At 40.3% G+C, this 107,332-nt stretch overlaps 1 protein-coding gene across 4 annotated transcripts; it reads right to left on the bottom strand.

Annotated features, from left to right (window-relative positions):
* Positions 1 to 18,107: 18,107 nt before the first annotated feature.
* LOC141801997 (steroid hormone receptor ERR2-like) lies at positions 18,108 to 103,180 on the bottom strand. 4 transcript variants are annotated; one of them, XM_074685381.1, is made up of 9 exons: positions 102,896 to 103,180; positions 102,323 to 102,547; positions 64,310 to 64,374; positions 50,134 to 50,546; positions 44,926 to 45,042; positions 33,544 to 33,654; positions 33,031 to 33,192; positions 24,434 to 24,703; positions 18,108 to 22,032 (listed from the first exon to the last, which is right to left on the bottom strand). In XM_074685381.1, exons 4-9 carry the CDS (start codon positions 50,531 to 50,533, stop codon positions 21,788 to 21,790), a joined length of 1,305 nt encoding a protein of 434 aa, XP_074541482.1. In that variant the 5' UTR covers positions 50,534 to 50,546; positions 64,310 to 64,374; positions 102,323 to 102,547; positions 102,896 to 103,180; the 3' UTR covers positions 18,108 to 21,787. The 4 variants fall into 4 exon arrangements, with proteins under 4 accessions (XP_074541482.1, XP_074541480.1, XP_074541479.1 ...); XM_074685379.1 differs by lacking the exon at positions 64,310 to 64,374; XM_074685378.1 differs by lacking the exons at positions 64,310 to 64,374; positions 102,323 to 102,547; positions 102,896 to 103,180 and adding an exon at positions 61,265 to 61,731.
* Between the last annotated feature and the right edge of the window lie 4,152 nt (positions 103,181 to 107,332).

The following is a 107,332-nucleotide window of genomic DNA, read 5'->3' as shown; positions in this document are numbered from 1 at the left end:
TTGAAAATGCCATCAAAATGTGCTTGTAAAGTGTGATATATTTTTGGGTTCACTTTTTTAAATTATTATTTTCCTCTTTTATTTTAATCATAAAAGTATTTGTCTTATCTGTAATTAATCCATTTTAAGTTCAGCTATTTGATTATCCTAGATTAAGTGTGTTTTGACTGTTTCATAAGAAAGGTGAGCTCCTTATGTATAAGCCTGGTGGCTTATTGATCTCTCCTGACACGCCCTTCGTATCTCATTCAAAATTAGATATTTCACAATTTTATGTGTATGCAAATAAATAAATAATCAAATAAAAGAAAGATGTTGCTAGTGTCTTGATCGTTTCCTCTGTGTATTTTATATACTGCCAACAGGCTTATAGTGCTTGAGAGTACTTATACTGATATGATGCAAAATGTATTTAGACTTTTTTTTTTTCCACCAAATGTAGACAGACAAAGGAAAAGTTGGGATAGAAAATTAGAAAACAGACCACACCCACAATTTGGGCTCCAAAAAAAAAAAAAAAAAAAATGAGGGCAGGGATTTCTAAAACAAAATTTCTCTGTCATGTGTCACGGTCTCTCAGAGAGTATACGGTACAAAATGACGAGCTGAAGACCCTGCTGTTTAACCACAAGAGGGAGACCTTTACAAAGACATTTTTATGAAACAATGAACCACTTGCTCTGTCAGTGACAGCCTATGACTCACATTAAATATATCACTCTTATGTTTTAAGAATGGATTATAATTGGAGTTACTGGTGTAGCTCTTTAATTTTCAGTCTATAAAATTGTACAAGCTGCAAAGTATGATTATTTGAAATAGCAGCAATTATTTGACAAACCACTCAGATCAGAATTTATATTCTCAAAGATTGAGACAATGAAAATACCTGAGAATAGGTTAACAGCAAGTGTGTCTATTCAGACAACAGTAGTTGGTCATCAAAGACTCAGGGACGCATAATGGAGTTCAGACTCTGTTTAGCAACAGTGGAGAGTGGGAGTGGGGGGCCGTGGGAGGTAAAAAGACTAGCGACTTTAGGTTGCCCTTGAGGTCTGATACACATAAGAGTATTTTTTTCTTAAGATCACCAGTGAATCTGTATTAATTTTGACCAGAACCACTTAAAAAGAATCGTTAAAGCGGATTAATCAAGCCCGTCCTGTTTAATGTCTCCCGTTAATTAGTTTGTCAGCAGTGTTTTAATATCGCCTAATGACTTCATATTTCACTGATGACATTAAAGGGGTGTTAAAAGAGGGGAAATGGCCCATTCAGGATTCAGTTCTTTCGCTTAAGACGCCCTCAATGAATACGACAAGGTCACGGAGGCCTAGCCTTTAGGGAGAGATACATTATCAGGGGATGGGGCTGGGAGAAATCCCATAGAGGAAGCTCTCTCCCCTCTAAAACAGCATGACGGGCACAATGTGATACAGTTCTGCCTTAGAACAATACACTGCACAAGGGATTCATGATACAGCTTAGGGCTGCCATGCTGTATAGGATGGCAGGATAGACCCACAGTGTACAATAATACTGATACCAGGGACTAATGCCTGAGGCTTTTCCGATTAAAAAGGAATGGTTATCATAATGTTCATTTGTACTATGTGCTACTTATAGCAGTATTTTTAGTATCTTTCACCATTTTGCAGTGCATAAAAGAGCAAAACAACTGAGTCAAAAGTTAGTACTTTTCAATCTTCATCAGCACTTTCTGAAGCTTCCTAAGGAAGAACAAAGAAATCTGAAATCGTAAAGTTGTAGCTCCAGTATTGAGGACACTGCATTTTCTCTGTGATGAAAATCCTATGTTAAACAAAATGCTCAATGGAGGCTAATGGATCTCGAACAAGTCCATGCTCTGCTTCCAAAATGCTTTGTTTGACAAATCAATTTTCCCATAACCCGGTGAGGAGAAAAGTGATGCGGATTGATCGCCCCCCCTGACTTTGTTTCCAGAATATTGTTTGATGGCTGGATAGATTAATTGGTATGACATTTGAAAGCCTCCTCTTGACTGTCAGCATCTGAGCCTCTGTGTGCCAATCGAAGCTCAGTCTAATTGTCTCCTCTATAATACCTCACTTCACAAATTAGAGATGCTGCCTCTATAAACTATTCCCAATGTAAGACCCAAACAACATCACACTGCTCAATCAGCCGCTGGTTTGAATAGGGTGATGCTGTGCAGATAAGATAGAGCGCATTAAAGGGCATCACACAGAGTGCAGCGGCAGCACATTCTCCTCGCAGCACAGTGGATGTGAAATATACAAATAAAACCTCAGCAGCTGCTTCAGGTAAATACATTTCAGACATGTTCATCTACAGAAAGAGAAGGTATTTAAATATCAGGAAAAATCTTTTTCTAAAATTGGTTGTGTCATTATCAAGGACGACAGGCAAAATTAACCACACATACAACACTGAAAGTGGGAATAGTGTAGTTAAATGTAAATCTTAGGCAAGACTTGTAGTTTTAAGGCCCCCCCCCCCACATACTTGTATCAAGGTTATTTAGTCTATTGTGTAAAATAATGTAGGAAAACTTTGAGTAAAAAGAAGAAAAAATGGCTTCCATTCCATTTGGCTGCCTCAGTTTCAGAGTGCTAATAACAACGTCACACTGTCATGGCACCCTGATATTTTTAAATATTAAATATTGATGACAGTGTTCGGCTTTCTTGCTGTAAGCTTTGAGGCAATATCAATCAGCACACTTGAGAAGTTTTTCTACAGCTTAAACTGAGTCACCCATCCTTTTCTCGTGTTGCATTTGTAAATCTAAGGGGAGATGTCTTCACTGAGAAATCAGGGCTTTGTTTAATTTTCTTAACTAATGCTGTTTTGATTTTTTCTGTTTTGATTAACAGTGGAAAACATGCATATTTATCTCAAAATGGGTGTTTTTTCCCTGATTTTTTTTTCGTTGTTTATGTTTTTTGTTGTTTCATTAGATCACTAAAAACCAATGCAATGCAAAACTTGAAACATATGTGTTTCACATGTAAGGACGTGTTTAACAGTAAGATTTTCAGGAATTATAATCTTACTTTTTTCATCTCTTCCTGCTCTAAAGTTGGAGGGTGTCACTGCTAAATTTACCTGTTACATATGTATGTTCTTTACATATTGATGGCAGCAAACTCAAAACAAGAGAAAGCATCAAATTCAAATTTACAAGCCTGCAAATGCAGCACTCAAACATTTAAACAACATTCAACGCTAGCTATATAATGGTCTATCTGTTGTACTGACAGAGAGAATTTACTAATTTAAAAACTTTATAATAATATATAAAAACTGTATTTTGTGGTAGTCTATCCTGAGAGTTGTAGGTGCATAAGTATGAAATATTTTATAATTATCTGAATGGAGGGAGTTCAACAGTTGTGTAATAACCATATGCACATGTAGAACCTTGGAATAGTGACATAACAAAACAGTCAATAATTATAGTCTGAGTTTTTTACATAGAGCCAATCAAATTTCTAATAAGACTGTAGTCTGTGTGGTATCTGCCCTACACTATTCATCACCATTTATTTATCATTCACAATGACTAATTGCCTGACTTGACTTCAATTTTGTGGGCCGGGTCCTTCTGTGAGCAAGCTGCTCGGCCGCCCTCCTCCCTATCACCCCAACACACCCACTCGCCTTTGAAAAACTATAATTGAATGAGTTTATGTCGTCACATTGATTAATCATATTAATTTGTACTTATTAGTGGGATAGTTGAAAGCGATGACAATTAGATTAATGAAATTAGTTAATTCTTCCTACCCACACCTTCTCTTAACTATAAAGAAGAGAAAAAAAAGCATAGAAAGGGAGACTGTTATGACAAAATTGGCAATCAAGATTTGGCAGCTAATTGAATGTCTGCTTTTATTAATGATGAGGTTTATAAAAAGACCTTGAGGAAGGAATATTAATTGATTAATCAAAGTGCTGCAAATTAAAAGGGGAGTATACAAAGCAGAGGTCTGGAAATTTCTCTCACATTTAATTGTGAGGAACTGCATCTTTTCCCCTGTTCGATAAACAATTAAGTATTCACTGGTATCTAACTGTAAACCTGTTTTTCATCCTAATATCTATACTATACTTTATTAATACTATTCTATATTTTATGTATTGCAATAAATACTATAAAACACAAATCTTTATTTATGTGTATGATAGGGGATTCCCACCTCACCCCGGTGAAAGATGAAACGATCACTGATGGTAAAGTGAGCCACACATTAATGTCCAAAACTTAACTTCTGGTCACTTTATGAAAAAATAGTAATGCTTTGTGGCAAATAACTCAGCCTTATATAACTGTGACGTGCAACAATGTACAGTTTAAAACTAAAATTTGAAAGAGCTGATTTGAAAACTAGAGTTTAATTAATTTAAAGCTTGTGTGTACATTTTCAAGTTGTTTTTTTGATTTTGAAGCCTCGTTTGGCCAAATGAAGGCCTCTTTTTTCCTGATCTTGTAAATGTGTAGGTAGTATTTACTTACACAAAACCTACCTCTTATTTCTTTTGACAGTATCACTCATAAGGCTTATTGTTAATTGTTTGGTCTGACACCTAGCCCCTCACAGTTACATTAGGCATCAGTAACCACAGTAATGGAACTACTCATGTTTTTTTCTTTGTGTTTTTTTGTTTGTTTGTTTTTGTTTTACTTTTCTAGGTCCTAAAGTGGCACCTATTTTCTTTCCAGTCTCTTTCATAAAAAGCTAAAAACACCAGAGGAGCTTTAAGTTAATGACAAGTCGTCAAATGCATCACCTGAGCAGTGTAGTAATCTAAAATGCAAGTTTATTTATTTTGTCCCCGAATTATCCAGTATCAACTTATGCCATCAAAAATACTTCAATGAAAAATGTACGTATGTTTTTAACAAGAAGTTTATGGAATAATAATATCCTAAGGAAAGCACAAGTCTTTATTTGTCTGTCATGTTTGGAGGATGACGAAGCTCCACTGTAACAGACCCTAGAAGTTTGATCAGGCTGGAAGTTGGCTGACCACAGATCAGTTCAGTGGGGAGCCACGTGTCCCAGCAGGACTACGGCCATACATTCATCATGCCTGTTTGCCTGTAGAGAAGAAACAGAGTGTACATAAATATATGTAAATATAAGTAAACAGAGTGTAAGATCCCTCAGGCAGATAGACTGCTTTGAATTTCATTACACAACAAACTGTCCCCTGGTTATAAATGATGCTCAAGAAAAAGATGTGATTGTCGGGTGTGATAAAGATGAAATGTAATAGTTTACGCCACCATGAATCTGATTGTAATGTCCACACTATTAGAGAGGCTGATAAGAGCATTTATGACTATTTGCTGTGTGTCATAAAAGGAAGTGTGCTGTTTGATTTATAAGAGCGGCTGGCTGGCTGCAGGTTCAACGGATTTTGTTGTTGCATATAACTTACAGAGGCTGTAATGGGCTGTTTTTACTCTAAAATGGGAGCTGTCACACGTGTGCGATAAGCAGAATTATGACTAACACTTCCTGCATTTACAAAGAATATGATGTTAGATATGCAGGCTGTGTAAATGTAGATGAGTAATGCGTTTGTTTTCACAAAAAGAAATATTAGCGGTGCTGGCCGGATGCTATCTGCTCATGTGGTCCACACAGAAGAGTTAAACAGGCCGGTTTCCACATTTAAAAACATATTAATCACACTCAGAGTTTTACTGCAGCGTTAAAACATGCCTCGCCCATTCAGTCATAGAGCGTGTGTGTTTTTACTTTCAAAGAGTATACAAAATGCATTTTTCAGGAGAAACAAAGTGAAAACTGAAATCAAAATTGACGGATAAATATGGTAAAACTTGGCTCTAGAGTCAGAAGTCAGATTCAAGGGAGCTTACTAGACCTCAGATCTGTGTTAGAAACCTGAGGTTACTTTAATGGCTTCTAATATAAAACACTAGATACACAAGGAAAGAAGCAAGTCTACGTGTATAAGCAAAATGAGAAGAGAAGAATATCTGCTGGATGTTAGTTTGTAATTTAAGTTCGCATTGTGATCATTGTTGCTTTTTAAAAAATGTTTTACAACGCATATTACATGGACGAGTTTGTGCTTCAAATGCTCTGTACTGAACAAGGTGAATGTGAACACATGGACACCCATGGGAAACTATTATTGAGTGTCCATTTTCCAATATCGGCCCATAACATCACATCCCCGAAGACCGGCCTCACTTCAGCCTCAGCTGTAGCACTCAAACAGCAAATACTCTAAAAATTGACCACTCATCTTCAGATTCAAGCTCTAAACATTTCACAATCCTGATGTCCTCCTGACAGGATCCAAACGTCTCTGATGCTGAGATATCGACAGCCATCAATGCTGGACTTGATCAAATGCTACCGCAGCCGTCAGAGGCCATCAGTGGTCATGGCATCCACATCGGCAGGATCCATCGTCTCTATTTACACAGTCCATCCTCTTTAAACTGCACTATTGATCTTGGCCTAGGTCATGGAGGTTTGGCATCAAGGTAGGGGAGAGGGTGAGGGGTGGTGGGTGGGAGAGTGAGGGCGGAGGAGGAAGAGAATAAGGACACAGAGGAAGAGGTTTCCCCAGGGTGTCTCCAGTGCCAATGTCTTCTTATTTAGCATTTGACCCTGCTCTTGGCTTTACTGCTCAATGCAGCTGCTTTATTTTCAGCACATAGTCAATGGCTGCCAATAATTTGAAAGAGGACTTATCACTGTTCTTGAACAAAAGCTTGAAAATGCTTTAAACCAACAGACTCGATCTATTCGGGGTCAAAGGTTTTCCTGTTTTCTAGCTTTCCTTCTTACTTTTTTTTCTGCATAGGTCAGGTCAGGTCAGATTAGGTCTGACACCGAACAAACCCTGTTTTCAAACCATTAGTGCTGCTCCTCATTGTGACAGATGTTCCATACCTCCACACTTACTGTTCACTCATGGGTGTTCCTCGATGTAGCCTGTTGCTGTTGTTATTTTACAGCTCCGCGCTTCACTCCATTAGCAACACCACAGCCGGAGCAGAGCCGATAAACCATCTGGCCGAGCTCCTGAAACAGATAGCAGCCTCTTAATGGAGTGAAAAACTAAAATCAATTAATGTCACATTAGCACATCACTAATAAGGCCTGCCCTCCAGCATGCTGTGGTGAGAATAATTGGTGGGTTCACAATGAAATGCATCAACAATCACAAACTGTTAGTGCTGTTACACATGCCCTGAACAAGGCCGTGTGTAAGAACACACATACACACACACACACACACACACACACACACACACACACACACACACACACACACACACACACACACACACACACAGAACACTTTGACACTTGGAATAAAACATCATGATCAGGTTATTTTAATGGGACTTCAACCTGTGCTCATTCTTTGGAGAAACACTGAAAGCTCTCCCTTCACAACACTTGATATGTTAAATGTGTTAACAATATTAGCATTCACTCACAGCTAGCATGCACTCTTCTTTCATAAATTGAGTTTCAACCTCCTTTATATATTACCTTTTGGCTTCTGTTGGCTTCTTTTGGGTTCCAAATGCTCGCTATATTAACTAGCTCTTCGCTAATGCTGTCACTCAGCTGCATCATGCCAAGCAGATTGACCATTTCAGGTTCACTTTGAAATGTGATGTTGTTTGTTGTTCATTCAGTGGTCATAGTCATTTTTTCTTTAACCCCAAAATGTGAGATGTTAACTGTGCTTAAATGCTAGCCTTCATCCCCTGACCTGCTACTATGCTAGTGCCTATGCTCTTATGTTTGTAAGTAGGCTATTTGTTCCAGCTCCCACATTTTTAAGATTTTTTCCAAAATCTGGTTTTGTCTGTCAGACTTAAGGAACTGAAATCAAAGGTTTGGCATCATAAACTCTGCTTCAGACAAAACCCTTTTCACTCAACTGTTTTTTATTTTTATTTTTATTTTATTTTATTTTATTTCTGGTAATGGTTGTGATGATTTCTGCAGCTGATGTTCAAAACAAATATATTCATTCAGTTACTATGAACTGTTTCAGATAAAGTTATTGAATGATAGGGATCAAATTGAAGGAAAATGAAGGAACACAAGACTTAATTTGGAAAAGAAATATTTGAATATAGCACTGACCTCCCTGGTGGGTTAGCCTTACTTTAACAGCACAGTGTTACAGATATGTTGATTTTTTATTCAGGGAATCAAAAATATACAAACGAACAAAAACTACATTTGGCCATATTTTTGGTTCAAAACACAAATTTAGCAGGCAAATAACTATGTTAGCATTAGCTTACAAAGGCTAATGCTCACAATCCAAAACCTTTACCAGCTTACTCTGGTTTTTGATAAAGCAGCATGATAAGCTAGCATAATTTCTTAGCTAGCAATAATGTTAACAGTAAGGCTAGCATAATTTTAAGCTAACAATCATGTAATTGGTTAGGCGTAGTTGGTTGTCGTGACTTAGCTGATGATTCCATATGATTTCTTATTTTACTGTTTTCAAATTCTATTATATTTTTCAGTTGCTCATCCACTAATACACAAAAATGAAAAATGACAGCGGTCAATAGGGAGTATCAACATAAGCAAAATAGGTCATTTTGGGGGAATTTCTTGAAACCCACTGAGTAATAGTGATGGTTTTTGGTCCAGACCAAAGTGGACTAACTAAACTTGTTGCTGTACAAAGCAGTCTCCTTGGCTCTAAATGTTCTTTGACAAAGAGAGGGAAAGGTGTAGCGTTGGTCCCTGAATTTGTTAGAGTAACAGCGGTGTGCTGCCATACGGGACTACAACCTGCTAGAAAATTCAGGCCCAATCCCTCATGTGTTCTCTTGAGCACCAAAGGCATAAATGTTGTTGTGACATTTAAAATAGACCTCACTCAGTACACCATAAAAACATGGCACCTACTGTAGCTGTGTGAGTCATCCGGCCTCCCTCAATCTCTCACATTGTTCTGGTGACCTCCCTCACTTTCAGCTCTTGTCTTTGAACTGTGATTCAAACTTCACAAAACAGCAGCCTGTCTCAAGAGCTTTCACTAAAACAATACATGTCCTCTCTGGTTTGAATGAGGCTGGGGTTTAAGATGGGGCTTAATTGTTGTCATTTCCCATGTTTAATTATGAAACACCAAAGCGTCTTCTCTATAGTCTCTTACTCCACCATGTTCCGCTAATTATGTTGTGTTAATAGAGTTTTTTTTGTTATTGCGTCATACTGATTACCTAAGCTGTGACACTGTCAATAATTGGATAAGAGGCCATTAAGCCTAATTTATTTTATTATATCTCTTGTATGCACATCAACTACACAAATGGACTCAATAACCAAGAAAAACAAAGCTTGAACGACTCTTTGCAGTATCGCCTTGTGTCCCTGATCTACCTTTTAGAAATACATCAACATTTAAGATATTTCATCTCAGCTGCACCACAAAGGAAAAAAAAACTGCACAAATTTCTTTCCTCATCTCAGGTGTAGATTTGCAACTTGCTGCTGCATCTTGTTGCAGAAATAATACAGCTGTGTATGTTTAACAAGGATCCCTTTGGAAACAGAAGCTGTATAAACCACTAAAATGTCAGACACTGCAGTATCATCACTCAAGGCAAATGAGCTTCTCCTCCCTGAGTCTCCCTTTTGTCTTTTTTTGTTGTGATCCTCCTGGGGCCAAAGCACAGTGAAGCTTGAAACTGACATACAATTATTTAAAGCCACTGGAAATTAGGCTTTAGACAGTGAAAAATGCAGACATCAAAGCTGAGTGTATCGGAATGTATACTAAATAAATAAACAAATAAAATAAAAAATAGAGAAAAAAAAACACTGGGATAATTTGTGATCATTTTCATTCTGATTGACATCTCTATGGCAAGAACTGCACATTCTTCTGCTTGATAGCCCTAAACAGATTTAGCCAATCTACAACCCACTGTCTTGAAAAATAAGACTCTTGGGCATGCTGAAATATGTGGTTCCTTGAGTGTCCACTGGGGGTAGGCTCCAAACATTTCTTAATAAATTACAGTTTCAACATAAAAATGCATTCTTTTCCCTACCGGTTAATCCTCCACTCCCTGAATAAGGTGCCACTTAGGTGGGAGAGGTTGGTGTGTTGGAGCCATTTGCAAAGAATATGCAAATATGGCGCCTGACACTTGTTGGACTTCAAAACTCATACTTTTCATAAGATTTTAGCTGTCTGAGACCAATTCAGAGGAGAAAGCACAAGGGCTAACATCAGAAAAATTATAGATATAAATTATATATATATATAAATATATATATAAATTTCAGTTGCTGAACTGACACTATACCAGGAATGTTTTGCTATGAACATATTGTTATTGTTAGGTTATGTACAACTACAATGGCAATACAGGCTGATGCAGGCTAGTGTTCCTAATGCTATGTGTGCTGTGCTAAATCCTAGCTCCATAGCATTAGATAGTGCTATTCCTACAGCTTATTTTTTCCTTACACTGTCTTGCCAGTGTCTTAAGCATTTTTTCATGTAAATTTCAAGGTAATTCAATGTAAAGCTAAGAGCACAGCAGTTAATAATGTCATCAAGTCAACAGTACTGCCAACCACTATGTTTAAACATCCCAATGTTAATACCAGCAGACTTCCATTTAACATAAAGCCCAGTAAAGCTCAGAAAAAAAAAAGCAGACACCAGCACTGCTTTCCAATCCCTAGTACCTCTGCTCCCGTATCCACAATGCCCTCAATTACCCTGTGAGCAGCACATGTGCAACATCATTAATAAGATCCACTAATAATGGTGGCGAGCTCCATTGGCTGTGAGTGAGATTTGACTAATTACTGTAATTGTATTGGAGTCATGCTCATTAAATATGAAAATTGTGTTCTGTGAAATGAATTGGGTTTCATGATCACTCTTGTATGGACAGGCGAGAAATAAATTAGAGAACAGTTTCTCGTTGCGCAATTAACTGCAGCACACACAGCTACCTGCCACACCCCCTAGCATGGTGATTCACTGCGTATGTGTGTGTGTGTGTGTGTGTGTGTGTGTGTGTGTGTGTGTGTGTGTGTGTGTGTGTGTGTGTGTGTGTGTGTGTGTGTATGTGTGTGTGTGTGTGTGTGTGTGTGTGTGTGTGTGTGTGTGTGTGTGTATGTGGTAAAGTGAATTTATTTGGATGCATGCCAGTTTATCATTACTTGTTGATTCTCTTTACACACACTGTATGCATGATCCATGAAATGTGGAAATGTTAATATCTCAGAAAAGCATATAATTGCAATAGTAATGATGTTTTACTTTTTTCATATGGGAAAGTTTTCAGCTGTATTTAATTCACTTTTTACGCTTTTTCCCCCTAGGACTTCCCCTAACTTGAATCTGCTGTTTCCCACTAATTTCCCTCTAAAGAATTTGCCATTTTATTTTTAGAGGGAAATTAGAGGGAAACGGTAGATAAATGTCAAATTTTACAGGGACTATCCAGCTCAATAGTCACTTCTGGGCTCATGTGTGTCAGTGTCTTTGTCTGCCTCGAACTCTCTCCTTAGCCTGCATGTTGATGTTTTGATTGCATCCAGAGTTTCTGGGCAGAGAGTTAGTGTGGCTACATCGGCGGATCACGGCACGCCCAGTGCGCAAGGGACTTAGCATGTTGATTAGCAAGTCGAAGAAGCTATCCTGAGCAGCTACAATAGCGGACATAGCACGGAGAAAGAAAGACACAACCAAAGTGAAACAAAACACCAAACAGAAAAAGCATTTTCCTAAAAAAGGGAGACGCTTGTATCGGCTTTCACTTGCTTTTGGGCACTAAGAAGCCAGCTAGGCCGAAGATCAACACAAGTTAGCTTTCTGCTACCCAGGTATAAGTCAACAGGCTAAGGCCCCGTTTACACGGAGACTCCTGCAACGATTCTTCCTTTGCGTTTCCAAAAGCCACCTGCGTTGACATGAGGACGACGTGAAAACGATCCACATTCATACGACTCCAGGAGGACAAGTCACTTCTTCTGTTCTTTCTTTTTCTGACGTTTTGTTGTGTGAGACGGTCGGCAATCTAACAATGAAGCACATTACCGCCACCTAGTGGACCGGAATGGCTCAACTGGAAATGTGGCTAAGCGCGGAGCCTTCACCTGAAACTGCGAGTGTGTATGCTGTGACGTCAGCGTTTCACCCTGAAACGCTCCGCTCTGTGTTTACACGAAGCTGGATGGAGGAGCGGATTCAAATCTTTCCACTCTGGGGAGCGTTTTCAAAAGACTGCGATTTCACTGAAAACGCAGCGTGGTCTCATCTAAACGGAAGGCCAAAACGCAACAAAATGTTTGCAGAATTGACCGTTTTTGGCGTCATGTAAACGGGGCCAAAGTCAGGTGCACGGCCCTCGAGTCTCTCCCATGGAGGAACACGATGCTACAGGTGGTTCCTGGGCTAGTGACACAGTCAAGACTGTGGGTGTGTGCTGCCGCTGGCACTGAGCCACTGAGGAGGAGCCCAGTTTGAAATTGTGTTTAATAACAAGTAATGGCAATTTCTGCCAATACTTCTTTTAAAATACTTCTTTTTGGGAATAATTTAACTGTTTTTAAGTTGTATAATAATAAACAATGCCTTGATTATCTCCTTTTTTATCCTCTAAAGTCACATTTAATCATGCAAACTTCTCTGAGATCTTGTGTATTTGGAACTGTAAGACTAATAAGGTGTATGGTCTCAAGGCCTTGTGGTATTCTTTTAATGTGTTTGATCCAGTGAATATTTTGTTTAAAATTGATCTAAAGTACATTCATGTACGCTGTTTCCTGAATAATAAAAGTCTTCTAATTTATCCTTGGCTTTATTTAGCTACAAAACCATTTTGAGTTATCCTGGTATCATAGGTTTGAAAGCCTGAGCCATTATCTCACACACCTATCATCCCTATTTAATTAAGTATGTGTGACATTTTCTGGTCATGAGCAGTTCGTCAACAAATTCAAGTCCAAACACATCTTCCCATCACATGTTAGGAGGCTCCTCTGACTCTTTACTGTAACTTTTGTTCTTACTTTTTCTCCTCTCCTCAGTGGATTTAAGCAGCTGTCAGGACTCCGGAGCACCGTCAACAGCGTCTGGGAGTGTCTCTGTCCCAGAGGAGCTGAGGCACCCCCTTTTTCTCCTCCTCTTCCCCCTCTCCTTGTTTCTGTATGCTGGAATAGTTTGAGAAATCTTGCAATGCAAATGCGCTACTTACCTTTACCGCCCAGAAACAAAACTGTGTCACAGTCAGAGCCTGACTGAGAAAGCCCTGATTTTGTCTGAGGAGACGTAGAGGTGAGGGGAGGCAGGTAAACAAAGCGTAATGTGGAGGTCAAATGCTAATGAGCGCTCCATTTGTTACGTCTGGCTCCCTCCAAAGGCGAAGCGACAGCGTCAGAGGCACCCAGACATAATAAATCATCCAAATAAATAATCAAGTTTAAGATTCAGAGAAGACTTCATTGTGCCACCGTGAATGAATTTACAGGCGAGCACTGATTTCTCCCATGAGGCCTTATTTGAATTGTCCCATTTTAAAGAAGGCAGGAGACTTCTGAGTCCACTTTCAGGCCTACCATATAATTTCCATCTGCTCACTGGTTAATAGGCTAACACCAGAGAGAAGCCCGGTATGAACTGTAACGTAACGTGCTGTAGTGGAGATACTTGAACAGATGCAGTGCCATGCGGGGTTTGCAGCTGTCACGAGGCCTTAGACAAACCCACAGCTGTCCCCTCTCTGTCTGAGTCCCTGTGTAAAAGGAGACTGAGAGACGGACGTGACTGATGAGGTGATGAAGAATCAGGAGCGGCAGGTGGATGAGGAGAAAAGCAGGTAGCAGAGTGTAGAATTGGTATGGTTTACTTCCTCCCTGCGTGCCCAGTCATTGTTCCTACCTATAGATGGCGCTCACTTCATTTTGAAACACATGGCCTTCCTCAGGGCTGTCCATCACTGCACAGCAGCAGGGATGAGCTGAGGAGAAAGGCACCCTTACCTGTCCTTGAGCCAGGCGACAGAGTGAAAAAAAAGAGTAGATTCAGCATGTATGCACGCCGCAGCCGGGAGCCATAAATCATGACCTTGTTCAATTTACACACGGAGCATATTGATGGTTTCCTATCTCCTTCACTCACTCTCACCTGGTTACATTGTCTAAGACAACAGCACTCTGGGTAACCATGACTGACACTTAACAGCCTATTCTCAGCGGACTCTCACCTCGGCCACTGAATAACCCACACATGAGGAAAAAAAAGGAGGAGAGGAAGCGTATGCTAGCAGGTGGTGTCAGTACAAGGTTGCTCTGACTGTGTGATCATAGATTTTCTGAAAGAGGAAAGCAACAAGGTTGTGTGATTCACAGGCCGCAGTGAAACGGTGTCAAAGTCCCTGCTTCATCACAGACAGGCCGGACCACTGAGGAGGTTTTAAGTGAATAAAAGATGGTTTACACGATGGAGAGTCACTCTGAGGACAGTGGGACGTGCCCTAATTCCCTGCTGCAAAAAGTGCAAACAGAGAGAAAAAGGCAAGGAGTCCAATAAAAGATGAGCTGCATTCATGAGAAGTTCACAATGTTGGGTACGTTACTGTAATTGTTCCAGTTGTAACTTTGTTTTAGAAATCACAGCTTATTTCTTTTCATTTTTTGTAACAGTTGCCTGAACGATTAGTGCTGTTTCATGCAAGTGTAGAGCAATTGTAATGTTAAAAAATAGTTCAAATTTAAGATATTTCTGCGCAACGGCTACAACTGACCTGAAGAAATGAAAAACTGACAAGTTCATTTTTATGTATAATTTAATTTTATACTGAGAGATATTTTTTTTCTGCAGACTTCTCAGCTGATTTTGTTTTTGGGGGAGATTACTTGACAGGTTGATTAAACGCAGACACCCCCCTCCCCTCCCTCCCTCCCTCCCCCCAAGCCAACCCCTCTCTTTGCCCCCACATTGGCTGAAGTTAAAAAGCCCAGTAAATGAAATGACTTCCACAGGATTGCACCACAAAGGAAGCGAGTGTGTCAGATGTGCATTCAGCCGGTGTTGTAGCTAAACGCAAGGTCAAACGGGACGTTGTGTAGACAGTGAACCAACTGACAGTCGGGCTAGGAGGATGCCGTTACACCCCAAAGGCGCTGTCTTGTTAAATGTACATGTGCCCACACACACACACACACACACACACACACACACACACACACACACACACACACACACACACACACACACACACACACACACACACACACACACGATGGGGTCATGGTTGGCGCTGTTTGACTGTACGTTGCTAATGCTGAGATCAGGACAAAGCTGTGAAGTATGGTTGGTTATGGGAGCCTTTATTGAAAAAATAAACTATTACTTTAACTTACATTATTGTTGCCTGTAAACTTAAACATTTATATGTTATGAAATAACCTTACTGCAAATATTTTAAAAGTCATGATATATTTAATTTTGACAGACAATCAGTCTGAAAACAGATTGTCAACATGAAAGTAATATCTTTGAATTGAAAATGATGGTTTTTCTTTTTTTGAAATTAATCTGACTTGTGGTCAAAGTGATATAGCTAAATTGATTTCAAACACACACATTTAAAAATCTGTATTAAAATTTAAATTATGTTATATAGAAGCAGTTTTATTATCATAAGGTAATCTGATATACTTGTAGCACATTTCAGAGATTATTTAAAGCTCTTGTAAAGATCTCTATCAGCTTACATCAAAGACTGATAAAGGGGGCAAACAGGACCATGTGAACAACATGAGTGATTATTATTCAGTTATTTATACACCGCAAGAAAAAAAAAAAGAAATCTCAGCAACTGTTTTTGTCTTATTTTAAGTTAAAAAAAAAAAGATTTTCAGACCTAATGTGAGCCACATTCAACTAATCTGTCCAGTAAAATGTCATTTCAAGTTATTTAAAGACAAAATAGAAAAGTAGAAAAAAATCTGCCAATGGAAAAACTAAAATTTGCTATCAAATTTGCTTAAAACCAGAATAATGTCTTAATACAAGTAACTTGTCTCTTGTTCCATTGGCAATTTTTTTTTTTTACTTGTTACAAGCAATTCAGACCTTGTTTTAGCCTTTAAATAACTTGAAACATCATTTTTCTGGACTGGTTGGGTGAATGTGGCTCATATTAAGTCTAAAAAGACATTTTCTACTGAAAATAAGACAAAAACACTTGATAAGATTTCAGTTTTTTGCATTGTAGTGTCTAGAAACACTTGTTGGGGGGTGGGGTAAGGTGCCAGTTGATTTTACAAACTGCATTCGACTGACGATGAGTGACATCTTAGGTGTAATTATCCAGGACGTGCTCATTGTTGTCAGAACATGAAAACTGTTGCGTTCACGTCAAGTGCAAATAAAATCATTCAACGGGGGGAAATACACATGAAGTTATGGCATGTTGTGATGGGATACAAGTTCTTTTCTGGTAATGATACAAACTGATTTTCAAGTACTGTGAAACAGCCAAATTTTTGTGATTAGGAATTAAAGGTCCCATATTCTGCTCCTTTTCTGCAGTTTAATATGGATCATCGATGTCTTCATGAAATGGTAGTAACATGTTTTGGTTCAAAAAGCCAATAAATCAAGCACAGCAGCATTGTTTCCAGGCTCTCATAGCCCCTCTGTTCAGAACGCTCTGATTTAGTGGGCGTGACCTTCATATGTAAATGAGCCACTGCTGATACCGCCCCACTCTGCCGCGTCACTGAGAGCGGCGCCGCGAGCTCCGAGTGCACAATGTTTAGAAAACAGCGAAGCTCGTTTACCTTAGCATTACAGGCTAAAACAGCAGGCTAACGGCAGCTATTAGCATCTTGAAGCTAACACAGAGACAGGGGGGACACTGAGGAAAAGCTCTTATATCTGCTCCACAGCACACAGCATTTAAAATAATCACATTTCCAGGGTCCGAGGTTTGTTGGTGGATGGTTGGTAATGCGCCTGGATTCAGGACCAGTCTATTCGCTAGCCCTCTGTTGGACTGTCCAAATTTGGAAAAATAATCGACCGTGAAGTGACTAGCACACACATGCACAGTTTTACTGAGTGTAGCTGGCACATTTCCCTCATAAATGAACTCTAGCCACTTAGTCTTGTCTTCTTCTGAGATGGGAAACTTGTGCACGGAACTATGTGGCTGTTTACAGCCAACAACAAAGAAGTGATGGCTTTTTAACTTTAGCATTCTCTAAAGGGGAGGGGAGTGGGCAGGGAGGGGTTCAGGGTGAGGCATCTGCTCCGGTGGACCAATCAGGTCAGACTTGCTCCTGATCGGTCAAATAAGGGAATCGCTGACGTCGCCGAACCCTGGAAATTCCAAACAGCTCGTTTTAGGTCAGGATTTTATATTCACGAGCACTACTAAGTACAGGTTTTGTCATTAAATATCACTTTTTGTGGGCTGGGGGAAGCCCCTTCCATCTCATGAGATTTGTCTTTGGAGACTTGCAGATGGAGCAGTTCATTCATACAAAATAATCACAGAACATTTTGTCATTCAAATATGTGCACATCAAGCAAAGGAGAACGCATTACACCCGTAACACATTTAACTTGTTGGAAAAAAACAGAGATAAAACAAACTGTTTTGTCAAGCAGGGGGCGCCAAAATCAACACACACCTAAAGGTTCCTCACAGGAGCTTGAGCTGGTTTTTAAAATTCTGAAAATCTTATTTATCTCATTCAGCTACATCAGACTCTGATAAAATGTGTCGAAAACGGTATGTTGTTGCGTTGTGATCTTATTTTTCTTTTATTCTATGACATCATTTCATAAGTTGATCAGAAACAGTCTCTCCCAGGTGCAGGGGGTTAAAATCTGATATATATCAAAACAGTGATGTTCATGGAAAAAAGGAAATAGTGCAACAGTTAGAGTATATCCTTTCATATTTGAACTGTGTAATCAAACATTGTACTCAATAATCTGCCCCCCCCCCGAAAAAAATATGGAAATCATTTGCAGTGTTTACATAAATCATGTGATTTTATTGTCACTGTACATTCAGTGCACTGTTAGATCTGAATCACTCAGAAAAAAAGCTTATATTTACACATGGATACCTTAGGCTTGAACACAACCAACAAAAGAAGAATAAAAACAAAATGCCACAAAATACTGTCAAGAAAAACCTGCTATGGTTTTTGCTTTTCACATTTGAACCCTTAACCTCACCAGGACTTCCAACATGTGTGCATAGTTACCCGAGCACAGAGTAAGTTCATAATTCCAAATGGACCAAAGCTCGATTCATGTACAACAATTGATAACATATTGCTTTTTAAGGGGAGTAAACCTCTTGGGTATTTACATGTCTACGGTACACACACCTAGCAGAGTCCTCTGCACAGCCGGACGGGCTCTTTCATGTTTTATGTAAATCTTGTCATCTCAGGGCTCATGGAGAGAAGATAAGTCCACAAATGGAGCAGCGGAATAAGCAGCTTTCTCCTCCGAGGAATGTGCTCCCCAATCGCAGCAGGTTCATCTACATTTTTTTTAATACCCAGTCAGTGATGTCACTTTATTTCTGTGCCACTGATTCCCAGGAGGGAGAGCATGGCCCGTTTCCAAACGCAGTGTAATTTTCAAAAACATGAGTTGAGGTATAGGGTCTAGACTACGTCACTGTCTATACGTCCTGCTGTATCCATGACCAAAATGGATGATGAAACAGTGTGATTATCAGCAGTGAGTCACAAAAACACAGAGAGGAAACAAAGAGAAACAATGTCTCACTTCAGTACAGTGACTCTTATAATACAGCTGCTCGAGTGGGTGTTGATCTTGTGTATATATCATGACAAAAGGGCCACTTGATCAAATCATTATAGTAATGCTAGTGCACAGCAGCTACACTAATTGCACAATACATTTGCAGTGTACAGCGCTGTACAGTATGTAAACAAAGCTCAGGTAAATGTCTCTGGTGCTCCCCAACACAAGAAAGAACTTAAAGTGGCCATATTTGCCTTGCATAGCCCTGTGATTGCTCTGTTATGAAACTATTACAGACACCCATGAAATCGCCTTTTAAAGGTTCCCACAGACCCTCCCCACCGACAGGCGAAATAAAATGTCTCTTGTCCCTAAGGTAGAGCCAAAGCAGAAATTTAATTGCTCTATTTCTTTTGAGAATTTCAGCTTAGAAGACAATTAGAATTAATTGGATGCAGCAGAACCGTTTTAGAGGTCTGAAAATAAATTAGGCATTTTTCTTTTATTTTCTTATATTAATTTGAGGAGATGGGGGAAGTTGGGAAACAATTAGCTACTATCAGTGTTCAAAGTGCAGAGAGGGGGGGCATGAAGGTTTGAGGAGAGGTCAGGTTGTCTGTTTGTGTTCTCAACACGTCACAGCCAAAAAGCACGGGCTGATTTCTTTTATCATTACATCAAAAACAAAAAAGAACGTTTTTTTTTGTGGGAATTTTAGCTGAGATTTCCCTTGTTTTAACAAGGACAGTGGTATTTAAACAATGGGTCAAAAGGCAGAACAAAAACACATTTAAGATCTCCGTCTCACACACAAGTGTGCAAGATTTTAAAAGTAAGGTACAATCACGCTAAATTTACCAGATGCTCAATATTCAGCTCCATGACTTGCCTCTGTTATATGCTTTGGTTTGTGACTGTACAGGTATGATAAATCCTCCCAATGAAGAGAGATGAATTATATAGCTTTACATTTAGGGTGCTGAATCATGGAGATGTATTTCCTGCAAGCCATGTTACCAAAAATTTCATTACAATAAATCCAGAGCTTTTTCTTCCAAACATGTTTTTTCCAAGTGCAGACCAATGTCTGCTTGTCTTCATGTCAGCACAATTGCTAATGACACTTCACACCCCTGCGTTCATCATAAACACCGGTCAGATTCAAAGTCTGTGACCATTGATTGAGATCTTATTTTAATATTTCAATCTAACACTCTATTAAATCTAATCTGGAATAAACATATATTTTTTTAACTCAGTTTGAAGTTTTGTCAGTTTCAGTGTTAACAGAGCATACAGTGTCTTTTTTCATTAGGTTTGTTATATTCCAAATAAAATGTGATAAAGTTAAATCTGACCTATTGTACAGACGGTTGGTTTGACAAAACCAGGTTCTAACACATTCTGTCATTACTGTAATGTTGCATTAACTAAAAGGATTAATCAAGTGTCATTATGTTGTTGACAAATATTTAAAACTATATTTATCTGTTGTATTGTTACCACTTGAAATTAAAATACTCATAAGCTCATGACCCTCAGCTAAAACAGAACTCAAAGTGTGTGTTATTCTTATTTGACCAGACAACCTTAAAATTCTACAACCTTAAAACAACTGTCAGGTTATTCAAATACGGCACAAGTATGTTTGTCATAGGGGAAAGAAATAGGCCCAAATGTTTCCAAAGAATTCAACACTTTTTTGCTTTTTCTGGACCTTTCGTTCAAACCGTATCAGATGCAGGTTAATAAAACCTGATGGGATAAGTTAGTCAAGCCAACACCCTTTTTGGTTTCACTTATGAACTTGATCAAAAGGAAACTATGAGTTGATGTGATGAGCTGTGGGTCTAATAAAATAGTGACGCCAGCTGGTACAAGATAAATCCCAAAAAATGGTCCAGAGAATAAGCAAAACCTCTGTGATATAACACAATCTAATACAGCACCGTGGCAAACCATGGACTCAGAAGAGAGCAGCTTTGAAACATCTTCCCTAAAATAAAAGTTTCACAGAGCTTGTATTTATTTATTGCTGGGCTATAAAGAGCAGATTAGATTGCTTTGTATTCCAGAAATGTTGCTTTTCTCCATCCCTTGGAACAAGCTGTATACAGTTTGAGTTCTCACATCAGAATATAGCTTATCACATTTTTCACAGTATATTCAGCTGCCAGTGTATGGCGCTGAATACAGAGAGGTGAAGAGGGGATTCAGCCTGACAAGACACCACCACACAGAGCTTGCAGGTTTTTTTTTTTTTTTTAACCCATTATTGCCACATTACTCGAAGATGCTTAGTGCAAACTGTGACTGTGATCACTGGCCAACCATCGTCCTTCTGTCAGCACCGTACCTGCTGAGTCAGTGGAGCTACTACGAGGTAAATATATGAGGAGGAAATCTTACGTACCCGTTGCAGGTACCTTTGATGGCAAATACACAAATATGTCTAACAGTTCTGCCTCCCACCCCGCCCCAGTGCAATATCACACAATATACAGTACACGTATTATATGTAGACCAGTTAGAGACTATTGCTTTAACAACTCAGATTAGAAATCATGAAAGAAAAACAAAAAACACAGATTTGGCTCTGAAGCCGTACAGATCTTAAGGACATTTATATTAACATACTTTCATTTTGAGATGAAATTAACAAAAGAAAGAAATTCACAGAAGCTTCAGGTGATATAGAGCAGCGGGTCTCTGGTTATAAGAAGACCTCCTCTGCCTGATTTCTGTACACAACCTCTTATTTACATCATCATCATGATCCTGTTTCATCAGGTTGATATTCACCTTTTTTTAAAACATTTCAAGTCCCTTTACTTTTAAATTTATCCATTTAAAAGAGTTTAAATGACTCAGAAGTCTTCAATATTAATTGGCACGCTGCCTTTGTTTTTTTCATCAACTGTCCCTTGCCTCCCATTGGCTGATGCAGCTGTCTGTCAAACACCTGCAGGCTCGGGTGTCAGGCCTTGGCCTCCAGCATCTCCAGGAACAGTTTGTGCATGGGGACTTTACCCTGCATTTTGATGCTGTAGAAGTGCTGCACGGCCTTGGTGGCGGTCTGACGGAGCAGAGGGAGGGTCATGAGTAGCTTCCCCGCCCGTCGAGGGTCCTCTGGGTGCTGGGAGCCCTCAAAGTCCTGCAGAGCCTCGTGGAGAGAGTCCTGGAGCCTTTGGACTGCTTCGATGTTCTCTATGTGCATAGAGTCTGCAGGAGGGAGCACAGACAGGTTTTATTTTTAAAGCTTCACATGGAATGAATCAAATCTTTTCTTCTGTGGAATAAAAAAGAAAAAACAACAACTCCTGGGTCTGCAAGTTAAGATTCAGCAACCTCTCTTTGCAAATACGCAATTTTGCAGAGAGGTTTTCTCTTGTTAGTGGTTAATGACGCTCCTTAAATAAATGCCTACGCGTGGCCTGGACTCTAGGGAGAGAGAAGAAGAGGGAGAGCTACTGCAGGTCTGTATAAATATACGGTGGGACAGGGGAGAGATTCATTTCTTTTGGTATCGTGGACCCCATACATCCCCCTCTGCTAATGAATTCAGATGGCTGCATTACTAGGATATCGTTCAGCTGAATGATGGCGGCAGATGGCCTTCATTTCCATAAGAAAGAGCAGTTGGCCCCCTTATGTATAGGCTCTAAAATAAAACCAGTTGAGACTTATTAAAAACTGCTCTCTATGTGTAAATCTACAAGTCAGGGGAAAAAAAGCAGACTTGTCCTCTGAAGGACGAGCTGACAGAGAGGGCTCGAATGGACAAGCAGTGGTTTGCTCGCGGACGAAAACGTGTCGCGTCAGATCGAATCTGTAGATGCTTCATACCCCTTGTTTATCAACTGAGCGATAGAAATGTGCATTACAAAATGTGAATCATTCAACTTAATAATAATAATTTAAAAAAATGGACTAAGATGGACTTGTTTATCTTAAACACACTGGTTAACCCAAGCTGGACCAATCATAGCAGCTGATCGAAGCAGGAGCATGAATTAGATCAGCTGCTGTGTGTTATAAAGTTGTGGAATGAAGTAAGAGCGTGTACAAACATGTAAATGAGGCAGAAAAAAGGGAAAGTACAAGGCTAATTATGTTCCTAACTGACTGATTAAGTCTCTTTTACCAGTCGCCTTCTGTGTAAATTGCGTTTCTATCTTGGGAAATTAACTAGGCTATGTGGACCGCACATGTGTTCCAGCACTCTTCATTTGAAACCTTCATGTTAATACTGATCTGATCCTCGTTTGGCGGAGAGAACAAGTGTGTGTGAGTGTGAGGGTGTGTGAGTGTGTGTGTACAGCAGAGAGAGGAGGGGAGGGAGAATATGTTTTGAAATGTGTGTCAGTGTGTGTGCAAAGCAAAGGGGAGTGTTTTCGTGTGTGTGTGTGTGTGTGTGTGTGTGTGTGTGTGTGTGTGTGTGTGTGTGTGTGTGTGTGTGTGTGTGTGTTGGAGTAGGTTAGGGGTGGAATGCAAAACTAACTTTGAAGAAACAATTTCCATGTAATCCGTCAGCAGCCTGGCGTCAATCCCGTCGATACTCCGCTAATTACAAAATCAATGGCCATGAATTTCCACAGCTGTCAAACCCACAGGACCCCAGGAGCCCGCGCTCCCCGAGACAGCGTTCAAACGAGCCGAGGCTGCCCTCTCACCCTCCCTGAGCCTCCCTCGCCACCCCGGCCTTCCTCTCTCACACTTCTCCCTTACCTTTACATCAACCCCCCCACCCCCCCTCCTCTATTCTCTCCTCTCCTCCTGTTTACCCTCCCCTCTTCTCCTCCCCTCCCATGGAGAGTTTGTCATCAGAAGACTAAAGCTCTGGGCTCAGCATTTTTCATTTCTCAGTCAGGCAGGAGAAAAGACTCCTAACAGGCATTGATTAGCGAGGGGGGACAGGCCCGGCCTCATGAAAAGCAAACTGTCGATACGGGAGCAGCATCTTCACATTGGAACAAACGAGGCCCGTCGCTCCCCGACGCTCATTCCACTCCACTTAACACATTTTATTGACAGCCCCTGTTTTCCTAATGAAATGCTAAATATATCTCCCTCGGCAGCAGCGCGCTGGCAGCTTCTGTTATGGAGATGGAGAGAATGAGAGCGCGATGTGACAGTCGCACACACGCATGTATGTATCTGCACACAAATTAAAATAGAGATACGCACACGCTCTCACAGGGAGCTTTAAATTAAACAACCCTGGCTGTGACCTTTCTGTCCCTGCTTATCAGGTTTCCTTCAATGAGGAAGTGATCAGTCCACCAGATATCGACAATCACGTGACAATATTTGCTTTATTTCTTTGTTTGCTTTAATTGAATGCCAACGATCTAGATTTATTTTAAGATTGGACACAGAGATGTACCTTCATGGAATGCTTAAGAACACAGTGTTGTTATTTTGGAGGGGAATAAGGTTAACCGGAAGAAATAACAGAAATTTACAATCAAGGTAAAGAATGTTCAGGAATGGAGTTTAGTATTAAAATTCCTGAAAATACTTTTTGATGTGCAGTAAGCTCTGAAATGTTTTCTTTTTTGATGTATTCTGACATTTCTCATGGCTTTGATTTATATTCTACATTTAAAAAGTTAATCTGTACCTGAGTTGGCGAGGGCGATGGCCTTTAGCGTCACAAACTCCTCCTTCTCCATGCGCAGCTTCTTGTAGCGTCTCACCAGCGGGAGTATGGCAACGTGCAGGTCCAGCAGGCCCGAGATCCTCGCCTGATCCTCGTCCACCACGTAGTCCTCGGCGTACACAATCTCGTCCTCGCAGGGCAGCGAGCGAAACACAATGCTCAGCACCAGGATCTCCATCCAGGCGCTCTGTAATAGACTCATCTGGTCTGCCAGCGAGAGGGTGGAGAAACCTGCAGAATCCAAAACCATATGAGTCAGTTTTGTTTTTTGTTTTTTTAAACATTTACATTTAACAACCACAAGATGAATGAAGGTATCAACGATTAACCTCGTTACACTGTAACTGGCCGTCTCAAGTCCACTGCATGTTTTATGGCCTGTGTGTTCAATCCCCAGAGAAGCTCAACATGAAACAGAGGCTGATGGCTGCATGTGGAGGCTGAAGGAGGAACATAATTCAGGCAAGTGTGGAGACCTTTGAAACACGAGACTGGGCCGCTTCAACCAGCAACAGTCACTACTTTAGAAACACAGTCCATAACTGCAGGAGGCATGACTCAGTGAGAGAAAATACATTCTTACAAATAAGTTCCTCTAATTTATCTATTTTTCAAGATTAAATAACTCAATAAATATATTTTTTGTTACAAAAAAGACCGTAAAACCTAAAATGCAGGGCTGAAATTTAAAGGTTATTCACAAGCTAACACAGGTGCAGAACCCAACTCGTATTTACTGAGCTTGAGACCATTTTTGAAGAGTTTACTTTATTACATATGCTCTCAAAGACCTGTTCTTTCTCTCTTTTTTAAAATCAACGGTAGATGGGTGATAACAAAAGCCGGCGGGCAGAAAACCTATTGAATACTAGTTTAGGCAAAACACAAAGTCAACTTAGCCTACAGAGCATCAGCTGACAACATTTAGGCATGTAATTGGCAAATAGGAAAGTAAGCATTTAACTTGAACTGGTTCACATATAACATCTGTAATGTGGCTGGTGCTCGCTCTGTTTTGTGCCCTAGGGGTCTTTGCTGCTGCTCTTCCTGCCTCACCTTTTTGTGTATGTGTGAGACACAAGGGAGGTGTGCTCGCCTCATATCAGACTTTGGCATGCCTTATTGCATGCAACAATTCTTTAAATGAAAGAAGTCCAGACCAGAGCTTGTGAGTGGAGTGGATTGTAAGCGAGAGGGTAAGAGCACAGAGTGGGATTTCTTTTGATGCCAGCGCCGTACAGCCATAGGGCGCCTGTCGGTCATGTGATCTGAGCTGTGCCTCTGATTGGGTGAGCTTGTGATCTCAATATCCTCTGAACCGCCGAGTTAGAAAAAAAAAAATCACTGTCACAGACGTTTTTTGAACCAGGCTGTATATAGGTAAATTTCTGCTTTGAAAATGGCTTTTTTTGGCTTGGTGTGTATGTGACTTCTGGAATTTCTGGTGCCACCCTCAAGCGGACACTCGAGTAACAGCAGATTTTAGCACTTCCGCATTGTCTCATATTCTTAGACCGTAGATTGCCGCTTGGTCTTGAAGCATACCCAAAATCGGCCCAGAAACAGAATCAAAACATATTCTAAGAGCTTAGAGTGGAGAAGGACGCAATTTTTGGTTGAGTGATGAAGGGCATGGTGGGACTTTGAGCGATAAGCGATGGAGGGGGACACCTTTTGGAGTGAGGGGTGTAAATTCTTGCTGCTTCACTCCCCTCACATGCTCTGATCCAGACTGAATTGAGGATCAAGATGTAGAGAAGAAAAATGTGTTTGTGTGTGTTTATCCGGCAGACTGTGTTTGCTAACAGCATCAGATAGATAGACCAGTCACACATCTGTCTTAAAAAAATCATACCTGCCCACTTGCTTGTAGTGACTCATCCTGACTTTCACCTTTTCTGACTTACACACTGGTTAACAGCCAACCTTACGAAGGGAATTATAGTATGGGGCTGGTAGGAGGAAATCTGGGTGGTCACAGTGCTAACAGCCAAATACTCCATGTGCTTCTAACACCTCACTGAGTTTTGTTTCTCCTTCTCAGCCTTCTAAAATCACGGTGACAATTCATCTAAGATCTCGAGGTCGACCTGTCAACCATCCTCTACAACATTCACACACACCACATCAAACAGACAGGCATCTAAAAGAACCTCAAATCCCACAATACCTTTCAGCGCTCTATAGTGAATGGGAAGGTAATTGGGGATATTGACCAGGGCAGTGAACCCCACACTCTGCTTACTTAAATCTGAAGCTGCACGGATGGGAACAGGGCAGGTTGACTTAAAAGAGGTCCTCCCGATGTTTCTTATCAAGCAAATACAGAAACGAAGTGCAGCGAGACAGAAAGAGAGTGAATGAGACCAAGAGAGAGAAAGGAGTGCTGGGGTGTCATTGATTAGTAGATTGTAATCAGTCCACCAAATGCGAAAGGGGGATCGATCCAAGCCTCAGATCTGACAAACAGACAGCTGATGGAGGACATCCGGTACACGTTAAATGAGGGGGATGGTGGGACTACAGGGTGACTGGAAGTAGATACTGTAGTCCCACAGCAGGAACCAATGAACTAACAAGATGAAAAATCATTTTGACGGAAATGATTATGTTTATGTTCAAAGACGTGACAAAAATAATCTGGGAGGCCTGAACTTGTAACAAGCAAAAGTTTTGATGCCTATTTTAAATGTTTCTAAAAATCAAACCTTTTGTTCAGTTTTGTGTAAAACATGAATAAAATGACTTTGTAAAAAATTCTAGGGCTCAGGGCTCCATTTCCTCTGCTACGGGCTCAGCTGCTTCCCTTTAACACACACTGCTTCTTCTTTGTGACATTTCGTGAAAGATCTGTCTCCCTCTCCTTATCTTCATCAGTCCCTTCCTCTCCTCAACCTGTGTTTCTTATTTCTTTCCACTCAATTTACCGAGGCGATGGAGTGACTTCCTGTCTCCCTGGAGGTCGCCCTGGAGCTTCAGGTGCGTCACCCGTAGGTGGCTGAGTCAAGTGTTGCTGCAGAGGATGATCTCCCCCCCTGATGAAATATCAATATAACACCTGCTGATTTACTGCCGTCTGACCAAACATGACACAATATCGAGCAAAGTGGGAAATGTCTTAGTCTGCAGGAGCACTTTTTTCCTTTGTTATATCAGGAGGTATGAAAAGACACGGGGGATGTCACCTGTTTCCAGTGTACAAGAATAAAATGAAGCGTTATCTTTTATTCTACCTTATAAAGGCAGAAAGCTGTTAAAAGGAACATTAGGAGAAAAGAGTAAAAAGTTTATAGGCTGGCAGGCAAACTGCTGAACTGATTGAGAGGTTGTAATATTTTTACTTTACACCCTCTAAAGACTGATTATAAGCTGATAATTTACTTTAACAGACTATTACTGACACAAAAAAGTCTATATTACCCTGTGACTTTGGGCGATCCCTGGCAAAACTGCGGAGAAGGCTTTCTTTGAATCCAGTTAGCTTATCGCGGTGATAACTGACTATTTACAGACTAATCACGGTAGAACCAGGAAACAGTTTAACACATTTTGAAATTCAACCCAGAGCCATCCCAACAATCCTAACAAGCCTCCTGTTTGGAGGGATTTTGGTGCCTTCTGTGGACAAAGCTGTACATGTCTTCATTTGCTGATTTTTTCCCATGCATGTTCTTGTAGTGTTTTCTGACATTAAATGAAATCCTCTTGTATTTCAATTGCCAACGTAACACTTATTGATGTGGAAAAAGTACAAAAAAAGCTCCTTCAAAAGCTGTTGTTAAATTCCACACCTACCCATCTCACGTCATGTCAGATAGCACAAAGAAAGTTGCTGGTGGTCTGGTTTGGGTGCTTCTATTGTAACCCAGTATGTCTCAATTCTAGGAAAAAAACTTAACACAGGAACTTTTAACACATTGTATGGGTTTAGGAAACAAAAACTACTGAAGCTAAGCTTCCCTAAAAACAATGTGCTAAATTGCTTCAGCTCCCTTTTTAGCACATTTTAGCTTTTGTATTTGTTTTTGAGTAAAAGTATAAATGATCATAGCTAAAGTAATTAAACAAGTAAGAAGTCAAAACTATTGGATTTTAAATGCTGAGCTGGAAAAAGCATTAAAGTTTAGCCTTTGCTGTGGCAGTTAGCAGCTGCCACTTTACCAAGTAGCATGATGCTATTTGCTTGAGCTTTTGTTAAAAAGCCAAAACCTGAAGATGACCAAGAAATAAATTATCTACTATTTGATCTTAGCTGTGTTAAGGGCTGGCTGAAAATCTTAAGCAGCTTTAAAATGTTTTTATGGAGAAAGAGATAAAAAAATAGCATTAATCTTATATGTGAACATGGATAATTTGTTCACATAATAGGTTGTTCAAGTTGATGCTAAATACAGTTTCATTTAGCAGACACTTTTGTCCAAAGTGATGTACAACACAAGCAAGAACTTAGACCGAAATGACTTAGCTGACAGGTTACTGAAAGAACATTTAGCCATGAACTTAGAGCAACTCAGGTCAACGACATTTTCAACCTGTGAAAGAATCATGTTGACGTCTTTTTTACTTGAGTATACAGACAACAATATTGTGATCTTGGGACAAAGCCAAGCTAAAATCTGCATTATTTTTTAACATTCAACCAAAAACAAGCGTCTCTCAAACATCAACAGAATATTTCCAAACACAACCGTAGCCGTCAAAGTCAAAGAATTAGCATGATTTAGGAGGGAAACATTTAACTTGAAGATAAATTATTTTACCTACTGTACATACTAAACTGCTGTGTCATATAATTTACTGCAGGATTCATCTGTCTGATTCATATATTCTCTTTGTCGTGGGGTGTTGGTTATTGTTTGAGGACAGTAGGTGCTAGTTACGCTACAGTCTCGCCCTGGTACAGATCAGAGCTGTAATTGAATCCCTCTCCAGCACAACGGAGGGAGTGAGCGGTTTGCAGTGAAGCTTGAAGCTGTCATTGAGAGCTGGGTCTAAAACAGACAGCAGTTCACTCTCTATTCATTTAGTATCATTACAGGCCTCCTAAGAGCCCTAATGGGCCTAATAAAAAGACAGAGGTAATAATGAGACTAGAGGGTCCTATATGAGCCACAGGAGTAGGAGAAGGAGGAGAGCCAGGGGAGCCAGGGAGAGAGGAAGCAAGAGAGTGTATGGAAAATATGATAGTAGAGAGAGCGTGTGTGAGTGTGTGTGTGTATGTGTGTGTGTGAGTGTGTGTGGCAGAGAAAAAGACAGAGGGAAAGGAAGTGAGTGAACATTGAATACCAGAGGGCACTGGATGCATTTCCCTGTAATGTACTGTAAATCTGCATGTACATTGTTTGGTGTGTGTGTGTCTGTTTAAATAACCGCACCATTTAGAAATTATATGGCTGGGAGTTAAATATTTCTATTGGAACATTAAGAAGTTGTCTTTTTGTTGTCTGTTTAAAGATCATAAGGGATACTTTTGTTAAAAACACCCCTTCAGAGTGTCTTCTTCTTTTTTCAGAAAAAATATTTAACTTCTAAATTGTTTTCTGAATTTACTTTGATAAATTCTGTAAAGGTGGACTCCAGCCTTCATAATGTAACGTAAGAGAAAACCGACGGCATGCTGCATGTTTCCCTCCAGCTCTACACATGTGGATACTGAAGGACTTTTACATTAATGGAGCGATCTGCAGTAATGACTCTTATTACCTCATCGTTAAGGCCATTTGCTCGCTGGGCTATGAGTGTAATGGTGGGAGTGGACTGTTAAACTGTAGGGACCCCTTTTGTCTTAATCGTTACTTGGTGACACTCTGACCTGGTGGCCCCGGGTAAAGTGTCCCCAGAGTGTCACATGGGGCTTTAATAACTGTCAGGTGTGGATTTAGATCTTAACCGCATTCAAGATCAATAGTTATACATGGAAAATGTTAATGCAAAAATATGACTGTATGTAAATTTCTTGAATTCATTTCTGCTGCCCTGTAGCTACAATTAGATTGAAAAAAATTAATTGTATCCTATTTGGCCTCTTTTTGACCTGGAAAATATTAGGTCAGTGATGCTCCTTTTTACCCTTTAGGTGTCTCCCAGGTGCTGAGACAGGAACATTCCTTGTACCCAAAATGAAAGTGAATGTATAATCGGAAAAGGACACCACTAAGCTGTCAATTTTGGCTGCAAATTTTATCTTTGTTTTACAGTTACAGGTTTTGAATTAACACAACAACTTCTAAATCCTATTAAACACAGCTGTCAAATGTAAACACCAAATTGTGACATTCTATCATTTCATATTGTATTGTGAAGTTTTATTTGGTTACCATCTTTTTTTCCTACGGTATTGTATCTTTTCATATAACACATTCGTAACACATTATAGCATTTTGTATCATATCATATTGAATTGTATTTATTTTTGTACTAATGCATACCAGGGCTGGGTATTGCTGAGAACCTCACAATTTAATTTGATTTTGATTCTTCAGGTTGCGATGTCAGTTTGTTTCAATATTAATATAAATGCTTCAATTTTTGATTTTCATGCCTACGTGCACATATGTGGCATTTCACCTCCCATTCAGGTTTATTAAACAATCCAAACATCAGAATGAATAGTTGAATGAGTGCGCTTTATGCTGCTTTGGTTGCCATTTTGTTATTGTTTGGTCTAGCGCAGCCCTCATTCATACAACGAGAATAACACGCACAGCACCCCTCACTGGTCAGGAGGTGATTGATTTGGAGGATTTGCTGAATCGATATTGAATTGAAAAATTTTGTAATGTATTGATTAAACAATATTTTTTAACCCACCCTTAATGAGTACATACCATATGGAGTCATATCGTATCATAGAGTATGTAATGTTTTGTATCATAGTGTTTCATATGAGTTTTGTATTATTGTATGATATTAAATTGTATCTTATTGTTTTGTTCACATTGTACCATACAGTATTGTTTCATAACATTTTTTTATCGTGTCTTATTGTAGTGCATCTAGGGATAGGTACCAACCAAATTTTGTTCAAAGTACCAGGTACCGATTCACGTAAAATCAAAAGGTACCGTGTTTAGGTACCTAAATCCATCCTTGTGACTGTGGGGTAGTGGAAGAGTATATGACTTTCCATGCTGGACATGAACACAGCATTACAAGGTTATATACTGAAGAGTAAACATGTCAAATTAAAAAGTATTTACATTTTATTATTAAACAAATTGATATTTTTACCACATAAACACACAAAAGTACTGAAAATTGGTACCGTTGAGTAACGATACCGATTGGCAAGTACTGGGAATTGGTACCGTATCGTTTCAAATGTGAAAGGTACCCATCCCTAAGTGCATCACATTTTATAATATCTTGTTGAATCATATTTGAATCGTAGCGTTTTGTAACCTTTCAAATCACAGCCTGTAGTTTCATAGCATATCATAACATGTCTTTGCGTGGTATATTGTGTTGCACTGATTTATATTGAATCTTGTTGCATCGTGAAGTAATTCCATCAAATTGTTTAGCTATCACAATGTATTTCAAAGTGTTATTTTGTGTCAGGTCATTTCATATAATTATCACTATCATTATATTGTATAGTTTCATATCACATTATGCAGTATCACATTGTTTTGTATTGTATTATCTCACACTGTATTACATTTTAAGGTATTTTGCTATTATGGTTTGTTTTGATTGTATCATACTGGTCTGTAAATTTTATGGGTACCAGGACACAAAAAAAGCGATTCAGCTTACTAAATGAGCTTTATGGAAGTCTAAAAGAATTAATATGTTGATAATTAATTTTGCAAATACTTTGTGACTGTCTCAATAATCTGTATCTACTGTGAGCTTAGCCTGGGTTCCGTTGTCTGTCTTGGATGGTAGAGCGAAAAAGAAAAAAAAGATCTGAGGACATTTACATAACAAGTCTTATTTAAGAATTTGTGAACAAGGACCGAGGAAATCCATCAGTATTTCCAAAAATAAATCAATTTTACAATGGTCCCTGTGTAGTCTCCTTAAGTAAGTAAGAGGATTGCTTTCTTTAAGTCTGGGATTGAAATGGAATACATTGACACAGGGGCGGATCCTCTCCCTTGCCCCCAAGACTCCCCCACCCCACCCCGTCAAATCAAAGGTTTCAGCTGCTCTTTATTGATTAGATTTTAGAATATGGGACTAGCTTCTCCCTTAGGTGCAGATGAGTAGCAGATGTTAATTATCCTGTGTGTGTGTGCACGAATGTGTGTGAGGGGGTGTTTGTATTTGTGTGCAACAGTCGCTGAACTACTTCTTTTACAATTGTTGCCTCAGAGTATTAACGCACAAACTGCATTTTAAAGAAGCAGCAAAACCCAGGTCACTTCTATTTTATTGATCCACGTATAAAACTAACTAATTTATGAGAAATACGCTTTAAAAACAGTGGCTCAGAAAATCAGCGTTCCCTTTCTGATACCAATCAGTTACTTTTCCTCCAATGAAAAACGAGTTATTTATTACACGATAAAAATTCAGATAATTGAAATGTCAAACTTGTCTTGTTTCTGTACCTGGGATATGTTTTGCCCAGCCGATGATGACCACCAGCTCACGGTCGGCCAGGTCGCACAGCGTGGTCAGGGCCTTGATGTCCCCATCAGGTACGCTGGGGTCAGGCATGGCGTAGATCTTCTCTGGCTCCACCACCAACAGATGGGAGACAATCTTCGTCACTGAGGGAGGGATGAGGAAGCAAGGCAAAAAACAAAACATTAACAACAGACAAAGAGATGTAGACAAGAAGAGGGAGAGATATGATTTAGCAACAAAAAAACATTCGAAAAACTATTCAGAGAGGTCAAGACGGGACACTGGATAGAGCAGAAAACAGGGTGAAAGTGGGGATCGACACACAAGAGAGGGGCTTCAGGTTTGATTTAACCTCCTGCGACAGCTTAAGGGTCAACCTTAACCTAGAGCCTTTATAAAGTTTTTACAAGAGTGATTATACCAAACAAACTTAAAAAAAAAAAACACAAAAAAAAAACAGAACAAAAAAACGAAAACAACTTCGTTTGACTCACGAGGCTTTTTGGCAGGAGGTGGGATGGAGAGGCCGAGGTAGCCGCCGTTCTCTGCATCCATCCTCCGTTTGTACTTCTGTCTCCCTCCTCTGACTCGGTCCAGACGCACACCTGTACAGTCCAGAGAGGGCACAGCATTCATCAATTACAGAGAAGAATAATTAATTAATTGAACTTATCTTAGCATAGCTCCTAATTTAAAAAGCAACATGTACCGTTTAACAGACTTTGTTGAGAGTCTGTCTTTTCAACTAATTTTCGGACACCTCTGTCCATTTTAACATAAAGCTGCCAATAACACATCTTGCATTTTATTAAGACAAGTAACTAACCCTTGAATGAAGAATTTTAAATAACCAATCATATTTAAGAATGATTTAAATCTACTTTATATGACAGGAAGCAGAGATGAGCAATATTACATAGACCTTGTACGATTTTTCCAGTTTTTAAGGTTAAACCAGGCACACCATGGAAGCTTTGTGTTTCAAGCTCTTTATGCACAGATTAAAATTCTTATTGAGTTTCTTTTATTTATTTTTGACCGTTTTACTGAAAAGGACGGTTCAATACGTCCTTGTTACAGCTTGAGGAGCGTAAGTACCTAGTTAGTATACAAACGGACATATCTGGGATTATCTTGGAAGCCATCTCAGAGGACACAGGCCACCTCGTTTGCTGGATTTACGCTCTCGTATTAAAAGTTGTTTGAGCATCAGGGGAGAGCAAACAGATTTTACATGGTCAAGTGGAATTGAGTCGTGCGAGATTTCCCAGTGACTCGTATAAATTCCTTTGATTCCCCTGGAAACAAAAGAATCCGATTAGGATGGTCTTTCAATTTCCTGACACCGACTATCCACTAACCTAATTACCCAGCGTGCCCAGAGGGAGCTCATTCTTCCCAGCAAACACAGTGAGATCATTTTATGCCTGGCAGATTGAAGCTAAATCGAGAGCCCCTCTCCTAACACAGCTTTCCATTTGTACGCCTTAAAGTAATCAATAAGGCTCACAAATAGACTTCTTGTTCTTTGAACACATGTGGATGCGGTTTTAATTAGTCAGTTAGGCAGCTAGGAGCTGGGTTTAGGATAGATGGAGCTTTGGTGCTTGCTACTACTATTATTCTTGTTTAAGTTAAATTTAAAATTATAAATTGTGCTGCAGGAAACTGTGAGCTCTGTGTACTTCAGACATTAAACTAATTCAATAGCTCCTCCACATTTAATGACAAATATAGTCCTGACGTAGATGCATGCATTAAAAGAAGGCTTTTGCAGGAATAAGAAAACATGTACAGGTGGCGTATAACCTAATTGCATGCACGATAGATATGTCTGCCTAAGTGACACACAAGTGTTGCACATTTTGTCCCAGCGCAGGCACACACACACACACACACAGGCTCAAACACACACACAATAACACTGACACTGTGTTCCCCGCAGCAGGCTGCAGGGTCATGTGGCTGCGACGAGTGACAAGTGACCAAACAGGCAGAGTTAGAATTCCAAGATCCGCGGGGGCTGTTTGAACTGGAACATCCAACTGGCCCATAATTAATAGACGCTGACAAGAATTAAGAGCTCAGCGCTGACCAGTTTCAGTGTACAGCTTAGTGGTGCTGCAAAAACAGCAGAGACCCCAAGCAGAAAAAAAACACAGAGAGAGGGTTTGAGGACAGGAGAGTCAGGGAATAAGACAGAAAGGCTTCTGTATTTTGGCTGAATGTATCGGTTTCCTCTGACTTTCCCTCTCTGTCTCTTTTTCCTTCTCTTTCAGCATCCGGTGCTTGTCTCCTCCCTGACAGCCCTGCCTGTCCCAGCCAGTGCGGGATTATCTCCTCCCCATGTGATTCGGCACAGTACTGAGAATCTGACCACAACAAGACAGCTGGACGAGGCCCCTTGTGGAGCACTGTGGAGGGACGGAGAGAGGAGGAGGAGGAGGAGGGTTGTGTCATCGTCAGCAGCACATTCCACGCAACCTCGGCGTAAAACCACAGCAGCCGCCACACTGCAGGACAATCAGGTCCGGAGGAGAGCTTGTGACTCTGTTGGAGGAGAGCCCGGTGGCTGCACAGATTATCTTTAAAGCGTCCTGATACATTTTTACAGTTGATGGGCCTTCATAAAGTGTGGCGGCAAAAATATAGAGTGTTGGGAGCTGAGAGAGCTTGGTAAGATCATAGGGTACAATATGTTTAAAACTTAGCGCTGAATGTGAACGAGATGGCCTGAGACGCAGAGATACTGGCTGACTCTGTGTGTGTGTGTGTGTGTGTGTGTGTGTTTGTGTGTCCACATATGTGGAAAGACGATGAGGCATGTTTGCATAGGAGCAATCTTTACAGCCACCTGACCCCGGCTTCCCTTTCACATTCAATATCTTTATTGACTTGTGCAGCCTTAAAGCACACCCTCGATGAAAGAGGCCGTTTGCCTTTATGTGGCGGCAAAGGCAGCGGCTTCATGCTGGACACTTTTATTTATCCTTTTATGTGTTTGTTAATTCTTTGCTTTTTTTGATTACATTAACAAAGTAGTTAGCGTTCTGCTTTTTTTTAATATCATCTTTAAAAAGATTTGAACTCCACAAGGACAAAATTCTGCAACACTTTCTGGTGATTTGCAGTTACCCCTGTAATATTTTGATGCTAATTTGACAATAAAAGTCCAAACATGGCTCAAGTGTGGGTGTTTTGAACAACGCAAGGTGCAAAAATTCTCCAAAAAAAGGAAATTTCTTATTTTAATCTGGGATTTATTTGGTTTAAAAGGGGTTAATTTACAAATATTGAGTTGGAAAATACATAAATCGCACACAATGAGCTGCTTTTTAAAAACTTATGATAACTAACTCGCTGCTGTTGCCTTGATACCTTTCAATTCCCAAACACAGTTTGGATATGATGACTTCTGTGTCTTAAACTGCTACGGCCTAGACCCTTGAAAATGAAACCATGACAATAGAGAAAACTTTAAAGAAGATGATAAAATATCAGTGGAGAGAGTGATAGGCAAAGAGAATATCACAAAACTGACAGGATTCACACTTTTCAGTCTGGATTCATCCATCCTGTGCAGAAGAATCTGTTCACAGCAGAGAGATACCATCACAGAAAGCTGTGTGTGAGTGTGTGTGCGTGAGTGTGTGTGTGTGTGTGTGTGTGTGTGTACGTATCTTTGGAACTATTTTGAGCCCCTCACCTGTCAGAGGCGCTTCTTTCTAGAGAATGTGTCAGGTTTGGCTGGCTGGCAAACGCTGCCAAAAGGAGATTAGGAGCTCCCTATTTTAGCTGGGAAAAATCAGAGGGATGCAGCATGAGCAGCCCCCTCTCCAACGGACATACACACATGCATACACACACACACAATGTCCCACTCTTTACAGGGCTGAGAGTTTCCGCTACTACAGGTCATGTCTGCAAGGGTGCAGAGAGCCAAAAGCATCAGACAGCTTTTGTTTGACTGTGCAGAGTCTGGGTGGGCTGTGGAGAAAAAGAGGAGGGGGTTTCTGGAAGAAAACAGGCAAAGAAGCAGGAGGAGGTGGAGGGGTGGACGAGGATGGCGTCCCACCTGCTACACTTTTCATAAATCTGAGCAGGCGTGTCCACAAGGGGTATTACTGTGTAATAGAAAGCCACGCTGACCACACATGCGTTGTAATCGAAAAACACCTGCACAGCTGGAGACGGTCAGGTCGATTCAGGACACCCTTTGTGTCATTCTCACACATAATTTGTTTGTGGCGTTTGCAGGGAAAAGAAGAAAGAAACTAGGAGAAAACACCAGGTCTAACCCCACGTTATTGGTGTGGTTAGGGTGTGGTGACAAATTCAGCGTGAACATGAATGTGTGGGTTTGGAGTCCAGTGTGCGTATCAGAGGGCTGTAAAGAGGCCAGTACTTGGCTAAATCCCTGTCTTCAGAGGAACACGTGTTAGCCTCCGTGTCTGATCTATCACCTGCCAGACAGTGCGGACAGGCGGGTGCACAGAGCCGCTGTGTGGGCCCTGACTCTCAGCTGTAGTCTCCCTGTAACTCTAACACCCTAAAAAGCAAACATGTGCTTCCAGATAGACATGTTATCATGTGCTACAAGAATAAATCAAGTCATGGAGGGTTGGTGGCATTCTGCCTTAGGGTTTAACTCCTTTAAAGATGCAGATTTAAAGCAAGATATGCACATATCTAATAAATGTTTGATTTTATGTAGCTCATATGAAGTCAGACTTATTCTTTCTCTTTATTGTGATGATGTAATCTCAGGGTATAGATTGGTTTCTGATCCAAGCTATTGATTGGAAACAGACCTGACAGTCTGTGATATTGGATACGGCTTTACTAATCTTTTGTGTATGTGGCTGGAGGAAAATAAGGCTGTAACATAACCCCGGTAGCCACGTTTGCTCAGGAAAGACTGCTGATCCCTATCTGTGGTCAGGCGAGGACGAGACAGTGTTGTAGGTTGCCAAAATAGTCTGGCAGCTTGAATTTATCCACCACATTACAGCGTCACGACTCAAAAATCCTCACAACCATGGAATAAAACACTGAAATGCTAAGGTAATGCTAAACCTCATGACATCAAAATCATTAAAGTGTCAACTCATGGAGAGACAGGCAGCCTGCTGGTTATATGCTTGTTTGAAACAAGTTCATAAACATGCTAATTTGCTAACATGCTAATGTGATTATCTGCTCTTAGCCTGACACAGATTTCACTCAGCATTAAAACTACAAAAATAAATCTTTAAAAATATTTTTTCATCGAAAACCACAACAGTGACTAAAACAGACAGAGTCAGAGAATGCTGCCTCTTCACAGAAAATTCCTGAATCATTTAACACCATAAAGACATTCTTTGGGGCTATTAGCACAGCTATTAGCTGAGGGCAGGGAGTCCTGGCAGTGGCTACTGACACCATACCTTCCGAGAGTTGTAATTAGGAGAGTTTTTCCACTGGACCTGTGACCTTTTATCAGCCTCAGACAAACAGTGAAGGGGCCACTGAGTGATGGCTGCTTTCTTCAGCCGCTACCCTCCACCTGACTCATCCAGAGGCTCATCTGAGGCACAGCTTCAGTCATCTATAATACATGTCCCCTGAGGTTTAGCATGGGGGTAACAAAGCCAACTTAAACTGAGGTTGGCATGACATTTTACTATTTTAGCCATGGTTACACCACGCTGAGACAATGAGAAAATGTCACTCAAAAACCAGAAAAAACAGGTCGCCTCCAGTTAGAGAGACTAACTTAGTCTTAGTCTTGCTTAGACAACAGCAATTCACTCAAGGTGGCACAAATTGACCATCAACAGGAGTTAAAAACATTCTTCTTTAACAACATGCCCACCTAACCTTTGGCTTTTTGACTTAAATAGGATTTGAAATGAACATCAAAAGACAGTAAAACTTTCACAAACATTTTTTTTTGCATCTTTTGTTTGCTAATTCAAAAGGATGATACACCTATCCAGCAGTCAATCTGTTTGCTACTTAGCTTAGCACAAAGTTAAGGTAGGGGAAGAGTAGCAACACATGCTTTCTGAAAAAAGCAAGAAACAATTTACTTCCAGACAACATAAGAAAACTGTTTACAGAAAGAGAAGGAGGTTATAGTTTAAGAGGGGGGCTAAACTTTAAAATACACCATGCTAGAACAACATTAAAAAATAAGTGTTTGTCAATATCAGGGGTTAAATTACGGAACAGATTAACAGATGAATTAAAGAAAAGTAAAACCATATGCATATTTAAAAGAATATTTAAAACACAACTTTAAAATAAATATCGGGATGAAGAAAAGCAGTTTGACCCAGGGTGGTAATGACAGAGTCGATTAAAAATAAACAAACAAACAAACAAAACATATACAGAAATTAAGTATTATATAAAGGAAGTTTTATGCTGTGACTGTGTATGAAAAGTATAAATATGTAAAAGTTAAAATATCAATGTAGGAGGTGTGGATAAAAGGGGTAGGATTAAATAAGTCTAACTTCTTCCTACTCCTTTTCGAGCATGTAGATCTGTAACACATGCAGGTTGTTGCTGCAGTCTTCGTTTTCTTTTAATTTTAATATGCATGTGTTTGTTTATGGTGACGACCTATTTTCTGTTTTCTTGGCATGTTCGAAATAAAATTCATTCATTCATTCATTCATTTAAAAATACTCTACATGGACTTCAGGCTTAAGCTACCCTGTGTAACACCAACTATTTAGCAATGGAATGCTTTGAAACTTCACTCATTTACTCAGCTAGCTAACATGGGGTCATTACATTAGCTGTTCAGGCTACATAAAAATAAAGTCTCAGCAATGACAATAAGTAAAAGAAACAATTTGATACAAAGTTTATAAATTTACTGTGAATAAATTAGCTGTTATGAGTAAATTAGCACAAACAGCTAACATGTAAAATCTCTTTGAACAGTCATTTTGCTTGTAAGCAAGCAAAGCCTGCACAATCTGTTTTTTTTGGAATAAATGCCAACTTCTTTTATTATCAAAATGCCCCCCTGAGAGTAGTACATTTACCTCTAAGATGCAGGATATCATTATTTTTCTGTCATAAAACAAAAACAAATAAAACCACTTGTATCTTTCGTTATGCCATAAATACTACTATACAGGGAATCATTTAGAGTTGTTTGTCAGTTTTTCTTTCTTTTATTTAGTAAAACCTGTTACTTTACCTTTTTCTTATCATTTTACTCCAAACACACCTGGACCTAACATATTGGGCTTGAGAGCTGGAGTCAGCTGATTAGCGGCAGGTGTTACAGGAAGGGGGGCGGGTTTCCCTGCCCACCAGTGGAGCTGCTCTATAACTGTGACAGCTGGCATTTTATAATTCAGGGTGGCATGCTTAGAGCAGAGCTTAGAGGGTCCTGGTGGAAATATTAAACACTTTTAGATCGGCTGCGTATGATCTCTGAAGATCTTCTTTTGCACTGCAACATGTGAAAACTCCTCAATCATGGAAGTGCTGCTGTTTACTCTAGCTACAATGATTTGTTCTATTATTGTATGTTTAATCCGATGGGAAAGAAATCAAGGTGTACGCTCCTGAATTTCTATTTTTAAATAAACCCTAACCTCTGATCTATGTTCCAAATGAATGTGGCTGTAACTATAAAAGAGAAATTTTCTGGTTAACTTTCATACAATACAAGACATAAACACATTTTTAGACCAACAAAAGGAACTCATTCATGCAGTGTAATGCTGATCTCTAGAGGAAATCGCTTCATACGTGACACCTGCTTCCATATTACCCTCTGAGCTTATTCCTTTTCCATGACCATCCCTTGGCCACTTGTTATGTGCTGATCTCATTACATGAAGTAGGTTAGCCGCTGTCCCCCACTGATTCCGCGATCACATGGGCTCAGTGCCACGACTGAATGTCCTTTTTCCCTTTAATTGAATGCCATTACTTTCAGAGAATCACCCACTGTGCCACACATCTCGGCGGCTGGGATGCTGCGTCTCGGGAGCGGCAGGCGGTGGAGTTTACGGAGTCAAATTCCCCCTCACACACTCACACACAGACACACACACTCAACTGTCCACATGCACAGCTTAACTTGACCCCTCACAGACAATACCCCGCTGTTTTTCTTTTAAGCATGCGATAATAGTTTCAGCTTTATTTCTGAGGCCTCATAGTTTTCTCTGGCTGGGATTCAAAGGCTCGGTGTGAGATATTTGTGCCGGGATGAAGACATCAAGACTGAGCGGGTGTAAAAATAGTGCTGTAATGGCAATACAATGTATGACCCTTCTTTTTGACATGAACAAATGAAGCAATGTCGGTGTACGAGGAGGCTGTATTAGTAGAGAGACTGACATACAATCTGGTGTGAGCAGCACAGATTGCTGTTTACTGCTGCTGACTTCTATTATGAGATGCGTTTGATGCTCACGGGGCACATCAAAACGATGTGACGGAGGTTTTATTCGAGGAAATTTATGACTGATGTTCCTCTAAGAAGAGAATATAAACAGAAATCTTTGAATTTCTACATTATATTGTATTAAATTGGCATGTAGGTTGCTGAACTTCATAAATGAACCTGGTGGGATACGACCATAACCTATTGTTCTATATGCCACCTCTGATGCTGGTGCAGGGATTTTAGTGCCATTAAAGCCTATTTAACACCTTCCTAAACACTGTGTATGGTATCATACAAACACTAGGGTTCATAAATTCATCAGAGTAAAGCTGAATGGGCCTGAAACAAAAACTCTTCTGTGTAGTGAAGGTAAATAGATAAAATATAAATGAATATCATACTGCTTTTGATTTCAAAGAAATTCGTAGGAGTGAGTTTTGGAGCTACAGTTTCCATTATTCATTGGAGACAGAAGCACAATGTCACTTAGGTGTCAGTGTGTTACATGTGGCCTATAACTGAAGCCCTTTTTTAGCCAATATTTGGCAAATTAGCACCATTAAAAGTATCCCAGATTAGTTATTAGCAGTTCCTTCATTACAAAGTACCCATGGGTGTACAGACGACTGTCATTGCAAAACTTTGTCACTGATGAGAAGTTTAAAAAGTGAAGAGTGTCGAGTGACTTCCGGTGATATATGGCTGAAGGTGGGGTTATAGCTGCTTTCATTTCATCACTTTTCACCAGGGGTGTTGATGTTTGTTGGTGTGTGTTCATTCAGGTAGGCCGTCATTCATTCAGTCACAGAAATAACATTCGCTCAAACCACCCTGAGTCTCTCTGCTTGTCTATCTCTCCCTCCTTCTCTTGATCACTCCATCCCAAGCCTTTACTCAACCAGATTTTGATGCAACCTGTCAACCAATCATTCTGCTGTTTTCAACCTTGCAACTTATTTTCCTTCTTGCTTCTTTAGGCCCCATTTACGCAACGTTTAACCCTAAAACGCAAAACATGCAGTGAAAAAAATCTGCATTTACACGGAAATGCTGAGGAACTGAAAATGCTGTAGTAAGCATGCCAAGCCTGTAGCCGGTGCTATAACTGTCTTGTCCAGAAGCAGCTTTTTGGTAGATCTTCACTAAAATAGAGTATATGAATAGAGCCGATCATCTGGTGTATTGGTGAACACTAAGGGCAGAAGTGGTTCAACAGATGGACATTTTGTTGAAAGACACTCAGCAGATTTAGTCGATTCAGCAGCACAAGAACAACACGGTAGTCTGCAACTTGCACCACAACAGTAAAGTTGAACTGTTGTATGTGCATGTGCAAAATGTGACGTCACCACTTCCACTAAAAACTCCAGCTTGCTGATGGCAGCGTGTTTTTGAAAAGTTCCACACAGGAGGCCGGTTTCAAAAGTTTCTCTTTTAGGCCGGCCAAAACGCTCTGGAAGTACCAGAAGTCATATACTCACCAAGCCAAAAAAAGACATTTTCAAAGCAGAAATTAACCTATTTACAGCCTGGTTCAAAAAACGTCTCCTGTCTGAGTCGCTAATTTTACTACTGGGACCCACTGTCCGGGGCGTGAATTTTTTTTCTAACTCAGCCGTTCAGAGGATATTAAGATCGCGAGATCCCCCAATAAGAGGCACAGCTAAGGGTCACGTGAACGACAAGTGCCCTATGGCTGTAGGCTAAGCCCTTGCCACTACCAATATGGCCGTTATAGCCGATGTGCTTCATTTTCCGTTTCAGAAACAGACGGGTCATGTCGGCGAGACTTCATCCATGTTTATACAGTCTATGATCCACCCATCCCCACCACTAGTGTCACATTCACACAGTGAATTTAAAAATCTGTATATTGTGTTCATCGGTTCTGGTCAAGTTTTGTGTCTAACAGGCTCTGCTGCAGCTTCAACTGCTGACTACTGAAAACAATCAACAGCAAATCAAGAATAGGTCGTTCACCACTGGTTTCAGATACTAAGCGCCCCATTCACATCATGCAGCATCTTTGCTTTGCATATCGCTCTGTGCACCTCAGTGTCTGAAAACTCTCACCCAACGCAAACAGAACTCTAGACAACACAAAACATTTGCTCTGTCAGGATAACAAAATGTGCTTAAAGTCATCCAAGGAATAAAATACTATTGTTTTGCATTGAATATCTGCGACAAAGGGACCTTCCTTGGTTTTACCCATTGTCAGTCTTGTAGATTTAGTCAGTTTCATTTTGGTTACATCACACATTTCTAACAATCTCTGTGTTAAATTCAATTTACTCTGTAACTGTGCGGCTGTCATCACTCATAATGGGTGTCAAAGACAAACACACACTAAAAAAAAAAGTTGTCATAAAATTAAGTTCTTAATGAGTCAGAGACATCAAAATCTCACCAAAAGTGCAATGTAAAGCTTGAATCTGTGTATCAATGTGAAAGATCTTTTTTACAGAAAACACACAAGTGTAAAAAACAAACAAACAAATCCCTCATCGCCAGAAAAAAAAGGCACACAAAAGAGAAAATCCATGGGTTAGATTTTCCCTCTGTGCTCCCAGAGGAATCTCGGCAGAGGAGAAACAACACAGGCAGGAAGTGAGGTGGGATGTTCGGAAAGCATTTAGTGGATCAATACGGCAGGAAAGAGAGAGGAAGGCAGACAGACGAGAGGGAGGGAAAGACAGAGAGAGACACCCAGAGCCCAGGAGAGATGGAGGTCTCAGGGGAACAGCCTGTGCTTTTCAGGAGTACTGTTACACTTCTCAGTCAGTCTCAGTAGGAACATCCAGCTCAGCAGCTTTTTCCGCTCGCTGAGAGGCTTGGCGTTGTGAGGAGAGGTTAGCACTACTGGCAGGTGATGTCATCAGTGTCTCCCAAAGGCCAAAGCCAGGTTTTATATCTGATCACTAAGCCCATCATTTAGACTGCTGCCCACAACGACTTGAACAGTGTGATCCTTGAGGGCATACAAGTCAGCTGCCAAGGCTTGACTTCTTATTTACTCGTAACTTAGAGAGCTTTTTTAGCAGCTTTATTTATAAAATTATGATTAATAAAAGTAGTTTTTATCTTTTACTTTATAGTTATGACATATTATGTTTTCCTTTACAATACATTTGTTGTTGTAGAGCTATTATTTATGTGATTATCTCACCTGAAAGTCCCAGCTGACATTTTACCTGTGGTAATGTCAATGTTGTAAAAATTTAAAATTTACCTCCCAGTTCTCTTGGGGATGCTATTTTTCAAAAAAAGAATGTAGTGGATGTATTTCTGTCTTAAAAAGCAGGGCACAGATGTGTATGGTTTTTTTTCCATTTGTTAGAAAAAAATCTAAATTCTTTTCATTCTTTTGAATAAGTGTTCAGTCCTTCTTTTCCATTGTGAATTGAAATTTGAAATGATTGACAAATTTACAAAACAACAGAAAAAAGACAAAGAAACAAGTATTCACCTTCTTTCAACATGCCAACTTTAAGACATTTCATAAAGCGGCATGCCTGGCACGACTTGCGTCTTCTTTTGGTGATCTCACATTCGTTGGTGGCCGGACAGCTGTACTCAATATTCCCTGGAGATAAAAAAAAGGAAACAGAAACAAAACAAGCTGGTGTTAAATCTTTACCCAAAAATCTGCATTTTAGCATTTCATATAGAGTTATAGTATAGAAAACAAGCGCAAACAAGCACAGATAAAACACACACGCACCTGTCCCAAGGTGACCCCGCCATGACACCCCTGAAGGTGAGGAGGGTTTAGTGGTGTTTTGATTGGACATGTAAAAAGCACCTCCTCGCCCCCAGAGCCCCTCCCCCTCTCTGATTCACAGATAAATTAGCTTCGTTAATGCGGAGCGTCCTCTGTGCAGCGCTCAACATGACCCTGTGCAGCCCATCCTTCTTCACCTGGAGGATGATGGGAAAGCTGGCCTCCCTCAACAGCGCCAGGTCCAGGAGATGGACATGCATTAAGCGCTTAGCATAATGTTCCCCATGAAAGACTGCAAGCTTGAAAAATTGGAAATATTTCTTTGCACTGTGGTCTGCAAACTTAAGGAATATAATTGCTGCCTTTTTTCCCCGCTAGGTACCAGTTTTCACTTTTGTTTAGTCAAGATCCGCGACCCAAGTATCCACCTTATTTGTTTGAATGTAAAACCAAAGCCTGATAAGACCATGGCTGTATTAATGGAACTTGAAACGGTAAACTAGGTGTCTGTTGCCCGCCTCCCCTCACAACACACACAAAAAATCCCCTGTTGGTCAAGGAGAAGGTGCCAACATTTGTCAGGATCCCTGGCATGGACGGAGCAGCAGGTCACATGCACAGTGAGGGGCCGGGGCCTCGTGCCAGCATGTTGGCAGAGGCTGCAGCAGGTTTCATGGTGGGTGAAGTCTTTTAAGCTGAGGCAGGACGGTGCAGCTGCGGAGACACATGCTGTGCACCAGTTTATGTATCATTACTCAGTTATTACGCTAGAATGTGGCGTCTTTGTCCTGTTTACACACATAATGGTTCTGTTTTGACTCTAACTGGTGGATCAATGTTGAATCTTTGTTAACAGTTTTGACACAATTCATGGTCTGAACCTGATGTATGTTTGAGATGAGATACGATAGAGTTTTTTTGTGGTTATTTGTCGCGTTAAGAATATAAAAATCGGAAGCTGTAATTGCATATGTGACATTTTCGATTTGCCAGCCACTCTGTCAAAATTCTGCTAGTAGCTGAAGTGATCCAGGTGAGAATGCAGCAGGGAACTTCCAGAAAAATATATGAGGGATAACTTCTGTATCACATAACAGGATGAACAAAAGCTTCTGAGCTCAAAGAAGGAGAATTGTTTTAAAGATGAGAGCAGTGCACATGTCTGCACATTGGTGCACATGTACATTTTACACTTAAATTAATACAGTAACTCCCATCACAGTTCATCTGTTGCTTCTGACATAAAATTTATAAACATTACACTGTGTCTTTCTCATTGCGCTTCAGACATCCTGTCCAGGGAGATCTTCCCACTGTGAGGAGGAACGTGTGAACATGCAACTCTGAAAATGCAGGAGCGGAGCTGGTAAATGTTTCACAAGATTCTCAAGAGTGCATGTGTAAAAGGGGCAGAGATGTATTTTATAAACAGATATCAAGATTGACTTTTTTTTTTTTTTTGAAAGGAACAAGCGGACTATTTTTTAATTAAAACATAAAAGAATGCACACCAGAATCTATGATTTTTAAGGTGGTGTCTCACAATCTGATGCCCAGAAAATTCTCTCAGGAAGGGGTGTGAAAAACATATTCTCTGATCTTTACATTTTTTTTCTCAATTACACTTTTTTTTTTTTACTGTACTAAGAATACCGTGGCATCATAGTTCTTCCCTGCAAGTGTCTAATTCCTTGTTTGAATCATGTCCATCATGTAGCACCAGTCAAATGTGTATCAAAGGTAAATAAAAAGGATATTATTTGCTACGCATTTCTTATTTTGTGACTGTCAAGCCACCAGGTTTTCACAGCCTGTAAGTTTGTTGGTGACATTTATTTTTAATAAATACATCATATAATGTTCAAAAATAAAAAAAAAACTCATTTTTTTTTATCAGAGTAGAAAAGGTTGCATCAATTTGAAACCTGACAGATTATTAAAGGACACATTTCGTACTTGAATGGATCAAAATAATGTGTGTGTGTGTGTGTGTGTGTGTGTGTGTGTGTGTGTGTGTGTGTGTGTGTGTGTGTGTGTATGTTGCACTGGGGTCTCCAATAGTCTTAAATTGCCTGCCTCTAAAAGCTCACTGTCGGCGTAGCCTCTTAGTTAATCAGGTCTCATGTCCACCTTTATTCCTCAAAGGACGTTTTAGCCACTCTAATATCCTTCCTTAACCTCTCTTATTTTCCCTCTAAATTTTGATATATTGTTATGCCATGCTATTATCCACGCGCTCGTCTCCACTCAGGACGGACCTCTCCTTGTCCTCCTCCTTTAGTGAGGCCGGGACCCCCCCTCCCTGATTACCATTCCATTAAAGTGAATTCTCCTTTCAGTGAGTGACCACGTCCCCTGTCCCTCTGCCTTTTATTTGGAGGACTCCTCTTCATCCTTTTCTCTCCCGCTCTCCTTCCTCTGTTATTGCCCCTGATAACACATGCCTTAGCCTCTAATTGGCCCCCCCATCTCAGCCCCCTCTTCGCTGTGGACTGGAGGGGCCCGAGGGCAAAAAGCAGATCCACACCTCCCACCTCCAACCCTCCTCCTCCTCCTCCTCTCTTGACTTTCTCCCAATGAAATGCTGCTTCTTAATTACAGTCACCCAACACTGATTGTTATTGACTGAAGCTCCCGCGGCTCAGGACGAGTGACGGACAGATTAGGTTCATTATGGGCCTGTCCTCAACAAAGGAGAGCCAGAAGAAGAACAGTCACCATGGATCCACTTTGTACAGTTCATCACTGCATCGTGGGTCAGGCTACGACACATGCAGCTTAAAAATGACCTGAAAATAATCATATACAGGAATTCAGAATGATGCTGCAGTGTCAAACTGAGGCTGTCACAATGTTATTCTTTATTTTTTTCTAAACAAAACTTGTAAAACAACATGTGTGAACATGATGTGTGAGTATTCCAAATAATCAAATTTGAGCAGTCATTTTTAACATTACTTAAAAAGTTAAAAACGATTGCATTCAAATTAGAGGTGTGAAAATTTTTGATACGGCAATATATCATGATACTTTGACCCGTGATAGCATATAGATATTTCAGCTCTTAATATCAATATTTTATTGAAATAAAAATGTATATTTTAGGTGACTTAGAAGAACAATAAGCTTCCACACCTTCACCGTGGTAGGTGACGCCAAAGAGCTACTCCACTGTATAAATATAATCTCAAAGTATATTCAAAATATTTGATTCCTAAACTTGATGATGTGGGTCTGATGCCATAAGCATCAAAACTTCTCTCTGTTCTTGGGTCAGTTAATTAAAAATTGTTTTAAGTTTATTTTTCACAGACTAGTAGTCTGATAAAATAATAATCATAGTCATATTTTGCGCAATATCAGATTTTTTATGGGTAACATTTGTTACACCAAGCGACATTTATCAGTTTCACCAACTGACCACGTCTTCCACCCAATAATTTCTTTGCAATATAAATTTAATTTCACAATAGTTTAAGCAATGAACTTGACACACTTTATATTTTCAAATTAAGTGTATGTATGAAACACTGCATCTAACTTTCATTATTTCAAACACAATAAAACAGAAAACTTGTTTTTAATCAAATAGTTAACTGTGTAGAATATCCTGATATATTGTTATGTTGTGATATTATCGTATCGTGACCAAAGTACCGTGATGCGTATCGTTAGGTTCTTACCAATTCTCACCCCTAGTTCAAATTTGGGGACAAACGGTGAAAACACCAAACCGTTGGATTTAGAAAAATGCTAGTTCCTTTAAAACTACTGGGCTGGACCAGTGAGGTGGCTATTTTTTTCTTGGAAACACAAGACAAAAATCAACATCTTATTGGACTGAGGAGCCCTTCACATGTTTTACCTTTTTTTTTCTAAATAAGTGTCATCAAAACAAACTGGGGGGATGAGAGTTGTTGTTTTACGTCTGCATGTTAACCTTTCATAATTTTTTAAGCAGCAAAAAGTTGAAGAAGCTGTTGGTAAAGCCTTCAATCTTACTTAAAGCTTTTTTTTGACAAGCATTCCAGTTGTCTTGATTTTGGCGCCCCCTGTGGGCAAAGTAAGAACTCGTATTTTTAAAAAAAGTCCTGTACATGTGTAAGTTTTTATTTCTGACACAAAATCTTCTCTTATGTTATTTAGCAGTCTCACTGTGAACAGGTGCTTGAGAAAAAGCATGAAAAGGATTTGATCACACTATTCACACCTACACCTCGCAGCAGTAAAAGGTTTTCGTGGTGAAAATCACAACGATAATATTAAAATAAGAAGAAGACTATTGCTCAACTATTGCATGTGCTGTGAAGACCCATAAAGTTAAACTTGTTGGGTTTTGGTTGAACAGCGAAAATCGTTCAAATCTGCAGCATATGTGGCTTTCAATATCTACCACTACATTTAAAGTGGAATGAATCGGTTGAACTTTATTTCATTTCTTAAGCTATTCCAGATTTACCTGCCTCAGTGTGACCTCACTGACTGCCTGTCTGGCTTCAGGCCTTTCAACAAAAATCCTGCAGACAACATTTTCAAATCTGCATCTGAGTTTGCAGCCTGAGTGATTATTCTGCAACAGCTGCCACACATGGCAGAGATGATGCCAGACGTACCACTCACATGCAGACGCATCAAAAAAATCACAATCCAGGGCAGATTTACAGTCTGGGTCTAAAGCCTGCTGTAGACTCTCATAATCAAAACCTGTTAAGACTCTTTAAAAACCAGCACTAAGAGGACAGAAGAATTAGTTCCTCATCAGGTCGACATGCTCTTCTTGTGACAACAAATGTCTTGGTAGAGCTGATAAATTGCATTCAGGATCAGAAAAGAGGGACTTTCTTTCCACCTGGGTTTCTGGGACAACACTTTCTTTGCAGATAGTTCAACCACCTGCTCAATTACAGACTCTACATTTATTTTTGGGTATAACTGAGAGGCGTCGGGTTGTACCTTGTATCGTCCTTTTGAAGAACGCTTTGCAGGCCTCACACGAAGCCACCCCGTAGTGGTACCCTGAGGCAATGTCGCCACACACCAGGCAAAGCCTCTTGGGAATGGCGTTGAGCATGTACTCGCACTTCACTGGCGAGTCATCCGCCACGCCCCCAGAGCAGTCCTCGTAGCGGCGTAGGCAGGCGGCGCCGCCTCCCAGCATGCCTGGGTTGAACATTGGCGGGGAGTCCAGGGCGTGTTGGTGTCTGCTGCCGTTGATGTAGCCTCCGCTCGCGTCAGAGTTGCCACTGGGACTGTGGTGGCTGCCGGTGTCTACGAGGGAGGAGGACGGGCTAGATGGCTCAGTTTTGACGTACGAACCACAGCTGGAGGAGAGGTGTCGGTCCTCAGAGGGCATTCTGTTTAGCAACCTGTAGGAGAGAGATGGAGTCAGTCTGAGTGCAAATTTATTTACAGAGTGAACTAGATCACTCGATGCTAAAGTTTTATAGGTGGAGACAAAGCCTGAGAATGAAACAGAAAACAATACAATCACAGTATTAGTCAGTTTATCCTGAATCCAGAGTAAGATGAAAACTTTGATTTCACTTTTAATACAGAAATTCGAAGATGTGCCAGTTTTACAAGAGAAGATCAGATAGTGATCAAAATAGAAACTGCCTTAATGAAAATAAAGTACGACCAAAAGTGCGAATGACAAAATAAATGTATGTTATTTCAAAGTTTTGATGGCCTTGTGTCCCATGATGCAATGCACACTGGTAATACTATATTTGGTGAAAAATTTCTTGAAAATAAGCATATAAAACTGTAACATTTTTCAGTCTGTTCATCTTAAAATACCAAACAAACGAAGATTTTCAGATCAAAATCATATATTTTTTGCTCATTGATGATTTTTTTTAGTTTATGTCCAGATAACATTAATAACACAACACCTGACTTGTAAATAAGTACTGATCATTCAGAGATGCAGGACTTCACGACCCTTGTATGAATCTACATCAGAAAACTGCACCATCAAAGAAATCATCTCAACTGACACGACATACTGATCGCTGCTTTCCTCCATCATCGCCTGATCATTGTGTGAGAGATTCATCAGCTGTGATGGAGCACTCTGGTTCATCTGAGTTTGATAGATTATGTTACAGATGCGACCATTTATGTGTTGGAATGCTAAGTGATCTACTACAGCGGCTTATTTCTCTCCGGCAAAATGGTAACTAACGAGCATGTCAACAGATGCCCCATACATCTTGCAAACAATGCCCACAGTTGGTCGCCTGCCAGGAGTAAATGAATGAATGAAACTTCAGAGGGCTGTTAATGGACACAGAGAGGTGTTACACTCAGCATATGGAGCATCATGGGTAATACATGACCCGATCAATAGTCCCGGTTAGATTGCCAAAGGACGGTGCCGGGTTACTCCGGACTGGAGAGAGAGGTTTGAGGGAGGAAGAAGAGGTGCTGAGTTGGGATTAAGTTCCCTAATCCCAAATTTCACTTATAAATAAGGGAAAACATTACTTTTGCGCCTTTTTCTACTTGTTAAAGTCTTCAAGTGTTTGCTATTTTGTAGTCCTTCCTGAAGCTCAATGCTTTTTTCAATTAACAGGGAGGATTTTTAGAGGGTGTATGCTTTTGCTGTCTGAGGGTTGAGGAAATTTGGGATATGGAGCCAAAAGTAAGGAAAACTTAAAGTAATACAACTGTCTAAGCTGCAGATCATTTCCAAGAATGATCAGAGAGTCTGTGACAATTAAAACTGTTAAAGAACCTGACATATCTAAGCAGCTTTTACTTGAGCTTATTTATGGTTTAAATTATATATTTTCATCAAAGTGTTTTGTTTTTTAGAGTTCACGCCAACCGGACATATTAGATGTATTAGAAAACTAATGATTTAAATAACATGATATGAAATTTAAAGTGACATCACAAGAGCTGCCAGCTTCAGTCACACGAATCATAAGCTCAAATGTTTTGGATTTTCAAATTTATAGCACTAGTTTTACTTTACTGCAGTAAAGGAAAACTTTAATTCATTTATTTATTTATCTGCAAAAAAAAAAAGAAAACTGTCAAGCCAGAGTTAGCTATAGAGGGAATTTTAATCTGTGGTCCCTGGAAAGGAAGATGCATTTAAAACATACTTAACAACAGTCATCACTAAAAACAGCACATTTAAGATTACATTTAATTGTCTCTGGTTGATGCATTAACAGGATTCAAGTTCAGTTTTAACTTCCCATGACATGGTAGAAGCTAGATCTGTGACAAAAACTTTCGGAGCTATTGTTTGTATGGTTTATGTATGCAGTAGTATACAACCCTCTGAAATTAGTGTGTCAGAGCTGAAACCACACGACTCTGTGCCTCTGAGGGAAATGAGTGGAAAGCCGTTTAAAGAGTGTCTGAAATCAACAGGAAGGTAATGCTGTCAGATGTCGTCTTCTTCTTGTGTTTGGGGCTGTCCCTGCCTGTTTTAAAACCATCATATGTTGTGGTCAGGAGCCTGTTTCCCCCTCCACTGCCTCTTTGCATAAGTGTTTAAATAAAGCCATGAAGTCATCAGGCCCTGACAACATGAAACCCCCCTTTTTTACTGCTAACAGAGGAAGAGATGGCCTCCACCCCTGGGTGCAGATCAGATCTATTGATCTCTCGGCTTCCTTCCTGTTCCAGATGAAAAAATAAACCCTCCTCTTACAGGTTCCAGACATTCCTTATGCATTTTTAATCAGCCAGGACTGTTAACACAGTGCGAGATGGAGCGATACAACATTATGTTATAATACATTGTGGTTTATAAAAGATTCACAGGGCTCATGTTAAATCTTGTTAGCAATCAGCGCACCCACACTCAATTGGGAGGTGTATTTTCTCTCATCTGAGGGAATTGGAGGGAGCGGCGTGGTAACAGTTAATACATCATCGCAGCCAGATAGGAGGGAATCCCCTGGGGAGTAGTACGTTGTGGCATATGTAAAAAGTAGTTCACTCCACACTTAGCACACAGTAACGCTGGGGAGATGTTTTTTGTTAGCTTTAATGGAAATTTCTAATGGCTCCTTTCAAATCTGTCGAAATGAAATAATGGCACGAGACACCAGACAAAAATAGCTTCATGGTTTCAGAATTTGGTCCCTCCTCTTATTATAAAGCAGTGTAGAGTTTTTCCACATGCAGCATGACTCCCTCGCTTGACAACGCACGCTTAAACGCGCACGCCGCACCTCATATCTAATGGGGTAGTGTTTGCTCCGCCGCGCAGAAAAATGGTACAAACGGAGCAGACAAGCAAGACTCATCAGATAGACGTGAAGGTCACCTGCCTTCTCTGCTCGGCTGTTCTTAGAGGCCCAGACGGGACCACAATGGACGCCTCGAAGCAGCAGACACACAGGTTTCACTCTGTTCAACACACTGGAAAAAGAAAAGCGCACTAGAGAGCTGTCAATTATGTTTCAAACACTTGACATGCTGCTCAGATCACTTTAAACTGCTTTTTTTAAAATTCATAAATACTTTTGTTTTGGAGCCAAAGTGTGATGGGTGTGAAAAGGTCCCGCCAGAGCAGCTTAAAATCTAAAATGTTAGTGTCTGCATGTTTGTGCGTGTGTGTGTGATGTGCATGTGTGTGTTTTGGCCTGCCTCCTAATGCTGGCAGTGTTGCAGATCCCCTGCTTCCCTACATAAATCCTGAATCCATCCACCTCTTCTCCAAACCATAAAATATGTCCGCAGCCTCCAAAATTCTGCTCGATAAATTTTTACCACCAGTTCTAAAAAAAATCAACAAAAACAGAAATAAATCCAAAATGTACACTCACAGCTCTCCTCTCTATAAACTCATGCTGTCCTACAAATTAAGGGTTAAAAATCCCACTCTCCATATTTTACTGTGTATTTTCCCACTGAGAGGAAATGTTATTGTTGAGCTAGGGGTTAAGCTTGTAGCAGGGAGCGCGGCGTAAATCACGGTGCTGAACACACAGCCGAACATGGGAGCTTGGAAGGACAGAGGCAAGGAGCCATGCATGAAATTAGTTCATTAATCTTTCTATGATAGGCCGTCCTTGTTTGGGGCAAACTCTATCAGCTTTAAACGGAGTGCCCCTCTCTGCCTGACACATAGATTACACTGTGAGTCCGCAGCTGGGAAGTCTGGGAAATGAATGGTCACGCGAGCAAGGAAAACGGGGTAGAGTGTGTCGGCCGAGTGTTAAGTAGTAACAACAACATGCGTGTAACACAGCGTTGGCACAAATGAAGGTCAGCAGAAAAATGTGCATGTTCTAAGATTTAAATACACGATTCAGACGCTGCTGAGAATAAAGGAGTGAGGTTTCCAGAGAGGAGATCTGAGTTTCTGACACGTTTTCACACACACGGCACATTTTTGTATAACTGCTCACACAACTTCATCACACACACTCGATTAAAATAATAAAAAACACAATCCTAATACTGATCAGTTTCCCACTTTGTGAGACAATTTGTCTCAATCATTCAGCAGTTCAACAAACTCAGACTCAATTATTAGTGTCAAGATTGTGGAGTGATGTGATGCTTTTATCTTTATTGTTTACTTTTTAAAAATTTTCTGTATGGGGAGTCTTTCTTTGTTCATTACTCTGTTTGTGTCACACATTCAACTTCAAGAATACTCTACTTCTCACCAAGTCTTAAGATTTCAATTCACACCAGAAAAATTTAAAATTCCACATTCTATTAATATATTGTTTTATCTTCACAGAGTTTGATTAAACAGAAAAATGTGTATTTGACAAAAACTTCTCCATTTCCTTGTTTTTTCTTTTTGTTCTAATTGTTATTGAATAAGTCAACCAACCGGTTTTAAAAAATAGAAGCTGGAATTTGAAAAGTTGTACAATTATCGCATCCGTTGATCACGAATATCCATATTATTTCCTCTCACACACACTGAAATTAGGAAAATTAAGGTAAAGGATCTTTTCTGTTCTGCTAAAATTGAGACTTAATCAATGTGCTGCATTCACTTAATTCTTCTTACACCAGGGTTTATGGTGCTTCACATTCACATAAAGCTTTGTACCTGAGGAATAGGACAGGTGTGATACTTCCTATAAAAAGGAAGGAGATGATATAACCAGGGATACACTGATGTAGCTGTCTATTTTGGTGTTTTCTGTTTACGGATGTCAGCCTATCAGCACATCTGACATTCACATATGGCAAAGTCGCACTTGTTTTGTGATGGTCTGCTAACACTGTGCCATGTTTGAGTTTACTGAAAGGTTTTACTGACCAAGTGAAACAAGAAAGTCATTCATATAAAGAGAATGATTCTTGAAAAACACATTTTGATTTTCCTATTTCAAATTTCTATCAATTGGTAAATTTATCTTGACTTGTATAAAGCGGAGGATTTTAAAAAATAAGGATTTTGTTGGGCTAGGTAAGGACTGAAAGTGGCTTCAGGCTCAGTTTGTGAGTGCAAAGCAGATCCTGTCATGAAAACCTAAATTTCCTTAGCTATGGTCAAACTATGAGGGAAATTCAAGACAACAGAAATCAAGGGATTGCAGATGTAAACTAGTTTTAAGCTAACTCTGGTACAATGCATCAAATGGAGACATTTATGTTCAATATTTTACATGGTCCCTATATAAGTAAATTAAATTAAAAAAACAAACAAACATATAAATGCAACAACAAAAAATTCAAAGACAAAGTGATCAAAATAGATAATATTTAACTTCCAAACTGGTGTTAGCACATTTTTTTAAATTCATCCTTTTTGTTATATTTGCTGCGGATCTGTCACTCTTGCATAGTTTGAAGGCAGTTGTTATATCTTAGTATGTCACTGGCGTCTACCTCACTTATTATTTTAACTGACACACTACCTTTCTCACACACACACACACACACACACACACACACACACACACACACACACACACACACACACACACACACACACACACACACACACACACACACACACACACACACACACACACACACACAGCAAACTTCCAGCATATGGCCTCTTCAATGTCACAGCCACGAGGAGCGATTGCATAGATTTCCCACATGGATGATGTCTCCTTACCTGGAGTATCATTCCCCCATCTACATACACGTCCTGCACCTCCAGGAAATTGCTCTCTCTGCAAAGTCAAACACACCCCCTAACTGCCTTTTAAAAAGGAGACTGAAGAAGAAGAAGAAGGAGAAAGAATAAACGAGCGGAGACTTAAGCCGTCATTGGGAATCAGAGGGGGACTCATGAGGGACAGTTACGATATTGATTTCATAAATAAACAGAGATGGCCATCGATCCTAATGTTATTTTGCATTTCAATTACTGCCCAGAAACATAACCTTCAAATGTCTGCTCCTCCACAGTAATAACATCCACTGATAATCACAAGCCGGTCTTGTCCGCTGCAAATTGGCTTTTCTCTCCATCTCTCTCTTCCTCTCCTCTTTTTTTCTCTCTCCTCCAAATGTGTAAATGACACAACTTTGCATTTGCCTAATGGTATTAGGGCATGGGCTGAATTTCAAGTGCGACTCAGGCTGATACAGTGAGCGCTCCGGTCAATTGACACAATGCAAATGAACGTGCTGAAGAGGAATTAAGTTCACAATGTGAGACCTTGTGAAGCTGCGATGAGGCCCATTAAATTAAACATGCCGGCTGACCCAAACTCCATGATTAGACGCACTCTCCCTCTATCTCACTACGTGTGCATGCTAATTTGATTTGATCAATAAAACAAACTCTTTCTAAGAAGTCCTCTCTGCAGCTTGCACTCCAGTAACCAACATGCAGGTTTTGATTGATACGCCGCAGCACAGAAGCGTCCATCTCCATCCTGATGGATTCAAAGTCCTTGACAGGCAGCCTAAAGGATGTATCTATATCCAGAGAGGGTCATGACATGTAATGAAGTTATTTCTCCCTTCATGCCGTCACACAGCTCCACTCTGCATAGAGCTGGCCTCTTATGCAGCAGTCATTAATAAACACGTCAGTATGAGCGCCTGGAGAACAGCATTATGAAGAATTATTTATCCGCACTTTTTCTTTCTGAACATCTTTACACAAACTGAGCCTGAGTTCAAACAAAAGAAGGAAAGAAACCACTTTTTCCTGAACGCAGCACAGCCCTGTCCCAGCACCTGCTCCTTCTGTCCGTCAGTGCTCTCAGCTCTGTTGGCGTCCCAATTGTTTTCACTGACTCTATCACCAAACTGTCATGCTTAAATATGAGTTATATCACAACTCTTGCGTCATGTTTTAAGATGTTTGAACTCAGAAAGGCAGAAGAACAACTTGTTTTTTCCACTTAAACAAAAGATACATTAGAAACAGGTCTTTAGAAAGAAAAAGACGATTGACGATGCTGATGATTCTGTGATTTGCACACTAAATACACATTTGATATTGGTCATATGTAAAATACCAGCTCATAAGTATAGTTTTCAACCTAATTTAAGTCATGCACCAACATGACTTTCAATGTGTAATTAAAGTTGTTTAAAATTATAGAACTCACAGTTCTTAAAAAAAAAAAAAAAAAAAAAAAAAAGTTCCTGGGTCAAATCACTCTGCTTCTATCAATTCAAAAAGTGACATTTTATTTGATTTTTTAATAAATGGAAAATACTTGATATATCAAAAACTGCTGTGTACATAAAGTCCAATCCTTGGTTGGATTGAAGTGTTTCATTTCATTGTGTGTATCTGACACTGACTGCACAAGTTTCTCACATATTTTTAACCCTCAGTGAGAGCAGCCCATGTGCATACCTCTCCTAATAAACCCAGATTCACTGCATGATATGATGATATGTTCCTCTGAACAGACACAGTCAGGTGTTTGTTTCCATGATGTGACTCCTCTAAAATTAGACCTCAGGTCAGTGTGTGATTCTTTGCTCTCATCTGTATCTATGTACATGTACATGTGAGTGTGTGTGTGCGCGTGTGAGAGAAAGAGTCTGTGATTGTATCTGTGTGTGTGTGTGTGTGTGTGTGTGTGTGTGTGTGTGTGTGTGTGTGTGTGTGTGTCTGTGTGTGTATGTGTGTGCATACATTTGACTGCTTATACATTCCTGTGTGTTTGCTTCTGAAGGGCACCTATGTGAGCTGCAGGTCATGGGCAGATTTATTGGAGACAGCTGAATCTAAACAAGATTTCAGATTTTAGTGCTCATTATGCAAAATTTTTTAAAAAGAGAAGATAAAACATAAAAAAGAAAAGGTAAACAGAAAAAAATAAAATGTTGCACTGCAAAAGGATATTTCAGTTTTATTCATATGCTTTTAAAGTATGGTCCCTTTTTAGAAGAACTCTCAAGAAACAAATCAGAGTGAAATTATTTTTATTATTTTTTTAAACTAGGATGAAAAAATTTAGGTGACTTAAAATTTAGACGATTCAACTGATACATTGAACGTTTTCGTCTACTTTTTGCTCCTACATGCTTCATCTGCAACTTATCTAGATTTTTTTTTGACTTGAGTATTTTTTCACCTCTCTGTAATCCTGTGTGTGAATGTGAGAATAGAGTGCTTGACACTTTAATTAAATTGAAATTAACTTACATTTTCTTCAGACTAAATAGTAAATTGCAAACTCTGATGCATCTTTGTTAACATGTCGTCACAGTGCATGTTAAATTAATATCATACATTCCCTTTATGAAACATTAGAGCCTCAACCGCGCCATGAAGTGTTCTCTAATGATGTTTAAAAGGCTCAGTTCAAGAGAATATGTAATCACAATCACAATAAAAAGATTCCTCATAAGCTTAAACAGTGTCTGTAGGTGTAGGAGTGTATTAGCCTCCTCAGCAGGATGGTAGCATGACAGTTGGACACCTCAGACCTGAGACCTCTCACCTCCAGCTCATCGGGCCAAATGTCCTCAAAGGATTATTAATAGCATCCGTGCAGACAAACCTATTTAGTGTCACATACAGCTGAGCTTTATGTCAGACTAAATGCACAGATTTACATTGTGATAAACTGTGAATTAACAAAGACAGTTTAACTATTGTCATTAATAGTTTATATGACAAACTGAAGATTCTGTTCCCACACAGGCTTTCTTAAATGAGGGTTAATTCAACTATTTCTAACACACAGTTATTCAAAATGTGCACAGTCTTGCTAAAAAGGCAAGTTGAAGTTACCTTTGGAAATGCTTCATACCTGTAGATTTCACAGAGTAATCAGTTACAACAGGTACAAAGATGTGGATCTGTGAGTTATGCACAACACTTTACCGCACCAGAAGTGAATCAAAAAGAAAAGTCCTCTCCCATCCAATGAGACAAAACAGTTCTGCAGCAGTACGTACAGGAGCCAATCCAAAAAAAAAAAAAACAGCTACAGGATTTTATAAATTTCAAATGCACATACCTGTTCAGTACATTCATTGTGCTAATGCAGCTGGCCACCTGCATGTTACTGTCTGCAAACAAGAGAAACATGCAGACCCTAAATAAGCATTAGGTTTACAAAAAAAAAAGAAGACCTGAACAAATTTAGATTAAAACATCTCATTGTTGCCTTTGTTGCATGATTTGCTATAAATGATTTTGCATTGAAAATTACAACAACTTTTCATCACATAGATGAAGTCTAACAGATTCACAAAACTGCTGATTGTGCAAAAAAGTGTGCATTTTATTTGGTCTGCAATATGCACAGAGACAGAAATACTGGATTTGAAAGCCTTAAAAAAACATTTGTCAGGGTTAAATATTTTAAAAACACTTCAGGGGAAACAGAGCCTGGATGTTCTGTCTCTCAGTGAGATATATTAAAACAGCTCTTATTATTTATATCATATATAATGTACTGCCCAGCTGTTTAAGATTTCACTCTTCAAACTGTTTGAACTGTTGATGAAGGCAATTTTCATTTCTATTTTTACTTGTAAACAAAACAACATTAGTGAAGCAATGAAACAAGAAGTGAGGTGTTTAAGAAGCACAATCTCACAAACTTAAAACTGTTACTGATGCTTTTGAATTTTCTCTGAACGCAAAACTTTCCTCACTCAAAAATAAAGTAATGATAAATTAATTTTACAAGTGTTTCAAGTTAAAGCTTCAGTTTACAGTACCCCATGAACTAATGAAATGAGTTCTCTTTTCTTTTCTTTCTAGAGAGTAATAAGGGTCTTGTCAAAAGCGCTAAGCAGGTTAAACCTTTACAATCCCATCTTCAGCTTAACATTACGAGGTCTCTGGTGAGGGTCTCCCTGTCACTGTCAGGTTTGGTCAAGAAGAGAGGGTCTTACCAGTCATGCAACGAGTGAAGTAATTAAACGCTTACGGCTGAAGCTGCTGCTGATTTGACAGACTGCTCATTTCCTCACTTGAGATGAACTTTAAAAGTGAGCGTTGAATAAAAACATGCATAAGAAAAGTGGACAGCATTTAGATTCTTCTTATGAAGATTAATCTGCATTTTCTCCAACATACTCTGACACTCATTCAACCTCTCTGCGCGGTTAATTTCAGTGATTTAATCCTGAGCACAAAATGGAGTAAGGTGCAAAATCACAAAGTGGATAAAAGTGATCAAATCTTTGATTAAAAACTATCTAACCAATAAATCTACCCTTATCTGTCTCTAAAGAACACACACACACACACACACTCACTCACGCGTGCACACACACACCTTCACTCAGTACAGTCACAGTTTTCTCTCTCTGGGACATCAGCCGGACATCAGCGGCTGCCAGAGGATAGTTGTCTGGATATCGTCTGCATTAGTCTGCCTCTGGCTTCTCCCTGAGGCTGAGGTTAAACCCTGGATCCTGATGCAGAGCGAGACAGCTGTAGGGCAGCGGTCCGACTTGGAATCCCCGCGGGCTGCGCTACTGCAGCCTCACACTACCGACCGCTGTCCCGTACAGGAAGAAGTGGAGCTGAGCTTACACCAGGAACTCCCTGGCTTTAAGTATTATTTACTTTTTATGTCACAAATTGTTTAAACACAGAAGATTTTTTCCCTTTACTTTTTTGATTCAAGTTAAGGTTAAGACAAAAGTGGAAACAAGAGAAATGAAAATTAATGGAGAAGGGGAAAGATGCACCTACTGGTTGTGGTAGCAGAGAGGGTCGGGGATGCACAGTTCGGAAACATCCATCAGTCCACGTTATGCATTCCAGTTGTTCCAATTAAAAAACAGATAAACAAACAGCTGGGGAGAAGCTGGAGGAGGAGATCAGTTCCTGTGTCTCCACATATCTAGGTAAAATGTTGGTCAGGTGTTCCTGGGTGTTGTCTCCCCTCCCTCCCCTGCTCTCACTCGAAAAAAGAGAAAGAGAAACACCTTCTGCCTCGGCCCGACAAACTCCAGTCTGCACAGGTGCTGCACACTTGGGCTCAGGAGGACGGGTGATGAGAGGAAGAGTGGTGGTGAGAGGAGGGAGACACTGATGTAGAGATAAAAAGAGAGGAAATAGGAAGTGAGTGTGAAGAAGAGGAGAGGAGATCAGGGGAGGGATGGAGAGAAAAAGAGAGAAGAGAAGACAGAGACGGATGGATGGAGAGCAGCAGTGGAGAGAGTGCACTCAGGCTGAGGAAGTCAGCGAGGGGATTGAGTCTCCATTGAAGACACAGGGGCTCTTTAACAGCGGGGGGAGGGGTTCTGTGCATATGAGGGCGCTGCGATTGGTCACTTCTGTGGAGGCTGTCCTGAGAGGAGCCAAAGAGGCGGAGGGATTAGTGAAATGGGAGGGGCTGATGGAGAGGCAGCCGGTGTCCAGTCATTCACAAGGGAGCGCTGCAAAGCACAGACACAGCAGAGCCTCCAAAAAGACACGCGGACAAAATGAAAGACAGACAGATAGATGGATGGACGGAGAAATAATGGATGGATGAGGAGCTGCTGTTTATATGTGCAGAAGTGGTCAGTCTGAACACAAGCAGCGGCACGTTCACTGCCGGTTTGTTTACAGGGCTTTGGACGGCTCAGTGCCAGCTCACAGAGATAAACTCTTTCTTTTACTCTTTTATCCTCTCCACCGTGGATCTACTTTTCCACAGTGGGCCTTCCTTTAAAGTCGGAAGGCCTTTTGTTTTATTTTACTTTCATTACAATCACAGAGTCAAGTGTGAAAACACCAGTTACTTGTATTGTTTTGACACCCAAAACATGTATCTGAATGAAAAAAAAAAAAAAAATCATCTTATATCAAGTAGACAACAGACATGATTTCTCCTCTCCATGTTATACATCTCTGATGATAAAATGTGTTTTTTTTTTCATTTCCCATAAATGAACATCAGAAGCTTTTGAGAGGTCATGGTGCACAACTTCCTTTAAAGAACGTGCAACGCTAAGATTTTCATAAAAACTACGGTAGCCTCTTGGGTCATTCTTCAGAGGATTTATCCACTTGTTTTTTTGTCCCCATTGGTTTTAGGATTACATTTTTAACTCTTAATTCAGTTTACGGAAGGAGATGGTTGAGGCTTATACTGCTATAAGCTACTACCCATCTAAATGCATTGATGTCCTTTAAACACACGCTATCCACTTTGCATCTCCCCCACAGTCCCTTGCTCTTTTGTTTCTGTATGTAGTAGAAACTGACAGCTGGATGCATAAATGTAAAGTGTCTGAACTTTTTAATAAGAAACAAGAAGAACAGAGTTCACAAAACGGTTATTTCTTATTACTTTGTGTAGTATCTTTAGATATGAACACATTTATTTTGAAATATTGGTTTAGACTCTGTTTACCCAAGACCACTCATCTGCCAATCCTCAGAGCCAGAAAGAGGCCGAGGCCGGATACTGAGAGTGTTAATGACCTCAGCATGAATTATAATAATGATGACGACGACGGACAAGTTTGAGTGGATCTTTACCACGTCTGTGTAATGTGGCAACCATCAGAGGAAACACAACTCTCACCCCCCTCACACACACACACACACACACACACACACACACACACAGCCACCCCCTCCAACCCACTTCATCAACCCACATTTTCCTGATCGATGCAAAACCCATCACACGCTCTTATTGATCACAGCGTTGCTGTGTCGCCACAAGCCTCGGGACAGACTCTGTTTCCCAACCGTCTTTTAAATAAAAAAGAATCATAAATTTGAGCGTTTTTTTCTTTTCATGTCAGTCTGTATCAAAGTCACAGGAGCAGAGGGCGATCGCTTTAATAAAGGAGTTGTGCATTCTCAATTAAATCTTTGATCAATATTTTGGCATTTAATGTACTTTCCTGTGGAGGAAAACCGGGGTATTCCCACTGATGTGATTAAGACATCCAGACATAATCAATAGAGGAGATATGTTTATGTTTTTAATGAGGCAGAGAGGGGAAAGAGACTAATGTAAGGATGACATGTGTTGTTTCACATTAGTGTTGAATACAGGGGATGATAATCCAATAAAACCTACATGTTGGGATGTTTGCTTTGGGTTTCCTCAGTTTATTAAGTCAGCATTATGCATGTTTCAAATGTAAAACTGCTGGTGTGTTTAATCTAGCACATTTTTCACCGGAGATCTGTATCAAAACTAAGGTCTAATTAAGCGATGTGTTTTTTCTTTCAGTATTTACATACAATAAATCAAAGCATTTCATTTTACTGCTCTATTCCCGTGTTTGTGTTGCCAATTTTTTGAGGTGGACCATATTGCTAAGTCCACGGCTCATCTGCCTCCCTCCCTCTCAGCCGGCCAGCTTACACAGCGAGGCGACACCTGGCTTCATGGCATCTGACAGGAAATCTATTGAGCGCACAGTCAGTAATCCCACGATCACGCTATCGCCAAACCAAGAAACAGTAATCCAATCATTAAGTCTGTATTTAAGCAAAACAGATTTTCAGCTCTGAGGCCGAGAGTGTCTCTTTAAGCAGATTACAGTGGGAGAAGGATCCAAACGCTGTCTGTGTGTTCTGTGTTTTCATTATAGCTCTGTTCTCATTGACTCGTTTTCAGCTCTTGAGTTGTATTCCCCATCCTCAGTGCCTCTGAATGTGGCCGTCATTTAACGGAACAGATGGACAGAAAAGGGAATTGAGTTTATTTTTGGCAAGAAAGTCAAACTTGGAAAGAAAATGTGTTCGCTTATGACTAAAACACAGAAGACTGGAGTTGTGACTCACCAAAGCGTTTCAGAAGGCAGATCAAACTGTGAGATTTAACTGTCTGTACAATCAGCAGCTCCATCCTGAAAAGTGAGAAAGAACCAATCGTTACCTGTCAATAAATAGTAATTACATATTGTGTGTGGAGTTAAGAGACACAGCCTTGCTGTCACACTGGCTGTGTGTAATTAAATTCCTGATTCATGAGGAAACTGGTCTTTTATGTCTGACCTCCTGACCTCTCTGAGCAGACAGATCTCGGCCCAACGGCTCAGCGGGAAACTCACTGTGGACTCATTCCCCAGTGTGTGAAACTTTGTTACAGCTGCTGCAACTTTCAACCACCATAAAACAATTTAACCCTGTTATTTTTGCATCATTACATCAAAAAAAGATAGAGCTGCCATCTCTCTAATTAAATACCACACGCTACTTTAGCCACATTTCTGGTATCAAAATTAACAAGAGAGGAAGACTTGCGTGTAGATTCAATTATTATTTTTTCTTTTTTACACTTGTGGTCCTGGTGTTTCTGTCTGTCTTTTCTTTAAAATGTAGCATCCCTTTTAAATTAATCTGAAAATCACAGCATATTCACATCTTTGAGCAGATGGATGTTTGTTTAGCTTGTGTTAGTCTTTTTAAAGCCTTTTATTTCATAGTAATATATTCATACAGACATCATTAAACCAATACAAAGCAGTTTTTTGTCCTCTGAAGAAAATAATATATTTTAAAGCAGATAAACTTGTGTTTTTTTTAAATCAAATAAAACCATAATTTGAAGAGGTGGTTGAATGGGAAGAAAGTGAACTTAGTCAAACATTAAAAACAGCAGCCCTTAAAGGCACACTGTAAGAAATATGTAGATTTGTTTTTCAGAAGGAAGAATTTGTTTTAAAAATAGCTGATGTGTTTGACCACCTCAGTTTTAAAAAAATATCTTTTTTCCCCTTTTTAATTGAGTGATGTAAGACAAGACTAACAATACAGCTACAACAAGACAAAGACAAGCAGGAACTTCTTCAATTTTTATCTTACTTGTTAATTATTTTGTTAAATAATTCAGAGAGAAGTAAAGACGTTCTCACCCAAAAAAAACCCTTCAGTGTGGCTGAGAGTTTTGTTTTCTGAAGCACTTCTCATTTTGGACTGAGCAAGCCTGAAGCATTTAGACAGCAGCAGATGCAAAAAAAATGCAGCATGTCTACTCCATGTCCACTCTAGCAAAAGTATCTGTTAAGAAAGTTGAATTAAATCAAAGATCCAATAAAAAATGCCACCTATATTTTAATCTCACAACACTTATAGAATGTGTACCTTCACACACATGTACAGCCACACAAAAACACTGCAGATGTTTGACTGGACAGGAAGTGCAGAGTCTTCAACTCCTCCCTCCAGAATGAACCAAATCAACACAAATGTGTCTTTATCCGCCGACTAACACAAAGCACTGAACAGATCCTGAATTTGTTTCCCTCTGGCTGCCACACACTTGTTTGGCTGGTGTGCTGGAGGAGTGTGGAGAGGGATAATTACTATCGCCACAGGGCTGCATTAATCAGCTGGGTGCATTTGTTGGTTTTTATTATGTTCCTCTCCCCTCTCTGGGCCTCGCTGGCTCAGCCGACAGGACTGGAGAGAGGGGCTGCTGGAAAAGCGCGCTTGCCCCGCTGCCCGCTCACGCTGGGTTAATAAATGCTATTAGCCTCTATCTCTTGCTTCTTAATTTCTCATTTAACCGAGGACGGTTAAAACAAAAGTACAAGAGCCACAGTGTTAATCAGGGACTCGTAGCAGGACTCAAATATCTTGATTGAGAGAGTGGACGCATACAAGCAGAGAAGGAAATGTATGCTGGGATTTCCAGCAATGAGAGTGGACTTGTTTATGCTGTGACACTACTTCATTCTGTCAAATACCAACTCAGGCCACACTTGGTCCTTGAGTGATAAAATTCAACTCTGCTGATTGAAATCACTGAACCGAAAAGACAAAAAAGTTCAGGTTTAGCCTTCAGATTTTGTGTTTGCATGTTTGGTGCAAAAAACAGAAATTCTTTCATCAAGAAACTTAAGTTTTAATGAACTGTCCGTGACACCTTCATCATATTTTCTCATCTTGCATTCTGCTGACACCTACAGTGACACCATCTTGGTGTTTCTCCGCACCATTCATTATTAAAATGTTTTCAATCATGATAGCACACTTTGGTTAGAAAGCAATCCTCAAATGGCATAAATTATCCTGAGGACGTTTTTTTGTCCTGCGCCGCATCTTTGTTCCGGTGAAAGCCGTGATTGGGATTCAAACAGCGGCAAACGCTCTCCACTGCGTCTAATCACATCAGATATAAACAAAATCAATGGCACCACCATGCTCTAATTTTAAATAGCTCCTTGACACCCCAGTCGAGTCCTCGGCCACTCGTCTGCATCACCTGCATAACGCAGGAGGGGTCGTTCGCAGTGTCACCTCCACGGCGAGGCCAGGTTGTGTCATTGCCGTTCACAAACCGGATCAATACATTTCTTTCAAGTTCATTACAATAAGCATCTGGTGAAAAACAGGCCTGGTGGTGTCAGCTTTTTACAGCTTCATGATGCAGGTTCACGTAGCACGGCAGCTGCATTTTCAAACCTGCAGGTAACACATCGCAAATTTTGTAAAAGGGCTGATTAAAATACAAAAAGATTTCTAAAACAAAACTTAATCTTAGTTAGTACTCCACAAGATAAATAAGGTGACTTTAATAGCATCAACTAGCTTCTAGCAAAAGTGACGCCATGAAAGCAGTCCAATAATGCAGCTAATTTAACTCCTACCTGTTAACCCTGTGACAATAATCTTAGTGTTCGTCTCAGGCTGATCTTGACATTCAGGAAACAACACTTCAAGGGCACAAGAGCCAGATCTTGTCCTGCTATCCGGACATCAGCATCAGAGCTGGTGAGAGCATTTCCCAGTTGATGATTGCTACAAGTAACCAAAAGCGTTCAAAGGGCATTGAGATAAAGGTGTTTCCACTCAAAATCCTGAAGAAGGAGTACTGAATGAGGACAGAAATGTTACAGTAAAAAGTCTTGTTCTTTTTTCTATCATTACCTGCACTGGAAATGTTCATGTTCATGTAAACCATGGAAGCACAATGCTGTTTTTTTAAGTTATTTCAATTTCTTTCCTTCTTTCAATTTTATTTAATTTGGCTTGATTGTCTATGCACTTTTTTAAACATTTTTTTTATTTTTTTTCTGTGTTTTTTTTTTTTTTTTTGCCTTTATTCATTGAGGACTGAGAGGAAAGGACAGTGATTAGAGCAGGAAACAGGACAGTGGGGATGGACATACCCAAAAGGTCCCACCAAGTTGGGGTCAAACCCAGGCACCCATTTGAGGGCTAGCCTCATGGCTCGTGCAACATAGATAGCTCGGCTGCACCTGTAAAAATATTTTTTAGCTCCGCCAAGGAGGTTATATTTTGGGGGGAATTTGTCTGTGAACAACATAACTCAAAAAGTTACAAAAGGATCTTCATGAAATTTTCTGGAAGTGTTCAAAATGGAATAAGGAAAAAGTGATTAAATTTTAGAGGTGATCTGGATCACCGTTTGGATCCAGGATTTTTTAAAGGATTCTTTATCATTGTGAGATAGGGCTGTTTTTACCATATGTGTATATAACTCCACGATAAATGGTCGGATTTTTTTGCAAAACAATACAAGACAAGGTCACCATAATTTCTGACAGATGTAAAAGTACGATCCAGATCCTGACAATATTCTGGATACTAAGATCCAGAATATGAAATATGAGCTGGGTCATCATAATTTTCAACAGTTAGGTAACGAATTATCGTACAAACCTGCAACTAACACCAAATTGTAGCAGACAGTCTGCTGAAAGGGAGTATAACATCAAAGTAGGACAAAAGTGTTACGTGACAATCACAATGTACTTGGCGAAGGTCTGGGCTCTCTGAGTGCTTTTCTAGCTTAAAGGTAATATGTACACATATTAGTATTATCCTTAAGTAGCAATTGTGAATCATTTGACGTTTTTATTTCAATATTTTGTGTCAACCTTGAAATGGTTTCAGTCAGTAGCCATGTGTGAAGTGAGGGAGTGGCAATGCAAATTAGAATAACTGAATGGGAAGAAAGGCCCTCTTATGTAATGGCCTGCATAAAAAATATGAGTCATTCAATACAAAAAATACAAATGAAAAAATAAAGTTATGTGCATAAGGAAGTCTTCCAAAAACGTTTAAAGTGAATAAAATATGGTATGTTCACTAAAACTCATCTCAGAACACCCACAGGGCGATGGTGACTCTTCAATAACCAGCTTCACTTAAAGAAACGCGTAAGTTTAGTATAAAACTTTACGTTTCTTACAGTATGTTTGATCGGGAAATTATCCTTCCCAATCCCACGATACGTAGGTGTTTCTATTTAAATTACCTCAATGGAGAAGAGGATCATAGAAAAGGAACCTTTCTAGCATTTCTTTAAGCTGCTGAGAAGTCCTCCTATCAGCTGGGCTTGAAATGAAATTGATGCCGACCACACTCACAGGCTTGAAAGCGTGCCGTGTAGTTTTAAAACTGGGAGTAAAACCAGCCCAGTGGATTTTAAACAGCAGCGCTTGCCGCCTGTTTACACTCTGCTGATGAGTCTAACACTAAAAACAAACATTTATGTAAAGCAGCGTCCGTTGGCAGTCAATCTCATTTTGCAGAGAGCCTTGTATATTTCAGACTTGGCTCTCCTAAGATCCCGGGGATGACTTTCATTTAGTCTCACCTCTCCATCCAGCCGGGGTCACCCCTGTTGGTATAGCAAGCACAGCAGTCACATTGCTCCACCATGCGCGCAGATTGCTTACTAGAAGCGCCTGGAACCTTTCATATTTCCCAGTCAGCGTTTTTACAGGATAATTTTGGCAGCCTTTAAGGATATCGCTGCCTTAATAGAGGATAAAAATAAACGGATGGTGGAAGGGCTATATCAGGCTGGTATAATCTTGTATTCTATACTGTGGAGCTGAATGTCTGGCTGTGGCTCCGTTCACTGAGATTAAACTTCTCCCCGATTGATTTTAAAAGGCTGTTTGTCCTATTTTTAACACTAGAAAGAGCATTTTGCACCAATTAAATCTAAAAAAGGCAGGTTAAAGTGATTAAAATATGATGGTGTTAACAGCATTACAGGGCAGCTTCTAAGAATGTCTTTGGTCTCTATCCCATTGAGCCATTTTGGTCAGCAGATTCCCAAAGATAGCTTGTCAGATTCAGTTTGTGTTTGCACATGTGCGCGCGTGTGTGAGTGTGTGCATATATAGAGAGAAAGAATTGTGTGTGTTAGCATATTGGTATGTGTCTGTAGTTACAGCAGAGACTGCCTTATGTTTAAGAAAGCTTGTCAAAATGTCTCAAAGAAGGAAACAGCTTAATTCAATCAGAGCTGTCGCTTTCAAGCCCACATGGGAGCCGACTAATGGTGAAAGGAAACTTGAAGAGTTGGAAAAATAAGCTTGAGGAAGTCCTTGCTACCTGGGAAAGGAGTCTGTTCCTTGAGGCTTTCCTTATATTGTATGATAGTAAAAGCTCCACTCTTCTGGGCCTTGTTGCTTCTCTGTGAGCTCAAATGCTGGATTTTAGTTTGTGCTCCTCCCAGGAGGCGCAAAGCTTTGCAGAAGTTAGAGGAGGGTTATATGAAGTTCAGTGGAAATGTTTTTCCAGCACTGAGCCAACTTTTTAATAAAAGACGAGAATATGGATCGAGATGTTCTGCAGGAGCATGTTTGGAAGTGAGAGGATGGGGAGTTGGAGAATATACAGGTTTAGTTAAATGTGCAGACGGGAAACTCTTCTAAATAGGCATCCTGTGGGTATTCCCTCTCAGAATTATGAGACAGAGACAAATGTTATGCCTGGATGTCTAGAAAACCCGTCCGTCTCTGTCTGTGTCTGCACCGTGCATTGAAATACTGCAGCTCCACTGTATTAGCCGTGCACCTCGTTTGTTTTACGTGCCCTTCCCCCCTCTCCGACATTCACCCCCATTAATTCTCTGATTGTGTCTTCCTCTCATTTTCTCCCTCGTTATGCATTTAATGTTTCCAATTTGCCGTCATCACAGAAAAACGCCACAAGAAGCTATAAATTCTTTTCTAATTCCAAATAATTAGGATTACACGGACCAGTGGTTTTCAATCAACGAGATCATCTCGATGATAGATGGTAGGATAACTGGTCATTGCCGAGACATAAATATTGTGTCGTTCAATTAATCTGGTCTAATGAGGTGTCAAAGCTGCCACTCATCCATCAAATACAATTAGGAATAAACACATATGCATGGAGATGGGTAATTAATAATTAGCAAAGCAAAGAAAACAGTATTGGTTTCAGCAGACACATTCACACAGCAATTTACCACAGCTCTTTCTCCTCTCCGTTTTTCAACTGAGACAATAACACATCAAAGGAATTTCAATCAATTTCTTCCCTTTTTTTCTGTCTGATGTTTGATATGCGCGCTGATTCTGCCGAGACGTGTCACTTTAGAAAACCATGATGAACCTTAACAAAGCAGCTCTGAATCTAAAGACAGTTTAACCTCAAAAAACCTTAATCTAGGTGTCTTTCATCCAAAGAACTGCACCTCAACAAAGAGCACTCTTTATTTAAGTATGTGATGGATAGAGTTTTTTTCCTGAACCAAAAAAGAGGAAAACATTTATTCTAGATCTTGGGAATTAGGGACTGTCATCCACAGTTTGTCTTCATCCCTCTCTAAAGCCCACAAGGCTCATTGCCCTAAAAAAGATGTTTCATACAGAGTGTTGGTTGGCTGCCATTTTCAGAGGGCAGTCAAGCATCCTGACACAAGAGCAGGGCTTAGAGAAGACCTGCAGTATAATGGATAATAACGTCTTAGGTTGAGTTTAAAACACAGTCCTGCTGCCAAAATCGTAGAAATATTTGTGAGCTACTCTTGTCGACCCTCAAGCAGAACCTGTACTAATAAAGTCTCTCTGAAGCAGCCAGGTAATTGCTTGTCAAACAGCTGTGAGTAAGAAAAGATGTACAACTTCTCAAATAATATTTGGAAACAACTCAATACCACCAATACAAACTTGATTTACTATAAAATCCAGTGTATTAGTCTCAATTTTGAACTTACTTTTACATCTTAAACTTTTCATACTGGCACAACCATATGCCACCATAAAATACAGGCATTTCATCCTGTTACTGTGTATTTGCCAAAAGAACTTTATTAGCTTCATCAGGAAAGAGATGCTCTGAAGTTACCAACTGACCTGATGATGAAAAATATGAAAAATCAAACTTCAACTAACTGAGTACTTGAAGAGTAAGAGAACTGCTGAGGTTGCGCACCATTTATTGAACACAGTTAAATACAGGATCAGAAAGTATGGATTAAAGATGAGTTGCAGAGTGTGGCTAATATTAGCAGTGCTAGCATCACTATCCTTTGCAGCCCTAAGCAAACGTCAACAACACCATTGCTCTATTGGTGTGATTATTATACTCAATTTTAACCTGCCACATTCTACATAAAACTTTATCTTTCATTTTCTAGCTTGATTCACTGCCAATGCCATCACCAGTGCTTGTTTACATACAGGTAGTAGAGCACTATAGCAGCAGCAATAACCAAGAACCAGAGCCTGTGTAACCCCTTTTTCATCAAGAAAACCAGCGCTTGTCAGTGCTAGTGCTAGCAGTAAGTTGGTTCTATTTATCTTCTCCTTAGAACATGGTTGATTTTCCACCAGCGAGCAGCCAAGTTAGAGCCACGTCATTGCACCAATGTAAAACATCCGTACGTCACTGCATACTGTGACAGACACGGTTGTTGTTGGTGTAAGATAATGGGGATGAGTTACTGTAAAGATTAGTGTGTGCTTCAGAGTTATTAGGTTTAGTGAATGCATCACCAGCGGTGGCCGGTTCAGCCACCCACGTCCACGCCTACGTTGCCAATTATACAAGAACACTCGTGTCAACTCCAACAAAATAACAGATGACTTGCTAGGCAGCCTTTTCTAAAATTTAGGCCACGTTTACACAACAACTTTTCTTCTGAAAACACTAAAATGCAGCTAAAACACAGTGAAAAAAATGTGCCTTTACATGAAAACGCTAAGGGACTAAAAACGCTGTAGTAAGCATGCCAGGCCTGCAGGTGGTGCTATAACTGTCTTGTCCAGAAGTAGCTTTGGGGAGATCTCCACTGAAGTAGAGTTGAGCCAATCATCTGGTGTATTGGGGAATACTAAGTGCAAAAGTGGAGTAACAAATGCACATTTTGCATGAAGACAGTCAGCAGATACAGTAGATTGAGCAGCACAAGCACAGCACGGTAGTTCGCGAAGATTGTAACAACTGTTCTGTTGTATGCGCGCGCGCGAGGTGGAGAGTGACATCAGCGTTTCCACTGAAGACGCCAGCTTACTGTTTATACGGCAACAGTGTCGGCAGCGTTTCAGAAAAATCCCACTCTGGAGGCAGTTTTCAAAATTTTGAGTTTCAGGTCAGCTAAAAAGCCATTTCCGTTTAAACGTGAGGCTGAAACGCAACAAAACTTTTGCGTTTCAGCCTTAAACTGTTGTTGTGTAAACGGCCCAAAAACGTCTGTTTTCCACCATCCATTGTTGGTCATGGTAACCCTGCCCCCAGCCCTGATGTAGTTGGTGCTTTTCTCTGGTTCAGCGAAGAGCTGGTACTTGCTAAACACCAGTTTTAGCACCTGGTGCATTGTTGGTGGAAAAATAAAGAAGGTAAGTTTGGCGATTCCAAGCATGTCCTTAAACAATGAGTTGAAGTTTGAGCCGATGAATGTTGAGCAGCAGTTGATCAAACTGCAGTTATTGCAAAGAAGGAAAAACAGGGGGGATCCAGGGGGATGGACTGTCAAGATCGTATCCAGCCATTCCAGAAATACAATGCTACCAAGCAGACCAGCCACAGGGATTGTGGTGTGTTTCATTTTAAAGTATTAAAATACTACACTTTCAGTGCTACCACTTATCTCCCTCTGCTTAATATTGATCTCGTCATCCCCCTGGAATCTCCCACCTTTTTTTTAAGAAAGAAAAATTCCACCCATAATAACGTAGCTTATGCGTCCTCCTCATGTGTCTTCATAACATAGTTGTAATTGGCACATTTTGCATTAAATGTGTTTTGCTGCATGTCTGATCTTTGGTCAGCCAAACCACCTTCACATCACTGAGGTAGCTCCACTTTTAAGCACTAGATCTTCATGTGAGGACAAAGCAGGGAGGGTCATAGGTCACTGCATCTCTGCACTGTAAATATCTCAAAATGACAAAATTATACTGGTATTATCGTAGATGGTATGATATGGCACACCCCTACTGTGCTATGTGGATCAATGGTTTCAGCTACAGCATAGAGCCCACAAAGAGGTGTTAACCAGTTTTTCAAATCAATCATTAATTTTGGTGCCACCCACAAAGGTTGATGATGTTTGACTGTTAAACAAAAACATCCTTAGTCACAGACCGTCACTACTACCCAAGCTCCTCTGTATCCATGTGATATTAACAATCAAGGTAAAAGGGGGAGGTTAGGGTAACAGGTAAGCAGAAGTGGATGGAAAAGTTTGGACTCATGTCTGATTTGGCTCAAGAAGAGTCCAGGTGTTTGCCCCTGGTGGTAAAGACATATGAGACGCAATGGGACAGATGTGCACATTTAAGATGACCAACATTAAGAGAACTACCCAAAAAAAAGTACTGTAAAATTTTTGTGGGACTTTGTTTCACATCTTAACCAAATTTGATCATTTGGTCATGGCTGTTAAAAATAAGGTTTATCACCACAGTGTCACAGCTCATGATAGTAGAGACATTAGGTGCAGCAGAAGTCAGCAGCGTTTTCTCCCTTAAGTCCACCTAACAGTCCAGAGGCTCCTCGATGCTTCAGTTCAGCAGCAGCAAAGAGGCAATTACCCAGAGGCATCGGGGCGAATGACAGGAGCAAAATCAATACATAATTTAAGCATTTCAGAGGGTGTTTCCTTCAACTGAGTCAATGTCTCAATTCACCAGTGTCTGTAATTTTTTATTTTATTCTTATTTTAGTTCATCTATGTCTTGTTTTCAATTTTGCATTAAAAAGGTAAATAAATCATAACTGACTTGTTATTGTTTTTCCTGCTGTGGCTCATACAATAAATGACTTATGCAGTTGTAATCTACTGAATGTGAGGTGAAGCATTAATAACAATGGGCTGCATTCGGCCAGAAGTTTTGAATGTGACCAAAATAATTTAAATTCACAAAAAAAGTTGACACAGACACCTCTGTGTCCTGCAATCGGCATATGGAAGTGAATCACACCTCAGGGTTAAGTGTATGAGAAGTTTAATCTAGTCCTAATGGAACAGGAGCGTGGTGTAAGTTCACACAAAGTTTACAGCTGCCACATAATACTGTGAGTACCCTGCCACACTGTGCTGTGGAGGCGGGCAGATGGGCTGCTCCTGTTTGCCCAACACAAAGATGCCATGGTGAAGTGACGGCAGCCAGACGTAGAAATGAAAGAAATCAATAGTGGCGTCTCTTATGGAGAAGACCAGGACACAGCACAACATGATAATGACCACAAATGCACTCAAGCGTTGAGGCTGCCCCCACAGAGGCGATGCTTTAAATGAATGTAGGTTAGTATGATTGACTAATCGCCTATTAAATTAGAAAAGACAATATCACGCGGCTTTGTGCTGCTTCTACAGCTCCGACTCAGAGGAGCACCTACGGCCCAGCTCGACTGTTAAACATTAAGCACTACACCTTCTTCCATAACTGTGCAATTACACTGCTGCAAAAACTTCAGGCATTATCTCCTTACAAAATAGTAAAAGACCCATTTTTCGGATTAGATATGGCAAACTTTTATGTCGTGGATTTGAATATGAAAAGGGGACTGGTGCCGAGTGCAGGGCGCCCAAGGGACCCAAACACAGACTTCCTCTAAAATGTTAATCGTTTGGCTAATTGAAGGTATGTTCTTTGTGGGCGCTGCGTTTTGGAGGGTCTCTTCTGTGGACCTGCTGAGCACAAGGTAGCAGAGCTCTCAGATGTTATTGTATTTGACTGCTGCTGCACCGCGGCGCCGGTGGATTTAGCTGCTTTTAAGATAAGTTACAGGCACACGCACGCACCCCGTCAGACGTGCATGAAGACGCACGCAAACCAGTATTTATACCCACCCAGTCACCCCCACACACACACACACACACACACACACACACACAGCCACACACGCATTTACACGTGTTCACGCCGACTATTACCATTTCAAAAGAGCATAATTGCCCGGGGCAGTGGCTGGGGAAGTTTGGCCTCAGGATTCCCCGAGAGTGCCTGTGAAGTGAACGAATCGTGAGTGGAGCCTCAGCTGAAGCTCCTCTTTTATAGCAGCATATTCACACCTGCATCCTCCTGAGTAATACGCAGGTAGAGTACTCACACACCTTTACACACACGCACACACACACACACACACACACACACACACACACACACAGTCACACACACACACACACACACACACACACACACACACACACACACACACACACACACACACGGAGGATCATTTACTCTTGCTGCTTCGGTAAAACAATGTTTCTGTAGAAAGATTTTAAGTTTAACCTTGTTGGAGGATGATTTTGGGTTGATTCAAATGTTGAGCTCAATAGTTACTCTGAGGCACAAAAATGGGAGAACTTCAGGTTGAAACATCCAAATTCACAGCACTCATCAGTGACATGCAGCTAGTCATTAATCAGGTGCATATTTTTCCTTACACCTGAACCAGAACCACTAGATATGTCACTACTTTTTTGTCTGTCGTGAGCTCTGAAGCAAAAAGATCGTCTGCACCATAGACTGTATGTAGAGCGGACAGTGTGGCTCTGCAATTTATCATTATATGGTTTTGAAGCCAAAATACCCCCGTCACAGGCGCAGTAGTAACTATGAAGCCAGAGTCTGGACAGTAGAGATGATGAGGGATTCTGGGAGAATCTGAGTGGAGCTGGGTGACAAAAATAATATATATATATTTTATCTTTTGAGAGTCTAATCACTTCTCGACTCGACCTCCCGACATATTTTACAATCCCCCCAAAAATGCTTGAGAACGGCAGCTGTCAATCATTGTTAAACGTTACGTAAAGCCTCATTTATAATCCTGTATAACTAATGAAAATAAAACTTTTCAGAAAAAAGAGGACTTGAATACAAGACAGCCAAATAGTATCTTCAAATCACCACAACAATCGGACGTAAGAAACATTTCTACAAGGAGTATTAACTTTTTAAAGTTTGTCCACAGCCCATCTGGAATGGCTGAAAAGCTGGATTTTAACCTACACTGCAGCCAGCCACTAGGGGGAGCAGTTTTTGTGGAGACCTCACAAGCGCCCATGTGCTGACATTTACACAGACGCCAATGTGTACGCAGAAGCAACCTGGCTGGATACAACCCGCAACTGGGTTCTTGGACACATCCCGGCCCAAAATAACAAAGTCCTTTTTAATATATTAATTTTTTCGTCAAAAATATCTGCAAATATCCCAAAATAAATAAATAATAATACAAATTCTGACATTCAGACTATTTGGATATGTTAACTTCAGTTTTGGTTAAACTTGGACTTCTTGTTCTGTATACCTGACACAACTTCACTTACATAGTTCTCCTCTACATGTCTTGTTCAGAGAACTTGTAAAAATTTAATGGAATAATAAGTAATATTAAGTCTATTACAAGAGATGTCAAGCTTGTTAAATTGCCCTAGTCACAAATTGTATCCTAAATAATTCAAAATTTTGACTTAGGCTAGAAATAAAATGGCCTAAGTCACCCTCTTGACATGGCCATTGTCCTATAGGGCATAAAAAGCATGATTCTTTCAGGTAAAGCGATTTTACCAGAGATGGTCAGCATTATCAAGAGATGGTTTAAGCCAAAAACTAGTTTTCATCAAAAATGACTTGGGCCAATGTTTTAACAGGGTGATGATATGTTCATTTGCAGTAGAAATAGATGTTTATGTCTGTAAACAGTCCAAATAGTCCATTCTAAAAAATAGTATGAGTTTCACAAGATCGTCTCAAATCTTGATGGAATGATGAGGTCATCACTGAACAAGTTCATGGCACGTTGAGGGGGGGTTAACCAGACTCCAAAGGGCTGGCCAATCACAGGTAACGGGGTTCTTAGAGCAGGAAGCTTTTGAGACAACTGCTAAAATAAAATGTTTCTTACACAGGCTGAATTAAAGGTTTTAACACCAGTGTAATAAAGAGATTTGATTGTAGCTGTAAATCATTTAAAGCTTGGGGGGGCTCATGAGGCACAAAACCCCCTCTTTAAATATTTTTTCATCTTTTAGTATTCTTTAAGTTGCCAATGACAAACTATTGCTGTACCAAAGCTCAGAGTAACAGACTGCAAAACACGGAAAGAAGATCATCATAGGCTGAGGTGAGGCTGACTCTGGTACCACAGGGACTACAGTGAAATGAAAGGTAAACTCCTGGTTGCTGTAAAGAAAGATGGCCGTGCTGAGGTGTTATTTGTCTTACACTGGTGGGTGAGCCCTCACGTCCACTCAGGATGAGATGAAAGAGGGACGGACGCTCTGTCAAGGAAAAGTGCTAGCAATGTGGTAGAGGACAATCAGTCACCAGTAGTCATCACTTTACTGAGCGCCAAGCTGCAGCACCACTCACTCAATGAGAGCCACAGCTGACTGGAATGGGAGCGCTGGGCAGAGCTGGAGGGAGACGTGATTAAAAATATGCATGAAATGAAATGAAATGCTAATCTTTCACTCTTTTACTTCAGTATAAGCTAAAAAATTCTGAGTGTGCGACACAGAAGGACAAATGGGATCAATGTGGCGCAAAACTAACACAGTAATGACCCTTTTAGAAATTAACCAGTAAATACAATTTCTTTTATAAATAGTCATATCTTCTTGGTTTGTCAGTACTTCAGAAACACACTTTGTTTCTAGTAGGATGTCGCACTGCGCTCAGAGGTGAAGGGCGTGCAGAGAGGCCGCCCTCATCCTATGACACAATAAATGACTGTGATCCAGGTCCCAGCAAAAACAAGGACCGCTTTTCAATTCCACCTCTTATACCGGGTGAATGATGAACCCTGGGTAAGAGGTGCAGCGCTGTGGTATTAATATACATCGAGGGCCAGAGCACTGCACTAAATCAGAAGCCACAGAGCATTTGTTATTCTAATGACAAGCAATAACCACGTTTGGACAGCGCAGACTTGGGAGAAAGTAAGACGAAAAGGACTATAAGAAAAAAAAAACAAAGAGGTTTGCAGGAGGAATAAAATCAAGATTTTTTTTATGGAGGTGTTTACAGTGATTATCCAAAAACGGCATGTTACGCGACACAAAATCAGTTTTGTCGGGTGTTTAATTAAACACACAACCCCCTCAAGAGCCTCATTTCAATCAACACTGGACACTTTTCAAAATAATATTAAACCTTTTCTTCCTCAAATCACTTTTATTCATCTCTGAGGTGTTTAACCAACAGCTGCTCATCTGACCCGATGGATCATAAATCAGGGTTCAGAATGAGACGGAGTAAACGGGAGAAGAGAAGACGGACGATTCTGGTGAACTCTGCGGATTGAATAATCAATACTGACAAAAATAAACGACCGGACTATTTATCACAGGCTGTGGTCAGCTGGTGCAGCACAACTCCTGTAATGTATATTTCATACACTTTTATACCCATTGATTACCTGCCCTGTAGTTTGTAAATTATGTGTGTATTGATCTGCTCATCATACAGTTGTGGCTTTCACTGCTGGCCATTTGTGCGACTGATAAAAAGATCAGGATTTACGATTTATGGGTGAATCTTGAGACATTTTCTGCCAATATTTCAAAGAAAGAAAATGGACGTCTACATTTCTGGTAGAGCTCAATACAAGGAAGTTTCCTGAAAACAAGTTTTGTCTTCAGTAAGAAGCTGCATGTTTCAAAAAAGCAATGCAGGGTTTAAAGAAAGCTCAGTTATTTAGCAGGGTTTACATACTATCTCTGAGTCCTTAGGGGTATTTCAAAAAACACAATCTGGAGGAAGAAAGTGCAATTTCAGCAGATTACACGTTCCAAAAGTCAAAAGTATTGATTAAAGGTGATAAATGAAATATAAAGTAGAATGACAGCAGCAGCAGGGAAAGCTGCCATTTATTCTCATTATCTGAGCTGATGTGTTTATTCCACAGGGAGACTCAAGTCAAAGGATGGACAGAAGTGTCCCTGTGAATCCGAACAGATTACACTCCTACAGCCTGCAGGGGGAGGGGAGGAGTCAGGGTGGGAGGGACAGAAGAGTGGATCGATGGCGCCAGATCAATGATCAATAGGCCGCCCTCACCAATACACTTCCTGCTGACGCTCTGGGCTCTGGTTACACAGATGAAAATGGGTGGGCAGCGCCGGAGTGAGATGATGATTTATGTCAGCGGGGCAGATGTTTCATTTTGGAGAGAAGGAGAGAAAGTCTGGTGGAGGTTCCTGAATGTCACAGCCTGGACAGTGAGGGAGTGTTTTAATGAACTACTGGTCTACAGGTGATAGTTAGAAATATTGCCCAGATCAAAACATACAGGAAGTGCTTTGACTCACCAGCTTTTGGCTGATCATTTCTCCTAAAAGTACTGGAGATGTGAAAAGGTGGTTGGGAGAGTTTGTCTGTTTGTCTGTGTACAACAAAACTGAAAAAGTGGCAAACAGATCTTGATGATTCTTTCAGAAAATCTTAAAAATAAGATAAGGAAGGAGCAATTACATTTTGGAGGTGATCCAGATCACCGTCTGGATCCAGGATTTTTTTAAAGGATTCTTCATCATTGTGAGATAGGGCCTGTTTCACCAAAGACTGTATATAGAGTGGACAGCGGGGTTCCCCCATTTATCATTGTACGGTTTTGAAGCCAAAATACCCCCGTCACAAGCGCCACCATTGTAGCAGTTTGCGGCCAGAGTCTGCGCATTAGAGAGGATGAAGGATTCTGGGAGAATCTGAGTGGAGCTGGGTGACAAAAATAATTTTTTTTTTTTTTTTCTTTCGAGAGTCTAATCACTTCTTGACTCTACCTCCCGACATATTTTAGAATCCCCCCAAAAAATACACAAGAACAGCATCCGTCAATTATCGTTAAACGTTACGTAAAGCGTCGTTTTTAACCTCGTATAACTAATGAAAACGAAACTGTTCCGAAAAAAGAGGACTTGATACAAGACAGCCAAATGATATCTTCAAATCATCACAACAATCGGATGTGAGAAACATTTCTACGAGGTGTATTAATTTTTTTAATTTTAAAAGTTCGACCACAGCCCATCTGGAATGGCTGGAAAGCTGGATTTTTTAACCTCTACTGCAGCCAGCCACCAGATGGGGCAGTTTTTGTGGAGACCTCACTTTGAGCTGAGCAAGAGGACGTCCATTTTTTTTTTACAGTCTATGAGTTTCACCATATATGTATATAACTCCACAATAAATGGTTGGATTGCTTTGCAAAACAACACAAGACAAGGTCGCCATAATTTCTGGCAGATGTAAAAGTACGATCCAGATCCTGGCAATATTCTGGATACTAAGATATGTAATATGTAATATGTACTGGATCGTCATAATTTTCAACACTGTCAGGTAAACAAATATCGTACAAACCTGCGACTAACACCAAATTGTAGTAGACAGTCTGCTGAAAGAGAGTATAACATTAAAGTAGGACTTAAGTGTTGCATGACAGTCACATTATGCTTGGTGGAGGTCTGCGCTCTCTCTGAGTTTCTAGTTTTTTTTCTGTGACCGATGCTGATAATAAGACAGCAGGCCAGACAGACGATAAAACATGCCAAAAAGATTACAAATGGAAATTTACAGTAATCACTGAACTCAATTACTAGAAATTCCTAATGAACAGGCATTGTTTTATACATCATTACAGATGATGTAAGAAACTTTTGCTGCAATGTGTATCTTTTGTCTCGTGTCTCTACCATGCTCTCCTGGTTAACAAGGTTACATTTAGAGAGAAGGATGAAATTCACTTTCACTCTCCCATACTCTTCTCAAATCAGGGCCGTCATCCCTGTTTTTGCACACATCCAGAGGTGAACATTTATCACACCCACACTCACACATATCCGGACGTACAAACCTGTGCCTGGTTTCGACCTGCCAGTCACCCATGCCACTCACAGCCAAGGTCTAGTGACAACTGTTAAATCAGAGCACGCCTTCATCCCTGCCATGGCTAATGTTGTTAACTGGAGAGCAGCGTCTCTGCTAACGTGTCCTGGCTAACTCTAATTACCCTGAAAGAGTTCCACTCCTCCTCCGCCTGAGCACAAGGTGCCAATCTTCTCTGCATCTTGGAGGGAAACGAAGGCCTCACTGAGAAGAAAGAGTGACACTCATCTCACAGTCACTGCTTAACTTCCCTCGTGAGCTTTACTCAACGTTTCAGCTCTGTGTTCTTCTGTAACCAGGAAAAACAAAGATGCGACGCCCTCGTTTCCTCCTAGAGATCACACCTTAAGTTACCCTCCTACAACTGTGTCCATCCGGCTCTCAGCCATGCTAAATTGGGTTAACGTGCACTAAGTGTCCCATCGTTAGTGCTGTTAATTGACTACTGCGTGCGATAATTAACAGGGAGCGGACTGCCTACCTCGCTAATCTTATTTAGGTCATTTGCATTTAAAATGGTTTCGGCCTCTCCGGCAAGTAGAGGGAGAGAAAAAAACACTCTCTTGATGGGCAAGTCACAAAGAACAGCCGTTAACACTAAAGCCTGTGAAAGGGAGGTTGATGCATCTTGAGATGCTATAATCAAAACCGATCTCGTAGACAATTTGTTTTTACCACCAAGAAGGTAAATAAACTTTTATGAAAAAAAAAACATTTAAAAAACTTGAAGAGTTTTTGTTCACCTCTTTAAGGAGGTCTTTTTGGCATCCGGCTATAAAAGGACCCCATAACTTGATACACAGTTAACTGTGAAACCCAGAATATGAGTTGGACATTTAAATTCAGTTCTTTCTGAGGGGAAAGTTATCACACTGTCTTCTCATGTAACTACAACACTCCCATTGCATTCAGCAAAGCTGATGCACTATTTGTGGAGGTGTAAGTCTTTCGTAATCTTTTTTTGTTTTAGCTATTTCCTGTTTGCAATCCTGCTGCCACAGTCATTCTACCTACTTCAACTGTTCACTTTTTGTCTTTAGCTGAGTATTTTTCCAATCAAATCAGTACTCCACAAGTTTTCTTTCACTGTTTTCACTTTTTTCTTAAAATGCAAGAACATGACACACTGAAGGTGCTAGCCTTGTCTCACACTCAGCATTCCTTACGTAGCAAAGTGGTCACTTGTTTGCTCAAGCACTATCCGCTATATACGAAAAATACCCTGATCAACTCTGTGTTTCATACAGCTGACAGCATAATTATCAGTTCACTGCCTTTTGTTTTATATGAGGTTTTTTTTTTTTTTAAATGTGGGGTGGGGAGACAAGACAAGAAGCCGACAAGCAGCGACCACTATGAAAAGGACTACAGCCTCTGTTTATTGGGGGCTGGCTTGAACCACCACGCTTATACGCCAAACAGTTCACTTGTCTGATTAAGAAAGCAAAAAAAGTGTTGCATCTTGTGAGTTTTATGAAAAAAATATGTCCTTTTTAATATTTAACCAAGAGGCATTACCTCTTAAACTTCCTGTGTAGTCATTTAGAGTTAACACCAGAGTATTTCACAGTGAATTACATGATCATTCAAGGCTGATAAGTTTAGTTTCTTATCAGGTGAAAGCTTGACAAACAATACAAAATAAAAATAAAAATCACACTCAGGCTGGTTCAGCAGTCAAAAGAATTTAGATTTAAAATAATATTTGATTACTTTTCTCTTAGTTACAACAAAGTGTCCTGTTAAGTCCTACCTTAATGGGTCTGACACACAGAACACAAATGTCAGGCCCACTGACTATTTTTGCATCCCGTCCTCCTAAAAAAGTCACGGAGCAGGTCTCTTTAACGATATAAAGTTCTGTAAGATGTACCTGCAGGGCTGTGTTTACCAAAGGCATCCTGTCCCATAAAAAGTTCCTCACATCCCCCTTCTCTCACTAACTAGTGCTGTATGAAGGTTGATTTTGTGCTCCTGCTGTGATACCTCCAGATGAATGTTTCCTTTGTTGTAGCACCTTCTGTCCTATTTTGGCAATGACACGAGCGCTCAGTAGCTACAGGGGGGACACACGACTGAGCACTCCTCCTGATTCACACAAGCATTAACACAGCACATTAGCTCGGCCGAGTAGTGGGAATGAAAGATGGGCTAACACCGCTGCCCCAGGCAAAGTGAAGACGTACACTAAAGCCAGCTGCCATCTATTATGGATCGCCAGCACGACCCCCGCTGTCCGTGTTACAGGGGTGACGGTGCTGTCCTTGCCGAGGCGGTGACCTTCCTTGGTGGGGAGAGGGCGCTGGGCAGATTAAAAGTGGACTGGCTCACCGTGCAGTCCAGGCGTGCCCCTGATGTTCTGCCCAGATGGTAGCCACACACACTCATGAACACACACAAACCTGCACATTCTGCTGCATCCTGGGATGGCAGATGTGTGGTACAAACACAGCCTCTCCTTGGGGCGCTCAGCCTTTAGAGTCTATACACTCTACATCTACATCCAAACACACACACACACACACACACACACACACACACACACACACACACACACACACACACACACACACACACACACACACACACACACACACACACACACACACACACACACATCACATGCAGTCCTCAGAGGTCTAACCAACCCTCACCTCCTCTGCTCTCCTTCTGAGTGTTTCTCCATCACTTAATTCTGGCTGTATGTATGTGAATCATCCATCACTCACTCAATCAGTCCATTGAATTTCATTTAGTGCGGTGTTACACAGGGCATGTGATTGATTCACTGCTACCTTTTCACTGAAGCTTGAATGACACACAATGCTGGTTTGTAGACGCTTGCACTCACATACACACATACACACATACACACATACACACACCTCTAGTCCAAACCCTGCTGCACTGGGCCTCCGTTGCCAGCGGGGAGAGTTGGGTGCCCGTGCTGCCAAAGAAGACCCCTTTGAGATTTCCTCAAGGTCGCCATGTCCAGCTGGCTGAGCCAACATCTGTTCAGCACGGCCTCAAGACTGAGAGAGGGCCTGTCAACGGTGCCTGACCTTGGACCAATGGCCATATTTGGAAAAATATCTGTTACCTGATTTATTTCCAGCTGACAGTGCACACAGTCCAAACGTGGTAAACACAACTTCCTTCTTTCATGTTAAAAAAATGCTGAAGAGTGAAGTGGTAGTTTGATTTTTCTGGAAGAAGTTGATTTATGTTTGGATGTTTATAAGGTTACTGCAAGATCTAAATGTAAAGGTTGGAAGACAACCGAAAAACATTTTCTTTCTTACATTGTTTGTCCTCCAGAGAACCATTACATGGTGGCTTGCAAATCATTCAAACTGTATATTTAATAAAAACAATGCAAAGACAACATATCAGACACTAAAACCACTGAAAATTGAGTTGTTTATGAAATATATACACTCATTTTAAAAGTTGATGCCAGCAATACAGTTAAATGGGTCTCATAAAACGCTGAAAGTTGTGTAATATTAAAAATAAACAGTATCTGGAGGAGCATTTCCCAACCATTAAGTTAATTAGCAACAGGTTAGTGAGATGACTGGGTTGCCAGAAGAGGGGATTACCAATTTGTGAGTCAGTTCAGTGGTACTTTGTATACTATGTCATCAGCACGTCCAGGTGACAGTTCTAATATAACACAGAGGAGGTTACCTGCAGAGGCTCAGCAGTTAAGCGGTATTTCCTGCTTGTTGCACCAATAATCATGCAGGAACTTGCATTATATGCATGAAAAGCAAATGTTTGAAGGTGTGGCAGTGGCATCTCAAGATTCATCAGGCCAAAAAACCCCAACAACAACAAAAAATGCTCAATAATTTCAACCAATGACAACAGAACTGGAAACAAAGCGTTTATAGTTTAAGGACGCAAGGAAGTTCCTTTGGATTGTTCACAACACCTGTAACTTGTACATGACACTGCATCATCTGACCAAATTTATTTTTTTAGTTGACTTTGTTTTAAACACCTTTTTTGCTTGAACTCTACAAAAGATGTGCAAACGCTAGTTTGTGTAAAATAAATAGATAAAAGTACATTAGCAGTCAATAAAACATGCCTTGTTTGCCTTTTCTATTAGCCGTTTATGGATTATTGTTGAGCGTTATTATAATTCAAACAAGAAAAAGACAAGATAACACCAACTTTGTTTAGCTTCACTGAGTTACTTTGTATCGAACCCAAATGAAAATCAAAGCTGTGTCCAAGATTATAATAATCATAGAGACTGAGTTCTTTGTTAGGAGATAAAGATACAGCAGAGTATCATCTGCATAATAAGAGAGCCTAATTGTTTAAATAATACACTGTTGCATATATAAAGCTCTTTGATGTAGTTGAGTACATTAAATGACTCTAAAAACAGACTTTAATTTCCTTTTTTTTCTTATTCCTCAAAAAATGTCCCTCTAATTTTTGCAAATGCTATAATGTTTGACAGTATTCATTCCAGTACTATGATAAGAATTTGCTGTGAATCCATTGACTAAATGGTATATTCCCTGCAACATATACTGCCTGTATGAGTGTCGTTTTGAAAACAAGTTCCTGACAACATTTCTTCATGTCTGTATCAGTACATGTTGTGTCACTGGACAGAAAAATGATTGACCGCTACCAACACTTTCCTTGTTTTAATTCTTCTTGGAGGTTGTTCTCCACTAGCAAGGCTATCGATTTTTCTATCAAAAATGAAAACAGGCATTCCAGAGAGAGGCCGCAGAGGTCAGTGTGAATTAGAGCAGAGGTGTGTGTGGCTGTTTGTGTGTGTGTGCTGTGTGTTTCTGTGTCCCCTCCTCCTCCCCTACATCCTCATTGTCACTCCCCAAAGGCCTCTCTGTTAAATTGGCTGACAGATAATAAGATCATACAGGAGAAAACAGATACAGAGACCTTTGTCCCACAATGCAACAGTCTTCATTTCTGGTAAAGCTTTTGGTCTGCATCACAAACGCAGCTGAGAGAGGACATAATGAACACACGGCAGACGAGACGAGAACTCTGCAATTGTTTACCAGTACGATTTACTATCACGTCAGGCTTTGAGTCTTTTAATTTCTCACTTACATTTTTTTCAGCAAACAAAATTAGAGATCATTCATGTCAGTGAAACCTTTGATGCCTTTTATTAGTCAGTGTGTAAACTAACCCTGGGCACATGCTGTCAGAGCCCTCAGGATCACATATACAAGACTTCTTTTGTTGCCACATGCTGCCAAAGAAACGCTTTAATTTGAACGGAATAGACTGACAGGACACAGGAACTCAGGCACTGAAACATTAAAACATCTGGTTAACTTTAAAAGTAAAAGCCTGTGTGAACACCAGAGAGTATTTCACTTGACCACAAAAAAAGCAACATAATGAGCGGAGTTAGACCGGAGTCAACAGGTTTGAGGTTTTTAGAGCCCAGTAGAGAGGACATGAATGAGAAGAGACTCATCATCGGGGTAGGAAGTCCTGAAAAGTAGGGGTGCACCGATGACAACTTTCTGGCGGATCACAGATCTTTAAAAAGCCTGACCTGCCGATACCGATTTTTATTTCTTATTTTTTACAACTGACAGCATAAACCTTCAATGTGCCAATCTTGTTTAATTGAAATCTTTATTTTTGAACTTAAACAACTAATTAAGTGTCCTGAGTTTTAGGTCTCAGTACAAGTGTAAGGATGGGCCGATCACCGACTACTCTTACTCTCTTTTTAGTTTACATGACACATAACAAAACCATTAAGAGCAAAAACAATGGAGAAAGAGATCGGTTTTATTGCGTGTGACAGTGTTTTCAGTATTTCTAACAGTAGCCCGGCTCTTGGTTTTCAGACAATCTCCCACTCCCATAATTATCTCTAAATCTCTCTGCTATAATCCCAAATGACACAATTTTATTCATCCTCTGTCTTCTTTACATTTATCTATATTTTTCATATTGAGGCGTGCAACTCTGCTTCCCCCCACATCACCCCTCAATACATCCCCACAGCGTGTCCTCGGGCCTTCTGCCCCAAGGGCTCATGGGATACGAATACTCCCTGGGGCTGCTGTTTTCACAGCCTGAGAGAAGCACTCGAGAGAGAATAGGGAGAGGCGGCGGCAGCAGCAGCAGCATTTCTCTGTTTGCTTGATGTCACTATAATGGAAATATGCATAAGTGAGAGAGGCATTGTGGGCCTTTGGGGCCTGAGAAGTACAAATATTTTAATAACAAACGCTTTCAGTGTTTGCCTCCTGTAACGGCACCTGGGTATTATTTCACATTGAATGCAGTCAGTCGCTGCTGAATTTTGTATGCATAAAGATGTAGATGTTTTCTTCCTTTACTGGAAGTGATGTTCATGCTGGGGAAAGTTTTCCTGGTGATATGTCCTTTGGAGAACTGTCATTAATCAAAAGTCAAAGTCACCTTAGATCTCACATTAGAATAGACCAGTTTAGCTGCGGCTGAAATTGCAGCTGACCCCTTTTGCCCTGAGCACTTATTCAAAATCAGCAACACAGCCATAGGGGGCTAAAACAACTAAATTGAGTGAGGTTGCAAGAAGCTGGTTAGAGTACTGAGGGAAAATACCCAATAAAGCAACGCCAACTGGTGGTCTCAAGGGTGGGCTTCAGCTTTTCAAAGTCCTGATGGGTGACTTACTGCTATGTATGAGCTGTAAATGTAGATGACAAGGCGGTAATAACATAAAATATGAACAAAAATAGTCAAAATGTCCAGCACAAAGATACCTGTAGTCATTAAAAAGAACTAAAAAGTATCTGTGAACAGCAACCAACAGCATTACAAGGCCTAAATGCTTCTTGCAACAACCTGAAATAAACTAAAACCTAACAATATTTTTCCTCTCATAAAATCAGAAATTGATAAAGCTTCAACCATCAACAAGTTTTTGCAGCCTGATTCAAAAAGAATTCATTTGGGCCTGTGTATTTGAGATCTGTAAACAGAAAAGAAAATCCATAAAATGATTCAGCTGAACAAGTTAGACTCCCTTCCTGGGTTTTCATAATGAGCTGTCAGTCATTTCTCAGTGTCCAACAACTTTCATCTGCCCTGATTCCTCCCCTCCTCCTCCATTTATCACTCCTTTCTCTCCTCTGCGACATGCTCCTCCAACACCCCGTGTCATTTATCACATCGGCTGGAATAGAGTTTCTCCAGCTGTCAATTTAGGAAATGGAGTGACGAGCGAGACCTCTGGGACCACGCACTTATCTCGAACTGCAATGTTACGGAAAATGATGTACATCTGCTGTAGCCAGTTACACTGGTGTGTGTACATCAATTACCTGTCTGAAGCCAAAATTCATCCTGTCAGTCAACAAACAACTAATCAAACACAGCAGGGTTCAACTTCTTCTTTTTTCACACCACACATGTAGCTCCACTTCTATTAGCCTTGAAATCATTCTTAGATAAAACCAAAGACAGAATACGTACAAATCCCTGCTCTTCCTCTCAATGCACAGCTTCAGCATTCAATAAACTCCTACCTGCCCCGGGGTTTGAACGGTCAGTGCTGCTGCCACTGTCAGAGCCCGCTGTGAAAAACGCCGGAGTCGCACAGTCATGTGTCCCATGGGGCGCAGATATCATAGATGGTTACATGACAGGTGTGGTGGATGAGCGGTGAGTGAGACCTCTGCTCAACACTGTGCTGACTAGTTAGGACATGAGCAGACAGCAGGGGATGTGCTCTGCTGCTGAGGACATTCACATATCAGGATTGTTTGAGGAATACAGATGAAAGAGCTTATTCTAAGTCTGCAGATCTGTAAACTGGAGTTGTTTGAATATAAATACCAATGATGATATTAGAATTGACCTTAAATAGTGTTGTATCAGATATTTGCAGGGGAGTGAGTGGATGCAGAGATCTGATACAATCAGTATCAGATTTAACTGGTTTCATATAAAATATTGTCTTATGTTGAAAAAAAATTATGCTTGCTGAGACCAAATTTTAATTATTTATTTGACCTTTATTTTACCAGGTAAAACACGTTTGACAACCAGTTCTTGTTTACAAACATGACCTGTTTGTAATGAGCAGCAAATGGTGTTTTTCCATTGATAATATCGATACTTCTTTAATCCCATTCAGAGAGTGATAGCACAAAGATTATTGAGAAAAACACGCATCAAGACCCTATAATGCGCTGAGTATTTAGTTATCTTTACCGTTACTTCCTCTTTTAATCATGATTTCAGTGATTATAATATCACTCATCATATTTTGTTTAAGCAGATTAGAGCTCCAGTTAATCCTGTCTAGCCTCATAATCATGTTGGTGACCCAACCTTAAGTGAATCATTATGCAACCTTATGTCAACTACATTACTTTGCTAAGTAACTTTTATTCTACTGATTTCAACATTGGATTCAGATATTTCACTGATGAAGTTGGTACAAAGTTTGCTGCTTTGGATGGAGAAGGAGGAGGATAAGGGAGAGGACAACTGACAAAACAGTTTTAAGTGCTGCTTTTTAGTTTGATTTTATGCACAATTATTATGCGCTTTGTTGTGAAGTGTTCTCTCTTTTTTAAGAAACTTAATCAAACTGAGCATGGCAGGAGACTAAGTCAAGCTTGGCCCACGCTACATCAGCTGCTCTCAACTTGGGTCTCATCAGCTGACAGCTCAGCTGATTACCACGCATCCTATTTGGTAATAGCAAAATGGGCGTCCCATTAAAACTGCTTGCTGCATTCCCTGCCAGCCGCTTTGCCAACCTTTACCCCAGCGCCTCCTTTTATGCTGAGTCTGATTTCACCAGTGTCATAAGTTTTGTCACTGATGCCTGCTCTGTTCTTTGCTCAGGAGGATTTTTGCTGCTACTCTCCCTCCCCTTTTTTGTCATGTATGCACATGAACAAGAAACAGGAGGTGTGCTCTTCCTTCCTCAGGCTTTGGCATCCCAAGTAGACACATGGAAAGACAGGGAGCTCCCAGAAGAGAGATCATTTATTGCACCCAAATATTAAATTCTTGCCACAAAAGCAGTCTTGACTGAATAAGAATTTCACTTCTTCTTCTTCTTTATCTTTTGCGCCAGTAAAATAAAACCAAACTTTAGATCGCTTTGCACACCAGCCAAACAACTGACCTCCTGAGTCATTCTGTGTGTTACTTAGTATTCAGTGTTATTCAAAAACTTTATTAACAGACAGCTGACTTGGATCACAGGTTAGCTACAACATTCCCAAAATTATCCGTCTCTTTAGCTGTCCTATCAATGAAAAGTAAAAAAAGCCCCCCCTTTTAAAAAAAATGTAAGTGACACATCTTGGCCTGGAATAAAACATTATATTTTAGGACCCTCAAGACCTGGAAGCTCAATCAGTTAGCACCCCCGTCATTGATTTCCAGCGTTTGAAAGAAGCTGAACCATGTCTCTCATAGAGCTGTGTTAGAGCACCAGCTTTATCCCTAAAAACTAGCCTGAAAACATCCCAACTCTAAATTCTTCTATGCATCTCTCCTCTGTAAGTAATTATGCCCATGAAACAAACACCATAAATCCTGTATACTGGCTCCAGTACAGCGCAGAGGTTGTGTGGAGCATCTTCTCCAGGTCATAGTAAAGCCGTTATTTCATTGGCCAGCCACTTGTAATCACCCTTGTGGTTTAAAAGGTCAAGGGGTCAGGGGTTATGGAAGATAAGGACCCCAGGGAGTGTCATAAAACACTTGCGACACTTCAGGCCTCGTTTGTCATGCCGGGGCTCGATATCACTCATTCATCTTGGTTAGGAAAGTCCTTTCTGTTTATAGATGTCTTACGTCATATTCCTGCACTGGGACCACAGAGTGCACTCTCTGAGGCCAGTTTTAGGGTTCTGTTTTGTATTTTGAGGTTGATGCAGTATTTTCAAACTGTATGAGCAGAAAAAGAATCCCTGACTTGCTACATTTAAATAAAGCCTGTTTTTTATGTTTTAGGGTTGAAAAGAGGTGCTGTATAAATTTACAGAGCCTGTTTCAAGATATTTTTCACCCCGCTGTCTTAAGGTAACACAAGTTTGAGTTTTTCAAAGTCAAAACACTCTGCCTGAGATTGGGTGGTAACAGCGACTGCTCGCCCCCTTCTACATCTGCATCATATTTTCCTGAGTTTGCCAGCGCAGAAAGGAACAATCAAACGGCCAACAAAACAAATGAGATTCCCTTACATTAGGCAGGCGTGTAATCACATTTCCTGTGTTGTCTCTTTCCCTATATGCTGCGTCCAATCCACAGTGGAGACAGAGAGCAGGAGCTGCATCAGGCGGGTCAAGGCGCAGCCTGGTGCGGGCCTCCCCCTGTTAGCTCTGCATACAGAGACGCTGGCCCCTGCTGAGACGTCTCATTTAGTGCATCTGCAAACAACATTACAGGTGGAAACGCTTTAGGAGATGTCTCGCAAGCATTAATCCCATTTGTGTCCTAACCCATTTCAAATGTGCATGCCGCTGCACTCATGGAATGAGAGGGACGCCGCGGCGATCGAATGGATGCAACGTAAAACGTTTTCCAAGGACTTCAGTGGACATACAAAGGAAATGTCATCACTAAGAGGATCTGCATTCAAGCAACAGAAGAGACACAGCTGGTTTGAAACGCTGAGCAGTGAGAGGATGATTTAATAAACTTTACATGAGGAAATCAGATGCTTCATAAAAGTCAAAAGGCTTCTTTGCTATGGGTGAAGAAGCTATGTAGATACAATGAGTGAATTATTTTCATCTCACATCTCTCAAAACATCTACATTAAGTCAAAACATCTTGAGATGACTGTTAAAGCAGAAAGCTGCTGTTTCGCTGTTATAACCCTTCATTAGATAACTTGAATGAATAAAAATTTAAATTCTAAACAAAAAAAATGCTCCAATGAATAAAAATTTAAATTCTAAACAAAAAAAATGCTCCAGTTGTTGCAATTCATGTGAGAAAGCAGCAATTTGATGTGTTTCAATCTCGCCAAAATGGTAAGGGATTGAAATTGGAAGTTACAAATAAACAGTTTTAGTTGATACGATTATTATGAGAAGAAAAACAAACACCACTATCTTTAAAAAAGATGTGCTCCTAAAAAAAATTCTGTGCACCTTCTGCTCCAGTCTTATTTTTTGCTTTATGGTTGCTGAAAACCTTAAGCATGAACAGTAGTCACTTTAGAGAGATCACAGAAGTGAATGATAATGAAAGATGAATAAATCATGATTTTTCATCTTCTCGAAATTTGTACAGTGACAAAATATAAACTTAACAAACCAATAAAAAGTAAATAAAGCAAACATAGCAAAGAGCATGACCATATACTGTATGCTGCGCCCTGTAGTTAAATACTACCCTCTAGTGGACGACTAAACACTGCTGGATGCCTGATCAGTGCCCGACCAGGGGGAGCAGAATTTGATTACCTGAAAAGGGTTTCTAAGAAAAGACAAAGAAAAATAAAAGGGTTTATTGTGAAGGCTTATGTGTCATTCATTTGAGTACATGAAAATCAGATACTCAGAGACACACACACACACACACACACACACACACACACACACACACACACACACACACACAGACACACACACAGGCTTGGCAGGAACTCAGCGGTTACAGAAATGGCTGAAGTGAAAGAGATGCATGCAGAACATCCACAGTTGGAGGGAAGACAAACATTTCACACAGCCGATGTGCTTATACTCTGCAACTTTCAGCTACTGTATTGCATAAAAAAGCCAAAATGAACAACTGGTCAAAAAAGGAGGAGTAAAAAATATCCAATTTGGGAAATGGTGCATAGAAGACAAGCTGAAACTGTGTTGTCTGCGATTTGACACTTTGCCACACCTGTAGAGCTAAAATGATTTATTTATCCATGGATCAGTCAACAACAGCTTTTTCCTGATGGCTAATTTATTAATTTTTAAACAAAAAAATTAAAATTAAAAAAAATCCAAGACTGCACCTTGTCTGTTAGTTTTTACACTCACTTTAAAGGCATCTTTCGCATCCTGTTTATCTAACAAAACGACTGAATCTACAGTAAATCAGAAGCGCAGTTTGTGATAAAATCTGATTTTATTCAAAGATTTCACGGCCCAAACACGCATCAATAATCTGCAGAACTCCTGATCACAAAGACACTCTTATTGTACACCTGTGCTCTCCTCACTTTACTCTTTGACTTCCTCACTCTAGGTGTAACTTCTGCCAGATGAATGACACCTGCCACCCACTCGCCATCACCGCCTCCTCTCTGCATTCTCCTCCTCGGTCACGTCCAATTAGCTCTCCTCTAAACACTCTCTCTCATTAGACCAGCCATAATCCACTCATCGTGCCTTCATTTGCCAAATAAATCACACTCAGACGTCTTTCTTTTTTTTCCACAATCTTTTCCCTCCCTTCCTCTGCTGCTGTCTTTTTAAGCTCTGTCTCTCCCGCAGCCTCGTTAACCCTGTCCTGAGTTTCTACGGCGACAGTCTCTGCCAGGCCTCCTCATTGGACATGGCAGCCGCCAATTTGCATGCCAGACTATTTCTCTTCATCATTGGGCCTCTTTCTCGCGCTCACTCTCTCCCTCTATGCTAGAAGAATAGAGAATAACTCAGCAACTGACGGCAGACGGCATGCACGTCCTTGTCCTACAAGGTTACGAATCCATTTCATCTGTGCAGGAGGGGAGTGAATTAAAATAAATGATGGCCGGACATTTATTGCATTCTGGGGGTGAAGGAGGGATTGGGGAGGAGAGGAACAAGTTGCGGAGGGAGACTTGTGTCTCATACTGAAGCAGACGGTTCGATATCGGCTGGCACAAATAAAGGAAACAATATGAGAATAAGAGAATTATCTGCCACGGAGCCGAGTTTAAATCTGTTTGTCTGTGAGTTGATTGTGCTTCAGTCTGAGCCGCTGCTGCACCATCGTACGACTCACACATGTCAGTGAAGGCAGCTTGACAAGTCCTATGATAGTGGTCACCTGTAGCTCTCACTGACCATCAAATCTGGAGCAGACAAATTAAATGACAGACTGCACCTTTAAAGCACTTTTCTAGTCATCTGATGCTTTTATACTCCATGCACCTTTTACCTCCTCACACAATGTTGATAGAGGCTGCTGTGTAAAGTGCCCATCTGCCCATCAGTCATTTTCACATTCACACACCTTTGACGAGGCTTTCAAGACACACTTTAGTTCAGTGTTCTGCCCAGAGACACATCGACATGTACGGTGTGTCCTGGCTCAGGCACTGCATCCTCTGTAGGACCCATTAAAGGGCGAGCACGTCATAGCAGAGCGCTGAAGGCTGTCCTGTTCTAAAGTCAGATACGTCCTACTTTCAACCCAACATATCCCATGATTCATGGAATACCAAAGCAAACAAGGTGGCCCACTCTCCAGCTGGGAAGCGATAACCTAATCCTGCTAAATAAGAGCGTCTGGTTTGGTTCAAGTGGTACATTAATAGAAAAATGAAAGAAAAGTGGACTGAAACCTGATATAATCCTTACAACTATTGTTTAAAGTTACACAACTCTATTCATGGTTGGCCAGATTTCTGTCAGCAGCTTTGTTGTGCAAAAATTGATGACTCAGGCTAAGTGGTTAATTTATGAGATCAGATTTCTTCAGCTTGAAAAGTTCACGCCAGTTTGAAGTGTAATCAAACTCTAGCAGCTTATTTTCTAGATGGTGACAATTGACTAACAAAAACAAAAGATAATGAACAGTTTCAATCAAAAGAAAAAAGGTAGTGCTTTTGTTTGTGTCAAATGTTTCAGTGTTGAAAAAAAAGGATGAATTCTTCCTTTTTTGGTGTTTAACAACCTGAAAATGTCATGTCATTTTTGTCCTTTGATATTTTTAAGTTAGACATTTGTCTGGCCAGATCCAGTGAACACGGCTCATATTTAGCCTGAAAAGACTTTTTTTTAAAAACTTAAATCACACATAAATAAGACTTAATCAGATTTCAGTTTTGCAGTGCAATGTGAGCTTCGTGCTGGGGACAAAGAGCTCTGGACAAATTTCAGACATCCAAAAACCTTTTTGTACACTGCAATAAACTGAAACCTGAGTAAAAGTGTCTCACTTTTACTAAAAAAAATAAAATAAAATAAAAAAAAATCTCATTGGACTATATATATGAGCCACATTCACCTGACAAGTCCAGAAAAAAAAATCTCATTTCAAGATATTAAAAAAAAACATAAATGGCGCCTGAGTTGCCGGTTAAGTGTAAAAATATCTGCCAGTGGGGTTTTTTAAATCTTAAAATGAGATATTTTTCTGGACTTGTCAAGTAAATATTACTCAGGTTTAGTCTAATGAGACAATTTTTACTAAAAGAATGACAAACAGTTGATTTAATTTCAGTTTTTGCAGTTTACAATCATTATGGAGAAGGATCAAACTCTTCGGTTGTCTTTTCAAATTTGTTTTTATCAATAGTATATTTTCTTCACTGAGGCAATAAAATGAAGTCTGATAGTGTTTGTCTGACACAGTGATGTTTCTGCAGGAAAATGATGCCTTTATAAGGAAGTACTTCAAATGCTCTACATGTTGTATCCACCTGCATCCTCTTATTTTCCAGCTGTATCCTCGTAACGTCATAATGAAAAATGTATTTATTGGAATTTGTTGTACATTAATTTAAGTAGAATAAGTTTGATTCTCTGCCTTTACTATATTTCCAGCTTGCTTTCATTTAAAATGCAGCTCTGTGACGTTGTAAAAGGAAAGACACTGTGTTTGTGGATGTCATTGGAGAACCTCTGTGCATCCCCAGAACTGCTCCTTGTGTCCGTCTGCTTGTTCCAGAAATACATCCTTGGACCCAAAGGATCTCTGGGTAAGTGACTTTTTTCCCGTTGACCACAAAGCTATCAATATGTCTGCCTCCTGACACGACCCGCTCTCTCTGCGGACACGCAGGCCGGACCCTGAATGCTGACTGCTGCTCACTGCACAGCGCTCCTGGACCTCTTCCAGGACACTCCATTGTAATACAGTTATTTTTAGACAAGTCGACGCAAATAAATATTTATAGTTGTTTGCAGGTCAGGAGTCTCAATGAAATGCATGAGGGGCGGCAGTCCAGTATGTAACTACGTAAGCACGATTAAGAGTTTGACGGCGTAGGGCAGATTCTGACTGATGTGTTTAGAGCTGAGATATTTTGAGAGCAGCTTTTTTTGAAGAAGAAGAAGAAGAAAAAAGAAAAATACGTAAGGATCAAAAAATAATGTTGAGATCATTTCTATCAACCTCAATTCTGCTGAGGCTTCAAGATAACTAAAGTGGAGAGTTTCCTGGTGCCTTGTGGGATTATTCCTTACAGTGTGGTGTTCAGATATTTGCTCACACTTTCCCTGACATCTGTACGCCTGTGATAATAGCCACGCTGCTGATCACTTTGACTCTGAACTTCAGTCTGAATGAAGAAATGTGTCACTGGAAATGATTACACATGTCATTTCTCTCCTCTTCCGTTCCAGCTCATCTTGTAGAGGTGGTTTTCTTATGCGGGTAGGGGCTGCACTGACCCAGACAAAGCCTTGGCTTTGGCTGATGAAGGAGTAGCACCAGAAGGGAAAATTCAAGGTTCAAGGATATGAAGAAAAAGCCGAAGGAGCCAAAATGGTGATTGGATGGTAACATTTTCCTGTGGTCTCCCCCAATGACCAGAAATTTGGACAGACTGTGGAGGAATATTGTGTTTCCGTCATTGTTCGTCTAGCACAACTTTGAGTCTAAATATAGGTTATGTAAGAAAGGCTGGGGCCACATATGCACACAAACACACTAAGTGAGTCACTTGTGCTCTGATTTTGTAATAGTGTTGCTATTTTTAATCTGTCGACCTTTCAGAACAATCCAGAAAAGAGATATCCAAACTAAGTGAAGATGAGTGATTAAGGCCATGACCAAAAATATTACTGTTACAGTTCTAGATTACACTGAGTGTGCTTGTCTTTGTATGTATGTGTGCACATGTTAGTGTGTCTGTGTGTATCATAGATTGTATAATTAATGGACAAAGTCTTCCTGACATCACCCGCCTGTTTCTGAAACTTATTTTTGAAGCATATAGGCTGTCGCGGCCATATTGGAAGGGACACAGGCTTCAAGTCTCCAGACTATAGGGTGCCTGTCAGTCATGTAAGCTCTGTTGTGCCTTTGATTGGGCAAACTCACAGTCTTGATATCCTTTAAACTGCTGAGGTAGAAAAGAATTCACCCCCTGTACAGTGTGTGCTGATAGAGAAATTAGCGATGCAGGCAAGAAATGTTTTTTTTTATACCTGGCTGTCAAAGTTAATTTCTGAAGTAAAAATGGCTTTTTTTGGCTTGGTGTGAATGTGACTTTTGAAGCCAGCCTCAAGCGGACACTGGAGAAACAGCAGATTTCAGCACTTCTGAGTTGTCTCCATAGACTGTAAAAAAAATGGACGTCTGTTTGCTCGGCTCTAAGTGAGGTCTCCACACAAACTGCTCCCCCTGGTGGCTGGCTGCAGTACAGGTTAAAAAATCCGTCTTTCCAGCCATTCCAGATGGGCTGTGGTCAAACTTTAAAAAATTAATACTCCTCGTAGAAATGTTTCTCACGTCTGATTGTTGTGGTGATTTGAAGATATTATTTGGCTGTCTATATTCAAGTCCTCTTTTTTTCTGAAAAGTTTCGTTTTCATTAGTTATACGAGGTTAAAAACAAGGCTTTACGTAACGTTTAAGGATGATTGACAGCTGCTGTTCTCGTGCATTTTTTGGGGGGATTGTAAAATATGTCAGGAGGTAGAGTCAAGAAGTGATTAGACTCTCGAAAAAAAAAAAAAAAAAAAAAATTGTCACCCAGCTCCACTCAGATTCTCCCAGAATCCCTCATCGTCTCTACTGCACAGACTCTGGCTGCACAATTTCTACAATGGCGGTGCCTGTGACAGGGGAATTTTGGCTTCAAAACCGTACAACGGTAAATGGCGGAGCCATGCTGTCCACTCTATAGTCTATGGTTGTCTCGTGTTTTTAGACCAGAGGTTGCCGCTTAGTGTGTGCACATCCCTTGCCATGTGACACAGAGAGCGGATGAGAAATGTGAACGCGCAACCATGTTGAGACAGAAATGACATCCCATCATCACTAAAGTAGATAACACAAGGCTATTTAGTCCCCCTGACTTTGTTGGTAGTGGAAACATTGAACCAGAATGACATCGAATAATCTTTCTGTAAACTAAATGCACAAATTAATGTTATTTATCATCTCTAAGGAAAGCAAATAAACACCAAGCTAATTGATTATTTAATGCAGAATTTTTTTAGGGTCTGTTGCTGTTTATTACATTATCAGTGTTCTGCCAAATCCACCTTTGTTTACATTTTCCACTACAACCATTCAAAGTGACTGGAATAACTGATATGAGCAGGAGCCTTTTTTGATCAGAGCAAAAAAAAGGGGGGAACAGCTGTGACTATTTTAGAGACCAAAGAAAGATCCCAGCACTACCTTTAACGTAAATTGAGTCAAAATTAAGCCACACATTAACAAAATCTTTGGAGTCTGTTCAGTGTCTTTTCAAGTAGCCTGCCATATAAATGGTTTCTACCAAGCGGTCACACAATACAGAGCATTCTAAGAAGTCGATTTCAGTTTCTAAATGTGAAAGTGTGCACCTCTGTCTCCGGGACCACTGGATCTATAACGGGTCAGATTCAGCCTGAACATTTTGTGCTAAGCCCATCTCAATTTCTGACTAAGAAACAATACCGTTGTTGTCCGCCTGTTGTTTTTTTAAGGCCACATCAATATTTGTCACTGCAGTAAAATGTCTCAAAACAATAACCACTCTCTTTTTTCCACCAGCAAAATAAAAGCCCACTCAGAGTCTGCAACGTCTGAACTAACTGTGACTGTCCACCAAGCAAACAAATACCTGAGCTACTCAAACACTTATCATTGATCATAAGCATCTCAGCTGTTGAAGAGAGGGATACATCCAGTGGCCTCTGGTGTGACAGCGAGGGTTTATGGAACAGTAACACCAGAGCCCCACCCTACCCCTCTTCACCTTGACCCTGCCGGCCTGTTTCCACAGCCACCACTCTCTCTGATCTGACCTCGTCATCCCATAGGCCTCTGGCCTCGCCTCTGACGGCTGAGTTATTACCATAATTACCCAGTAGGCATTGCAGGGAGCAGCCGCGTGGCAGAGGCCGCCCATGTTTAACAGAATATTTGGGTGTTTTATCGACTTTAACTCGGCCCGGGGGCAGGCAAGAGGGGGCACGGATGATAAGAAAACCACTCATGTGGGAAATGAAGAGGACCGTTTCACAGACAGAACCAAGAAGGGGATGAAATATACGGCTAATGCAGCAGTGGCCAGTGCACATATGTCATATATTCTCTCAGACAAGGTGTAAATATGCTCATATATTCAGTCCATGTCCAACAGAAGGACTTAAACAGAGGTGACAACCATCAAAAAAATGAACTTTAAACCTTGAGTTGTGAAAAAGTATTCAGATTTCTTTGTGCCAACAGTCAATGTAAGGTCCTGAAATGAAACGCAGGCAGATTTAAACAATACAATATATTTTATTTATCATTCACAGCAGGGGTCGTTATATTGAGGGGTTAGGTTTAGGGGAAATGCACTTTTTCTGTTTATTTTTGTACTTTTTCAGCATCTGAAACTTATAGCTGCCTTTTCAGGTCCGTGTAAATTTGCTCATTTCAAGAGAAAGGGATAAAAAAGCAGCTTCTGTAAAACGGGAGTTCACCATACAGTCAATCTGAATACAGGGTCATGAAAAGGTATCCAGGAAGAACTCAAACTACCCCCAAAACTGAACAATTTCTCACAAGGGAAAGTGGTTTTCTTTCTCTTATGGAGACATTTTCTGCAGGTGAGATGTTTAATTTTTTATTTCAGTTTTTATAATAATCATTATCTTTACTGCCATGTCTGAACAGCCAGGAGGCCATGCATATTCATACAGATAGAGTGAGAAGTACAGCACAGCCTGCCTCACACAGGGCGCAGGGTCACTGGCTTCAGGCCAACAACACACAGACAAAGATTGCGTACAACAAGCCCTCACTGCTCTTAGTATTTACTCTGAAAGGCTCAGTAAAATCCACACTGAGCAATATCCAAACACACACACACATTCCCACATGCCCTCACCTGCTCAGAAAGGTCAACAAATTAGCATTACCATACACACTGTATTCAGACTTTCCTCGTCCTATAGAGCTACCCATCAAACATGTCCAAGATGGCGCTCAGCCGTGTGTGCCTGTGTCTTATTATGCAGACCCATCTGCGTGGGTTCAAAGGTCATGGCCGGGCCTGGCAGGGGCTACAGGTGAGCAGATGAGAACAGTAGGGGCTCGGTTTAATTTAGCTAAGCGCTACAGGACGCGCAACGCTGGTGTACCCGGGAAGGACGAGTTGAACTTTTCACACAGCGCCTCAAACTCATCACTTCAACAGGGCGGAAAGTCGAGGAAAAATGAGTAATAGAGTCAGAGAGAAAATACAAGCCTTTGACACGAATGTGCTTCTTTGTGGCTGTGTTGTTTTCGATTTTGGTTGAGGGTTGTTCAAACAAAGACAGACACAAGCACAAACACACAAATCTACACGTACAGGGATCTGTCACCAAGTCTCCTTTCTCTCTCTGTTTCCCTCCATCTGACACACATCCAAACACACAATACGACAGACACACTGAAAGAAGACGACTGTCAGCAGTGTGTGTGTGTGTGTGTGTGAGAGAGTGACTGTGCGGTGGTGTGCTTGTCTGAGGGTGTGAGGGAGAAAATCCCTAATCTGGCATGGACCCGCTTCCTGTCTAGACTCTGCATGAGGAGGCCAGCACTAACCTGGCCAGAGCTGACGGGGTGTAAGTGTGTGTATGTGTATGTGTGTGTGTGTATTTTCACATGAACACTGTGTGTTAGTGAGCACAAAACAAATATATGTGTAAGCACAGACCTGCATCACCCCTGTGTCACAGATAGAAAAGGTACATTATCACTATTCTCATCTGAATCAGAACACAAACATTAACCTCTGGCCTTCGTATCTCCTCTCTGTCTGTTTTTAATTGGACGCTTTCCAGTAAAGCTCCTTTTTTGTGTTCTCTGTTGTTTTGACACTTTCTCTGCCATGTGTGCCAACACTGCAGCAATTCCAAAAGCCAATTTCCTCATTATCCAAGTTGAAGCACTTACGGGAAAACAGAGGTGGGGGTGTGGAGGGTTAAAGTTGGAGGGAAGTGGAAAGAGGCCTGATGTGGTTTTCTCTGAAATTCCAGGCAAAAAAGCAAAGATGAGCCAGAGAAGAGGTGAATAACTCTCATTCTTCTATCTTACTCTCTGTGCATCCTGCATACAGCAAACCAACCAGGATTAAAGTGGTGTATCGTGTGTGATTAAACCCAAATAGCACAGAAGCAACACAGAGACAGTGAAGTCAGTGAAAAAGAATCCCTCTTGGTTTGGTAACATGATTAAAGCGAGCTAAATCACAGCATGAACTGCTGACAGCCTCCCTCCATCAATCATTTGAGCAAACTCTGCCATCACAACAAACATTACAGAGAACAGCAGCCTCCATCTCCCTCACAGTGAGTGCTAATCAAAGGATGCTAAGTGTGTTTAGCCTTACCTTTGACGTCGTTTGTCAGGAGTGTGAATCAACACCATGGCCATCGCTTTTTCATATTCATGTTGACACCCCAGACACCTTGTCCTTTCCTTCACAGAAGGGCCTGACTCAGCACATCAGCACCCCTTTAGACCCAGATGTAAAGTGAGCAGTCTTCACCTCCGTGACATCACATCACCACAATGCTGTCTTATGGGAGCCATCACAGAGGCCTGCCAAAGAACACTGGGTCCAAAAAAATCAGGAAAAGCAAATGATAATGAGTTTTTTTTTTTTTTTAGATTTAAACATAAGAATTTTATCTTAAGACTCAAGGCAACTAATTTAAATGGAAGTGGAGAAACTCCAAATGTTGTATGAAACTTAACTTGTGTTCCTGCTGGCCAACTTTATAAGCTTACTTGCGGTGGTTTACATCTTTGTGTAATTTCTCCACTTCCTGTACAATATGTGTTTATCACAGGACCAAACAGAAGAAACTTAGCCACTAGCTGATAGATAATCCAGAGTGCCTCGACACACGAGTCAGTGGAAACTTAACACATTAAAAACAGAAGTTAAAACAGAACTTACATTCAGGGGCTGCACAGGAAAAAAAAATCATCAAGTTTTGTACATCCCTCCATGTCTCCAACACACCATTCTTAGCTAGCGCATTTGTCCTCACCAAGTAACGCACATCTTCTGTTTTGAAGGTCTCCTGACCCCTAGTGGTCAGGGAGTAAAATAAAGCATTGGAAAATGGTCAAATGGAAACTGAAAGATATTATTTTAATATTAATTTCTCATGAATAATAATGCTGTGTACCACGTGCACTCACTACTTTGAGTGCACGTGTATCTATACTTTCATTTCTCATCCGGCGCACTAAAAACGGCCAGAAACGTAGACGAAGGGGCGGGGTCAAATGGTGGTTCGAGAACACCTGTTTCCGGTAAGTGCGAAGCAGTAGTGTGTGATACAGCACAACACTAACCTGTAGGATTTCATGCACTGTTCCTGTAAATGCGTTTTATGTAACTGTACATGGGGAAGTGCGTGATTTGGAACACAGCACAACTTTTGGAAGTGCTCTCGTGGCTGAAGTCGCAGGTAGGTGAGCAAATAGTGAGTTAATTTTCACAGCTTGTGCTACTGCAAAAAAATGAAGGAAGTAGAAGAACTACAGCAAAGTTGTGAGTGTCACTGACAAACTACTTTGTATTTGGTTGCATTTGTTTTTAGAAGTGCTATGACAGAGATTAAAGAAATTTGGTTTCTCGGTTTGACTAAAATTATGTAGCCCTCATTTAGACACACACCCTTTAAAGAGTTGGTTTATGAAAGTGATGAGAATTTCGACACTTTTAAGAGATTCGGCTCTTGTTTCACCTTGCAAAAAAAAAAAAAAGAAAAAAAAAGTGATCCTTCCAAGAGGCTCCTTTTTTTTATATTTCATTACCAAAAATAATATAAAATTATATGCTCAATAAATCACTTACATAAAAACATACTCTATTGCACATTTTTATCACATATGTGACTTTATTTATATAGTAAACATGGAGCAGTGCCCCCAAAATTTAAATTAACTATAAATGACAAAAAAGCAGTATCTCACTGAGACAACAAAGTCCAGCCTCTGACTGTTTACTATTTTTAAACTTTCAGATATTTATATTGAACAACAACAAAAAAAAAAGTTAAGTTTTGTTAGTAACAAACAAAAAATAAAATAATGTGTGAAACAAAAGCAGCACAGTGGATGCATGGATACCAAATCACATCTTGACCAATCACATGCTGCTGTGACAGAAAAAGGAGGAGAATTTATATAAATTATATATTTTATTTATATATAAATAAAGAGTCTCCTCTAAGAACCGAAACGTTCTCGACAGACACATCCCTGGTACATAATGCTTTCTGCTGAAAATGTACTTTGCTTGTGTTTTTTTAAGAATACGGTATACATGTTAAGTTTGTTCAGACAAATGACAATGTTATTTGTATTCACTTTTACTGTCGCACTTAGTAAAAATACAGGATAATACTTCGGAAGAACTCAGGGAACTGTGATAAGGATAATACAGACAAAAATAGCAAGCTAAAGCATGCCAGTTTTAGCTTATCTTGTCATTATATGGTTTTAGGGATCTATTACAGGCTGTACTGGCAGTGCTGTGTTTTATTTTGCATGGATTGAACTTGTATTTTGTCTCAAGAATAACTAAATCTTTCCAAAGTTGTGTTGTCTTACTTTTTTTTTTTTTTTTTTTCCTAACTAAAAATGATTGAGTACTGAAAGCACTGCCACGTGCATTAGGGAAAACTTGACTTTGCACCATGTAGAATAAAACTTTCAGAAACTCACACTGTTTCGGTGGAGTGTTCATAAAAGTCAGACCAGGATAGATTTAACTGAGACAAGTCAAGAGATAAATTTGCAAACTGCAGGTGCTGCTGGCCAAATTAGGAGAAAGGGATCTGTCATTTTCATGTCTTCTCTGTAAGCTCACAACAGGATCAGGCTGCAGAAAAGAATCGGAATGAACCTCCACAATATTTCTTTTTTATTTTTAGCCAGACACACACAGCAGTCACAACAATAAGTGACAGAAAACCTTTTGCGGACTGCATGTGATCTCACCTTCAGTCATCGTCTAGCCGGTGTTGTATTCCTTTCCTACATACATGTACTATCACAGCTGATGACTAACACAGATGGTGGACCAGAGAAATGAGTCATGTGTGTTTTATGGCTGTCACATATACACAACATTGTCTCCGCTGGTGTGGGTTTTAGGGGTCTCCTGTTGGCATTCCTATCCCACTCTCTCCCAGAGTATGACTCACAGACTTGTTACCCCCAGACGGAGCAATTTTTAGTGGCTGTAGTAGGGAAATCTGGCAGGACACTGCTTAGTATTTGGGGTTCGTCTGACTCTGTCTAGACAGTCTTAAGCAGTCTGACTCTGTGAGCATGTGTGTGTTTGTGCTCCTCAGCTCCACAAAACCATGACAAAATCTTTCAAAAATGCTTTTCTAGGTTTTACAAACAATAAAGTCAGAAGATTATTGCTGCGCTTGAGAATTTTAAGCATAACAGTTGTAGTTCTGACGAGTCCAGTCAGCAGGAATGTAACCTACATTACAGAGGAAAAAAAGAGGACATTTTCCTCCGAGTGCGGCTACCAGCATGTGTTTTTGTTTTCATCCTCCGGTCTGGAGCTGCATTCCTTTTCCGTGTGTTGTGCGAGACAGAGAGATTGCCGGAGAGTGACTCACTAAAACCTGACCCAGCGGTGAGGTCATCACTGGAGGACGCGTGGAGTAAAAGTGAACTTTGATGCTGATGTCTGGGATCATGTCTCGGAATCCCCAGACATTGTGGAATAGTACAGTGTGTGTGTGTGTGTGTGTGTGTGTGTGTGTGTGTGTGTGTGTGTGTGTGTGTGTGTGTGTGTGTGTGTGTGGACAATGACATAATTTCTTGTGCTCCAGACAAATTCCATGTGAAAGAGTGTGTATGGCCTCCTGATTATGACCCAAAGTCCCATTACAGAGTCTCTCCAAAAACCTGATAACACAAACGGATATACAAGTTTAACACAGCTGTTTTACATTTCAGATCAAACCACAGAAGAAGAAATGAAAGATAAATGCTGTTTAACGCTGACGATGATGTTCATGGAAAGTAAAAGCTCTTATCTAACTAAGTTTGAGCTCTAAAGTAGGCCATTGGACTATTTGAAAATTAGTGACTCATTCGTATTTTATTTTTTCCTACACTTTTGTTTACCTCCAAACACTGTACAGACTTTCCAGACTCCAGGATGCAGAAAGCTTTCCTAAAGCACTCAATTTACATTATCTGACTGCTGTAGTAGATACATTTTGACTATACTAAATGCTGAAATATATAGAAAATAAATTAAAACTCCTGAACAGTTTATTTTAAAATTATCTAAAAAAGATGAACTCCTGTGTTTTATTTTATCCTTAGATATATAGAATTTAAAAAAGCTACTTGAATTCATGTTTTACGCAATATTCCTCCAAAAATTATTGAAGTATTGAGTTCCTCCACTCTGGAGTCAGCTTACAGACACAGACATTGTTTGTTGAGCAGCATCACCTGCTGGCTTAATGGAGTATTGCCAAAAATAAAGGGACTCCTTTAGGGTCAAATGGAAACATCAGAAGCACAGAGCTGAGAGTCAGAGGGGATTTCATGTCAGAGCAACCAAATGTTGGATTTACAGTCTAATTTTGATTGCTCATAGTCAGCCAATCAATGTGTTGATTAAGTGCCAATTGTTAACAAATTTTAGTTCATGTCGTAATACTTTAAAAGAACGGCCATCTGCTGTGTCAGTGCCGGGCTTAAAAGTGGGACAAAAAGAAATGTAAAAATGTAAGGATATTTTAAAAGAGAGGAAAATCTGCAAATAAGAAAAAACATCTTAGAAATAGATGTGACAAAAAAGAAGCAGAAGTATATAAACAATGTCACTCTTTTCCTTAACTCTTCCCTGAGTTAATCCTATATGTGGAGATAAGCCTCAAAGCAATGCAACAACTATGTATGCATGAAGGACTGTGGGAAAGTGGCTGAGGGATACCAGGGACCTGGGTGCTTGTCCCAAAATAGTTTCACAATGGCACTGTAGACATCTCATTCCCTGCTCAAGCTCCCATTTAGGGTTTGGACGGCTCACGCAGCACTGAGCCAAAATTATGAATGAAGACGTTTCAGCCAGAGAAAAAGTGATGTGACGGGAAACCAAGTTCCAAACAATAAACAGAAAAGCAACTGTGGGACTGTAAAGCACTAAAGACTACAGATAGAGAGGAGCTTGATTATGGATGGATTTCACTGTTTGTCTGCAACACAATGGAGCTTTGGAGCTGCTGATATCCTAAAGCTAATTTTAACAAAACCGTGAAAAGGCTTCCAAATGAAAGTTAATCCTCAAAAGGCAAAATCAGTCCACGATGTATAGTGAGTGAAATAATCTCATTGTAGT

The sequence above is a fragment of the Halichoeres trimaculatus genome, unplaced genomic scaffold (genome assembly GCF_033239565.1).
Source record: "Halichoeres trimaculatus isolate MK-OKI-2021-1 unplaced genomic scaffold, fHalTri1.1 fHalTri1_scaffold_13, whole genome shotgun sequence".
NCBI classification, from domain to species: Eukaryota; Metazoa; Chordata; class Actinopteri; order Labriformes; family Labridae; genus Halichoeres; species Halichoeres trimaculatus.
This window is presented reverse-complemented; position numbering and strand designations above follow the sequence as displayed.

What these genes read in the sequence shown, in the direction of transcription:
- LOC141801997 (XM_074685378.1), bottom strand. Translation starts at nt 61,314, where the DNA reads ATGGATGTTTCCGAACTGTGCATCCCCGACCCTCTCTGCTACCACAAC. An exon ending in ACCTCCTGCCAAAAAGCCTC is followed by an intron (nt 33,193 to 33,543) that starts GTGAGTCAAACG and finishes TCCCTCCCTCAG; the next exon opens with TGACGAAGATTGTCTCCCAT. An exon ending in CTGGGCAAAACATATCCCAG is followed by an intron (nt 24,704 to 33,030) that starts GTACAGAAACAA and finishes TGGATTCTGCAG; the next exon opens with GTTTCTCCACCCTCTCGCTG.